A 144,179-nucleotide genomic window follows, 5' to 3' on the forward strand; every position below is an offset into this window, starting at 1 on the left:
ACGTTAGGGGTCAGAGGGCAGTAGCCAATGGCTACAGTCCCTGAGGGTGGCTACACCATCCTTGTTCCCTCTCACTTTCGGGAGGGGGCATATTCCTACCTGTATTGGTCTCTGTCCTCCAAACCAAGATGGAGCATTCTGCAGGGATGAGTCACCTCAGCTCTGGACACCCTAGGGGTGGTCCTGGCTGGGGTGGTCACTCCTCCCTGTATTCCCTAATTTTCCTGCTAGACTTGATGCCAAAAGTGGAGCTTTGGCCGGGGGCGGAGCGGGCCTCTCCAAAAGCTGGAGTGCCCTGGGGTACTGTAACCTGAGGCTTGAGCTTTTGAGGATCACCGCCAGGTGTTACAGTTCCTGCACAGGGAGGTGTGCAGCACCTCCACCCAGGACAGGCTTTGTTTCTGACCACAGAGTGCACAAAGGCACTCACCCCATGTTGTCAGAAGCTCGTCTAAAAGTGGCAGGCTGGCACGGACCTGTCAGTCCTACACTGGCAGTTAGGCTAACATACAGGGGGAAGATGCCTTCTGTGTGCATTTTTCAATAAATCCCACACCTGCATCAGTGTGGGTTTATTGTGCTGAGAAGTTGGATACCAAACTTCCCTGTATTCGGGGAAGCCATTATGGTGCTGTGGAGTTCGTAATGACAAACTCCCAGACATATACTCAATATTGCTATACTGCACTTACAAAGTCTAAGAATGGACTTAGACACTGTAGGGGCATATTGCTCATGCAGCTATGCCCTCACCTTTGGTATAGTGCACCCTGCCTTAGGGCTGTAAGGCCTGCTAGAGGGGTGTATTTTCTATGCCGCAGGCAGTGGTTTGTGGGCATGGCACCCTGAGAGGCATGTCATGTCGACTTTGCCTTTTTCTCCCAACCAGCCAGGCAGTGTGCATGTGCTGAATGAGGAGTCCCCTAGGGTGGCATAATATATGCAGCAGCCCTTAGAAACCTTCACTGGCCACAGGGCCCTTGGTACCATTGGTACCTTTTACAAGGGACTTAACTGTGTGCCAGGGCTGTGCCAATTGTGGAAGCAAAGGTACAGTTTTAGGGAAAGAAAACTGGTGCTCGGGCCTGGTTAGCAGGGACCCAGCACACTTTCAATCAAAGTTGGCATCAACACTAGGCAAAAGGTGAAGGGGGTAACCATGTCAACAGTGGCCCTTTCCTACAGGAGATCAGTGATATTGTCACTCGTCTCTGTGGTTCTTTCCTACAGTGCCTCATTCCAGTTGTCAAATGTAGAAAAGTGCCCTCTTTCTTGTCATGGTTACCACCATTTTCTGCCTGTTGTCAGGGAGGTAACACCCTCTCCATTTGGAAATGGGTGTTACATGGCTTGGGAGGGGGTAGCCTCCCCAAGCCACTGGTATGCTTTGAAGGGCACATTTGGTGCCCTCTGTGCATAAACCAGTCTACACCGGCTCAGGGACCCCTAGTCCCTGCTCTGGCTCGAGACTGGACAATGAAAAGGGAAATGACCACTCCCCTGTCCATCACCACACCAGGGGTGGTGCCCAGAGCTCCTCCAGAGGGTCCCTGGATCTGGTGGGTAGGGGCCGCTAGGAGCACCCGAGCAGCCAGGTCAGGCCGGTGACGTCAGAGCCCCATCCTGTTAGGTGGTCACCTGGCTAGGTGACCAATCCCCCTTTTGGGGCTATTTAGCATCTTCCTCTGAGATGGGTTCTCAGATTCGGCTTGCAAGAATCCAGAAGGACTCCTCTACAATCTCTACTTTTACTTCTGGCCACTGCGACTGGACCATCCAGGAACCGGCAATCTGCATCCACGACAAAGTCTCCGCTTGCAACACTGATTCCATGCCTCCTTCCAGATTCCGCAAAATTTCCCTGTCTGTGCATCCTCCGAGGGCGGCAAGTCTTCAGTTTGCACAAGAAGGAAAAAAGAATCTCTCTTGGAGTGAAGGAGTCACTCCCCGGCATCCACCGGCACCAACTGCAACGATGACAGGCTGCATGTATCTTCCCTCATCCCTAGCTGCGTGGATTCTGCATCACAGATGGTGGTTTGGAGTGGTCCCCCTAGTCCTCTCTACCAACCGTCCTACTTTGGTGATGGTAAGCCCATGCCTTCCCAAGCAGGACAGTACCCCCCCATGCATTGTGTCTTTTGCAGCTACTGAGGCTTGTTGGGGTCTCCTCCAAGGGATCTACAGGCTCTGTATAGCCCCCAGCCCTCGTTCCTGCGACGCACAGCCCTCTGCGTGCTTCTCCTGCAGTGTGGGACCCTTCTCCAGTTGTGCTGTGTGGGCTCTTCTGTGACTCCTGGTTCCTCGTCCAGTGAGTCTCCTGTGGGGGCTGCCTTTTCTTCTGTGGACTCTCTGCCTTGCTGACGGTCACCCCCCCCCCCCGGTCCCTAGCAGCTCCATTCTTGCTTCTTGCGGTTTCTGCCTTTAGTAAGGCTTTTTTGCATTTTTTTCCACACCACTAACCAACTGCAATCTTCCATCTGGCGTTTGACAACGACTGCATCCTCCAGGGACTCTTCACCTACTCCAGGGCTGCATTGCTGACCGTCTTCGCCTACCATCAACCAACTCCTGCAGCCACAGATGAGTGGATAGTGGCTCCCGCCACCACCGGACACTCCTGCGACTTTTGGACTTGGACTCTTTCCACAGGTCTTCCTCTTCAGGAATTCACCGCTGGTTTCTTGCAGTCTTGTCTGAATGTCGCAATATCTTCTTTTTAGTCCTTTTGGGTGGTTTGGGGAAAATCCATTAACTTACTCCTTTCTTACTGGTCGCTTGGGGGGTGGGAGGGGCACTGTGGTACTTACCTTTGGGGTTTCCTAGTTCCCCCAGCTCCCCTCTACACATTCCACATACCTATGTGGGGGTCCTGCATTCGCATTCCATTTATTTAGTATATGGTTTGTGCTCCCCCTAGTGCACTATTATCTATTGCTATTTGCACTGTTTTCTGTTGCTTTCTATGCCTATTTCTGATTACTAGTTTACATATATAGTATGTTACTTACCCCCTATTGAAGGGTTGCCCTCTCTAGCACATTTTGGTAATTGTGTCACTAAAACAAAGTACCTTTATTTTTGTAACACTTAGTGTTCTCTTTCATGTGTGCAAGTGCTGTGTGACTACAGTGGTACTGCATAAGCTTGGAATGTCTCCTAGAGAAGCCTTGGCTGCTCATCTGCAGCTACCTCTAGAGAGCCTGGCTTCTAGACACTGCCTACACTAGACTAATAGGGTATACCTGGACCTGGTATAAGGTCCATCACACACCAGGCCAGCTTCAACTTCCTGCTTACCATGTTCTATTTGTCGTCATGTTCCCCATATGTTGACTTGCCTTTTTCTTCTCTGGCCTAGGTCTCATCCTCATTCCAGTGCAATGGCATTGAATGCAATGACACTGAATTCTGCAGCATACAATGCATCCTCATAGACTGCAGTGGCATAGATAAGAGTGGTGCATAGTAGACTGCAGTGGTGCAGAGTAGAGTGCAGTGGCATAGAATGTAATGGTGTAGATTTGAGTGATGCAGAGGGCAGTGGTGTAGAGTCGAGTAGCAGAGGGCAGTAGTTTACAGTGCAGAGTAGTCACGTGGCATGGAATGCAGTGGTGTAGTATATGGTGCCATTGAGTGCAGTGACGCAGAGTAGGGTGGCGGAGAGTGAAGGGTTGCAGAGTAGAGTGTCAGTGCAGTGGAGTAAAGTGGTGTAGAGAGCAGTAGCGTAGAGTACAGTGATGCAGAGTGCATGGTCATAGCGTGGAGTAGCGCAGTAAAGTGTAGAGTGCAGTGGCATGCAGTAGATTATTTCAGTGTAAAGTCGAGTGGTGCAGAGTGCATTTGTATGGAGTATAATGGCGTAGAGTGCAGTGGTACAGAATAGATTAGAATGGTGTACAGTGGATTGGCATACTGTGCAGGGGCATAGAGTTGAGTGTTCCAGAATACATTGCACTAGCATAGATCAGGAGTCTCCAACCTTTTCTGTAACAAGAGCTACTAATGTTCAATAAAAAATAAATAAAAAATGCTGAGCCATTGATATTATTACTGTTGTACACCCTTTGCAAGACTGGCAGAAGCGATTACCTCAGTGCATCAGGCAGGGGTGCCATTAGTAATGCAAGAATGGCTTTAGCAACTTGGAATGTAGAGATCTTTTGGAAATCCAACTATTTTTCTCCAAATATCATCTTTTGAGCTCTGAAAATAAACACATCTTGATCTTGAATATGCACTTTTTAAATTTTGGAATACATGTGGTAATTCATCCAAGCAATAGCTTTTCATTTAGTCGGCTGGAGAGCTACTTACACATAGCTGGAGGGCTACCAGTAGCTCACGAGCTACTCTCTGGAGAAACCTGGCGTAGAGTGTATTGGTGAAGAGTGCAGTGTTGCAGAGTGGCATAGAGTGGAGTTGTGCAGAGTAGATTGGTGTGGTATAGAGTGGAACAGGGAAGAGCAGTAGAGTGGGCTACTCGTGGTGTGGACGCACACTGCCATTACAGACAATATATTTTCAGTTTAATTGACCATTACTTTTGCACAGACACACAGTTTTACTAATACAACCATACACTGCATGGATGAAAATATTTGGAAATGGCATCACCTAGTTCAGTGGTTCGTTTTGATCATATCAATGCATCTGTTTCCAAAACACTTCAGAAATAACAAATGTGCTTCATTTGTTTGTTCATAGTTCTGATATACCTACATAGTTAATTTAAATGTTGTGTGCTAGAAAAATACTCTTCCCCCCCCCCCTGTATAGAGCAAGAATACTCTCAGTTTGAAGTCAGAGAAAGAAAAGTACACAAGTGCCCTTGGAAGACAGCACCCGACATTTGACCTCGGTCTTTAAATGCACAGCAAATGTTTGTCTAAGAATACAGAAAACATGGGTTAGGCAACGTGAGCGATAAGCTGAACCCGGACAACCTAAAGCAAAAATAAAGCCAACAAAAGGAAAGCCAGAAAGTGTGAGTTACAAACCACAAAGTCAGTGGTAATCAACAAGCGGAATGCATTCCTAGGTCAACTTTCTGAAAGTCCCCAAGATATCTCTAGCAAATGTTGTAGAAAATGTAAAAACAATAAACATGCTGTAACAAATATGAAACTTGAAAATATCGTGCAACATCAAGCCCAAGCAGAAACCACACAGCTGTTCAGAGTTAAAAGGTTTTAATCCGACTCCCACGGGTAGGGTGAAAAGTTGAGATGGTGAAGAGAATGTAGTAGAATAGGAAAATTGAAAGAGTTTTCAGTTAAAGGCCTACTCATGTCTAATAGACTTAAAAGCACTTACAACATCAGCACAAAAGTCCCCTGGCACACACTCCATTGCCCTCAAAGTGTGGCCTGATAAAGAAAATGGGTTCAAAATCAAATTAGCCCCGAACATACAGGTGCTTGATTAAACAATGGGTGCAGGGAAGAAACTACGTTCTGAGCACACAAATGTCTCAGGTACACAATGCTGCCAGCACACACTAACTAAATTGCATCTACCATGAAGAGCACACGCATTCATAGGCCAAAGAATGTTCTGTCATTAAGCATTGTCAGAAGTATAATGAAGAATGTGTAATGGTTTAGTTCAGGGTTATCAGGTCACATTTATTTGAGTGTTTTTCCATCTTAAATCTGTCTCTTGCAAATCAATTATTATTTACTATGTGTAATAAAATATTAGATTGATTGTATGAAAAGGCCTGTCTGCGAACAGACATTTGAGAAAAACCCCAGAGGTGGTTTGAGCAGGGCTGAGGTGCAGTCCGTAGTGTTTTTCTCCCTGTCATGACAGTTAGTAAATACTGCCTTTGCATTGCCAAGAAGAGTCTGCGTATTTATTCCAATATTGGGAGTTCTTGCTACCTCACAAGACAAGCCAGACAGCTGCAACCTAAAGAACAAGTTAATCACCTTTGGTAACGCCATTATGAAACCTCCATTAGTTAATGCACTGCAGTGGTCTGCATGTAACGAGAGAGCCACAGAATTAAATCTTGATTAGTGCAGTGGAGAAAAGTGACATCTATTTTTAGTGGTAGGAGGTCACAGCTTGTGACTTAAAGCATTGTGAATATGTAATTCATTATTTTAAACTTGCATTACACACAGTAGAAGATAGACTCTTGTAAAGCGTTTAAGATAAAATAGTGCTTTCAAATTATAGATCTGAGTAATACCCAGGGTGTACGTAATGCAATTTTTTTTTATATTACTTTTCCATTCAACACCTTCAGGTGTAGTAAGCGCAATAGAACTAGAATCACAATTAAACGCTCACTCTTCCCATCCCCAGTTGTTAACTCTTTGCACTCCCAAAGGATAACAGTGGTTAAAATGACACTGGGCCCCAAAATACTGTATATTGTTCACCACAAATCTTCAAGTGATTAGGTCAATTAAAGCCAACATCGACTCTAAAGCATCCTTTGCAGATTAATTTGTTGCATATATTTGTGTGTCTTTCAGGCAGTAGGCACCCTGGCAGGAAGGTGTGTTTAGCTGCCTGCCCTGCTTCGCATCACAGGAGACTCACTGAATGACATTTCAGCTGAGGCATTTAAATTGTTGGAATTAACCGTCCTGAGACAGTTGTCTTTTTACAAGTAGGGGAACAGTGTTTTATATATCATAAAAGTATGAGCATGTTGTGCCCCTCTGATCCCGCTAAGTTTGACCACTGGCTACACAAGAGGCTTGTGTATTTACAGCCCCTTGACAGGAGAGTAGCACCTGTCCAGTCCTAGCAGCCTTAACTGATCTAAGGCTGCCATTCACAGCACCCGCTGTCGTTAGAGTATCTGTACTATCCCTGGCTAAGAAGTCCCATTACTGAAGGGTGTAAAATTCAGACGTTCCAGTACTCAGTACCAGTGAGTACCAGCCCATTTAAAGCTCCGGTCCCCAGCATTAAGCATACATCAAGTTTAAGCACAGAAAAAACTAAGCAGCTGAGACGTGTCCTATGGCATCTATGAGTGGGTGCAATATTAAAGAAACAAAATTCTCGAAACAACAAACTGAAGATGTGAAAGGGCTTTAATTGATAATTCTTAAATGAATAATCCCATATTGAAATGGCAACAGAAGCCATAAGAAACGTTTATAATGCCAGTGGATATCACAGCAAGTCAGCGAGATGTAAAACCACAGGGGCAAGATGGCAGCCGAGATGGCTGTGCACTACCCTCCACCTCTCCAGAGCATACAGTCTCACCTCTGTCTGCAGCTGTTGCTCCTCTCCTGGAGTATGATCGTTGGTCATGCTTGTTGTTTCTGTTGGATACTGAAGAGTTTCTTGGAAACAAGCGGTCTGAGCTGGTCTCCCACAGTGTCAGAAAGATGGCTGCTCTTGAGATGATCTCACACAGAGGTGAGAGCCTGGCACATAGCTGCAGAGCTTGGGCTGTGACTAGTAAACTAATGGGGGCAATATGAAAAGGTGCAAAAACGTGTTCAGAGATCACAGAAAGGATGCCAGTGCAAGAAGGCAGGACGACAACATTGGCGACTGAGCTGGAGGCCATAAAGGGTCAAACTGCGGTACATGAGGCACAGCTGCTGAATATCCATTGGAAGCTGGAAGATTTTGAGAACCAGCTACACCACAATAACCTGAGTGTTCTGGGGGTGGAGGAGGGCATGGAGGGGTGGGATGCAAGAACATTTATTGTAAATCTATTTCAGGGGGCTTTTCCTGAGCTGGAGGGCTGGAACTGAGACAATGAAATTCAAAGGGCAGACAGAATCCCATTAATGATGAAACAATCGAATCATGTAACTGAGAAACCAAGGATCATCCTAGTTTTTAGATTGAGCTTGCAGGTGCTCTGTTCTGTTGTAATCTATCTGTGGGCTTTTAACCACACCCACCGCATGCCCATCACTATCACTCCCTCGTGGGCTTGCCTGTCAAAAATAATTTTTTATCACTGGTAAATGATTTACGTTTGACCTCCTTGGGACAGTTTGGTTACTCCCTTGGACATCAACTCTGTTACATGGAATATTGAACGATTGCAGACATGTTTGATTGCGAGCAAACTGATTTTTCCTTTTGAGTCTCTCCTTCACGCTGATGCTCATGGCGACCATGGCACTTTGAATCTGCTTGCTTATGTCAACTGTTTTACTTTTCATTTTCAATTTAAGTGGCAAGAAAAGTCCAGTGAGGAATTTACAAAGTTAACAGCTCTAACTCGAGCAAACACGAGACCACTTGCATTGCTAATGCTTGGATTTTTTGGGGAACTTCCTTCTTAGACAGAGGTATTCGAAAAAACTCACTCATTCTCCCAAGTGCAGTGTTGACGGATGTACTTTTTTTGTGAGACCAGATTTCCGTCATGTTACAGTTGAATGGTGCTGGCGGTTGAGGCAACTGATCAAACCTTTCCTGGATTAGAGGGCACAGAACTTTTTGATACACCCGACTAGACTAAAGATAATCGGAAAAGTTAAACTCATGGTTTCACATCAGAGATCAAAGCAAAATTGTTTTTAGAAAACAAGAATGAGAAGGGTTGTGCATGATTTAGGGCTTGTCGTGGGTCCTTGTCCTAAATGCTGAGAGTCACTGGAGTAGACCTCAGTGTTGTGTTTTATAATTTTTTTATTTTTTATTCTCTTTTTCCAGTTTAGTTGATATTCACATTGTTGTCACTGCTATCATCTTTACTTTATAAGTAAGCAAAGTGTAATGAACACATGGCTCTTTGCAGGAGTTTGAGGGAGTGTAAACCATCAACAGACTAGCTATGGGTCTGAATGCCTCACTAGGGTGGATCAAGGAGGAGGGGTTCAAGGGTAGGTTGGGTGGCAGTGAGCAGTAGATGGGGGGAGACAAAGGTGTAACAGACAAAACAGGAGCATAGAAATCGGGAGTAGGAAGGGATTTTTGAAGTTTGATGTTCAGATCTTTCGTATTATAGGAAAATAAATCTGTTCAAATGAAATAACAGATACTCCTGTGGGATCGTAGGGTAGGCCATACATACCCCAGTTACAAGTGTGACACTCTAGTATTCAGATTTCATGATGCAAATTAGGAAACTGCATATCTGCACAGCCAATATATGTGTTAAATGACAGGACTAAAAGGAGGAAAGTTGTAGAGGCATTCAGAACTATGGGGGGAGGGGGGAGTCAGGTGTACAAGAGACACATATAGCATAAGAAAAGAGAGGTCTGCTGGACACCTTGGGTTATACTCTCCTGCCATGCACATCCCAGTGGTCAGCCATGCAGGGGGTAGAAAACCTAGCCAGAAGTAAAAGGTGTGTGGTAAAAAGGAGTCTCACGAATAAGCTAAGAAGATGAGTAACTTTAGAATGTCGGGGAGGGGGCCTTAAATCTCACCATATGCTCTGTATATGGATCTAATCTACATGAAGCTGCGGTGATTGACTGCATGGAAGTGGAACTGGCTTTGTGCCCAACACTTCTTGTTGTGTGTGGTGATGTTAATTTACACATCAAAGATGCTAGTAATACGACACAGCCAGGGCAGTTTAGCAGTAGGAAACCAATGGTATATAGAGCAGTACACCATCTTTTAAGAGATCATGGGCTAGTTAATGTATGGGCTAGGTTAAACTTCCTGGACCCAGGATATACAAATTTTTCTTATCTGCACCAGAGTATTGTACGGCTGGCTTACAGTAGGAAAGACTGAAATTGAGATCTTCAAGGGTCTTCTCAGACCACAACCCTCTGAAATATCAGATCCGCAGAGTTGATAGCTACGAGCATGGTGAATGTGTGATAAGAGCGCTGGCTCTCCGCACATGGCAGAAAGATGTAAATAGGGGTACAGAGGTTGTATCTATTAAGGAAGGATGTCTGGCTTGTACCTCAGAGATGATTATCAGAGCTTTTCAGGAACACTACATGACCTCTATCCAGAAGACTTATCCCTTCGCTAAGTCGTTTCTAGATGTAACTGGTGAAGGGGATCTAGAGAAAGAAGAGCAGGAGTTATTAGAGTCAACAGTAACTCCTGAAGAAGTAAAGGTGCCTCTAAAATCTTTAGCCTCTGGTAAAGCATCTGGACCAGACAGGATACTCTCAGAATCTTACCAGGTATCCTGAAATTTCCAGGGTTATGGTTGACATGTTTCGCACGGCCCAGCATGGGTGTGTGTGCTCTGGCTTCTTGAGATGCACCAGTATGCTAGTTTTTAGGAAAAAGGGGAAGCTCCCTTCAACTCCCTGGTCAAACAGACCAAACTTGCTGATTAACAGTGATGTAAAAATCTATTCAAAGATTCTTGCAACACATATGGGTAAGGTCATAGCCAAACTGGTCACAACCTGGCAACACAGGTTTGTTCCAGGACAAAGAATCACTGATCATATCAGATGAGTAATTACGTTGTTTGGCGCAACAGAAGTAACGGGGAATCCAATGGCTCTGATCCTGCTTGACGCTGAGACAGCCTTTGATTGGGTTTCCTGTGAATATTTAATGGCAATACTTAGGTGAAAGGGATCATGTCTTGGCTAAATAAAAGCAATAAAGGCACTATATCACAACCCAAGCGATAGACTGCAAATAATGGGGATGGATTCGGACAAGATTTCAATCACAAGTAGGGCAAAAAGAAGGGCTGCTCATGTTCACCCACTTTTTATCTGATAGATATATATATATATATATATATATATATATATTGGACAATTCTATAATAAGTCCAGTTAGAACAAACAATATTGAAACTAAAATAATGGCATTTACAGTCGATATAGTACTTGTTACTCCAGAGCCTGGAAGAGGCTTGGTCGAAGTAGAAAGGGAGGCCAAACTGTCTGGGGGAATAGCAGACTATCATGTAAAAAAAAAAAAGGGGACATTTTAAATAGTCTGCACCAGTGCTATAGGCATGAGTAATGAACGAAGAGTAGACAGTGCAATTTATTTGGGTGTCAGGATTACGGCCAGATTGGCTAATGCCAGACGACTTGAGGAGAATAAACAATAATCATCTACCACTTATCGGCAGATTTAGTAAAAATGATAATAATGCCTAAGGTTCTACATCTATTTGGAGCTATTCAGCTAAAAATAGAGAAACAATTATTTAATAAGTTAGAGGGCATCTGTTCTACCTTTATATGGCAATATAAAAGGGTTTAGAGAGCCTTAAGATATAGAGGTGGTTGGGCAGTACACAATTATAGGTATCATTATTGGTCATCTTTGCTGCAGCATATGGGGATCCTAACCACAGGAAGGAGAGACGGGGTTTAGCACTGTCAGGACTTCCATCCATATATGAACTGACTTTGGGTTCGGATGCCAAGAGATGTTTTTTTTTTTTAAGGAATGCAGAATATAGGAACCATAAAAGGTCAAATTTAAGCCAGAGTGGTATTCAAGATCTGGAAGCAGTTAGCTTAAAACTAAATTTGGAATAACAAAATACAATAAATATACCCTGCTTATCCATCATAAAGTCTGGAATGTGTGGAAGCGAGCGGGGAACTTACTTATTCAGGGTTAAATGTATTTGTTTAGTGAAATCCAGCAACAATATTGTTGGGTTAGGCAAAACATTTTTAACTATCTGCAGAAAGGGGATTTCATAATAAGTCTGACGGTGATCAACTCTCAGTGAGTAAAATTTCGCTTCGGGATGTTATGAGCAGCACTGGGAAAAAAATGGGCAAATTCATAAAGGGCTGGTTGACTTAATGCCAAATGACCTAGAATCTCAAAAAGTAAAATGATAGACAAGATAGGGGATCAGTGGCGCAGATGGGGGAGAAGTCGCTTGATGTAGGCATGGAAGTGTTATTAACAGCAATACTGATGAGTCAATAGTATAAAACCATAATTAACTTGTATTATACTCCTCCTAAGAAATATAGCTGAGGAAAGAGAACCAATTCCAGCTGTCTCCACTGCAAGGGAGGTGAGGTCAAGCAAATATAGTGCACATGTACTGTTTGCACCTAGGACTTCAGGCTTTAAAAATATGGAATTGGGGCTTTCATAAGCACTGTACTTAAAGTAAAAGGGGCGCTCACCTCACAATTTATATTATTCAGAACTGAAGAGTTTTTTTTTTTTTTTTGTAAAAACGGGAAGCTCTATTTTATTATATTTGTAGCTATGGCAGTGGATTATTTGTGTATAGCTGCAGCTTGGATGAGCCCTTACACCCCAAATGTGCAGCAATGGCTGTTGCGGTCGCTGTCTATGTATAACCTGTAGAAAAACCTGTACAACTGCAAGGGCAGTAGGGTGAGGAAATGTGAAACCCTGATCTGGGTGCAATGGGTACAGGACAATTCTGGGGTAAGCGGCTGGCTAAACCATGAAACGTCAAATAAATGTGTTATTATATTTTGTTGGCAGTATGTTAATGGACAACCCAGTTTGGTGGCATGTTTTACGATGTAGTGAACGGATAATTATGATGATTTCAGACCGATATATTAACTAACTGTATAGGGACAAGGAGAGAATGGCAATGGGAAAAGTAATTGATAACTGGCATGTACTATCTCCGTTTTACCTATGTAATTTAATCTTTGTTGTATATAACCGCTATTGTCAGTCATGTATATGTTTCATAAAAATGTCTAGGATTACTACTAATTGAACTTGAAAACCAACAGAGGGTGCTAAGATACAGCTGAAAGGATCAAGAAACTCTAGTCAAGGTCATTGTTTCTATCTGAGCACAGTAAAAAAAAAAAAAACAGAATAGCCTATACCACATGTGATATGGACAAATTATATGCAAAGCTCAATACTTGACTAATTATGGCCAAATTGGTTCCTTCACTTATTATACACAAGTGGTGTTCCTAAAAATGGACTTGCTCTGCCTCAAAATAATTAAATATTGCTCATTCAGAAACGTATTCTGCTAAATAACGTGAAATATAATCGCCTTTGAATACTGTTTGGCCTTAAAGACAGGGCTTGTCCTGTAAGGGGGCTTTTGAGAAACTTGCTCATAGAATTAGGAATGCCGAACATGGCACACTGAATAGAGTCTTATGGCATATACTGGATGGAAGTGGGGATACCCATTCAAATCCTTGAAATCGGTAACTGGAAATAATAATAAATGCTCTACGGGTTAAAAAAACATCTGTTATACAATGTTTAAGCAGTTGATCCGAATGCAAATTTCACAGTTTACGCAAACTTGGAATCAGTAACTGCTGCTCGGAGATGCCCGAGGATCTGGCAAACCAATGACCTCCCCCCCCCGGGAACGGGAAAAGGCACAACAGCACAGCAGAGGGGCAGAGGAATGTTACCCTGAGAGTGGCACTAGGCTCTCTTTCAGGGTCAGCCCCAGTTTGGTGCACTGCGGAAGCGGCCCACTTAGGCGTGGGTGCGGTTTGTGGTAACCAAGCTGGTGCAGATAAGCTAAGGGGGGAGGGCTTGCTATACCTCGAAGGAAGCAATATACAACACTATGAAAAGGATTACCATTGAAATCCAGTCTAAGGCACATCCAACAGGCAAAAAGATGAAGCTAGTGTGAAATTCAAAAACTCAACACCCGGCTTCATAGGAAAAAAAATCCCTACTCCAGGCTCAACCTCTCCAGTTCTGCAACCCCCATCTCAAGCATTACTCCCCTCCTTCACCTTCCAAACCACTTTTAAAGCAAAAGGTGCAATTATCGAATCCGAGTGCAATGAACAACTTTCAGAACTCCAGTGATAATCAGCACAGTCCACAAGATCTGCGCCTTTCCGAACAGGCAGAGCAAGGTCAGACTACCATCCAACAAAATAGCAATGGACAACTACAGACGTATCCGTGTGCAAATCTAAAGAGCCCAAAGAGCCACCTAAACTAGCATTTCCAGTGGAATGGTTAAAGGAGTTTGGGGGCAGGCCAGACAATTGAGTACCTATTTACCAGTCTTCATCTTCTTATAATTTAGTTGTCAGTCAGGGATCATTATTGCAGAAGACACACTTTAAAGTGCTTTTGACGAATATTTTCTGCTTGAAGTACATACTTATAAGGGGATCAAAATACTGGCTGTAGGTGATTGTTCTAATTTTCGTTCCAGCCACATTATTAAAATACTGATCATGCCGGTAAAAATCGATCAGGTCCCAACCCATCATCATAGACTACTATTATGCCCCAGTTCTGTACTTTTCGCCTGAACAGTAAGCAGGAAACTCATGACCTTTGATTATACCAAAACTGATGGTATGCTACAACTAAGCCATTTGTACTTACTGGATGGTGTGATACCCAGGTTACGCTATAGATGACACTGGCAAAAGCACAATTGGTCTAGGTAACAGTTTTAGGAGAAAGTTTTAAGGTGTAGTTGTTTGATACACATTGCTCAGGCATTGGGTACGTGCCTTCTTACAAATAGTATGGGTTTGGTGTGATGTCTGCAGCAACACTCGTGAGAGAACAACATTTGTGGATCCCTCGCAACCTAGATTTGAGTCTTGGGGTATTAAGAATTGGATGCCACCTCTTCCATCTATTGACCGTTCATAGGAATACGGCCTGTGGCAAACGCTGAGGAAGAAATCTCCAAAGAACTCCGGGCTCAGGTTCTCATTTGACGTAATCTGTCAGATACAAGTTGCAACTAAGTATGGTGTTGACACACATTGTTGACACATCTCTCACGAAACGCTTCTCCAGACTCAGACTAAAAGCTTTTGAGATCACATACCATTCGGATCTCCAAATCTCTCAAAATACTCAATGAAAAACCTGAAACACAAAATCTTGAGAGATTTCCCTAAAACCGTTTTAGCAGACAAAACGATCTCATTCAGAAACGCACTCTCAAAACTGACCTCCTACTCTTCACCCACTTGACCAACCTGTGGTCCAGCTCCTTACAAAATAAGCTGCTTATCTCCTCACTGACAAGCATTTCCTTTGGACACAAACTTAAATGTGTATATCCCCTCGGTCTGTCTGGTAACCTTTCAATCGCCATATTTAGCAATGATAAAATCATGTTCCAAGCTAATGACATGATCCTGGCCTCAGTCGACAATCTCTTTAGTACTCTAAAACCCCTCCCATCTAACTCACGCCCAGCGTCCTCTGGCCTACCTCCCTCATACTCTGATCATAGTCCCTTTATCCTCCTCCCCAGGCAATACATCAACCAGTACCTCTCTCCAATCATTCCTCCATCCCTCAGACCCTCTGCAACCAACAACATTGCCCTTCCTGAGGTGCAATCCAACACTTTCTTGCTTGCTGCCCTGTCCACCTTCTCCTCCCCTCTCATCAAACCTGCAAGACTAGCCCCACCAAACAGCCCCCTGGCCTCTTCCCTCCAAATGTCTACCAATCCCATCTCACACTCCTTGCCCTCCCCATCACCACAGTCCACCAACCCCCAATGACCCAGTAGTATTTAGCCAGCACCCCCCCCAATTCTCGCCAATAGCCCAACTCATCAAAACTAAATAACTAACCTCTGTTGCTCGACAGTAGTGAAAAATGGGGCCTCCATCTCGAAGCCAGTTAGCCTGCAACAAGGCGTCTCACAAGGCTTGATCCTCTCTATAACCACATTCAATGTCTATCTTGACCCTCTCTGTGTGAAAGTTAGGAACTCTGAGATCCTCTTGCACCTGTATGCTGATGATGTCCAAATCAATCTGACGATTGCATAAAATGCCCCCCCCCAATCCAACAGCCTGATAAGTATTCAATTATGAATGTCAACTTGCCATCTCAAACTAAACCCTGTGAAAATAAAATTCCTTTTAATATCTCTGAAGAGAGACTAGCTGTACAAGACTTAATAGAACGCTCCCATCCATGGAGCACAATATCTCCATTATTCAGAATGTCAAGTCAACTAGCTCCACCCTCGACAGAAGACTTATCTTCCAGAATCGCACAACAATGGCCAAAAATGCCCAGGTCCAACAAAGACAATTCATCCCAGAACAGGACCTTAAATCAGTTGTACAGGCATTGGTTCTGTCCAGACTGAACTATGGATCGTCAATCCTCTCAGGCATCCTCAAAGTTCATCTTGGTTCCGTTCAGAGTAGATCTGCATGCAGCAGCTCACTTTGTTACTGGTCACAAGCAAATTTACAGGACACACATCCTGCTAAACCTCCATTTACTACCTACTGAGGCGAGAGCCCAGTTTAAAACTGCCTACAACACACAAAAGACACTACTCCTCTTTGCCCCCCATACCTAAAATTCTAAATTTCAGTTACAGAAGTGGGTTAAAGAAATGGCCCCTTCTCCTGGAACCTACCACCTTCAAACAAGAGCCATTCATGAACCAGTCATTCTTCGCAGAGGCCACAAGACTTTGGACATCTCTTCCTCCACCCTTCTCTATGACTATGTGCCATGCCACCTTCAAAAACAAGCATTTGCGATGCAACAGGTCTCGCATTTGCTTGAGTTAGAGCTATTGGCGTTGTAAATTCATAAGTAGACTTTTCTTGCCACATAAATTGGTCAACCATGCCTCATAATTTGGCCTTTTCCTGCCACATAGTTACAGTGGCCCTGTATATAACTAAAGCACTTCCATTTACCTTCTTCATCTGTCTGCAGCCAAAAATGGAAATGTTGCCATTAATCATCCTAATTTAAATATGGTATGCTAATTCCAATAGAATACCACTTTTACCACCCCATCCTCAGAGTTGCTGGCTGGCTTACACAATTCCCCGAAAATAAGACACAAGACAGCCACAAAGTAATGTGAGAAATAAACTAGAAGGGTCACCCAAACAGTCACTGTAATAAGGATGTTAAGTTGGCCTGAATCATGGTCATAACTGCAATAAGGAGAGATTAATAAAACATATACAACTGTTGTGTAAACCCAATAAAAAACCTTTATCAGAAATAAATATTTGGCCTTAGACTTGATTGCTCAGAACAGCCCATAGAGGACACCAAAATGAAAATAGCATTTGTAAGAAACATGGTTGTAAGGAAATGGCTCCCTGTTGCAGTTACCCCCCACTTTTTGCCTGATACTGATGCTGACTTGACTGAGAAGTGTGCTGGGTCCCTGCTAACCAGGCCCCAGCACCAGTGTTCTTTCCCCTAAAATGTACCATTGTCTCCACAATTGGCACAACCCTTGCACCCAGGTAAGTCCCTTGTAACTGGTACCCCTGGTACCAAGGGCCCTGATGCCAGGGAAGGTCTCTAAGGGCTGCAGCATGTCTTATGCCACCCTAGGGACCCCTCACTCAGCACAGACACACTGCTTGCCAGCGTGTGTGTGCTGGTGGGGAGAAAATGACTAAGTCGACATGGCACTCCCCACAGGGTGCCATGCCAACCTCACACTGCCTGTGGCATAGGTAAGTCACCCCTCTAGCAGGCCTTACAGCCCTAAGGAAGGGTGCACTATACCACAGGTGAGGGCATAGGTGAATGAGCACTATGCCCCTACAGTGTCTAAGCAAAACCTTAGACATTGTAAGTGCAGGGTAGCCATAAGAGTATATGGTCTGGGAGTCTGTCAAAAACGAACTCCACAGCTCCATAATGGCTACACTGAATACTGGGAAGTTTGGTATCAAACTTCTCAGAATAATAAACCCACACTGATGCCAGTGTAGGATTTATTACAAAATGCACAAAGAGGGCATCTTAGAGATGCCCCCTGTATTTTACCCAATTGTTCAGTGCAGGACTGACTGGTCTGTGCCAGCCTGCTGCTGATAGACGAGTTTCTGACCCCGTGTGGTGAGGGCCTTTGTGCTCTCTGAGGACAGAGACAAAAGCCTGCTCTGGGTGGAGGTGCTTTACACCTCCCCCCTGCAGGAACTGTAACACCTAGCAGTGAGCCTTAAAGGCTCAGACTTCGTGTTACAATGCCCCAGGGCACTCCAGCTAGTGGAGATGCCTGCCCCCTGGACCCCCCCCCCACTTTTGGCGGCAAGTCCAGGGGAGATAATGAGAAAAACAAGGAGGAGTCACCCATCAGTCAGGACAGCCCCTAAGGTGCCCTGAGCTGTGGTGACCCCTGCCTTTAGAAATCCTCCATCTTGGTTTTGGAGGATTCCCCCAATAGGATTAGGGATGTGCCCCCCCTCCCCTCAGGGAGGAGGCACAAAGAGGGTGTAGCCACCCTCAAGAACAGTAGCCATTGGCTACTGCCCTCCCAGACCTAAACACACCCCTAAATCGAGTATTTAGGGGACCCCAGAACCTAGCAAAACAGATTCCTGCAACCTAAGAAGAAGAGGACTGCTGAACTGAAAACCTGCAGAGAAGACGGAGACACCAACTGCTTTGGCCCCAGCTCTACCGGCCTGTCTCCCCACTTCTAAAGACACTGCTCTAGCGACGCGTTCCCAGGGTCCAGCAACCTCTGAAGCCTCAGAGGACTACCCTGCATCTAGAAGGACCAAGAACTCCTGAGGATAGCAGCTCTGTTCACCAAACACTGCAACTTTGCAACAAAGGAGCAACTTTGAAAAAACACACGTTTCCCGCCAGAAGCGTGAGACTTTGCACTCTGCACCCTACGCCCCCGGCTCGACTTGTGGAGAACAAACACCACAGGGAGGACTACCCGGCGACTATGAGACCGTGAGTAGCCAGAGTTGACCCCCCTGAGCCCCCACAGCGACGCCTGCAGAGGGAATCCCGAGGCTCCCCCTGACCGCGACTGCCTGCTTCAAAGACCCGACGCCTGGTAAAGGCACTGCACCCGCAGCCCCCAGGACCTGAAGGATCCAACCTCCAGTGTAGGAGCAACCCCCAGGTGGCCCTCTCCCTTGCCCAGGTGGTGGCTACCCCGAGGAGCCCCCCCTTGCCTGCCTGCATCGCTGAAGAGACCCCTTGGTCTCCCATTGATTTCTATAGCGAACCCGACGCTTGTTTGCACACTGCACCCGGCCGCCCCCGTGCTGCTGAGGGTGTACTTTCTGTGTGGACTTGTGTCCCCCCCGGTGCCCTACAAACCCCCCCTGGTCTGCCCTCCGAAGACGCGGGTACTTACCTGCTGGCAGACTGGAACCGGGGCACCCCCTTCTCCATTGAAGCCTATGTGTTTTGGGCACCACTTTGACCTCTGCACCTGACCGGCCCTGAGCTGCTGGTGTGGTAACTTTGGGGTTGCTCTGAACCCCCAACGGTGGGCTACCTTGGACCCAAACTTGAACCCCGTAGGTGGTTTACTTACCTGCAAAAACTAACAAACACTTACCTCCCCCAGGAACTGTTGAAAATTGCACTGTCTAGTTTTAAAATAGCTATATGTCATTTATGTGAAAACTGTATATGCTATTTTGCTAATTCAAAGTTCCTACATGAAATACCTTTCATTTGAAGTATTACTTGTAAATCTTGAACCTGTGGTTCTTAAAATAAACTAAGAAAATAAATAAATAAACTAAAATAAACTAAGAAAAGCTATTTTTCTATACAAAAACCTATTGGCCTGGTATTGTCTCTGAGTGTGTGTTCCTCATTTATTGCCTGTGTGTGTACAACAAATGCTTAACACTACCCTCTGATAAGCCTACTGCTTGACCACACTACCACAAAATAGAGCATTAGAATTATCTCTTTTTACCACTATCTTACCTCTAAGGGGAACCCTTGGACTCTGCATGCTATTTCTTACTTTGAAATAGTACATACAGAGCCAACTTCCTTCAATGGTCATGTAACCAGATAGTCAGAGCCTAGAGGGCATAACCACATGAAAAGAAAATGTCAGAAAGTAATGCACTGTAACCATATATTTACTCCCTAGAAAGCATAGTGCCTTACACATTTTTACGGCTAACGGGCGTACTACAATAAAATGATAAACAAGGCCTTTAAAACATAAACTGCACCCACCTGTAAAGCAAAAGTTACAATCATGAGAGCACTTAAACGACACTGAATGGTGGGAAGGTTTATTTGGTGTCCCCACTAACCTAATGTAGCAATTTGGAGATGATGTAGACAGAAAGAGAAAGTAGTCCTCAACATTTTGGTGGTGATCCCATTGTCCTAGGACACCAAAGGCTGAGGTATGGGCAAAATGTTTTCTAAAAGTAAAGGTCTGCAAAATATTATGGGGCGAGTTTCCCTGAGTGCAGTGAATATTGTAGTATCAGCTCTCCCACTGTGTGGGAAGAACCACTTTGAGGAGTTCTCTGTTTTTTTACTTAAAGCATCTATCAATTACATGTATTTTTGTGAAAGCTTTGGTGGGTGAAGGGGAGAGCCAAAAGAAATGGGTGATTAGGTAACTGTGAACAATGTGATTAGCACTTCAATGCCGCTGGAGTTCGGGCTGAGCGCCATGGAGCACAATGGGAAGAGTCAAAATTTACAAATAGTTTGCCCACGCTGAAGAATATTGGCAATCTGCAATAATCTATGTAACAGGGTCAGACTGCAAGGTGGCAACAAATCCGCCGAAAGGTGGGACAAATGTAAAGCATTTACCAATGACATCAAGGAATTTTTGAAAAGCAAGCCCGCCAACCAGTGAACTTAATGGGCGTTGTTAAAAGCCCGCTGTATCTGAGCAAATCGAAAAGCGCCTGCGCACTCAACCTAAAATCACAAACCTGGTCTCTGTGAGATACTTGCATTAACTTCAATTTGCTCCCATGCAAGCTAAAAATGCCAGATTTTGTTGTTTTAATAGTATAGCTCAATTGTATTCGTAAGCTGTTTTTTTGGGGAGTTGTAGTCTCGTACAGCATTTCTCTCAAATGCTATCGGTGAGAATCTTAATCTCTAGCGTTCTATACCTTTGGTTGTTTGGTAACTGTCCCCTGTACAGCGCTCGCATTCCTCCAGGGTATGCCCATGCTTATAAAATCACAGAACGAAATGTAAAAACGAATACACTGTTGAAACTTTCAGCGTACCGCGACTGGGTTTTAGGTAACCACCGCAATTACACAACGCCTACGCCGTCACAGAGGCTGATTATACCCTACACCTACGTCACACTCAACCGCTCCCTTGTAACAAAGACGTGACGGTCCCGCCCTACGTTTTGCCAATCGTCCAATCACATGAGGCAATACTAAACCAATTGCAGCAGTCCGTCCAATCATCGTAATCCCTGTTGAGCGTGTGGGATAGCTATCTCATCTGAGCCGGGGGAGTTGAGGTAACGGCGGTGCGTGGCGTTCGCTGCCTCGTTAGTTTCCCGTCTGAAAACGAGAGGTCAGTGCGCTGAGAAGATGACGGCGGTGGCGGCAACTAATACTACAGCTGCTACTCCAGGCCTCGGTTCCGAGGGAATTCTAATTGGGGATCGTTTGTACTCGGGGGTGTTGATCACCCTCGAGAACTGTTTGATTCCCGATTCGCACTTCACTCAGACCCCTTCCGTCAGCGACGGCTTAGGATCGGAGATAGAGAGCGCTCTACGTAGCGTGGGCTGTGAACTTATCCAGTCGGCTGGCATCCTTTTGCGAATGCCGCAGGTGAGCAATGTGGGAAGGCTTCAACTGAAAATGGTCACAGTGCGAGACAATCCGTATGTTGAGAAAGGGGGTCTGGTCATCTGTGAATAATCCGAAAACAGGCATGGGGGGGGGGGGGGGAAATCTCCCCCTAGAGATCGTTTTTCTTCAAGATTTTTTTTATTCATTTTATTTCCGCCTGAATGTAAAATGGCGGCCCTTCAATTGGCCTACTTATATCCCTACGGTCTGCCGCCCACTGATATTGCGAATCTTAGTGTGTGAGGTGTTTTGCGAAATGAGTGCATGAAATACTTAAAGTTCATTTCCACTGAGAGGATGAATGGGCCCTATGGTTGTGCTTCATGTGTCGGTCATAAAATGGCGGCCGAGAGTGCGGCCTACTCGCAGTCGAAGTACCTGGCTTGAAGGGTCCACACTTGTGTTTTTCCACATTTTGCTGGTATAATTGTCCCGATTAGAAATGTATTTCAGTGATCAAAGTATAGATCCACGTATATGTGAAAGCGCGATATATCATTAGTTAGTAATTGTCTTACACTTTTCATCGAAAAAGGCAACTTATTTGGGTCGATCAGAATTCTTCCTGAAACGTCTGTCTCTCTCTGAACTCATAAAAATGTTAATTTCTTGCGGAGATGCTCCGGTGTTAGCTTTACTTGGGTTGTCCCCGTCCGCTAATCAGACTGTTAGTGTCGAACTTAAATCCTACCCATTTCCGGACAAATATAGCGCCGATACAGACCCGACCCCGTAGGATACGAATTTACTGAAATTTCTAGTACTGTTTATCGTTTTTTGATAGCTTAATAAGAGCACATTTAACCATAGAATTGCACTTCTGTGTGAGAAGTTAAGTGTTAGCTTGTTCAGTTTATTTGTAGAGTGTTGGCTCCATGTTTTGTTTGCACGGAACTGGAAACCCCAGTTTTAAGTAATGTCTTCGACGATCTTTGTTCCTGTAATAGCCTCCCCGTAGTAGACTTGGGCGGGTGGTTTCTCAGAAACTCAGCTGACGGTGTCGTGTGACAGGATATTACATCATTGCGGTTCTCAGAAGTGTTGAACAGCGATGTGTCGTGTGTAAAAGCTCAATGGTACGGGGGAGAAAGATTTTAGGCCCAGAAAATAGCCCTTTGAGCTTAATGTTATGGTTGCATACATATATATATTTAATCAGGACTTTTTTTTTTTTCGTTATGAAGTTTACTCTCTACCTTTTATACGTCTTTTGTAGGTGGCCATGGCGACGGGACAAGTCTTGTTTCAGCGCTTCTTCTATACAAAGTCATTTGTGAAACATTCGATGGAGGTAAGGTTGATGTATAACATTATTACTACTTATTTTTAATTTTTCAGCGCTAATTTTAGGGGCACGTCACAATTTAGAACAACCCGTTACACCCTAGACTATATAGAACTAGCTTACAATTGTACTTGCACCTCGTGTCTAGGAAGTAGCGTCCATACTCCCCTCGCATGTAAGTGTAGAATGTTTTGTGGTGTCGAGCAAAGTGAACATCAGCTAGGGAGAAGCATTCATTACCTGTGGCCTGACACTTGCTAATTTTTAAACAGTGTGAGGTTTACTAAGTCACTGCCTTCCTTTTCTTATCCTTACTGATTGGTTACTAGTGGTCTAACGTGTTACCTTTGGTGGTCAATGAATGTGTAATGCTGCTTCTGCTAGCAGTGATGTTTTGGGGGACTGGGCGTACTTGAATTAAATGCATGTTGAGAAAAACAGAACAAGGTGGAGGAGTGGGCATTGGGGAAGTTGAGTAGGTTGTTGGAGGAAGCCAGTGTAGTCGGCGAGAGCGTGTTTCACCGTCTTGAAGTAAGGCAGTAGCTGAAGCGCTTACTTGGCTCTGCCATATGAGGAAGGTAATGTCATTTTACCAGCAGTAATCGTAAACCAACTTTGCCAAATACAGTAGGTCTGTCCTCGGCGCACAGTGCAATGCTCAGTTTGTTTCGCATGCGCCACAAAAGACGAGCAATAGGTAACCCAATAGGCCGCATTTGCCAATGCGAAGTGGAACAGTATATAAACACATCAGGATGAAGTAGAGCCCAGTTGCTTTTATAAGCGGAAGTGCCAGCAGCAGTTCCGCTGCCTTGCCCTCCCCCAAAAGAGGGGGCGGGAGAAAATGTCACCCGCTACTTGTAGTAGTAAATATGACATTTTACCAATTTGGCTGTTTTGGAGGCAGTCTTACCTTTTAGAAAAAGTTGCATGCAAATAAGTAGCCAGCATTTAAAGTAAAGACACACCCAGGTCCGCAGCGGAAACACACAATCATTTTGGGGTGAATGTATTGCAGTTTAGTTTGCACGAGCTTTCTGCAGCCGGTTCGGAGTAAAGGCAGTCAGTGCTTAAAGTAGGCTGACCCAGTGGCCAATGTTGTGTGGGTGGTAAGTGTTCCAGTTTAACAGCCCAGTAGATGAAATATTCTGACCACATATGGTTTTCTGGAAAAACAACGGGTCTGGTAAGAGAGCTAAAGCTTTCTCATAAACCAGGCTTGAAAATAGGCTATTGCGTGGTTGTTTGTAGTACATTTTTTCTCCAGCTTAATTTACGTTGGATGCTGCCTTGCTGGATTGTTCGTACTTGGGCCAGAGTTCCTGTTGCAGGCCAAAGTCCCCACTTTCGTCAGCCGTACCTCATCTGTTTGAGACAACGTCGTTGTATTAGAGGGTCGGCCTAAGCATCTGAGTACGTAAGGTTGGGCAGACAAGCAACATTAACCAGTCTACCGGTGCTTATTGAGGTACTGTCTTGCTTTTTATGTCCGCAGGAAAGTGCATTCTTGATCTGTGGGCTAAAATGGTTTCATAGGAACTAAAGTTTAACTGCTGAGGCCATAAACCGCAAACATGGTCTTACGGAGTGACCGGTAGCCCAATCAAAAGAAAAAGCGAACACCGATTTTTAACTTGTTGGTATGCCCTTGTTAATCGTTAATCTGTTCATCGTGGTTTCACGGGGATTTGAGAAATGGCGTAAACTACACTTTTGCGCGTTGATCAAGAGCCATTTTAAAGTTCACATGTTGTGCTGCCACTTGTACCTATTACTTGTACTAAGTCTGCTAGATAAAGTGTCCTAATTTTGCGTAGTATTGGATTTGTTTTCTTTTGACTTATTTCATATATTGCGCCTAGTAGGATATCCTGCCCTTACCTGGCATCATCTTAACAAAGGGGTGGAGGCGCTAGTTCGTGACAAGCTGCAGGGACTGTCCTGCCCATGGCGCACAACCAGTTAGGGATATCGGTATAGGCTTGTATGAATGCGTGACAGCTGTTGACCAGCAGATCTGCGTTGCAAGATTTGTCAACTGTCCACACAGCAGCAGCCTCCTCCATATACCTGCTAAGAATGTAGACCGAATTTAAAAGTGGGAAAAAACTTGTCAAAAGACAAGCTAGTGGTTCATTCAGAAAGCGTAAAGTTTTAAAAGCTTCTTATTTCTGGTTCGCTATGCTCATAAAGCTTACCTTCTCAAGACTCCTAAGGGCAATACTGCTATTAAGGCTTTTGCAACATGAATAAATACTCCCTCTATAATGCCTAGTCTTCCCTTAATGCATTTTTTTATTTTTTATTTACTGGAAATGGGACAAAGGCCTCAACCTGCGTCTTTTAGGGATTAGTGCGTCTCAGTTGGCTACTGATTGGTATGAGAATTAGCTTTATCACCTTGTTGGGACAGAGCTTTTTGACCCCTTTTGTTTATATATCTCGCTTCAGGAAGTGTACAGTTTTAGCACTTGCCTTTAGACTGTGATTCCAAACTTGATAAATCCTCCGCTAGATTAATTGAGGAAACCAGCCATTTGTCGGTCTTGTTACTTGGACCGTAGGTGGAAACGTCCCCTTTTTGGTGCGTTGTAGCCATGTTAAATGAATTATGAAAACTTCACTAGAATTGACGTTTCGGCAGACACGTCTTGATTGGTTTAACCTCTACCATTCGTGAAATCCGGATTTCCGATGAGCTCTGATGCAACGCATGGGCAGTTTCCACACTCACTAGTCATTGAAATAACACCAGTGGTGCCTTGCTAGAGCATCTCGCGGCCTATTAAAGCCTCAGTGACAATCATAACCAGGTATTCATAGCCCGAAAAATAAAAAAAATGAACTGGCCTTTAATTCAAAGACCAAGCCATATTCGTTTCCCTAAAGAAAATAATTACTCTTTATAATGCCCCTTACCCACTCTAGTAATGGCATGTTTCATCATCAGGTCCACCCCAGCCCCTAAAAGCCAGGGTGGACTCTACTGATACTTGGTAGCGATTGAAAATTACCTTCAGAAAATCTAAATATTAAATACCTCACTATTCACACGTGTCCTTTTTATTGATAGCGCCAGTGGGTATGATTAAAATATTAACCATTGGGGTACACTAAGATTGTATTTCATTGAATTCCCGGTGTTAATGTAAAGTATTATTCTTAATCCAAAAACATTCTTTTTTACCCTCCTGAGAGACCAGTGCGGGTTTCCGACCTCATCCTTATTATAATATTCCTATTAAAGCCTCTCCATGATTGTTCGTTCCTGAAAAGTATCAAACGTGTTAGAATATCAGAAGAAAAATAACAGTTTAAAAAACGCTTGATCAGTTAGCTGCGTTACAGCGTTTATGCCATAAACGTTGTAACTGGTCCGTGGTGCAGTAGTTTCCACTGTGTTTGACAGCTGTTTTCTTTTCTGCGGGCCCCGGTAAAGACAGGTGGCTATCTTTCACTTGTGCATACAAATACTGCAGAAATGTCAGTTACAAATGTATAAATTGTCTACTTATTTAGAAGTCTTGCCAGTGGTGCTTTAGGGTACACAGTCAGTCTTTAGTTAAGTGTACTTATACTTCAAGCCATCAAGCTTATCTTGTTTTCCCAACACGTTCGTTAATCCATGTATGTGTGGTGCACATTGCTTATTTACATGCCTCTTTTAATGTTTGAGCTTTGAGTAGTCTTGAATGTTCGGACGGGATGGGCTTGACAGACTGCTGGCATTGTACTTTTTATATTCATCGACATTTTTTGTATCCCTCCTTAAGCTGTTGGAGGCTCAGTTCCCGAATTGAACAAAACATCAGTATGTTGCAATACTTCTATTTCAGCATGTGTCAATGGCCTGTGTACACTTGGCATCCAAACTTGAAGAGGCACCAAGACGCGTAAGGGATGTGATCAATGTGTTTCACCGACTTCGGCAATTGAGAGAGAAGAGGTGCTTATCTTTTATTGTTTACCGAGATGTTATGGGGCTGTTGTGTTTAAAATGGATAGTGATAATCCTTAAGTGTGTCTCGAAGTGTAGGTTGCAAGGTTTCTAGCTGGGTTACTCTTACATGGCCCAAACAACATGCATGTGGAATTGAATGGAGATTGTGACTAAAAGCTTTGTAAGAGACGCTCCTTATCTATAAGAATGGTTATTGCAACTGGGTGCTGCTAAATCTTTCAACAGCGAGACTACAAGTTTACAGACGAATAAGGTTGAAGTTTAATCCCCACGAGAGTATGCATTTTAGCGAATGCACCATAACTCCCTACATATCCGTGGGGGCGAACAATAATACCCTGTAGAGTCGGGATTTGCCCGTCAATTGCCCGTTTCGAGCAGAAATGAGACTATCCAATAGCTAAAGCAAGGCTGACCTGCTGCGTGATCCATTTTCAAACGTCCAGCTTTGACTGACCTAATAAAATATTTTTGAGCGACCAAGTGAGTCCAGACTTCCGCACTATTAATGGGCCTGTGCGGGGCTTAAAGGTGCGTGAGTTAGTGCCATCAAACATCGGTGAGCTTAACCAGTTGTGTAAGGAGGAGCTACAAAAAAAAACCTGGTCTGGTGAGACAAACGCCTAAAGCTTTCTCCAGCTAGGGAGGAGGGAGAAACGTAACTTTTTACAGAATCATTGGATACTTTTTTTGGCATGAGGCTACATTATTTTTAGTCACCCCCTTATATTTATCTACTGTAAGACTTGTTGAGGATTAGATGAAGGTCCAATATTAACATGTAGAATCTTTTTAGTCTTTGGTTACCAATTGTTATGTTTAGGTACGGCCTATGTAAGGTACCTGTGCTGCGTTGTGTCCATGTCTTTAGAGAAACGTTTTTTTTCCCACTGCTTGCAGGGCATGTTAGCATGTAGTCCTTTTTTAACGGATTGCTATGCTATTTTGCAGGAAGCCTTCCCCTTTAATTCTGGACCCGGACTACGTCAGTCTCAAGAATCAAATCATAAAGGCAGAAAGAAGAATCTTAAAAGAATTGGGTTTTTGTGTGCACGTAAAGCATCCTCACAAGGTGAGTTTCATTTATTAAATTAACATACTACATGCTTTGGTCAGCAGAATAGTTGTATCTTTTCTTTCTAGCACTATTTCAAGTGTTAATTCTCACTAGGCAACTGCTAAGCATATTAAGATATCGAGGTTGTTTTCTGCTCAACTCCTTACTGAGACGGCGTTCATGCATAGTCAGTTGCAGTTGAAACAGTTCGTTTGGATTACTGACACGTGTCGCATGTGCGTTTAAACGGGGGGGACGTGCGAGTCAGATTGCCATTGGTCCTGTTAGTGCTGTTTTGATACAGCGTGGCAAATGTGAAAGAAAGATGCATGTTTTTCGTGGTGATAACTTTTAACCCATATTTTCCAGATAATCGTTATGTACCTCCAGGTGTTAGAATGTGAACGTAACCAACACCTGGTTCAGACATCATGGTAAGTTGATTGTTCTCATGTTTCTAAAACGCTTTACAGGCAGTTGTCGATATGTTTTTTGGCGAGAAAGGGTTGATCTGCATTAAAGTTGTAGTTTTGCTATGGCTGCACCTCACATTACCCAGGAAACAAAGTCTTAAATGTTCTGTAAGACAAGTCCCTTTTGGCAGAAGCTTACAAGTGAAACACTTTTGGCACATAACTGAAGTACAGGGAAATAGTGACTTGTTAAAACACAATAGTTATCTGGGTAAGGATTTTAAGGTCAAATTAAGTGTTATGCTATTCTCCTTATGGGAAGAGCTTTATTTGTCACTAGTGCTAGCGAGTGAGGCTGTACTTGTAAAACAGCTTGCAGATATTTATTTTAGATGCTGGGTAATAGAACGAGCCAGCAAGTAATATAGTATAGATGTTGTTAGTGGGCCAAACTCCGTATTGAGGTAACTCAGCAGTTGGGTCTTTGTTCTTGATTCGGGGTTGCTTATTGTATTTTATCAGCTGCTTGTGACAAATTGTACTTCAGTGATACAGTCCCGTTTCAAGGCAACTTGATCGATTCCAGCTCGTCAGTGCATCGCCTCTCCGGTTCCGGCTCACGCTGAATACTAAGATGTTCGGGACCTTTTATTGGGCAGCCTTAGGCATTTACACAGGTATAACTATTGGTGCTGACATTGGCGCCCACAAAGCTGGAATGGGTCCTTCACAGCAGTACATTTTGTCTAATAGCTGATGCCATATCAGGTGCATTTCTTCATGTATTTCAGTAAATTTGCATTGCAGTTTTAAGGTAGCTATGCCTAAAATTGTCTAACATGCAAACAAATGTTCTACAGTGGATGCTGAGTAAAACATTTCCTAATTTCTTGGGCAATGATAAAAAAAACAGCGTTGTATTTATACCATTTCTCCATTGTTAATGAGTGGGAACATTGCGCCAACCATTACAAAGCGTAACAACGTGCATTTAGCTCCGTGTTAGAAAGGCTGACAGGACTTGTGCTGTAATGACTAGGGCCAGTGATGGCACTTGAGCAGTAGAATTATCTAGGTTTTTCCTTGATGCTACCACATTCTTCCTCCAAATTTGAAAATGGCATACGTATTGCAAACCCACACGCTATGCTGAGACCTTGAGAGGCTGAGTGGCCCAGATGTGCCAAAGTGGTATATAAAGGTCAAATTCCGAATGCGTAGGGCCCTCCATTTTCTGGAATATTGTAGGTAAGAGGCTCACTTATGAATAGTGACTTTACAGATACCTTGCAATAGGTATCCCTGACTAGAATAACTGTTCTTGCCAAATATCTGTAGAATGTGTCAGTTGTTGCAATTTAGGTGTTGGCCACAATCATACTTATATTTTCACAGCATGAACCCATTGCTAGACTCATGCTGTGCATTATTCCACCGTCTAGTGGTTTGGCCCAGAAAATTGTGTTCTGGTGGGCCTTCTTTTCTCTACTCCCCCATCGGTGACCATCATTTTGTGGGTTTTACTAAATAAGGGAGCTCGGGAGACTAATATCGAAGGGGGTGGCAAGAGGCTTGCCCAACATCATTTTTACAGCATGAATTGTTTTCTGGATTCACATGCTTCCATCTTCAGATTCTTTTTTTCCGCCATTGGGTCTGGAAGCACGACGGAGGAGCTCTCAAGCTCAGAGTGGAAAAGAAATAAAAGCACTCCATACAGGACTCTAAACAAAATGGTGGGGGTGGGATGTCCCCACAGACCCAATTATTGTGACCACAGCAAGTAAGGGAAACACACCCATCTCCATGGGTCACCCCACCCAAGAAAGAGTAAGAGGCTGGATGTGATGGGAAGAAAAATGGAGTGGAAGGCCGCCACGCAATCAATGGAGGATAGCCACCTCCAATGCTCTTCAATACAGAGCAGCAACAAAGATCTTTTTTCATACCAGTCTTACTGACTACATTGGCAGATCCGCAAGACTGCTCTTTCGAGGAAGAGGACAACGATACTGCATAGAACTAGACAAGCAACCCCTGACAAAGACCCCGTGGGTGAGGGTCTTCAATGAAAAGTACTAAAACAACTCAGAGACAGAGGTGAAATAACTGCTCTTAAAAAGAGCCATAGAACTCATGCCAGCACACAAGAAAGGGATGCAGGGAACTAATCACCATTTTCCTAGTGCCAGAACAAGACCTAACCTTAACACCAATCCTAGACCTCTGGTTCATAAACAAATTGATATGAACACAGCACTTCAAGCTTACAAGAAGTAATCCTACTGCTCCAGGAGGGAGTTTACCTAGCCACCTTAGACCTAAAGGTTGCGTTTCAACATATCTTTGTGAACCAAGGACACCTCTGTGGTTCATGTTAGACAAGGAACACTACCAATTCAGTGCTGCCCTTGGGCATAAAATCTGTGTCAAGAGTATTCACTAAGGTTCTCTTTGCAGTAGTAGCATACTTAAGAAGGCAGGGGATCCACGTTTACCCATACTTTGACGACTGGTCAATAAAGTCTCTATCCAGGAGCCAAGTGCAGGAGAAACGCACAAACTGTAATTCACACTTTCAGCACCTGGGCTTTACGATAAACCAGGGAAAGTCATCACCTTAACCAGAACAAGTAAAGACGTTCCTAGGAGCCACACTGGACTCCACAAGGGCAAGGCCGTACCCAGTCCAGAAGTGGGTACAAGCCCTCAAAACACTTGCCTATACCAGAGGAGTCAGTCTCTGACAGTGAGGACTGTCACGGAACTCATAAGCGTAATGGAATCCTGCATACCACTGATCCCTCATGGAAGATAACATGCAGCCCATCCAGGAATGGATCTGCAGCAGATGGTTAGAGACGAGCACAGGGAGAGCCTTCCTGACAATAGCTCCAGCAGTGACCATAACAACGGATGTATCACACACGGGCTGGGAAGCTCATACCATCCCTCTGAAGGTACAGGTCCTTTGGAACAACTCTGCAGTGAAACACATCAACTACTTAGAGCTGAAGACTTCTAGCCTTAAAAGCCTTCCAGGCACACCTGTTCAGTAGAACAGTTCTGATACAGACTGACTAAACCACCACCATGCTCTACCTGAGCAAGGGGGGGGGCAAAATCCCTCCCCCTTTCTAAGCTAACCCAAGCCTACTGCTAACAGCTTTCTTCCGAGCCAAAGACACAAGCAGAGAGCTCTCTACACTCTGGACATTCGAAGGACCCTAATGTACTACCTACGGGAGACTAAAGTGTTTCGCATGGGGAGATAGCTTTTCTTCTCATTTGTTAAAGCAAACCAGGGCTTGCCAGTATCCAAAGCAACTGATCGCCAGATGGATTGTTGCCACCATCCAAGTACACTGATCCGCAAAAGCAAGGAAACAACTAGCTCCCAAATCGCACTCAACCAGAAAGAAAGGTGCCACTCTGTATCTGGCAAACTTACCTTGTCAAGGAGATCTGTGCTGCAGCGACCTGGGCTTCGCCACACACCTTCACAAAACACTAGTGTGGACATTCAAATGAACAAAGAGGCGCAAGTAGGACAAAAGGTACTACAACACCTATTTGCCAACTCGGCCACATTTCACCACAGCCAGCCCAGAGGCTGGGATACCTCTGTATAATCTAATGCACACATGTGAATCCAGAAAAGTATTCATGCTGCAAATAGAAATGGTTTCTTACTTGTATAAGTAGTTTTGCAGCTTAAAGCTTTCTGGATTCAGGTGCAACCCACCCACCTCGCCAAAAAATGGGATAAGAAGCAAACAGGTGGGAGGGGAAAAACAAAAAGGGAAAATAGTAACAAATGAAGGGGGAAAAAGAATCTGAAGATGGAAGCCACACACAGGTACTGCTGGTGCACTGTCTGATGTCAGAGGATAGACTAAGCACCAAATGGTGGTCGACTCCAAGGGGGGGGAGGGGTGGAACCTAGAACTCTGCTCTCCAGACCCACCTACTACATGGCGGGATAATGCACAGCATGTGAATCCAGAAAACTCTTCAAGCTGCAAAACTAGTGGGTTCACTGGATGGTGTATGCTGATTAAGCTTCTAGACTGAAGACTACTGTTCAGTATGTAGAGGTCCCTGAGGAGGTTTTGTGATTCTAGTCTGTCTAAAGGAAGTAGTTCGAACAGGATGTGGCTTTTTTTTTTAAGACCTTAAAAGAACATGGTACATTGAATGATCAAATGCTGGTTGCAGCTGGCAGTTTACAGAGGTGCTTCCGTTCAAATAACATAGGCATCGGTAAACAAGACGCCTCCTTACTCTGAATTCCCTCAGTTGGGTTCCTGTTCAAGAAAGGATCCATTTCGAGATTCTTATATAAGGTACAAGATCTGGGAGAAAACCGCCTGCTCTCTGCAAAATCTAACCACGCATTATCGACCCAAGAAGAATTTCCATTTCACTTAAGTGCTCTGCATTTATCTCGATTCGTCGTATCCGCAAAGCGGTCTTGGACTGTACTAAAATCTAAAGATGCACCCAGCTATCCAAACTTACTGTAGGGAGGTGTTAGCGCTGTTCAAGCATCTTGTTGGGTGATATGTGAATTTAAGAATATAGATTTGTTATGGTGCAGTGAATCCCGGACAAGAATCCATTTTCTTGTCGCGTTCCACGAACCATGCACAATTTTCTCAGCTGAACGATTCATTCGGAAGATGTGTATACAAGTTCTTGCATCCTGATTCTTTGACTAAGTGATGCTACTAATAACAGTTATTGTAAATGCCCACACTCAAGAGCGATCTTACGACAGTGAAGAAAGCCTGCTGCATTGCAAAATAGTGGATGGTTTTTTTTCTGTTCACTATGCTTTGGTAAATGGAGGAAGACCGTTACTGCCAGTACAAAGACGAGACTGAAATTCCCGTGGGCTGATACATACAAGATGAGGTTAACGTGTTTTAAGCCAGTGGTTAAAGCTTCCTCAGGAAAAGTCAATGGCTGAAAGATGCTGAACCAAAGCTCCCTTAAAATGTTCACTGTAAACAGCGTAAGCAACCTATTCAAGTCGGGCCTAAAGTGGTCTGTATGAATCTCATCTTTGATCTCCGTGCCCCTTTTCAAACCTACGACCCCTTTTTGCCGTGATATATTAACACCGTATCTTAATTGCACATAGACTTTGATATGCGGCTTCTCCCACACCTGCTTTAATGTACGCCTGTTTTAAATATTTAAAAATACCTGTTGCCCTTCGAGTGCTAGAAAAAGTACGTTGAGTGGACATAGTGTTAGTATTTTGCAATAGTATTGGGGTTTTACAGAGTGGCATGATTGCTTCTTGAGTCTAAAAAAAAAAAAAAAGAGGCGCTGTGCGCCCGAGAGCTCTCCGACCCATGTGATGTTTGCCATTGAGCAATATGTCAGTCGGCGTCTCCTGCCAAGAATTTTCTTTTAATGTAAAGATGTGGTACACTTGTCACTTCCAACCTTTGCATATTTCGATAATATTGTGTTAACATGTAAAAAAAAAAAATCTCACCTGACCTAAAATTGTACATTTCTTCTGGACAAATAATTTGCCAGTGTTTCTGTCTACTATGGAAGCGCTGCGCGGTGTCCATTTTGGTATTTATGAAGTCCACGCAATTTGTTCACGTGATTCTTTTTCATGGGTTCCTCAGCAACAGTGACTATCGCTGCGGGCTCGAGCACGTTGCCAGAGCTGAAGATCATAGTAATAAACTGCCTTACAGTAACTTTTTCCTTTTCAAGTATCCTGTGAGGTGATACTTAATCTGTCTGGGCAGACGAGGAAAGGACTTCGAATTAGAATTTTTCGCCAAATGTGATGTCCTAAAGTGACCTTTAAAGAGGATTTAATTAAAACGAGCACATTTAAACATTGTCCGCTCCAAATGCAAATTCTTAACCATGGGGTACTGTTTGAGTGTGCTGGTGTGTCACACCTACCCCTTTTATCAATTGTTTGAATAAACTGCGATTTTTTTTTTCCCCCCCTAAACATTCAACCATGTATGTCAAGAGATCACCACAATACTGACACCGTTCGGTTATTTCGTTGGGCAAAAATATGTATACAACAGCGCCTAGTACTCTACTAGCCGTAAGGCCTAAAAGTGCTCTTTAGGACACTACACTTATTGTCTCATGTTAAGAAACGCCTTTCCGTGCCTTCATAAAACCCATACCTTGCTTACTAGCCACAATAGTAGAATTCCAACTCCTTTAAACATGTTTCATTGGCATATTGTACACACTGATTCGGTTTAAATGTTGGAGCACTCTGTGGCTGAGGAATCCAAGCCCGATTCGCTTGATATCTTTTCGCTGATTGGGAATAGAGGAGATGCCCTACATTAATTAGGGAGACTTGCTTGCCTGCAATTATTTTTCACATCAGGTCCATCTGTTTTACCATCCATCCTTGGTCGTTTGCTATGTAGTTTGCTGATTGGCTATGAGTTCAAAAGTTGAAGGTGAGACTTGCAAGGGACAGGGTGGCGCAAGGTTCCCACTTTGGAGGGGCAGGGGGCCTCTGGGTAAATCGTTCTATAAAAACTTGCTGACGAATACCTGTTTGACCAAGTATGTCTGTTATGAAACCTTATTGCAAATTAATCATGATTTATATATTTGCTGACTGAACTTTCTGGTACTGTTCCAGTATGAAGGAGAACCCTTTTTAACATTATTTTTCTGTACTCTTTTAATCAAAGGGTAGCCTCTGATGGTAAGTGACTAAGACATCTCCTCGGCTGTCCAAGCGCTTTGGTGCGGGGATAGCTGCCGTCTTCAGTCAATCCACTGCAGGCTCTACAAAGGAGGCTGGCTCTAGACAGGTGGTATAATGACAACATGACTGGCCAACTGCTTCTTGTGGTTTCACTCTTTATTTTATTATTGTCCTTATTTTTAAGTTTTATGTTATTTGAATATTCAATTTCAGATTTTTTTAAATGTTAAAATTAACATCATTCTTCATTGTATTTAATGTAAAAAAAATTATCAGGATAGCTTGTAATTTCTGAATTTCCTTTCAAAATTGTTAATTCTGTTTTGTCTAATAGAATTTATATTATGTGCCTAATACCTGCCTAAATTATTTAAGCGTAAAGATTCTTGCAAAAGCCGTTGTATTTCATTTAATGGTTACTTTTCGAAATGTTAGAATTTAATGTTAACTATAGGCTACCTACAATTCTTGAATGTTTCAGTCACTGTATTTTTCTGGCTTGTGGTAGACCTTTTCAGTAATGTATTTTAAAGTAGAATCCGTTTAGTGTGTTTTATGTTAAACAACTTGTTTCTAGATGCTACCCCACCGTAATCCATTGTACTCAGGTTAAATAGTTTCAGGTATTAAATTGCTTGCTCCTTCAAGCTTGAAGATACTACCGAACACTTATATTTGTACTTCAGTCAGTTTCTAGTGGTAAAAAGGCAAATGCTAAAGCGGAACTGTGATGTTTTACTTCGTTCGTTTGTGTATCTTTTATGCACAGGAAGGCTACTAGTTCAGGAAAGAATCGTAAAATCGGATTCAAAACTTAAAATGCATACTCAAAAGTACAAAATGAATTGCCTATTTACCGAGCTTTCAACTTGCCCAAAATGTATGTTCGAAATGTCCAACTCATTTTACTATGTATAGGCAGTGTTTTTTTTTTTTTTTTTTTTAAACTGTGCATAGGCAATGGCTTCCGATAGTGCATGTATTGCTTAGGCTGTGTCAAAAAACAAAATGTCGTTTTTTGTGTTTTTTTTTTTTTATTTTTTCCCCGTCATTTAATGCTAGGACAATTTTTGTCGAAATACAGCCACCCTTGTTGATGTGAAGGGCACCCAATGGGCAAGCGCGTTTTTTTTTTTTTTTTTCTTCTCCCTAGCATGTCGCTGTAGATACACATGCTATATATCCGCCGTTTAGTGTGGGCTTCGGATGTCTGCAAATACCCTTCACCCCAAAGTCTTGAGACACGAGGTCTATAGTGACTCCTCCCTTGGCTAGCAAAGCGTATGGGCACAGACTGCATATTAGATTTTGTTTTTATTTAAATATTTTTTCTGCCATCAAATTAAGTTGTGCCTGGCTGGAACTTGGAGTTCAAAAACATTGCTTTGCTTCAGTATCTGGCCCAACCAAGTCTGTTCCCTGACTGATATTCGGAAATCACTTTCATTGTATTTCCTCCAACTAGTATTCTATGGAGTTTGGTCCATATTGACTCAGTGTAGAGCCTAGTGCAACTTATTCTCTATGTTCGACGTCCCTCTAGTGGAGAAAGTACACAGGGTGACTGACCGATCTTTCAAAACTGTCTTCAGTGTCCATCAAAACTCGTCTGGACTCGCATCTGCCGAGTGTGTAACCCTTGCCTTCTGTTCAAAGAAAACTCTTCGATATGAGCAGGAGAGAAGCAGGTGCAACCTTTGCTCCAACCTCTCATTGGCAATATCCTGTTGCATCCAAGGTGGACCAGAGGCTAAAGAGCCTTTCGACGCCATCGCCAAACCCGGCTTTTGCTTCAAATCTCTTGGCACCCAAAATACTTAGATTCAAACCCCCCCTCCTTGCCTGAACCATGTGTGTCGAAGACACCATAAGATGGATCAGTGGGCCATGTCAGTACTCAAACCATTGGTGCCAAAAATGCCCTCTGAGGGCATGGCTGACCTGTGCAGACCATCTTTCAATCCCTTGAAGAGGAACTAAACAGGAGACAGCCTATCTTGATTTCCTCCCCCCCCCCCCCCCCCCCCCCCCCCCCCTCACCATCCAAGATTTCCACAAGACTACCTCCCAAGCCGGTAAAGACTTTCACTTGGAAGCGCAAGCCCATCGAGGGGAAACTTGCCTTGGAGCAAAATATATCGGTGGCATGTGTAGCTGCAGATACACATGCTGTGCATTATCCTGCCATCTAGTGTTGGGCTTGAGTGTTCCAAGTTGTTTTTCTTGTTCTTGTTTTCGAGTCACAAGACCGAGTGACTCCTCCCTTTCGGCTCCATTGTGCATGGGCGTCTACTCCATCTTAGATTGTTTTCTTTCTGCCATCGGGTTCGGACGTGTTCTTCTCCACTCTGTATTTCGAATCGGGAAAGTTAGCTAAATTATCGAAAATTCAACGGTATTGCTATCGTTCGGTACCGGGTTAGTGATGGTGTATGACCCTCATTAAACACGGACTCGACTCCTTTATGGGAGGGGAAGAGTTATTGGAAATGTATAATGCCACAGTCTGGATTACTCTCGTCACTGCTGGTACCACAGCTTGGAATGCCAACACCAGTCTTGCTTAGGTGCCACTCATGGTTTTGTATTTCAGGCTTTAACCCGAAGTCCAGCAGCATCTTCCTATGATTATGAACACCTTTTCTGTCGGCAGGTTGTTTAGATGCTGGTGACGATAGAGGAGGATTCCGCCAAAGCCATTGGTGCCCTCATTTCCGAAGCATCAGCGCCTCGCTGGTTCAAAAACCACTTCTGAGCCTCAGTATCTGACAGCACACCACAAGGGTACACGTGGTGCTTAAGAGGGCCACTGGCAAAGGACCCCTATCTGCAAACATGAAATCCTCCTCCACTTTGCTCTGGTTAGTGGCTGTCCATATGGGTTCCAGGTATCATTCGGCATGACCACCTCCCCAAGGGTCTTGACCAAATGCCTGGCAGTGGTTGCTGTGCACACAGGCTGGGGTGTGGGTTTAGTTGTGGCTCCACATCTTCCCCTACTTAAACGAACTGCTGATCAGGAGCGCAAGTACACCAAAGTGCTTAACACTCTCCCAGATAAGTGGGAGAGATTCATCCACTACTGCGTTACTAAACACCTCGAGCACCTATAGCCTGCTGGTCAGGGTATCGTATGGTATTTACCTAAGCTCCTGAAGTCTGTCTTAGCGGGTACTATAGCATCCTACATGCAAAATTGGAAACACTCCTCCCTCCTCAGCATGCTATTGGTTAAGGTCTTCAGGGTGGGCTAAAAAGGTCGCCCCCCCCCCCCACACACACACACACACACACAAAAAAAGCCCACTGTCCATCTTCCAAATAGTTGCCCTGTCAGTGTGAAATCTCAACAGCACTCGTCACCCATTCACTCATGGGTCACTCTTCACTTAACTCTTGCCCTTTCCTAGTAAGTGGCTTTTCTTGTTGTAGTAACTTCTAGAACACTTTGGTGAATTGAAAGCACTCCTTGCAGGAAACGTTCATTCAGCTTCATAGAACACAGGATTACTACCAAACCTCCCCGAAGATCAAGGCTGTTTCCCTTTTCTACTTCAGCCAGGCAATTGATCTCCCAGGCGTCCGTCCCCCCCCCCCCCCCCCCCCCCCAGCTGTCATAGCAGAGCGAGACCTAAACACTGTCTAACGTGTCCTCATGTATTCCGTGGACTGGACTAAACCCCTTCATAAGTCAAACTCTTTGCAACCTTCACAAAGCTTCAAAAGTGTCAACCTATATCCAAAGCAGGTATTGCTAAATGGATAGTTATGTACATTTAAACATGCTGTCACAAGGCCCAAAGAGTCCTTGTTATACCCAGGGGACACCTATGCTTACGAAGGCAGCTGATATGGCCGCCTTTAAAACGGTACTGTTTCCACATTCACCCACTGTCCACCTGAGCCTGTTGCTCTGACCACAGATCTCTTCTCTTTGCTAGTTCAGCTCTTTTCACAATGCACATGTACCACACTGTCTTCTCATCATCCATGCTACTCTTGCCTGCTGTGTGAAAAACAAATAAATATGGAGTCTGAGCCCATGCGTGTTACCTGCTAAGCGCAATATACCTCATGACTCGAAGTACTTGTGCAAAGAAAAACAACCAGCAAACACGCAATCTCAGCATTAGATGGCAGGAGAATGCAGAGCGTGTGAATCTACAGCGCTGCACGCTATGGACAGATGCCTACAGGGTAAGTAGCTTTTTCCTTTCCTACCACTTGACAAATCCCTGAAGTTTTTCAGCCTCCTTTATGGTCTCTACAGATTAAGTGTTGGTGGAACATACCAAGTTAGTGTCTGGAACCGTTACCTTTTGACCAACCATAATTAGGCTCCTGATTAAGACATGATGTGCTTGAAGTTAACTCTGATACCTACGGTCCGTGTTCTGGAGTCTTGTTAGTCTGTAAGCTGCATCCCTTTTATTTTTAGAGAGGGTTTGGTAGTGACTTGTGCCCTTTGTGCATGCGCACACTAGTTGAGAGAGAACCCTTTCCGTTGACTACTGGTGAGTGTTTTGATTTTGGTATCCGTCTGTATTGTGAAACAGCCAAAGCCTGAAAAAAACAGTAGTTAAATTGCTACTATGTATATCTGTTGTACCATAGCTCAGCCTTGCCGCATGGCATATATGTCCAAATCAGTCCAACGGTTCACAACAACTTTTTCTGTCTACATCATCTTTGGGTCCTCACACAAGGTTAGTGTGGACCCCCAAATAACCCCTCCCACCTTTCAGTGTCTGTTTAAGCTCTCTCATGGCTAGAACCTTTGTTTTACAGCTGGGACAAGTTTTGTTTTTAATGTCCTTTGTTTTATAATATTGCAATAGGCCTGCTGGGCCTAGAAATGCCCTATAAGGGCAAAGTATATGGTTATACTGCATTAGTTTTTTTTTTTTTTTTTTTTTTTTTTTTTTTCTCTTTTTCCTGGGGTTATCCCCTCTAGGGGCTAACACAATGGTTACATGACTACGTTTCTTACAAATTATATTTTTGCTATGGTGCACTCTAGGGGCTGTTTTGAGCATTAGTCTAGTGGCAAAAGTTTATTTCTGATAAAGGTTTATATGATTTTATGTTTTAACCATGTATTCTTATTACTGTTATGACCATGATTCAGGCCAACTTAACATCCTTATCACACTGACTGTTTGAACACTCTTTATACGTTTGGGAGACCCTTCTAGTTGATTTCTCCTCTGTGGCTGTCTTGTGTCTCTCTTTTGGGGGAATTGATTTAGTCAGCCAGCAGCTCTGGTGGGGTGGTGAAAGTGTTTTTTTATTTGAATTAGCGTGGCAGATTTAAATTAAGATGCTAAATGGCAGCATTTTCATTTTTTGCTGCAGATATAGAAAGAAGGTAAAAAGTGCTTGTTATATGCAGGGCCACTGGAATTTTATAGCCAGAAAAGACTAAATTGAGACAGGGTTGATCAATTTATGTGGCAAGAAAAGTCCAGTTATGAACTTACAATGCCAATAGCTGTAACTCAAGAAAATGTGAGACCTATTGCATTGCAAATGCTTGTTATTTGGTATAAATCTGTTCAGTAGTTTTTGAAGAATCCAGATTCAAAGCAATTTTATATCTGGACAGTTGGGTTCAAGGGACTCTCGCCAGATTCAAAAAAAGAAATTAAAAAAAATAGAGCTTTCTGATTGCTCCAGTGAGAATTTTTCCCCTTGTGACAATCTACTTCTGCGGGAGCATTGCTGATTGTCTAACAACAAGATGAGAAAAATGTTGCTGTCAAGACATTACAGGGCTCAGGGACTTCCTCTGTTGTGAAATTTAAAAAAAACACAAAGAAAAATGTGACTTCCACAGGATCGTGACAAAAAAGGAAATGACAGCCACTGCCCTTCTGCTTTTAAACATAGCAGGAGAATATCTGGATATGTTCGTTGCTTAGGTTACTTAAGTGTTTTTGTTTAAAACACTGTTACTGGACATTTGGCCTGACTGTTACTTGAAACTTTTTGTGTGTGTGTGTGTTGGCAGTTTGTTTTAAACCTGTATCGTCGTCTGAGCGTTGGTAGTGCTGTTGTGAAAGAAGCATCTGTGTTATGTCCTAAGACTCTGATATGTGCTGTTTTTGAAATAACGATTGTAACCCAACTCTATAAGGGGGTGTATGCCTGTGGTGGCATAAATGTATCTAATGCGTTCTTTTGGAGAATATTACTCGGAGTGTTGTGGCAGCAGCGCAGATTTAAGCTGTGTCTGTCTTGTGAGTGATGTCATCTTTTTGGAAGTGAACTATTGGGCTAATCTGTGGGCTCTTTTACTATAGTGATACATAGCGTCCAGGCCTTCGATGTTACCATATAGATATGAGGCCTCATATCATTCGTTCACTGCCACAGGTGTGCAATTCTAACTTCAGCTTGTTTCTCATTATAAACCAAAGTGGAGATCTAGGAAACATATCGACTGCAAGCAATACCCCCCTCCCAAACTAATCATTACTGTAAGTGGGGGACCCCCAGCAATTTGCACGATCTAGTTTTCAAACATTAAAACAGTAATTCTCGAAATAAAGTACACACCAAAAAATACTCCAATTACTAAAGATAAAATTCTTTGATATTGAAAAAATATGCAAAAATCAAAATGTTTTATTGGGAAGGTTGGCGCTGCATCTCTGCAACCACCTTTTAAATGTTTCCTTTTATTTAGGAGCGAAGAATCTGACCTGAGGATTCAACATTTCCGGAGCGATTTCTGTTAATTTTTTGGGTATGCAATTTCTGAGGAAGCTTTTTCACATAAATAAGTGACGAGGAAAGGAAGCAAACCATAAGGGCCTCATCTCTCCCTAGCCTCTGTCACTTCATTTGTTTTATAGCACCTCTCATACCACTGTAGGGTGTCAGGGCACTTCACAGGGAACTACAAGGGGTAGGATTCACATGTCATCCACACTGATAGGCATTTTCTAAGAGTGCTTGGTCTGGAGAAGCAAAAACTTAGGATTCAGGACATAGCACAGTGATTAGCGATGACGTTAGCAATAAGAATGTATTTGTACACAAGCAAACCTTTTTAGCAGCATAAGGAAAATGAGTCTAAGGAAAAAAACTACTTTCTAATTTGTTCCATGCGGTTTGCATGCAGCTCTCTAATGGCAGTCCACAGCTCACTGTGCTAGATTACGATTATGAACTGCACAGTAACAAAATCTGACGGAAGCAGTAACCCACTGTGTGTGCCATGCACATAAAATACTGTTCTTTGACTGATACACGTTCTCTGCCGCAGGCATATTAACCATCTGCCACTGCACAACACTCCCATCTCTCTCCAACAGATGCATTATTCACTTGAGTTAGCATGAAGCTTTTTTTGCAGTGCGTTTAAAACTGCTCAACAAAGGAAGTAATAAATCTGAAAGCACGCATGTTTGTCAGAGGCCCCAGCTAGAGAAGTGCCTTCCTCCCAGCCCTGCGGGCCCCATGGGAATGTCATGGACCCCTGGCGGACCACAGGTTGGGAACCACTGGCGTAGTCTTATTAATCTAAAACGGATACAAGTAAACGTTTTTTTTTATTTTTATTTTTTTATATATATATTTTTTTTATTTAGAGCACTCACCCTAATAGAGGCTTTGCACTGTTGAACAGTAAATACAAGTTTAAACAGCATTATCGTGTGGACACACATTACCTCAGCTGCAGACTGTTGACTGTTCCGTTGCCTGTAAACTGGCAGCCAAAGGGTTTCTGCTGCAGGGAGTGGGATCTACTTGTCCCAAGGACAAAATAAACTTGTGCCTTTGACCCCAAACAATATGTCCTGGGTGTTGGGCTTTAGGAAGTCCTCACCTGTGGCCCGCAGCCATTTTTGCATAACTTAAGATTTTCCACATTTGCCACACTCTCCACCATAACAAAAGAAGAAAAATGTTTATAGCTCAGGCAGTTCCAAAGTTATTAAAATACAGCAGCACGTGTTGTGGAAGGCCCTTTAGAAAGCTGGACTGGTAACTTTTCTGTTGCTTATTGTTATTTTACGAATGAGGTGCAACCAATGGCCAGATAATGTTACCAAATTTAAAAATGACTATATAATAGTATTCCAAAATGTGCCACACTAGGCTGCATTATTTGGCTTTCCTTGCTGCATAATTTGCTCACCCCTCCCACATTAATTGACCCTTCTCGGCCGCAAAACTCCAGTGGCATTGATTAACACCTCAAATTTTATATTGCACACAATTTTCAAATTTCAGCAACCCTCCTACTACCCTCAAGGACGTTTGTCAGTGTTTTTACCTTGCTGCACAAAAGTAACCTTGTGCATCCTGGTTTTGATCAGATGTTTCAAAACACATTACCATGGAAAAAAATGGCATGGTACATAAAAACCGTACATGCATGTGTGAAAAATGACGATATTTGTGAAGGGGCATCTTGATGCCCTCGAGACTTAGCCCATCGTGATTCGTCTGCAGATATACAAATATTCTCAATTCGGATTCTTAATGTCTCATACATATGTCAGGGTAGCTAATGAAAGTGAGGGAGTAACAAAGGTAAGTATCCATTCGGGAAACGGATATGCCGTACAGTCGCACCAGAGCCTCCAAGCATAGGCCAGGCGTCTCCAACCTCTTCTGTAGAAAGAGCTACTTGCGTCCAATGAAAAGCATCCTGAGCTACTAATTGGTTTAGAGTTTTAATACTGACTACCTCAAGTTTACATTAGTGGCCCCCATATGTAAGATTACCTGCAGTGAGTGCCTCAGGCACGATTCCCATCAGTAATGTAAAAAAAATCTGTCAATTTGTAATGCCTCTACATGGCTAAACATAACCGCCATAGCAGCAATGCCCCGGTACAAAGATACTATTACTAATAAGTCTCCCCAAACATCAGTGTGTGAGTTATGTAAAAAAAAAAAAAATCATCTTGGGTACAGTTTTCAATTTTTGGTGTACCTATATTAATTCAACGAACAAAATACTTCTAATTTGGTGGGCTGGGCTGCACAGAACACACCTGCGTTTTGTAAATGTTACTAGTAGTTATACCCTGCCCCCACCACACCAATAGCCACTATATTGTTTGTTTTCTTGTCACTGCATAAACAGTGGATTATGGCCCTATGAAATTTACAGTAAATAGGAATGTGGATGCGACCTTCAAGGTTCTGTAAGCTGGATGACCGCGTAGGCCGCATCATTGAATAAAGCCTGCCTTGTGCTGCATTATTAACTATTTACCTAATGGGTTATGGAAAATGTGACCTGCATCTTGCAGACCTATGTATGCCATGTAAACCTTTGAGATATTAGCCCTATGTAAGCATCTGTTTTGCAACCTAAAAATCCTTTTAATTGCCGTTGCACGCATGCCCAGTAATTAAGCTGCCTTATTAAACTTTAATGCCGGTGAATTAAGTAATTTATATTTAACTTAGCCTATTGTAACCATAGAGGGTCGAGTATTTGACCAGTTCTTATCCGCGAGATCTGATTTTTATATGGAGCAGCGGTAGTCGAAAAATAACCTAAAGGTACCTGGGCATTAGCTATACCACAGAACAAAGGTTTTGTTTAGGGTTTATTGTTGAATGAATCCTGAACTGAACCAGAGTGCAGTTTGTGGGCTCCGATTTAGCTCATGTTGTAAGCCTTCTGTTCAAGTTTTGTTTGTACTCGGCACAGGGCAGTGCACACAGTTGACCTAAAGAGGCACTGAGGGCAGAACCTCAAAGGATTAATAGATTACAAAATGGCTGCTTCGCCTAAAAATCTAAGGTAACTTGATTTTTTTGTTCATACTTAACTGTATAACTGTTATATGATCACAGAAATGTGGAAGGAACGGGGTGCCATTCGGAAAGCTGCCTCCTTTTTATGAAAATTGATGCGAATTTATCATAAGAATTGCCTTGTACAGTTTACATCGAGTCCTGGTTTGCATTTGTCATTCAAATGTGGTACTGCTGTGAACCCCAAATAAAGTGACCATTTTAAGGACTGACTGCAGAACAGCTCCTAACACAATCTGCGACAAACTCTTGGCGTTGACTCGCCAAATTACATGTGTGAACTCTTTTTCAATGCCTTTTCTTGGCCACGTCCTATCTAATTTTATTTGAAGGCGCCAATTTGAAAGTTTGATCAATCTACCATTTTTGAAAGAAGGGTCTGACTGGAACTTGAACAGACTATAAAAATGGCCTTACAGGAAAGATTGCGAACGTGTGAAGTAATTCTGGCTTGGAGGTTTGGACACCCATACATGGACTTGCTAGACTATTACACTTAACCCTGTTTGTTCCCAATTCAAAGCTGGAGCGTTGACTGCAAGTGCCGGACTACCGAAGATATTGGACTTGGCTCCCAGTGGAATTTGACTTTCTTCGAGAAGACTCCCAAGTGCACGAACTTTTGTTCATGTGGTTTCTTCTCCATAAGAAACCCTGAAGCTAGATAGACTCAATTGCAAACATTTTTCTTAAAGAGAAACCCAAGAGCAGACCAGTCGGTGCTTGTAGAGGGATTATTTGACGTAGTTGTTAACTGGGTTCTCCTTCAGAACTGGTCAGTCAGTACATTTTGTTCCATTAGGCATCCAAAATGTTAAGAGCTGCGTCGTTTCTTAACATGTCGAACAATCCTACATCAAATACTTGAATACATTTGGGTTTCTGTGGGGCTCTGCAACCTTTTCCATTCTCTTTTCCAGGAATTACATGAACGACAGTCTGCGAACAGACGTCTTTGTGAGATTCCCGCCAGAAACCATTGCCTGTGCCTGCATTTATCTTGCTGCTAGAACTTTAGAGGTCAGTCATTTATCTGTTATTAAATAATTTAATGCTACCTAAAGTGTTTATTTTTATTAACCCTTTTTTATCTGTATTTGCAGATCCCTCTTCCGAATCGTCCCCACTGGTTTCTACTGTTCGGAGCATCAGAGGACGATATTCAAGACATCTGCCTTCACATTTTAAGACTATACACAAGAAAAAAGGTTTGTATTCTATTGATATTTGATCAAATTCAATTGTTTTATATATTGTGCCTCTAATCTTATCCAATTTTGGGGGGGGGGGGGGGGTAGGATATGCTTCCTTTCAGAATTTTGTGGTGACTTGCTCCCACTTTACTGAGTTGCATACAGTTTCTAATATTAAATATTACTCAGGATAGCGTTCATTTATTTTGATTTTTGTGTCCCATCACATTTTGCAACATTTCGTCTGTTCTACGAATACTTAGTGTATATAGCTTATGCATGTAGGACTCTCTACTTTCCTGTAGTTGGTATAGTGTGTATTGAGAGGGAGACGTGGCTGCTCAGCTGCGTACCTGCCTTTACTTATTTGGTCACATTGGCCTAATTTCTGGTGTTCAAGGCAGACAGTAATAAGGGAAGAATGCCTTTAAGATACCAGGTGGTAGGAACTGGGTAAATGACTCGCATAGGCGAAAAGAGACAGTACAGCAGATGTTGTTTTCCAAACAATGTGTCCTTGCAGTGGTATACAACCTTTTTTTTTGTTTTTTCTAATGAAGGCTAATTTGGCATATCTGGAGAGTAAAGTTGAGAAGAGGAAGCTTGCATTGGAAGAAGCAAAAGCCAAGGCAAAGGGGCTGCTCCCTGATGGAACTCCATGTAACGAAAGTTCATCACAGTTTTCACCTGCTTCAAAAAACGGTAAGCCTTTGTAATGCTTCCTCACTAATTATAACCTTTGTTTCTTGAAATTGCTTCCTGAAACTTATATCCATTTGGAAACGATTTTAGCGACTCTGTTGGTAATAGTCGATGTCCTAATTTGCCTGTTCTTGTTTGTTGGGGTGCTTTACTCCTTTCAGAACATGGAACTCGAGGCAAGCAGATTAAACATGATGCATCTTGGCGTTAGTGGATGTTTTTTGGTCCTGCTTATTGCTGCGTGCGAAGATAAATAGGTTAAACCCTGTCCGAGTTCTGTGTAAAGTGAGGGGACCCAGGGAATATTCTTCACAATTTATTTTTTGTACATTGTTGAGTTATGTATCAGTGGGCGTCTGGTGACACCTCCATTCATCTGACAGGCCAACTTTACCTGCATTTTGTTTCCTCCTTGAAGGACTCACTAAACTATAAGTTCGATGGCATCTGTCGCTGTAGATACACATGGTATGCATGAGCTCGCCATCTGGTGTTGGGTCGGAGTGTTACAAGTTGTTTTTCTTCGAAGAAGTGTTTTCGAGTCACGGGACCGAGTGACTCCTCCTTCTGTGCTCATTGCGCATGGGCGTCGACTCCATCTTCGATTGTTTTCTTTCCGCCATCGGGTTCGGACGTGTTCCTGTCGCTCCGAGTTTCGGAACGGAAAGATAGCTGAAACCAGAAGATTTTCGACGGTATCGTTGCGATCCGGTTCGAGATAGACACATACGACGACGCGTTGAACATCGAAGCGCTTCGGTGCCCTTCGGGGTAGATTTCGGCACCCCGTCGGGGCCTAGTCGGCCCGACCGCGTGGAGAACAACGCCGATGGAACGGACCCCGTTTCGATTCTGCCCCGAATGCCACAACAAATATCCTTATACGGACCTACACTCGGTCTGTAACCTGTGCCTGTCACCCGAGCACAGCGAAGAATCCTGTGAGGCCTGTCGGGCGTTCCGGTCCCGAAAAACTCTGCGCGACCGTCGAGCGAGAAGACTGCAGATGGCGTCCACGCCAAAGGAGCGTCAACAGTTCGAGACAGAAGAGGAACAGGAGGAATCCTTTTCCATCCAGGATTCAGACTCCGACGAGCTAGACTCTACAAAAACTGTGAGTAAGACGTCGAGATCAGAACTTAAAAAAGGAAAGAAGGCCCAGGGGACGCCACTGCCAACCGGCCATGGCTCCACCCAAATTCTCGGTGACCAACAATCGGCACCGAAAAAGGCCCATTCAGTGTCGAGATCGTCCGACTTCGGTCGAGACACCGGCACGCAGCCTCCTCGGGACCGAGAGAGTGCTAAACAGAAGCATCGACACCGAGAGTTCGGTGTCGACACGGATCGACGCCGAGACAGTGGCGCCGAAGACCATAGAGGCCAAGAATTTTCGGCACAGAAAAAGAGGAAGGTTACCTCGGAGCCGAAAAAACAATCAACAGGGTTTTCGGAGCCGAAAAAAGCGACATCAGACCCTGTTTCAGGCTCCTATACTGAAGAGCATTCTATGTCTTCACAAATGAAGAAACATAGATTTGAACAAGAACTGCAATCCACTGACGTGGATCACACGCAAAAGCGTATCTTTATTCAGCAGGGGACTGGGAAGATCAGTACCCTTCCACCTGTCAAACGAAAGAACGCTTCAGTTTACTCCTCAGCAACAAACAGCACAAAAGGTAACACCTCCTCCCTCGCCTCCACCTGTAACTCCGGCTTCGCCAACTTACACCCCGTCACATTTGCCAGCTCACACCGCCATGAGCCACGATGACCAAGATCAGGATGCGTGGGACTTGTACGACGCACCAGTGTCTGATAACAGCCCAGACACATACCCAACTAGGCCATCACCACCGGAAGACAGCACAGCCTACTCACAAGTGGTGGCTAGAGCAGCACTATTCCATAATGTGGAACTACACTCGGAACAAGTAGAGGATGATTTTTTATTTAACACCCTCTCTTCAACCCACAGCTCCTACCAAAGCCTGCCGATGCTCCCAGGCATGCTACGCCATGCAAAGGACATTTTCAAAGAGCCAGTTAAAAGTAGGGCAGTGACGCCTAGGGTGGACAAAGTATAAGGCGCCTCCTACGGACCCTGTATTCATCACCTCAGCTGCCACCAGATTCTGTGGTGGTAGGGGCTGCCAGAAAACGGGCAAATTCACACACTTCTGGGGATGCACCTCCCCCAGATAAAGAAAGCAGGAAGTTCGATGCAGCCGGGAAGAGGGTTGCTGTCCAAGCAGCAAACCAGTGGCGCATCGCAAATTCACAAGCGCAGCTAGCGCGATACGACAGAGCCCACTGGGATGAGATGCAGCATCTCATTGAACATCTCCCAAAAGATCTGCAAAAAAGAGCAAAACAGGTTGTTGAGGAGGGTCAAAACATTTCCAACAATCAAATACGCTCCTCCATGGATGCAGCAGACACGGCCGCAAGGACCATTAATACGTCGGTTACCATCCGTAGGCACGCATGGCTCAGAACGTCTGGATTCAAGCCAGAAATTCAGCAGGCAGTGCTTAACATGCCAGTAAACGAAAAACTTCTGTTCGGTCCGGAGGTCGACACAGCCATAGAAAAGCTCAAGAAGGACACTGACACTGCCAAGGCCATGGGCGCACTCTACTCCCCGCAGAGCAGAGGATCTTATAACACCTTCCGCAAAACACCTTTTAGAGGAGGGTTTCGGGGTCAGGCCACACAAGCTAGCACCTCACAGTCCGCACCGCCCACCTACCAGGGACAGTACAGGGGAGGTTTTCGGGGCCAGTATAGAGGGGGGCAATTCCCTAGGAATAGAGGAAGATTTCAAAGCCCCAAAACCACTACCAACAAGCAGTGACTCACACGTCGCTCACCCCTCCCACACAACACCAGTGGGGGGGAGGATACGTCAATATTACGAAGCATGGGACAAAATAACTACAGACACATGGGTCCTAGCAATTATCCAACATGGTTATTGCATAGAATTCATGCAATTCCCTCCAGACATACCACCAAAATCACAAAATTTATCAAAATACCATTCACAGCTTCTAGAGATAGAAGTTCAAGCACTACTGCAAAAAAATGCAATAGAATTAGTACCAAGCACACAAATAAACACAGGAGTTTATTCACTGTACTTCTTGATACCAAAAAAAGGACGAAACACTGAGACCAATTCTAGACCTCAGGGTAGTAAACACATTCATCAAATCAGACCACTTTCACATGGTCACACTACAAGAAGTGTTACCATTGCTCAAAAAACACGACTACATGACAACCCTAGACCTCAAGGACGCATATTTCCATATACCAATACATCAATCACACAGGAAATATCTAAGGTTTGTATTCAAAGGAATACATTACCAATTCAAAGTATTGCCTTTTGGTTTAACAACCGCTCCAAGAGTATTCACAAAATGCCTAGCAGTAGTCTCTGCACACATCAGAAGGCAGCAAATACATGTGTTCCCGTATCTAGACGACTGGCTAATCAAAACCAGTTCGCTCACACACTGCTCAAACCACACAAATCAAGTCATACAAACCCTCTACAAACTAGGGTTCACCGTCAACTTTGCAAAATCAAACATTCTGCCAAGCAAAGTACAGCAATATCTAGGAGCCATAATAGACACGACAAAAGGAGTAGCAACGCCAACCCCACAAAGGATCCACAATTTCAACAGGGTCATTCAACACATGTCTCCAAACCAAACAATACAAGCAAGAACAATACTACAGCTCCTAGGCATGATGTCCTCATGCATAGCCATTGTCCCAAACGCAAGACTGCACATGAGGCCCTTACAACAGTGCCTAGCCTCACAGTGGTCTCAAGCACAGGGTCACCTTCTAGATCTGGTGTTGCTAGACCGCCAAACTTAACTCTCGCTTCTATGGTGGAACAGTATAAATTTAAACATAGGGCGGCCTTTCCAAGACCCAGTGCCACAGTACGTAATAACAGATGCTTCCATGACAGGGTGGGGAGCACATCTCAATCAACACAACATAAGAGGACAATGGAACATACATCAAACAAAACTGCATATAAATCATCTAGAATTATTAGCAGTTTTTCAAGCACTAAAAGCTTTCCAACCAATCATAACCCACAAATACATCCTTGTCAAAACAGACAACATGACAACGATGTATTATCTAAACAAACAAGGAGGAACACATTCAACGCAGTTAAGCTTGTTAGCTCAAAAAATATGGAAGTGGGCAATCCACCATCAAATTGGTCTAATAGCACAGTTTATTCCGGGGATCCAGAATCAGCTGGCAGACAATCTCTCTCGAGATCACCAGCAAGTCCACGAATGGGAAATCCACCCACAGATTCTGAACACCTACTTCACACTCTGGGGAACACCACAAATAGACTTATTTGCAACAAAAGAGAACGCAAAATGCCAAAACTTCGCGTCCAGATACCCACACAAGCAATCCCAAGGCAATGCCCTATGGATGAACTGGTCAGGAATATTTGCTTACGCTTTTCCTCCTCTCCCTCTCCTTCCTTACCTAGTAAACAAATTGAGTCAAAACAAACTCAAACTCATTTTAATAGCACCAACGTGGGCAAGACAACCCTGGTACACAACACTGCTAGATCTGTCTGTAGTACCACACATCAAACTGCCCAACAAACCAGATCTGTTAACGCAACACAACCAACAGATCAGACACCCGGACCCAGCATCGCTGAATCTAGCAATCTGGCTCCTGAAATCCTAGAATTCGGACACTTACAACTTAGCCAAGAGTGTATGGAAGTCATAAAGCAGGCCAGAAGGCCATCCACTAGACACTGCTACGCAAGTAAGTGGAAAAGATTTGTTTGGTACTGCCATCATAATCAGATACAACCACTAGACGCAACTCCAAAACATATAGTAAATTACTTGCTCCATTTGCAAAAAGCAAAGCTAGCCTTCTCTTCTATTAAAATACACCTTGCAGCAATATCTGCATACCTGCAAACTACATATTCAACTTCCTTGTATAGGATACCAGTTATCAAAGCATTCATAGAAGGGCTTAAAAGAATTATACCACCAAGAACACCACCTGTTCCTTCATGGAACCTAAACGTGGTTCTAACAAGACTCACGGGCCCACCTTTCGAACCCATGCACTCTTGCGGAATACAATTCCTAACCTGGAAAGTTGCCTTTCTCATCGCCATTACATCTCTAAGAAGAGTAAGTGAAATTCAAGCGTTCACAACACAAGAGCCTTTTATACAAATACATAAAAATAAGGTCGTCCTACGACCTAATCCAAAATTTTTACCCAAAGTTATTTCACCATTCCATCTAAATCAAACGGTAGAACTACCAGTTTTTTTCCCACAGCCAGATTCTGTGGCTGAAAGAGCACTACATACATTAGATGTCAAAAGAGCATTAATGTACTACATTGACAGAACAAAAAACATCAGAAAAACTAAACAGCTATTTATTGCATTCCAAAAACCTCATGCAGGTAACCCAATATCAAAACAAGGTATAGCCAGATGGATAGTTAAATGCATCCAAATCTGCTACCTTAAAGCAAAAAGACAACTGCCCATTACTCCCAGGGCACATTCAACAAGGAAAAAAGGTGCTTCAATGGCCTTTTTAGGAAACATCCCAATGCAGGAAATATGTAAGGCAGCCACTTGGTCTACGCCTCACACATTCACCAAACACTACTGTATAGATGTGCTATCCGCACAACAAGCTACAGTAGGTCAAGCTGTATTAAGAACTCTATTTCAGACAACTTCTACTCCTACAGGCTAAACCACCGCTTATGGGGAACTAACTGCTTACTAGTCTATGCATACCATGTGTATCTACAGCGACAGATGCCATCGAACTGAAAATGTCACTTACCCAGTGTACATCTGTTCGTGGCATCAGTCGCTGAGATTCACATGGACCCACCCACCTCCCCGGAAGCCTGTAGCAGTTCAGAAGTTACCTTCAATTTTGTACATTTGTATATATATTATTTAATCCTTTAATAGGTACATACTTACATTTTTCATTGCGCGGGCACTATTACTATAGTACAACTCCTACCTCACCCTCTGCGGGGAAAACAATCGAAGATGGAGTCGACGCCCATGCGCAATGAGCACAGAAGGAGGAGTCACTCGGTCCCGTGACTCACAACACTTCTTCGAAGAAAAACAACTTGTAACACTCCGACCCAACACCAGATGGCGAGCTCATGCATACCATGTGAATCTCAGCGACTGATGCCACGAACAGATGTACACTGGGTAAGTGACATTTTCATAACGTTACAACTCAAAAAACGACTTTGCAGTATTTAAGATCGACCAGTCACTATTCCTGGCCCACCTGAAAGTTTGCTTCATAGGCATCCTATGAAAGTTAAGTGAAAGCCTTACAATGTAGCGAGAAATGGGCCCCAGGCATTGATCATGAAAGGTTACCGTATGCCGTTTTGCTAGCAAAATCACTAGATTTCATATGTTTGGTAATTTTCTACCTTACGTAGGTGATCTAGTGAGCACAGTTGCTGAATGTTATGTGAAGCTACATCCCTACCGTTTTCAAAGTATATTGGACTTTATGTCGTTTTATTTCTCCCCCTCGGACCTTAGCTTGATCTTAATAGCACAGATTTTTCTATGTTCAAGTTAATCTTTCATCTCTGTATGTAGACAGACCTACGTTTTCTTATATAACCTGTGGACTTTATTAGATGCCTCCTTAGGGCAGGTTTCAGATTGGGCAGTGATTCCCACATAAGGTTTTGACTGTAAGGTGTAAGCAGACTGGTCTCTACTACTGGATCTAGATAACATTCGCGTTTGATTCATTTTTATCCTTAGGCTGGGCAGTAAACGGTATGAACGTTCTTGTATAGAAATAAATCGGTCCTTGATTACTAGCACATTCACCTCGTTGTGAATTTAAGGCAGGCAGTAAAGTAAATATACCTCGAACTATCCTCCACCCACCCTATTGTGTGAAGTGCCCTCCAGAGTCCTGCTCTTTAGACACTTATCTTGCCTTGTAAGGTCCTCAGCCGCCAGGAGGTGATGTCGTAACAAACGAACAAAGTATTTTTAACTTTCCTGCATTTCAGAAACCCATGTATGATGCCGCTCGAGTGTAATTATATCAAGTTGCATTACGTATTTTATGGCAGCAAATCACAGCAGATGGCCAAAGTTTACTTGTTTCTCCTTTCCGTATCTTACCCAATTTCAATCACTAACCCATAACCAAAATTATTGCATTTGAAAGCTAACTGCCCCACGTCTTGTACCATGTTTGTTTTCTGAATACTTACTCCCAATTTGATGGCGCACTACATTTGTCGGGAAATGAATCTTTTGAGAAACTGTTCAGAGGGGTTGAGAACCTATTTGTGCCCTTGCTTAATGGCAGAACAAAAGATGAAAAGTTTATTTTGTTTTATGCTATGACACGTTTTAATATGTTCCGTTTTTGGAGGGGGGGGGGGCAAGTTTGCCTCATAAATTTAAGTTTGTGTATAGTGCTTGTATACCCATAAGAGAAGATCATTAATCCATAGTAAGAATTAGTGATCGTAAGAAACTTAACTAACGCTTTTCCCCCTTATGTTCATAATCTTATTCACCTTTATTTGCATTCTCCATTAATTTTACTTAGACTCTCCGAAGGATGGGAAAGCGAACAAAAGTTCACCACTGTCTGTTCAAGCTGTGAAAAATGCCAGGAAGAAATTTGATGGTGCAAAGCGTACCAGATCAAGCAGCCCTGTAAATGGGTGAGAATTTCATGCATTTTCATTGCCACTTTCTTTTAAACTCTGAATTTCACCTGCTGAACATTTCATCTTTGTTTAAATCTGTTCAATTTTTAGTATTCAGAAGGAGAGGGGAAGTAGAAGTCGCAGCAGGAGCAGAGATCAAAGTTACTCCAGGTCACATTCACGATCTCAGTCCCCAAAAAGAAGGTGGGTTGAGACTGTTATTGTTTATATTTAGTGCAGTCGCTTTTCAGTGTTTTTTTTTTCTCTCACTTTAGTTTAAACAATGTCAAATCACTAATCCGTAATGCTGTGCATGATTTCTTTTCCTAAATTGACAAAAGGTTTGCTATAAGGTCATTCTTTTACCAGCTTTCAGGAAGTCAGTTTGCGACGGAAACCAATGTGAAATTAACACTTTCATTAAAGGCTTACCTTCAGGGGAGAACCCTCTGGGCCCCCTCCTAAACAAGCACCTAACAGTGTACAGACGCATCTAACGCTGATATTTTTTTGCACTCGGTACTGGTGCGATCACTTGGTAATGTGCAACAGAATACGTCAATTTTTTTTAAACAAGTTTGTGTGCACTCAGCCAAACTTACCCTTTCAATTCTTAAGCCAACATGAGTCTAAAGGGATAATTTAGAGGTCTTGCAATTAGTCACCTTTTATTTCTTTAGTTTCAGTTTGAAGGAAACCTGGATGAACATAGTTACAGCCAATTTGCATCCTTTTGTTCCGTCCCACACACGGCTTTCTCAAGGCGTGAATCTGATGTGCGAACCACAGGAAAGATTGATAAACTCGGCGGTCTAATTTCTGAGTCTAGATTTGTGAACATTGTGCTTACTTTTTCTATCTCTATGGATGAATACTACTCTGATCGTGTCCTATGTTCATATCCATAACAAAAAATGTCTAACGGTATAGTGATTGTTACAAACCTTTCTTTGGCTGGTAATTGGCTGCATTGATTGTTTCTATCCATGTTACATTCACACTGAAAAGAACATTAATTGCAAGACCTGTATATTTTTTTTCTGTGAACTCGTGTTGACTTAACAAGCTTGGTTTAGGTGTTTCCCTAACTGCACACAAACTTGTTTGCAGCACCAAAGAATCGCAAGGACGGGGAGGCACAAGCCCTCACGTGCCTGCACCTCCTACCCAGTTTCCCCAACTAGCGTCACCTCTGCCATCAGCACACAGACTACCATCTCCACTAGTCACACAAGATGCGAGCAGCTGTTGCTCATAGCTCTGTTTTATTTTTATTTTGTTGCATTGTTTTCTCAGATTGAGTGAAGGCGGGAGTATTTTGCGCTAAATTATAGCTATAAATGACGTTTGCGTGATCCGTATTTTTCCTGAAAATTTAATAGCGCAAATTGATATAGACTCAAACCATAAAGCGGTCAGGTCATGAAAAAGTGAAAAGTTTTGCGGGCAAAAGCGTGACACTAGGTACAGCTATCTACAGGCTGAGAGGCAATTCGATTGGGCTTTGCTAGATGCAGTGGGTCTCAGTAGAAGGAGTTTCAGGAAATAGTGCTCGAGAACAACACTGACTTGAACACCATGGTTGTGTGCTTTTATAATGCAAACATCATCTTGGGGCATTGACAGCAGTGTTCTCCAAGAACTGCTCAAGGTCCTACGGCATCGCATCCTCCTGTTTTGGACCACCGTGAACTTTATAAATTAATGTTTGAAACGTAGCGCTTTAAAAAAAATAAAGTGCTTCGCAATGCACTAGTAGTCAAGTGTACTACGGTGAAACTCCTGCATGCTAACAAAATACATATTTTACATTTTTAAGAGACAAATGTAGCAACCCCTACATGCAAAATACAATTAAGTGATGCAGGACACTAGTTAACTGCCTTTCACTTCAGTTAACCTGTAAATAAAGGCTTGCCCGTTTATTTAATAGGTTTCTCAATGTTCATGAGTTAAGTAAATAGCTGTGTCGCTGTGGGAAATAATCTAAGATGAAGCATGTGCCCATGCCAATTGCCCACTAAGTTAAAAGTCGCAGCACATTGTGTGGCTTGAAAAACGTCAAAGAAAACTTACGAACGTGATCCTACAGCACTAAAAACAGATGCTTAGGGAGTAAATATTTTCCTTTCATCTGAATGTTTTTTCCCCGATTCACTAAAGTAAACAGTTATGTCTATCATAGTATTCTGGAAACACAAATATGAGGTGTTTGGATGTCCAAAAACAATACCCAAAGCCAACAGCTTAATTGCTTCTTATATTTTACTGTGGCACTGACCATGACTCAACTCGTGGTAAATATTTCTTGTTCCAGGGGACCCATTTTAGCTATGCCTGTAGCTGTGGTCCTTGGCTGGGCTCACCCACTTGCCTCCCAAGGAAACCTGACAGACATTTCTGAAAACTAGACACACCTGAGTCTGGTGTGTTATTTGTATGGATCCCATTACATTATCTTGTCCAAATCCCCTGAAAACATCAAACTGGCTAAAATATGTTTTTCATCACTTTCTCTGCGAGGCAAAACTTTAAGATCAGCATAGTTCTACCACCCAGAATTATGCATCGTTCCCTCCCTATGATAACAGTACCCCTGTTGTGTGGTTGGATCTATTGCTGGAATTAAGAACTAGGCAAACTTGTATCTGTGTGAAGGCCGTATGGTGCATTTTACCTCTTCATACGGTTGTAGGTTTGGTCATTGCCAGTGATTTACTTCGTGGTCCACCCACACACTGGGCCAGAATATCAGTCTGGAGAAATGTAGGAACACAGGCTGGTAATCTTTGGTCATTGTCTGGAAGTGAAATATTTCTGCCACAAGTGGCTTTTTTTATCTTTTATCCAAGTTCTAACCCCTTCACTGCCAGGCATTCCCCACCCCGGGGGGTATTCGAACAGTACCCAGAGTTTGTGGATTCCCCCGGAGGAGACCAAGTAATCAGCCAAGATACACCTAAAATTTGTTTTGTGTTGGGGGGGGGGGGGGGGGTTTGGGAGGGGGAAGTGCTATAGAAGAAAGCATCTAGTTTGTTCGATGGCATCTGTCGCTGTAGATACGCATGTTTTGCAATAGCTCGCCATCTGGTGTTGGGCCGGAGTGTTACAAGTTGTTTTTCTTCGAAGAAGTCTTTCGAGTCACGGGACCGAGTGACTCCTCCTTTTGTCTCCATTGCGCATGGGCGTCGACTCCATCTTCGATTGTTTTTTTTCCGCCATCGGGTTCGGACGTGTTCCTGTCGCTCCGAGTTTCGGAACGGAAAATTAGCTAATTTCGGAAGATTTTCGTCGGTATTGTTGCGTTCGGGATCGGCGTACTTAGATTCAACACCGCATCGAAGAGCTCCGGTGCCCTTCGGGGTAGTTTTTCTATCCCCCGTCGGGGCCTGGTCGGCCCGACCGCGTGCTGAAGAACGCCGATGGAACGGACCCCGTTCCGTTTCTGCCCCAAATGCCACAATAAATACCCCTATACAAACCAACACTTGGTCTGTAACCTGTGCCTGTCGCCTGAGCACAGTGAAGACACCTGTGAGGCCTGTCGTGCGTTCCGGTCCCGAAAGACACTCCGAGACCGTCGAGCCAGAAGACTTCAGATGGCGTCTGCGCCCACCGAGAGTTCGAGGAGCAGGAAGAGGAAGGTACCTTCTCGATCCAAGAATCGGACTCCGAAGGATTCGACGATGCACAAACCGTGAGTAAGACGTCGAAAACCACACAGGAAAATGTACAAGGCCCAGGGGACGCCACTGCCATCAGGCCATGGCTCCACCCATAAATTCGGTGACCGACCGTCGGCACCGAAAAAGGCCCAAACAGTGCCGAGATCGTCCGACTCCGGTCGAGACACTGGCACGCAGCCTTCTCTGGACCGAGAAAGTGCTGGAGACAAGCCTCGACACCGAGATGCCGGTGTGGACACGGCTCGACGCCGAGACAGCGGCACCGAAGAAGATAGACGCCAAGAGGTTTCGGCCCCGAAAAAGAAAAAAGTCACCTCGGAGCTGAAAAAACACGCAGACAAGGTTTCGGTGCCGAAACAAACTGCAAGCGACCCAGCTTCAGGCTCTTATACAGAAGAGCACTCGCTAACCTCCCAAATGCAAAAGCATAGGTTTGAGGAAGAGCTACAATCAACTGATGTGGACCATACGCAAAAGCGTATCTTCATACAGCAGGGGACAGGAAAAATAAGCACCCTTCCCCCCATTAGAAGAAAGAGAAGGTTGGAGTTCCAAACTGAACAGACACCACAACCAAAAGTGGTGAAAAGAGTTACCCCACCACCCTCTCCTCCGCCCGTGCTTAACGTCTCACCAGCACGAACTCCATCACACTCCCCAGCTCACACCACCATAAGCCAGGGTGACCAAGATCAAGACGCATGGGACCTATACGACGCCCCAGTGTCAGATAACAGTCCGGAGGCATACCCTACGAAGCCATCTCCACCAGAAGACCGCACCGCGTATTCTCAAGTGGTGGCTAGAGCAGCACAATTTCACAACGTAAGCCTCCACTCAGAACAGGTCGAGGATGATTTTTTATTCAACACACTCTCCTCCACCCACAGCTCATACCAAAGCCTGCCTATGCTCCCTGGTATGCTCCGGCACGCGAAAAATCTTTAAGGAGCCGGTCAAAAGTAGGGCAATCACACCAAGGGTGGGAAAAAAGTATAAGGCGCCTCCTACAGACCCGGTTTTCATCACTACACAGCTGCCACCAGACTCTGTCGTTGTAGGAGCAGCTAGGAAAAGGGCCAACTCTCACACATCTGGAGATGCACCACCCCCAGATAAAGAAAGCCGCAAGTTCGATGCAGCTGGTAAGAGTCGCAGCACAAGCTGCAAACCAGTGGCGCATCGCGAACTCCCAGGCACTACTTGCGCGCTATGACCGAGCCCACTGGGACGAGATGCAACATCTCATTGAACATCTGCCCAAGGACTTACAAAATAGGGCAAAACAAGTGGTTGAGGAGGGACAGACCATTTCCAACAACCAGATCCGCTCCTCCATGGACGCTGCAGATACAGCTGCACGGACAATTAATACATCTGTAACTATCAGAAGGCATGCATGGCTCCGAACGTCTGGATTTAAACCAGAGATTCAACAAGCAGTTCTCAATATGCCTTTTAACGAAAAAGAACTGTTCGGTCCAGAAGTGGACACAGCGATTGAGAAACTCAAAAAAGATACGGACACTGCCAAAGCCATGGGCGCACTCTACTCCCCGCAGAGCAGAGGGAATTACAGCACATTCCGTAAAACACCCTTTAGAGGGGGGTTTCGGGGTCAGAGCACACAAGCCAGCACCTCACAAGCAACACCGTCCAGTTACCAGGGACAGTATAGAGGAGGTTTTCGGGGACAATATAGAGGAGGGCAATTCCCTAGGAATAGAGGAAGATTTCAGAGCCCCAAAACCCCTACTACTAAACAGTGACTCACATGTCACTCACCCCCTCCACACAACACCAGTGGGGGGAAGAATAAGTCATTATTACAAAGCATGGGAGGAAATCACTACAGACACTTGGGTTCTAGCAATTATCCAACATGGTTATTGCATAGAATTTCTACAATTCCCTCCAAACATACCACCAAAAGCACAAAATTTGACAAAACATCATTCCAATCTCCTGGAGATAGAAGTGCAGGCACTATTGCAAAAGAATGCAATCGAATTAGTGCCAAACACAAACACAGGAGTTTACTCACTGTATTTTCTGATACCAAAGAAGGACAAAACGCTGAGACCAATCCTAGACCTCAGAGTAGTGAACACTTTCATCAAATCAGACCACTTTCACATGGTCACACTACAAGAAGTATTGCCATTGCTAAAACTACACGACTACATGGCAACTTTAGACCTCAAGGATGCTTATTTCCATATACCAATACACCCATCGCACAGGAAATACCTAAGGTTTGTATTCAAGGGAATACATTACCAATTCAAGGTACTGCCTTTCGGATTAACAACCGCACCAAGAGTCTTTACCAAATGTCTAGCGGTAGTCGCTGCACACATAAGAAGGCAGCAAATACATGTGTTCCCATATCTAGACGACTGGCTAATCAAGGCCCATTCGTTAATAGAGTGCTCAAATCACACATCATATCATACAAACCCTCTTCAAACTAGGGTTCACCGTCAACTTCACAAAATCCAAAATTCTGCCGCGCAAGGTACAACAATACCTAGGAGCCATAATAGACACATCAAAAGGAGTAGCCACTCCAAGTCCACAAAGAATTCAAAATTTCAACACCATCATACAACGCATGTATCCAACACAAAGGATACAAGCAAAGATGGTACTACAACTCCTAGGCATGATGTCTTCATGCATAGCCATTGTCCCAAACGCAAGACTGCACATGAGGCCCTTACAACAGTGCCTAGCATCACAATGGTCCCAAGCACAGGGTCACCTTCTAGATCTGGTGTTAATAGACCGCCAAACTTACCTCTCGCTTCTGTGGTGGAACAACTTAAATTTAAACAAAGGGCGGCCTTTCCAAGACCCAGTGCCACAATACATAATAACAGATGCTTCCATGACAGGGTGGGGAGCACACCTCGATCAACACAGCATACAAGGACAATGGAACGTACATCAAACAAGACTGCATATAAATCACCTAGAACTTCTAGCAGTTTTTCAAGCACTAAAAGCTTTCCAACCAATAATAGTTCACAAATACATTGTTGTCATGTTGTCTGTTTTGACGATAATGTATTATCTAAACAAGCAAGGGGGGACGCACTCCACGCAGTTAAGCCTGCTAGCACAAAAGATTTGGCGTTGGGCAATTCACAACCAAATTCGCCTAATAGCACAATTTATACCAGGGATCCAAAATCAACTCGCAGACAATCTCTCTCGAGATCACCAACAGGTCCACGAATGGGAAATTCACCCCCAAATTCTGAACACTTATTTCAAACTCTAGGGAACACCTCAGATAGACTTGTTTGCGACAAAGGAGAACGCAAAATGCCAAAACTTCGCATCCAGATACCCACACAAACAGTCCCAAGGCAATGCCCTATGGATGAACTGGTCAGGGATATTTGCTTACGCTTTTCCTCCTCTCCCTCTCCTTCCTTACCTGGTAAACAAACTCAGTCAAAACAAACTCAAACTCATATTAATAGCACCAACTTGGGCAAGGCAACCCTGGTACACAACGCTGCTAGACCTATTAGTAGTACCCTGCATCAAATTGCCCAACAGGCCAGATCTGTTGACACAACACAACCAAAAGATCAGACACACAGATCCAGCATCGCTGAATCTAGCAATCTGGCTCCTGAAATCCTAGAATTCGGGCACTTACAACTTACCCAAGAATGTATGGAAGTCATAAAACAAGCCAGAAGGCCATCCACCAGGCACTGCTATGCAAGTAAATGGAAGAGGTTTGTTTGCTACTGCCATATTAATCAAATACAACCATTACACCCAACTCAGAACATGTAGTGGGTTACTTGCTTCACTTACAAAAATCTAACCTGGCTTTCTCTTCCATTAAAATACACCTTGCAGCAATATCTGCATACCTGCAGACTACCTATTCAACTTCCCTATATAAGATACCAGTCATTAAAGCATTCATGGAGGGCCTTAGGACAACATTTAGGTTCCATGAAGGAACAGGTGGTGTTCTTGGTGGTATAATTCTCCTAACTAGACTTATGGGTCCACCTTTTGAACCCATGCACTCCTGCGAAATACAGTTCCTAACCTGGAAGGTGGCATTTCTCATCGCCATTACTTCCCTAAGAAGAGTAAGCGAGATTCAGGCGTTTACAATACAGGAACCTTTTATACAACTACACAAGAATAAGGTCGTCCTAAGGACCAATCCTAAATTTTTGCCAAAGGTTATTTCACTGTTCCATCTAAATCAAACAGTGGAACTTCCAGTGTTCTTGCCACAGCCAGATACCGTAGCTGAAAGGGCACTACATACATTAGATGTCAAAAGAGCATTGATGTATTACATTGACAGAACAAAGAACATCAGAAAGACTAAACAACTATTTATTGCATTTCAAAAACCTCATGCAGGAAACCCAATATCAAAACAAGGTATAGCCAGATGGATAGTTAAATGCATCCAAATCTGCTACCTTAAAGCTAAACGACAGCTGCCCATTACACCAAGGGCACACTCAACCAGAAAGAAAGGTGCTACCATGGCCTTTCTAGGAAACATCCCAATGCAAGAAATATGTAAGGCAGCCACATGGTCTACGCCTCACACATTCACCAAGCACTACTGTGTAGACGTGTTATCCGCACAACAAGCCACAGTAGGTCAAGCCGTATTAAGAACATTATTTCAGACTACTTCCACTCCTACAGGCTGATCCACCGCTTTTGGGGAGATAACTGCTTACTAGTCTATGCAAAACATGCGTATCTACAGCGACAGATGCCATCGAACTGAAAATGTCACTTACCCAGTGTACATCTGTTCGTGGCATCAGTCGCAGTAGATTCGCATGTGCCCACCCGCCTCCCCGGGAGCCTGTAGCAGTTTGGAAGTTACCTTCAACTATTTGTATATGTATCATCTCAACCTTAAATAGGTGCATACTTAGTCACTCCATTGCATGGGCACTATTACTACAATTCAACTCCTACCTCACCCTCTGCGGGGGAAAAACAATCGAAGATGGAGTCGACGCCCATGCGCAATGGAGACAAAAGGAGGAGTCACTCGGTCCCGTGACTCGAAAGACTTCTTCGAAGAAAAACAACTTGTAACACTCCGGCCCAACACCAGATGGCGAGCTATTGCAAAACATGCGAATCTACTGCGACTGATGCCACGAACAGATGTACACTGGGTAAGTGACATTTTCATTCTGTTGCGTGTGTATATATGTTCGATGGCATGTGTAGCTGCAGATACACATGCTGTGCATTATCCTGCCATCTAGTGTTGGGCTCGGAGTGTTACAAGTTGTTTTTCTTCGAAGAAGTCTTTTCGAGTCACGGGACCGAGTGGCTCCTCCCTTTCGGCTCCATTGCGCATGGGCGTCGACTCCATCTTAGATTGTTTTCTTTCCGCCATCGGGTTCGGACGTGTTCCTCTTCGCTCCGTAATTCGAATTGGGGAAACTTAGAAAATCATCGAAATTTGTCAGTATTGTTTGCATTCGGGACCGGTTTAGTATCATCACATCGGCACTGACAAGACCGCTTCGGCAGCCCTTCAGGGCTTCCGCACTTAATTGAGGCCTGGTTGGCCCGACCACACCCGTCGACAAAGAACTAATGGACCAGACCCGTTTCTGTCCGAAGTGCCACACCAAGTATCCTTACATAGACCAGTATCTGGTCTGTAACCTGTGTTTATCGTCTGAACACAGAGGGGATACTTGCGAGGCCTGCAGAGCGTCTCGATCCAAGAAGACCTTAAGAGATCGACGCGCAAGACGGTTACAGATGGCGTCGCAGCATGTCGCTGCCGAGGAAGAAGAGATGCGGATATCCATCCAAGGTTCAGACTCTGATGAATCCGGGGATCAACCACCGACGGCGGCACAAAAAGTGAGTACACCTGCCCTGTCCCACACCCAAGATCAGGTCAAGAAAACAAAAGGCCTCTGGGACGCCACTGCCAGGAGGCCATGGCTCATCCCAAAGAAAGGACAGTGACCAAGTAACATCAGCACCGAAAAAGTCCAAATCTGTGCCGAAGACTTCTGACCCGGTCGAGAAACCGGCACCGAAAAGTCTGCATTGAATCGAGTAAACCTCGAAAAAGCCACTCTGAGCCAAAACCAACAATCTCCATCAGGGTTTCGATACCGAAAAAACCGGCTTCGGAGCCGAAAAAGGCGTCCTACACGAAGAGCAGGGGTGCTCTCTACAGCTCAAAGAAAAGCAGATTTGAGCTGGATCTAGAAGAGTCTGATCAAACTCAGCAAAGGCTAGAAATCCAGAAACATACAGGGAAGATACAACCTATCCCTCTGCTCAAGTCCAAAAGAAAACTGACTTTTCACGATGCTGAGATGCAACCAAAGGCCAAAGTGGTTAGACAAATCACCACCACCACCACAGTTCTCACCACAAACGTCCCCACTTCAATCTCCACAGTTGTCACCAGTGGGTACACCAATGGCACAGTCACCCACACATACTGGGATGACTCAAAACGATGCGGACCCCTGGGATCTATACAACCCACCAGTTTCTGACAATAGTCCAGAGTGTTATCCGCGAAAACCTTCGCCACCAGAGGACAGGACGTCCTACACGCAGGTACTGGCTAGAGCAGCAACATTTCACAATGTAACAATGCACTCCGAACCAGTGGAAGAAGACACTCTGGCATCCACGCATGCATCGTATCAAAGCCTGCCGGGCATGCTTAAACATGCACAACAGGTTTTCCAAGAACCAGTGAAAGGGAGAGCAATCGCGCCAAGGGTTAAGAAAAAATATAAACCGCCTCCGTCAGACCCTGTGTATTACACAACAGCTCCCTCCGGACTCAGTGGTTGTGGGGGCTGCAAGAAAACGGGCTAACTCTGTCATCAGTGGATGCGCCCCCTGCTGATAAGGAAAGTCGAAAATTCGACGCTGCTGGGAAAAGTGGCATCACAGGCAGCCAATCAGTGGCGAATCGCCAACTCACAAGCCCTCCTTGCCCGATACGACCGAGCACATTGGGACGAGATGCAAGACATCATCCAGCACCTCCCTAAAGAGCATCAAAAACGTTCCCAACAAATGGTTGAAGATGGACAGGCCATATCCAATAACCAGATCCGCTCTGCAATAGACTCTGCTGATATAGCGGCACAAACTGTAAATGAAGTCAAAGCACTACTAGCAAAACAAGCCATAGAACTGGTACCCTATCACCAGAGAGGAACAGGGTTTTACTCCCTGTATTTCCTCATCCCAAAGAAAGACAAAACGTTAAGGCCTATTTTAGATCTCAGAACACTGAAATCTCTTCATCAAATCAGATCATTTCCACATGGTAACACTACAGGATGTAGTCCCTTTACTAAAACAAGGGGAATACATGACAACACTGGATCTAAAGGATGCGTATTTTCACATATCCATCCATCTCACAGGAAATACCTCAGGTTTGTAATACAAGGCAAACATTACCAATTCAAAGTGTTGCCATTCGGAAGAACAACGGCCCCCAGAGTATTGACAAAATGCCTAGTCGTAGTAGCAGCTCATATAAGGAGAAATCACATGCACGTATTTCCGTATCTAGACGATTGGCTAATAAAAACCAACAACGTCAAAATCACACGCAATATGTAATAGATACTCTGCACAAACTAGGGTTTTCTATAAATTTACCAAAAATCACATTTACAACCATCCCAAATACAACAATACTTGGGAGCAACACTCCACGCAAAGAGCAATTGCCACTCCAAGTCCACAAAGAGTCCAGTCGTTTCAAAATATAAAATCAAGCATGCAATCAAACCAACAATACATGGTCAGGTTTGTGATGAAACTACTAGGCATGATGTCCTCATGCATAGCTATTGTCCCAAATGCAAGACTACACATGCGGCCCTTACAACAGTGCCTAGCAAAACAATGGATGCAGGCACAGGGTCAACTCCAAGCTCTAGTGTTGATAGACCGCCAAAAACACTATTCGCTTCAGTGGTGGAACCCTGTAAATTTAAACAAAGGGTGGCCTTTTCAAGACCAAGTACCTCACGCCATTATCGCAATAGACACCTCCATGATTGGGTGGGGAGCACACCTCCACAATCGCAGCATTCAAGGTCAATGGGACAATCGGCAAAAACTTCACATAAACCATTTAGAACTGCTAGCCATCTTTCTAGCACTAAGCCTTTCAGCCCCTTATAACCCACAAACATAGCCTTGTCAAGACAGACAATATGACAGCAATGTATTATTTAAACAAACGAGGGGGGGGCGCACTCGTCACAACTGTCTCCTAGCGCAAAAAAATTGGCACTGGGCAATTCACAACATTCGCCTGATAGCACAATATATATCAAGGCATTCACAGTCAGCTAGCCGGCAATCTCAGTCGAGATCACCAACAGTCTCACGAATGGGAAATACACCCCCAAGTTCTAAAAGATCACTTCTGTCACTGGGGGACACCAAACCTAGATCTGTTTGCAACAAAAGAAAACGCAAAATGCCAATGCTTAGCGTCCAGATACCCACACCCTCAGTCCAAGGGCAATGCTCTATGGATCAGCTGGTCAGGGATATTTGCTTACGCTTTCCCCCTCTCCCGCTCATTCCTTTTCTGGTCAACAAAATGAGTTAAAACAAACTCAAACTAATACTCCTAGCACCAACGTGGGCTCGCCAACCGTGGTACACCACACTGTTGGACTTCTCGGTAGTACCACACTTCAAACTACCAAACAGACCAGATCTGTTAACGCAACACAAACAGATCAGACACCCGAATCCAGCATCGCTCAACCTAGCAATCTGGCTCCTGAAATCTTAGAATTCAGATATCTAAACCTCTCAAAAGAGTGTATGGGAGTCATTAAACAAGCAAGAAAACCCACAACAAGGCATTGTTATGCTAATAAATGGAAAAGGTTTGTTTTCTACTGCCAGGCTAATCAAATTACGCCGCTAAACGCCTCCATACAAAACATTGAAGGTTATTTACTACACTTACAAAAAGCGAATCTTGCTTTTTCTTCCATTAAAATCATCTCACTGCAAAATCTGCTTATTTGCATATTACACATACAAAATTGCTTTTTAGAATCCCAGTTATCAAAGCCTTTATGGAGGGACTAAAAAGAATCCTACCCCCAAAAACACCACCAGTACCTTCGCGGAATCTTAATATTGTACTAACACGACTCATGGGTCCACCATTTGAACCCATACATTCTTGTCAAATCCAATTCTTAACTTGGAAAGTAGCCTTTCTAATAGCCATCACTTCTCTACGAAGGGTTAGCGAAATACAGGCATTTACTATCCAAGAACCCTTTATACAGATACACAAACATAAAGTTGTTCTCTGTACAAATCCAAAATTTTTACCAAGTCATATCACCTTTTCATCTAAACCAAACTGTTGAACTCCCAGTCTTCTTTCCACAACCAGAATCAATAGCAGAAAGGGCACTGCATACATTAGACATTAAAAGAGCGCTGATGCATTACATTGACAGCAAAACAATTTTGGAAAACAAAACAATTATTTGTAGCTTTCCAAAAACCTCACGCAGGTAACCCTATATCCAAACAAGGCATTGCCAGATGGATAGTCAAATGTATTCAGACCTGTTACCTTAAAGCTAAGAGAATTGCCCATTACTCCAAGGGCACATTCCACTAGGAAAAAAGGCGCCACAATGGCTTTTCTTGGAAATATACCAATGACAGATTTGTAAGGCAGCCCACCTGGTCTATGCCCCATACATTCACTAAGCATTACTGTGTAGATGTGTTAGCAACACAACAAGCCACAGTAGGACAGGCGGTACTGAGAACATTATTTCAGACAACTTCAACTCCTAAAGGCTGACCACTGCTTTGTAGTCTATGCACAGCATGTGTATCTGCAGCTACACATGCCTTTGAACGGAAAATGTCACTTACCCAGTGTACATCTGTTTGTGGCATGTTGCGCTGCAGATTCACATGCGCCCTCCCATCTCCCCGGGAGCCTATAGCTGTTTTAGTTGCATGTAAATTGTAAATATGTAAATAAACATTCCTTTGATACACAATATGTACATACATTCCTACTCCATTGCATGGGCACCTCTGGTATTCTTACTTTACCAACTCCTACCTCACCCTTTGCAATGGAGCCGAAAGGGAGGAGCCACTCGGTCCCGTGACTCGAAGACTTATTTGAAGAAAAACACCTGGTAACACTCCAAGCCCAACACTAGATAGCTGGATAATGCACAGCATGTGAATCTGCAGCGCAACATGCCACAAACAGATGTACACTGGGTAAGTTATATTTTCCATATAGGGCTTGTAGGTTTATCAAGTACCCAAAGCCAATAAATGTGGTGCGCCTTGCAATGGGTTTTGATTGTATACCAGGTATATACAGCAATTCACTTGTTATATATGTAGTTAAAAGTTGGTGTCAAGGAGGCCTATGTATTTCTGAAACGAGCACACGATATGGAGTTAAGCAGTGGTTATTAGCACATTTCTGAATTCAGGGTTCCCCCAGATTCTGCTACCAAGCCAAGGACCAAAAACGCAGGTACCTCTACCCCCTCCCCCCTGTGTTTTTGGTCCTTGGCTTGGAAGCCTTCTAGGAAAACCTACCAAACTTGCATTTCTGAAAACTAGACAACCGGACGTAGTCCATGGAGGGAGGTGAGACTTGCATGGATCCCCCAATGTTTTCTTACCCAGAATCTCCTGCAAACATTAGATTTCGCACACATCTCCACGTGGGAATCCTTGCACTGGTACAAATTTCCTACCACCCAGGGTCTGTGCCCCCTGGTTAAAAAAAAACCATTTGCCCAATGGCCACCACCCCAAACAAAAAACGAACACACGCAACATAATTCCTGGTGTCTAGTGTGTTCTGGCCCCCTTGGGGGCAAATGGGTCTCACAAACATAAGTGCTGTGAAATGGCCAAAAGTGCCCTCAAGGGGAGCAACCCTTCCCCAAGGGGAGGGGCTGTTCCTGCTACATAATATACAAAAAAAACTATCCATTGTCTTGGCATTCAGACATCAAAGGCAAGATCCCTTTCCATTCCCCCGATGCTTCTGATCTCCCTGTTTCCTATTCCTCCACCCACCCTCCTTTCACCAGTTTCTTACCGAAGTACTGGAAACAAATTGCTTCCAGCACAGCAGGTGCAACCTCTTGGCAGCAGAAGCGTGTACCCCGTGTGTCAGTGCCAGGACGTATTGGTTATGTTAGCACAGCGCAACTTGAATGGTTAATGTTTTAAGGAGAATACTGGGTATGAAGATATAGTGGGATCTCAAGGGTCTACCGCCATAGGTTTCAGAAGAGGCCAGGGTTGGTTGTCTTCACCTTTACAAAAACTTGCAGATCAGATTTGAATCTCAGAAGAGCTTACTGGTATTTTACAATGATCTGAAAAAGCATCTTGATATACGCTGTAGTTGTGAATGATTTACAATTTAAATCCATCTGAAGCTTTCATTTTTTGGAAATACACAATTTTTCCCCCCTCCGTAGTACAAACTGACAATTCTTCTTTCTTTAAACTAGGAAAAGTGAAAGCTATTCGCCATCTAGTGGTTCCAAATCCCGCAGTCCCTCTAGAAGCCGAAGCGATTCTCCACCCAGACAGCTGAACCACAGTTCCTCTAACAGAAGTTCAAAGGCACGGGCATATGCTAAAGCAAAGGCGTACAAGTATTCCAGCTCGAAAAGAAGGAAATCTCGCAGCCGAAGCTCAACTCGCTCTAGGAGCCGTTCAAGGGATCGCTCTGACCATTCTGGAAAATACAAAAAGAAAAGGCATTACTACAGAGATCATCGCCGTGAAAGGTCACGATCATATGAAAGAACCGGACATCACAGCTATGAAAGGGAGCACTCTGGGCACCGACATAGGCGATGAGCAAAGACATGGACAGATTTGTTGTTCTCACTAGCATAGGCAATGACATTCGAATAGGCTCAATGTGAACTTAAAGGCAAACCTCCATTGAACAAGCCGGTTAAAGAAAATGCTGGCAATGTTGCTTGGTGCTTTCTTTGGCCTTATTTCTGTACTGTATTAAAATTATTTGTCTACGGAAAATCTGAGTTTAAAACTCAGTTTTGAAAGGCCGCTGTTGAATTTATGGACGGTAACCTTTTCCAATATTTTCGGTAGTTCAAAGCCAAAAACCTTGGTTTTCAAATGGACGCTTTAATAGCTTTGTATAAATGTAAATATTTTTTTAAAGATGTATGCCTATATTAGGCAGTATGTATCTTTGGGTTACCACAGGCATGTGGCTTTAAACCTAAAATGCTATCTCGAATATAAATATTTATAAATATCTTGTTTTCTGCACTGCTAAACCTCACTTTTTATACAGAGATGTCTCCATTACATATTTTTTTTTTTCCTCTCTCCACATGACTTGACCTTTTAATGATATTTTCTTACTGACAGCTGCAGATTTGTGCTTGCTCTTGGACCGTCTAAGTGGGGGAGTTAGTTTCCAAGTTTAAGTCTAGGAAGGCATGGACAAAATACTAAAAGGTTTCAACTGCAAGTTAAGGGTCATTAACCATACAGTGTTTTTTTTTGGGGGGGGGGTGTTAGGGGATATTTTTTTTTTTTTAACCCATGCAGCCGCTGAGCGCCGGACACCAGCATAAACTTAAAGAGACATTTCATATATGGATTTTTATTTGAATATTTAATGAATGTTACTCAGGATATAAAACTTTGGCAAGTAAAAGTTGTCAGAATACTCGCTCATTAAAACAGGTGTTAGGAAAGAAACAGCCAGATAATATCAGTTTTAGTGGTATGTCCGAGCTGTATTTCCTAATTACATTAAAGTATTTGTTTTTGTATTTAGCTTTCATTGAATCCTGCTTTTTTAAATTTGAAGGTGATGGATGTAATGGAAAGTCTGCCCTTTTTATTTTTTATTTTTGAGTGTTCTGGGATCTCTAATGGAGTATCTTTATTAAGCACTGATGCTGTATCTTTGAGAACTATTTGATTAGTCTTCCAGGTTAGACTGAATCGTCCAATACACTGCATAGGACCACGAGAGTCCTCAGCTGCCACCACAGTACCCACAAGGTCTGTACCCCAATCCCCCCCTAAGGACCACAGGGCTGAGGACTGTGCACAGTGTTTTTTTACCCAAGACCAACCAGGCAAGGAGGAGCAGCGAAGGTGGGCACAATGACATTGCAGCAGAGAAAACGGGAATCCTTAAGAGCTGGGCCTGTTGAGCGATTGAGGGCCATTGGGAGAAACCAGAACTCGAGATCGAGGGCCAAACTGGCAAAAGGAAGCGTTGAGGGAGGGGCACAGGCAAAAGTTAATACCTCAGGGCTGAGGCAGTCAAACTGAGGATCTTGGATTCTAGGATCCAGCAGTGTCCCGGAGGCAGAGTGAAGCCTAAAGAGCCATTTGGGTCCCAGATAGAGGCAAGTGCTCAAAACCTGCTTCCTTCTTGGGAGGATCAAAAGCACGGGAGGGCGATTATGAAAGCGCACTCAACGCGGTCTGTGAAAACTGCGACCATAGTGGCAGTGAGACACTAAATGTACAAATTCCTTGGCTTGACATCGGAACAAAGATTGAAGTGGAGCTCAAAGAACTGCTCGATGTAGAGCAGAAAAGTAATCTCAAGGTTTAACTCTAATCCCTAACTGAAAAAGAAGAGGATATTCAATGACTCAATGGAGGATTTCAGAATTACCCCGAAGAAAAAAAAAAAACAGGCACAGGTGCTCTAAACAGTTTCTCCAGTATTGAATTTTTCATAGAATAAAGAATGTGAATTTTCCCCGTTGTGATGGTGGGAGCCCTATAGTATGTTAAAATAAGCAATACCAACAGTACATCAGTAGGCCATAGAAAATCAATTGACAGTCTTAACCAATTCACATTGTTCTAAAAGACCCAAACAATCAGAGACTGGACCCATGACGACCTCATCCCTGCAGACCTCTGATTTTTAACTACGTGTGTGAGTCTCCCTGTGCTCTGCTCAGTTTCTACAATTTGCAAACTTTTCATCTCTTTTATTCAGAAACTGTTAAAGTCATCTTTGAGGTACTGTACTTTATTTTTGCCATTTCTGAGGGCTCTAAGAAGAGGCTTTTCAGGACGTGTAGATCCTGTGGAAAAGCAAGATTGTTATCTGAAGACCTGCATATGCCTTCATCCAAACCATGTGCCCAAGGACTGTAAACACTGTAGGATGCTGGCCTGGTGTGTTGTGAGCACCTACGGTGGTAACAAATTATACCAGGTATCCCTTAATGCAGGGTCCAGCAGACTCTGGGCTGATTAAAACTGGTTTATGCAAGGAGGGCACCCAATGTGCTCTTCAAAGCAGACCAGTGGCTTTGCCAAGCCATGTAACACCTATTTCCAAAGGTGGGGGGGGGGGGGGGGGGGGGGGGGGGGGTGTTGCCTCCTTCTCACAAAGGAAATCCGTTGTTCTGCCTTCCTGGGCTTGAGCTGGTCAAGCGGCAGGAGGGCAGAAACCGGTCTGTGGGATGGCAGTAGCACAGGCTGCCAGGGAAAACCCTGCAAATTGGTAGAAGCAAATCTGGGGTCCTCTAAAGAGCCCTCTGAGTATATGGAATCATACAACCAATACTGCAAAAAGTATTGGTATGATTCGGACATGTTTGATACCAAACATGCCCAGGTCCATAGTTACCATTTTGTAGCTAGAAACAGGTGTCTGTGTCCAGTACACGGCTAAAATGGCTTCCCCAAACTTAAGAAGTCCAGGAGCTGCCCTCGCTGCCCCGGATACCTAGGTACCTTATACCAGGGACTCATAGGGGCACCAGTATGCCAAATGTGGGGTGTGTGGAGTCCAAGCAACCAAATTTAGAGGGAGAGCACAGCCACTGGGGATCTGCTTAGCAGGATCACAGTCAAAACATACTGATATAAGGCAAAAAGTAGGGGTAACCATGCCCAAAAGAGGGTACTTTTCCTGCAAAAACTTGGACAAGGAAGCTAGGTTTCTCCAGTATTGGATCTTTCATAGATTCACATGCTTGAATCATCCCAGTCGTCGAGGTGGGAGCCTCACGGTAAACTTAAATACATAAAGCAGTAAGTCAGTAAAAGTAAAACCAGTAGGCCTCATAGGGTATTTTACAGTCTATCCACTTTGTTTTGTGAAAAAGACCCAAACTTCCGTATCAACCAATCAGGATTCAGCCCCTCCCAAACACTCCCAACAGAGGCTGAATTCCCTCAGATTTTCTACCGCACGTCGTGTAAAGGTAGTCTCCCTGAGCTCTGCTCAGTTTTTTTTTTTCCTGATTTCTGACTGAAGATTGTTTTCTCTCAGGAAACTAGCTCTACAGCTTTGCTATGTCTGAAAAGACAAAGAAGGGTCTGTTCAGAGACTGTGACCATTGTGGGAAGAAGAGACTGCATGTTGATGACCCCCACAAGAAGTGTATCTACTGCCTCCATCCAGACCACCAGGTGAGAGATTGCAAAATCTGTTGCACCTTTAGTCAAAAAACCCTCCAGGACCGTGAGGGTAGACTTCTCTTATGGCTGCAAAAACAGAAAGCCATAGAACATCCTTCCTCTGATGACAGTGAAGCGTCATCACAGGCTTCTCGCCCTCAGAAAAGAACAGGTGAGAGAAGTAGAGGGTCTGATGAACCACCAAGGAAAGTGCCCAAAAAGACAAAACAAGTCTCTACTGAGGCAAAAAAGGATGTTTCCCACTCGGAGACATTGCAACATTTGCCAAAAAAGGTTCGTTCAGAACCTACTACGCCTTTGCATCGAAAAAGCACCTAAAAAAAGGCATCCCTGTCTGTCACCTCAAAAAGAGCCAGAAAAATCTCTTCAGCTAAAAAACAACCGTCGCCGACTGTGTCGACGGTAACATCTACTACAGTGTCGTCGACATTCACAACACAGGTCTTGCCGATGATTATGTCGTCGCCGACGATAATTACGGCAAAAATGTTTAAGAAAGCTTCGTCTGCAACCACATTGTCGACGGCGGAGGCATCCTGGGTTCACCAATCGATCAGGGCACTCCCATCTACGAAGCACCTCTCAATGAGGTTTAAGAAGGCACTGCCGACGACGGCACCTTCAGAAGATACGTCAACGAAACAATCGTCTATAAAGGGACCGTCGACGAAGGACCTGTCAGCGAAGACGCCGTCAATGTCGGAACCGTAGACGAGAGTCATCGACAAGGGACCCGTCGATGAGGGGAACCGTCGACTATCATATCGTCCACAGCACGAACAGTGTATAAGCCATCCACCTACCTGGATACTTCGCCGCACCATTCCTCATATCATCAGGATGACTCCACCAGGTTCTTACCCCTTTCACTTATTAACATGGGGGACAAGGTGTCTAATATTCTGCCAATGCATACCTCACCAAGTCAAGTGTTAGCACAGCATCTTTTAGATGATGATGACGATGATGCATACTCTCAAAACGACTGAATGGGGCAGCTAGTCCCAACTCCATGTCAAATGCCAAGAGTTTGATGATGAGGAGGATCAGAATTATCAGCCTAGTTATGCCTCAACATCCTATCCACAGGCAGAACAACCATCGCCCCTCGCTATGCCTAGCACACTAGTTGCAGATCTACAATATGTTGAATGACTACTATAGAAGGTTTCCACCATCAACTCAGTCCACGCCACCTAGACCTGAGCTACCAGACACCTCGGCAAACTCAGGCTACTAATCTTTTGGAAACACTACAGGCTAGCATACCGGTAACTAGCCAAACTCAGGAAGCCCACCCCTCGTCAGACGACGAAAGGGAAGAGGGTGAGCTAAGAGATTCGGCGCCTAGTGAATGGGATGGTTATCTCGTCCCCACACCATCTCCAACGCCAGCAGGCCCGGTAGATTCTCCTCCAGAGGACATAAGAGGTTTCCATAACTTATTAGAGAGCGGCAAAACGTTTTGGCCTGGCAATTGTTTCTCATGAAACCGATTGTTTTTTGTACGACTTCAAAGAGCCATCAAAGAGATCAGTAAGAGCTTATACCCATTGTAGATTTCCTATGGCAGGAGGGTTTGAAGGCAATGAAAAATCCGGCAACAGTGCCTTCACAAATGCCAAGACTGGAGAAAAAGTACAAGGCCCCAGATGATTCTCCGGCCTGTCTAGTCTCAGCCAAAACCTGATTCTGTTATATCAAAGGCGGCTCAGCGACGTTCCAAAAACCCCTCCGCACCTATAGCGTCTCCCCAGACAAGGAAGGGAGGCGATTAGACAATATCGGCAAGAAATTCTCCTCTGTTGCAGCGGTCACAGTTAAGGCAGCTAACTCCTTCGCCATCCTGGGAAGGTACGATCACCAGATGTGGGCAGACATGTCTGCCTTTTTAGATCTACTGCCAGAAGACGTCAAGGTGGAAGCAAAAAAGGTCTTGCAGGAGGGAGAAAGGGTCTCTGCGGAGATTATAGACAGCGCAATAGACATTTCTCTCACTGGCTTCAGACAATTAGCTGGCGCAGCAGTCCTGTGCAGGCAAGGATGGCTTAAAGCTACTTCATTCAGACCGGAAGTACAGAGTCGTGTTCTCAACATGCCTTTCGATGGAGAAAGTTTGTTTGGGAAACATGTCGACGACATGTTGCAGGCTATCAAAACGGATACCGATACGGCAAAATCCCTAGGTACCCTGCAATATAAAAAACAACCTTTTTGTGGAGCAAGAGGTAGAGGAAATTACTCATTTCGAGGTGGATACCAGCAATACAGATCCCAATATCAGTCTTCCTCCACAGGATCATGACATCGGTACCACCAGCAACAGCAGCATTATAGACTACCACCGGCCGCAGCTTACAAACATCCAGCTAGAGGAAGAGGAGCTGCCCGAGGAAGAGATACGGGCAGAAAACAATGACCCGCCCGTCATCTCAACGCTTCCCCACCCACCTACATCGAGGGTCGGAGGTCGCATCACTTCCTATTCCCCCCCCAATGGAAGGCTATAACATCGGACAGATGGGTACTCGATGTAGTGGCCAGAGGTCATACTCTGGAATTCACACCAACACCACCAATTGTTCCTCCATCGGGCCCACCGCCTCCGAGGATAAACCAACTCCTCAAGGAAGTAAGAGTGATGCTGAGAAAAGTAGCGATAGAACCGGTCCCTTTATCTCAAAAGAACAGAGGATTCCACTCCCGTTTTTTCCTTGTAAAGAAACCCTCAAGAGACTGGCGCCCCATCCTGGATTTGAGAGCATTAAACAAGTTTCTAAAGAAACAGTCGTTCAGGATGGTTGGTAACACTGCAAGATGTCCTGCGTCTGTTAAATGCTGGAGCTCTGATGGCATCCCTAGACCTCCAGGATGCTTATTTTCATATCCCCATATATCGCAGCCATCGCAAATTCCTAAGGTTCAGAGTGGGAAGTATGCACCTCCAGTTCCCATTCGGTCTCAAATCAGCCCCCAGAATCTTCACAAAAATGTTGGCTCCGGTGGCAGCAAATCTCCGCCAGTCAGGTATCCAGGTCTTCCCCTACCTGGACGACTGGCTTATAAAGGCACCCTCAAAGTCGCAAGTAACGAGTCATATCTCCTATTGCCTTCAATTGTTACACAGCCTGGGGTTTGTAGTCAACTACCAGAAATCTCAGCTCCACCCCAAACAGGTATTAGGGGGCATATTTATACTCTGTTTGCGCCGGAATTGCATCGTTTTTTTTGACGCAATTCTGACTCAAAACTAACTCCATATTTATACTTTGGCGTTAGACGTGTCTAGCGCCAAAGTCCATGGAGTTTGCGTCATTTTTTAGCGTGGACACCTACTTTGCGTTAATGAGATGCAAGGTAGGCGTTCCCGTCTAAAAAATTGACTCTGAGGCATGTGCGCTGTATTTACACTCCCGGGCGTGAATTTTCGCCCGGGAGTGGGCGGGTCAAAAAAAATGACGTATGGCCGCTTTTGCGCCGTTTTTTAGCGCCTGGACAAGGCAGGCGTTAAGGGACCTGTGGGCTCGGAAGGAGCCCAGAGGTGCCCTCCCATGCCCCCAGGGACACCCCCTGTCACCCTTGCCCACCCCAGGAGGACACCCAAGGCTGGAGGGACCCATCCCAGGGACATTAAGGTAAGTTCCGGTAAGTATTTTTTTTTTTTTTGTGGCATAGGGGGCCCTGATTTGTGCCCCCCTACATGCCACTATGCCCAATGACCATGCCCAGGGGACATAAGTCCCCTTGGCATGGCCATTGGGCAAGGGGGCATGATTCCTGTCTTTGCTAAGACCGGAGTCATTTCTATGGGGGTTGGGAGTTAAAAAAAAAAAAATTATGCAAATCGGGTTGAGGCGAAAAATTTGCCTCAGCCTGACTTGCCCCATTTTTTTACGCCCAAGCTCCATATCCCCCTACGCCGGCGCTGCCTGGTGTACGTTGTTTTTTTCCACGCACACCAGGCAGTGCCGCCGGCTAACGTCATTGATTAAATACGGCGCCCGCATGGCGTTAGCCGTCGCTAATTTTTTTGACGCAAAACTGCGTTAGCGCAGTTTTGCGTCAAAAAGTATAAATATGGCCCCAGGTTTCTTGGGAGCAATACTAGACACAATCCGCAACAAAGCGTACCCATCTCAAGAGAGGAAACAAAAGTTAACCTCCTTGGCAAACAGGCTCTCCAGAAAAAAGTTTGTTTCAGTCCGCATCTACAAATCATTGCTCGGGATGATCTCATCATGCATTCCTCTAGTCCCAGATTGCAGGCTCCATATGCGACCCCTGCAAGAGCAATTAGACATACAATGGACCCAGATCAACGGTTCCTTCGAAGACCAGATTCGCATAACGCCTCTAATGAAGAACACCATGAGGTGGTGGGCGACTCTAACCAATTTGTCAAACGGACTGTCATTCCTTCTTCAAACACCAGGTTACATAGTAACAACGGATGCCTCTCTCGAAGGATGGGGTGCACACTGCCAGGACCTGCAAATCAGCTGAACCTGGAATGCGAGAGAGGGTCAGCTCCACATCAATTACCTAGAACTCAAGGCAATACACTTAGCTCTAAAAGCTTTCTTGCCAAAAATACAAAATTCAAGCGTCTTAATCAGGACAGACAACACAACCAGCATGTTTTATCTAAACAAGCAAGGAGGCACGAGATTCCTACAACTCTCGTAGCTAGCACAGCATATCTGGACATGGGCCATCAAGAACAATATTTCAGAGCATGTGCCAGGGCAAACCAATGTTCTAGCAGACACCCTGAGCAGGACAGTGATTCCTTATCACGAGTGGGAGCTAGACCAAAAAACTCTCAACAGCCTTTTTCTATTATGGGGCAAACCGAACCTAGACCTATTTGCCTCTCTCGAGAACAAGAAATGCCAATTCTACGCAAGTTAGCTTCCCCAAAAAGATTTGTGGGGGAATGCGTTTTCGATGAGATGGTCCGGAGTTTATGCCTACGCTTTTCCTCCGATCCCGCTCATCCCGAGAGTCATCAACAAACTGAAGTCAGAGGGGTGTCGCCTTCTGCTCATAGCTCCCAGATGGCCCAGACAAGTCTGGTACACAGAGCTCCTCATGCTCTCCGAACGACCACGACCGACTCTTTTAACAATGCACCAGGGACAAATCAGACACCCAGATCCGTCGTCTCTTCATTTGTCGGCTTGGCTCCTGAATACAATGAATACTTGAATCTCAACATTTCCCCGGAGTGTTGAGACATCTTGGCAAAAGCTAGAGCTGACACTACCAACAAAACCTATAAACTTAAATGGAAACGTTTTTGTATATGGTGTGCAGCAGAAGATATACATCCTTTGTCCTCTCCTCCAGAACAGGTACTTCCATATCTCCTGCTCCTGGCAAAATCAGGACTTGCATATTCCTCCATTCGGGTACATCTGGCAGCAATCACCAGATACCGCAGATCACCACACAGTCTCATTGTGTTCCACAAGAATTGTCAAGCAATTCATGAAGGGCCTTTTTCGGGTCTTCCCGCCAGTTAGAAAACCTCCGCCATTATGGTCCCTGAATGTTGTGTTGATGCAGCTCATGAAAGCTCCTTTTACTTCAGCCAAAAGAGTCAGCGACATTCAGGCTTTCACTGTCAAACAACCTTTCCTCCAATTCACAAACTCAGGTGTGATCCTGCGAAAAAATCCTAAATTCATCCCGAAAGTTCCCTCAACGTTTCACTTGAATGAACCAGTCATCCTAAAAACCTTTTTTACAAATCCGCAAACAGTAGCAGAAAAGACGCTACATTCCCTTGATATTAAAAGATGTTTAAAATGTTATCTACAGAAAACAAAAGCCATCCGCCAGTCTGATCAATTATTTATAGCATTTGGCGGAACAAGAAAGGGGCACGCGGTGTCCCAACAGTCTATAGCAAGATGGATTGGCCTGGCAATTCAATTCTGCCATTCAAAAGCAGGAAAACCGCTCCACACCAAGGTGAGAGCCCACTCTACAAGATCGGTAGCCACTTCGGCTGCACTCTTTGCAGGTGTACCACTACATACCATCTGTAGAGCAGCAACATGGTCCAGCCAACATACATTTACGAGGCATTACTGCCTCGAGGAAACTAACAACGTCGATACAGCAGTGGGACAGGCAGTGCTGAGGCATCTATTTTGTTAAGGTGAGCCTCTTACATCTTCCACCACCACACTCAAGGTATGTTCAATATTGGTTCTTACTCTAGTTAATATCTAATTTTATCTCACAGTGTGTCTTACTCTAATGATGTGCTTCAGATTATTCGCTTGTTATATGTGTTAACTTGTCCTAGACCTCAAAATAATGACGAAACAGATTGTGTAAAACTTTCTGCCACGCAGCTTTTCTATTGCTCTTCTATTGAGATATCTATGGATATATGTAAGGAAATGCCTCCTTGGCATGGTTGCCCCCTGACTTTTTGCCTTTGCTGATGCTATGTTTACAATTGAAAGTGTGCTGAGGCCTGCTAACCAGGCCCCAGCACCAGTGTTCTTTCCCTAACCTGTACTTTTGTATCCACAAATTGGCAGACCCTGGCATCCAGATAAGTCCCTTGTAACTGGTACTTCTAGTACCAAGGGCCCTGATGCCAAGGAAGGTCTCTAAGGGCTGCAGCATGTCTTGTGCCACCCTAGAGACCCCTCACTCAGCACAGACACACTGCTTACAAGCCTGTGTGTGCTAGTGAGAACAAAATGAGTAAGTCGACATGGCACTCCCCTCAGGGTGCCATGCCAGCCTCTCACTGCCTATGTAGTATAGGTAAGACACCCCTCTAGCAGGCCTTACAGCCCTAAGGCAGGGTGCACTATACCATAGGTGAGGGTACCAGTGCATGAGCATGGTACCCCTACAGTGTCTAAACAAAACCTTAGACATTGTAAGTGCAGGGTAGCCATAAGAGTATATGGTCTGGGAGTCTGTCAAACACGAACTCCACAGCACCATAATGGCTACACTGAAAACTGGGAAGTTTGGTATCAAACTTCTCAGCACAATAAATGCACACTGATGCCAGTGTACATTTTATTGTAAAATACACCACAGAGGGCACCTTAGAGGTGCCCCCTGAAACTTAACCAACTATCTGTGTAGGCTGACTGGTTCCAGCAGCCTGCCACACTAGAGACATGTTGCTGGCCCCATGGGGAAGAGTGCCTTTGTCACCCTGAGGCCAGTAACAAAGCCTGCACTGGGTGGAGATGCTAACACCTCCCCCAGGCAGGAACTGTGACACCTGGCGGTGAGCCTCAAAGGCTCCCCCCTTTGTCACAGCCCAGCAGGGCACTCCAGCTTAGTGGAGTTGCCCGCCCCCTCCGGCCACGGCCCCCACTTTTGGCGGCAAGGCTGGAGGGAACAAAGAAAGCAACAAGGAGGAGTCACTGGCCAGTCAGGACAGCCCCTAAGGTGTCCTGAGCTGAGCTGAGGTGACTCTAACTTTTAGAAATCCTCCATCTTGCAGATGGAGGATTCCCCCAATAGGGTTAGGATTGTGACCCCCTCCCCTTGGGAGGAGGCACAAAGAGGGTGTACCCACCCTCAGGGCTAGTAGCCATTGGCTACTAACCCCCCAGACCTAAACACGCCCTTAAATTTAGTATTTAAGGGCTACCCTGAACCCTAGAAAATTAGATTCCTGCAACTACAAGAAGAAGGACTGCCTAGCTGAAAAACCCCTGCAGAGGAAGACCAGAAGACGACAACTGCCTTGGCTCCAGAAACTCACCGGCCTGTCTCCTGCCTTCCAAAGATCCTGCTCCAGCGACGCCTTCCAAAGGGACCAGCGACCTCGACATCCTCTGAGGACTGCCCCTGCTTCGAAAAGACAAGAAACTCCCGAGGACAGCGGACCTGCTCCAAGAAAAGCTGCAACTTTGTTTCCAGCAGCTTTAAAGAACCCTGCAAGCTCCCCGCAAGAAGCGTGAGACTTGCAACACTGCACCCGGCGACCCCGACTCAGCTGGTGGCGATCCAACACCTCAGGAGGGACCCCAGGACTACTCTAAGACTGTGAGTACAAAAACCTGTCCCCCCTGAGCCCCCACAGCGCCGCCTGCAGAGGGAATCCCGAGGCTTCCCCTGACCGCGACTCTTTGAATCCTAAGTCCCGACACCTGGGAGAGACCCTGCACCCGCAGCCCCCAGGACCTGAAGGACCGGACTTTCACTGGAGGAGTGACCCCCAGGAGTCCCTCTCCCTTGCCCAAGTGGAGGTTTCCCCGAGGAACCCCCCCCTTGCCTGCCTGCAGCGCTGAAGAGATCCCTAGATCTCCCATTGACTTCCATTACAAACCCGACGCTTGTTTCTACACTGCACCCGGCCGCCCCCGCGCTGCTGAGGGTGAAATTTCTGTGTGGGCTTGTGTCCCCCCCGGTGCCCTACAAAACCCCCCTGGTCTGCCCTCCGAAGACGCGGGTACTTACCTGCAAGCAGACCGGAACCAGGGCACCCCCTTCTCTCCATTCTAGCCTATGTGTTTTGGGCACCACTTTGAACTCTGCACCTGACCGGCCCTGAGCTGCTGGTGTGGTGACTTTGGGGTTGCTCTGAACCCCCAACGGTGGGCTACCTTGGACCAAGAACTAAGCCCTGTAAGTGTCTTACTTACCTGGTTAACCTAACAAATACTTACCTCCCCTAGGAACTGTGAAAATTGCACTAAGTGTCCACTTTTAAAACAGCTATTTGTGAATAACTTGAAAAGTATACATGCAATTTTGATGATTTGAAGTTCCTAAAGTACTTACCTGCAATACCTTTCGAATGAGATATTACATGTAGAATTTGAACCTGTGGTTCTTAAAATAAACTAAGAAAAGATATTTTTCTATATAAAAACCTATTGGCTGGATTTGTCTCTGAGTGTGTGTACCTCATTTATTGTCTATGTGTATGTACAACAAATGCTTAACACTACTCCTTGGATAAGCCTACTGCTCGACCACACTACCACAAAATAGAGCATTAGTATTATCTATTTTTACCACTATTTTACCTCTAAGGGGAACCCTTGGACTCTGTGCATGCTATTCCTTACTTTGAAATAGCACATACAGAGCCAACTTCCTACATTGGTGGATCAGCGGTGGGGTACAAGACTTTGCATTTGCTGGACTACTCAGCCAATACCTGATCACACGACAAATTCCAAAATTGTCATTAGAAATTGATTTTTGCAATTTGAAAAGTTTTCTAAATTCTTAAAAGACCTGCTAGGGCCTTGTGTTAGATCCTGTTTAGCATGTCTTTTAGAGTTTAAAAGTTTGTAAAAGTTTGAATTAGATTCTAGAACCAGTTGTAGATTCTTAAAAAGTATTCCAACTTTTAGAAGCAAAATGTCTAGCACAGATGTGACTGTGGTGGAACTCGACACCACACCTTACCTCCATCTTAAGATGAGGGAGCTAAGATCACTCTGTAAAATAAAGAAAATAACAATGGGCCCCAAACCTACCAAAATACAGCTCCAGGAGCTTTTGGCAGAGTTTGAAAAGGCCAACCCCTCTGAGGGTGGCAACTCAGAGGAAGAGGATAGTGACTTGGAGGAAAATTCCCCCCTACCAATCCTATCTAGGGAGAACAGGGTCCCTCAAACCCTGACTCCAAAAATAATAGTCAGAGATGCTGGTTCCCTCACAGGAGAAACCAACACCTCTGAAATCACTGAGGATAGCCCCAGTGAAGAGGACATCCAGTTAGCCAGGATGGCCAAAAGATTGGCTTTGGAAAGACAGATCCTAGCCATAGAGAGGGAAAGACAAGAGATGGGCCTAGGACCCATCAATGGTGGCAGCAATATAAATAGGGTCAGAGATTCTCCTGACATGTTAAAAATCCCCAAAGGGATTGTGACAAAATTTGAAGATGGTGATGACATCACCAAGTGGTTCACAGCTTTTGAGAGGGCTTGTGTAACCAGAAAAGTGAACAGATCTCACTGGGGTGCTCTCCTTTGGGAAATGTTCACTGGAAAGTGTAGGGATAGACTCCTCACACTCTCTGGAAAAGATGCAGAATCTTATGACCTCATGAAGGGTACCCTGATTGAGGGCTTTGGATTCTCCACTGAGGAGTACAGGATTAGGTTCAGGGGGGCTCAAAAATCCTCGAGCCAGACCTGGGTTGACTTTGTTGACTACTCAGTGAAAACACTAGATGGTTGGATTCAAGGCAGTGGTGTAAGTAATTATGATGGGCTGTACAATTTATTTGTGAAAGAACACCTGTTAAGTAATTGTTTCAATGATAAACTGCATCAGCATCTGGTGGACCTAGGACCAATTTCTCCCCAAGAATTGGGAAAGAAGGCGGACCATTGGGTCAAGACAAGGGTGTCCAAGACTTCAACAGGGGGTGACCAAAAGAAAGGGGTCACAAAGACTCCCCAGGGGAAGGGTGATGAGACAACCAAAACTAAAAATAGTAAAGAGTCTTCTACAGGCCCCCAAAAACCTGCACAGGAGGGTGGGCCCAGAGCCTCTTCACAAAACAATGGGTACAAGGGTAAAAACTTTGATCCCAAAAAGGCCTGGTGTCATAGCTGTAAACAGCATGGACACCAAACTGGAGACAAGGCCTGTCCCAAGAAAAGTTCCACTCCAAACTCCCATCCAGGTAACACTGGTATGGCTAGTCTCCAAGTGGGATCAACAGTGTGCCCAGAGCAAATCAGGGTCCACACTGAAGCTACTCTAGTTTCTGAGGGTGGGGTGGATTTAGCCACACTAGCTGTCTGGCCGCCTAACATGCAAAAATACAGACAGCAACTCTTAATTAATGGGACTAGAATAGAGGGCCTGAGGGATACAGGTGCCAGTGTCACCATGGTGACAGAGAAACTGGTTTCCCCTGGCCAATACCTGACTGGAAAAACTTACACAGTCACCAACGCTGACAATCAGAGAAAAGTACATCCCATGGCAATGGTTACTTTAGAATGGGGAGGGGTCAATGGCCTGAAACAGGTGGTGGTCTCCTCAAATATCCCAGTGGACTGTCTGCTTGGAAATGACCTGGAGTCCTCAGCATGGGCTGAGGTAGAACTAAAAACCCATGCAGCAATGCTGGGTATCCCTGAACTGGTGTGTGTGAAAACAAGAGCACAGTGCAAGGCACAGGGTGAACAAGTAGAGCTGGAGTCTGGAAGAATGGCCCAGCCTACCAAGAGGAAAGGAAAGTCAGTTGGGAAACCAACTGCAACACAGCAAAAGAAAGGGAACCTCTCTTCTCAGGAAGAAGTTCTGCCCTCTGAGGGAACTGAGCCTTTGGAGCTTGAACCTTATCAGGTTGAGCTCTTAGGCCCAGGGGGACCCTCAAGGGAGGAGCTGTGTAAGGGACAAGAAACCTGTCCCTCTCTTGAAGGCCTTAGGCAGCAAGCTGCTGAAGAGTCCAAAGGCAAGAAAAATGGAACGCATAGGGTCTATTGGGAAGATGGACTCCTGTACACTGAGGCCAGAGACCCCAAACCTGGTGCCACTAGGAGAGTGGTAGTGCCTCAGCTGTTCAGAGAGTTCATCCTAACATTGTCCCATGACATTCCCCTTGCTGGACATTTGGGACAAACCAAGACGTGGGAGAGGTTAGTCAACCACTTCTACTGGCCCAATATGTCCAACATGGTTAAGGAGTTTTGCCTCTCCTGCCCCACCTGTCAAGCCAGTGGTAAGACAGGTGGGCATCCAAAGGCCCCCCTCATTCCACTTCCAGTGGTGGGGGTTCCCTTTGAAAGAGTGGGTGTGGACATAGTTGGTCCACTAGAACCTCCCACAGCCTCAGGAAATATGTATATCCTGGTAGTAGTGGATCATGCTACCAGGTATCCTGAAGCTATTCCCCTTAGGTCGACTACTGCCCCTGCAGTAGCCAAGGCCCTCATTGGTATCTTTACCAGAGTGGGTTTCCCTAAGGAGGTGGTGTCTGACAGAGGTACCAACTTCATGTCAGCATACCTAAAACATATGTGGAATGAGTGTGGAGTGACTTATAAATTCACTACACCATACCATCCACAAACTAATGGCTTGGTTGAGAGATTCAACAAGACATTAAAAGGCATGATCATGGGGCTCCCAGAAAAACTCAAAAGGAGATGGGATGTCCTCTTGCCATGTCTGCTTTTCGCTTACAGAGAGGTGCCACAGAAGGGAGTAGGATTCTCACCCTTTGAACTTCTGTTTGGACATCCTGTAAGGGGACCACTTGCCCTTGTTAAAGAAGGCTGGGAGAGACCTCTCCATGAGCCTAAACAGGACATAGTGGACTATGTACTTGGCCTTCGCTCTAGGATGGCAGAGTACATGGAAAAGGCAACCAAAAACCTTGAGGCCAGCCAACAGCTCCAGAAGTTTTGGTATGACCAAAAGGCTGCACTGGTTGAGTTCCAACCAGGGCAGAAAGTCTGGGTTCTGGAGCCTGTGGCTCCCAGGGCACTCCAGGACAAATGGAGTGGCCCTTACCCAGTGCTAGAAAGGAAGAGTCAGGTCACCTACCTGGTGGACCTGGGCACAAGCAGGAGCCCCAAGAGGGTGATCCATGTAAACCGCCTTAAACTCTTCCATGACAGGGCTGATGTGAATCTGTTGATGGTAACAGATGAGGATCAGGAGGCAGAGAGTGAACCTCTCCCTGATCTTCTGTCATCAGACCCAAAAGATGGCACAGTAGATGGAGTGATCTACTCAGACACCCTCTCTGGCCAACAGCAAGCTGATTGTAGGAGAGTCCTACAACAGTTTCCTGAACTCTTCTCCTTAACCCCTGGTCAGACACACCTGTGTACCCATGATGTGGACACAGGAGACAGCATGCCTGTCAAAAACAAAATCTTTAGACAGTCTGACCATGTTAAGGAAAGCATCAAGGTGGAAGTCCACAAGATGCTGGAATTGGGAGTAATTGAGCGCTCTGACAGCCCCTGGGCTAGCCCAGTGGTCTTAGTCCCCAAACCTCACACCAAAGATGGAAAGAAAGAGATGAGGTTTTGTGTGGACTACAGAGGGCTCAATTCTGTCACCAAGACAGATGCTCATCCAATTCCAAGAGCTGATGAGCTCATAGATAAATTAGGTGCTGCCAAATTCTTAAGTACCTTTGACTTGACAGCAGGGTACTGGCAAATAAAAATGGCACCTGGAGCAAAAGAGAAAACAGCATTCTCCACACCTGATGGGCATTATCAGTTTACTGTTATGCCCTTTGGTTTAAAGAATTCCCCTGCCACCTTCCAAAGGTTGGTGAATCAAGTCCTTGCTAGCTTGGAGTCCTTTAGCACAGCTTATCTTGATGATATTGCTGTCTTTAGCTCCACCTGGCAGGATCACCTGGTCCACCTGAAGAAGGTTTTGAAGGCTCTGCAATCTGCAGGCCTCTCTATCAAGGCATCCAAATGCCAGATAGGGCAGGGAACTGTGGTTTACTTGGGCCACCTTGTAGGTGGAGGCCAAGTTCAGCCACTCCAACCCAAGATCCAGACTATTCTGGACTGGGTAGCTCCAAAAACCCAGACTCAAGTCAGGGCATTCCTTGGCTTGACTGGGTACTACAGGAGGTTTGTGAAGGGATATGGATCCATTGTGACAGCCCTCACTGAACTCACCTCCAAGAAAATGCCCAAGAAAGTGAACTGGACTGTGGAATGCCAACAGGCCTTTGACACCCTGAAACAAGCAATGTGCTCAGCACCAGTTCTAAAAGCTCCAGATTATTCTAAGCAGTTCATTGTGCAGACTGATGCCTCTGAACATGGGATAGGGGCAGTTTTGTCCCAAACAAATGATGATGGCCTTGACCAGCCTGTTGCTTTCATTAGCAGGAGGTTACTCCCCAGGGAGCAGCGTTGGAGTGCCATTGAGAGGGAGGCCTTTGCTGTGGTTTGGTCCCTGAAGAAGCTGAGACCATACCTCTTTGGGACTCACTTCCTAGTTCAAACTGACCACAGACCTCTCAAATGGCTGATGCAAATGAAAGGTGAAAATCCTAAACTGTTGAGGTGGTCCATCTCCCTACAGGGAATGGACTTTATAGTGGAACACAGACCTGGGACTGCCCATGCCAATGCAGATGGCCTTTCCAGGTTCTTCCACTTAGAAAATGAAGACTCTCTTGGGAAAGGTTAGTCTCATCCTCTTTCGTTTGGGGGGGGGTTGTGTAAGGAAATGCCTCCTTGGCATGGTTGCCCCCTGACTTTTTGCCTTTGCTGATGCTATGTTTACAATTGAAAGTGTGCTGAGGCCTGCTAACCAGGCCCCAGCACCAGTGTTCTTTCCCTAACCTGTACTTTTGTATCCACAAATTGGCAGACCCTGGCATCCAGATAAGTCCCTTGTAACTGGTACTTCTAGTACCAAGGGCCCTGATGCCAAGGAAGGTCTCTAAGGGCTGCAGCATGTCTTATGCCACCCTAGAGACCCCTCACTCAGCACAGACACACTGCTTACAAGCCTGTGTGTGCTAGTGAGAACAAAATGAGTAAGTCGACATGGCACTCCCCTCAGGGTGCCATGCCAGCCTCTCACTGCCTATGTAGTATAGGTAAGACACCCCTCTAGCAGGCCTTACAGCCCTAAGGCAGGGTGCACTATACCATAGGTGAGGGTACCAGTGCATGAGCATGGTACCCCTACAGTGTCTAAACAAAACCTTAGACATTGTAAGTGCAGGGTAGCCATAAGAGTATATGGTCTGGGAGTCTGTCAAACACGAACTCCACAGCACCATAATGGCTACACTGAAAACTGGGAAGTTTGGTATCAAACTTCTCAGCACAATAAATGCACACTGATGCCAGTGTACATTTTATTGTAAAATACACCACAGAGGGCACCTTAGAGGTGCCCCCTGAAACTTAACCAACTATCTGTGTAGGCTGACTGGTTCCAGCAGCCTGCCACACTAGAGACATGTTGCTGGCCCCATGGGGAGAGTGCCTTTGTCACCCTGAGGCCAGTAACAAAGCCTGCACTGGGTGGAGATGCTAACACCTCCCCCAGGCAGGAACTGTGACACCTGGCGGTGAGCCTCAAAGGCTCCCCCCTTTGTCACAGCCCAGCAGGGCACTCCAGCTTAGTGGAGTTGCCCGCCCCCTCCGGCCACGGCCCCCACTTTTGGCGGCAAGGCTGGAGGGAACAAAGAAAGCAACAAGGAGGAGTCACTGGCCAGTCAGGACAGCCCCTAAGGTGTCCTGAGCTGAGGTGACTCTAACTTTTAGAAATCCTCCATCTTGCAGATGGAGGATTCCCCCAATAGGGTTAGGATTGTGACCCCCTCCCCTTGGGAGGAGGCACAAAGAGGGTGTACCCACCCTCAGGGCTAGTAGCCATTGGCTACTAACCCCCCAGACCTAAACACGCCCTTAAATTTAGTATTTAAGGGCTACCCTGAACCCTAGAAAATTAGATTCCTGCAACTACAAGAAGAAGGACTGCCTAGCTGAAAAACCCCTGCAGAGGAAGACCAGAAGACGACAACTGCCTTGGCTCCAGAAACTCACCGGCCTGTCTCCTGCCTTCCAAAGATCCTGCTCCAGCGACGCCTTCCAAAGGGACCAGCGACCTCGACATCCTCTGAGGACTGCCCCTGCTTCGAAAAGACAAGAAACTCCCGAGGACAGCGGACCTGCTCCAAGAAAAGCTGCAACTTTGTTTCCAGCAGCTTTGAAAGAACCCTGCAAGCTCCCCGCAAGAAGCGTGAGACTTGCAACACTGCACCCGGCGACCCCGACTCGGCTGGTGGCGATCCAACACCTCAGGAGGGACCCCAGGACTACTCTAAGACTGTGAGTACAAAAAACTTTTCCCCCTGAGCCCCCACAGCGCCGCCTGCAGAGGGAATCCCGAGGCTTCCCCTGACCGCGACTCTTTGAATCCTAAGTCCCGACACCTGGGAGAGACCCTGCACCCGCAGCCCCCAGGACCTGAAGGACCGGACTTTCACTGGAGGAGTGACCCCCAGGAGTCCCTCTCCCTTGCCCAAGTGGAGGTTTCCCCGAGGAACCCCCCCCTTGCCTGCCTGCAGCGCTGAAGAGATCCCTAGATCTCCCATTGACTTCCATTACAAACCCGACGCTTGTTTCTACACTGCACCCGGCCGCCCCCGCGCTGCTGAGGGTGAAATTTCTGTGTGGGCTTGTGTCCCCCCCGGTGCCCTACAAAACCCCCCTGGTCTGCCCTCCGAAGACGCGGGTACTTACCTGCAAGCAGACCGGAACCAGGGCACCCCCTTCTCTCCATTCTAGCCTATGTGTTTTGGGCACCACTTTGAACTCTGCACCTGACCGGCCCTGAGCTGCTGGTGTGGTGACTTTGGGGTTGCTCTGAACCCCCAACGGTGGGCTACCTTGGACCAAGAACTAAGCCCTGTAAGTGTCTTACTTACCTGGTTAACCTAACAAATACTTACCTCCCCTAGGAACTGTGAAAATTGCACTAAGTGTCCACTTTTAAAACAGCTATTTGTGAATAACTTGAAAAGTATACATGCAATTTTGATGATTTGAAGTTCCTAAAGTACTTACCTGCAATACCTTTCGAATGAGATATTACATGTAGAATTTGAACCTGTGGTTCTTAAAATAAACTAAGAAAAGATATTTTTCTATATAAAAACCTATTGGCTGGATTTGTCTCTGAGTGTGTGTACCTCATTTATTGTCTATGTGTATGTACAACAAATGCTTAACACTACTCCTTGGATAAGCCTACTGCTCGACCACACTACCACAAAATAGAGCATTAGTATTATCTATTTTTACCACTATTTTACCTCTAAGGGGAACCCTTGGACTCTGTGCATGCTATTCCTTACTTTGAAATAGCACATACAGAGCCAACTTCCTACAATATATATATATATATATGGATATATACGTGGATGTATAAAGCTGAACTAATGTGACTCACATCACTTATAAAATTACGATAAAATTACAGACAATGTAATTCACTAATTAATAAGACATTACTGCTCGTTATTCTGATTCAAGCAATGTGAATCTATGAAAGATCCAATACTGGAGAAGAAAATTAGTTACTTACCTGTAACTGCAGTTCTCCAGAATTGGTATCTTTCATAGATTCACATGCGACCCACCCTCCTCCCCTCAGAGGCTCCCCTATTATACAGATATTAAACTTCACACTCCTACTAGAAAATCTGAGGGAATTCAGCCTCTGTTGGGAGTGTTTGGAAGGGGCTGAATCCTGATTGGTTGATCCGGAAGTTTGGGTCTTTTTCACAAAACAAAGTGGATAGACTGTAAAATACCCTATGAGGCCTACTGGGGCCTACTGGTTTTACTTTTACTGACTTACTGCTTTATGTATTTAAGTTTACCGTGAGGCTCCCACCTCGACGACGGAGATGATTCAAGCATGTGAATCTATGAAAGAAACCAATACTGGAGAACTGCAGTTACATGTAAGTAACTCATTTTCTTATGTTGTGGCTGTAAAAGAAAAAAATTCCAAGTCTCATTCTGGATCTGGGGGAGGAGGAAGGTCCTATTCGCTCTTCTCAGGTGCACAAACAAATGAGGGCCTAACCTCACTTCTTAAAGACCCTAAATGGTTAAACTGGAGATAAGGACCTGTCTGTAAGAAATCTGAACAGGGGCAATCTCTCACCATCCTCTTCTGTGCCTGTCACTCCTCAAAACAAAACAAAAAATCCTAGTCAATGGAACAGTTGACGAGAAGTAGCGTCCGCGTAGACTTCGACAGCCAGCACGGGGGCGGCCGGGTGCAGTGTGCAAACAAGCGTCAGGTTTGTAATAGAAATCAGTGGGAGACCAAGGGGTCTCTTCAGCGATGCAGGCAGGCAAGGGGGGGGGCATCCTCGGGGTAGCCACCACCTGGGCAAGGGAGAGGGCCACCTGGGGGTCACTCCTGCACTGGAGTTCGGATCCTTCAGGCCCTGGGGGCTGCGGGTGTAGAGTCTTTACCAGACGTCGGATCTTAGAAGCAGGCAGTCGCAGTCAGGGGGAACCTCGGGATTCCCTCTGCAGGCGTCGCTGTCGGGGCTCAGGGGGGTCAACTCTGGCTACTCACGGTCTCGCAGTCGCCGGGTGTTGTTTCAAAGTTGCTTCTTTGTTGCAAAGTAGCAGTCTTTGGTGAACAGAGCCGCTGTCCTCAGGAGTTCTTGGTCCTTCTAGATGTAGGGCAGTCCTCTGAGGCTTCAGAGGTCGCTGGTCCAGTGTCTTTAGAAGTGGGGAGACAGGCCGGTAGAGCTTGGGCCAAAGCAGTTGGTGTCTCTGTCTTCTCTGCAGGGTTTTTCAGCTTAGCAGTCCTCTTCTTCTTAGGTTGCAGGGATCGGAGTTCCTAGGTTCTGGGGAGCCCCTAAATACTGAATTTGGGTGTTTTTTTAGGTCTGGGGGGTTAGCCAATGGCTACTAGCCCTGAGGGTGGCTACACCCTCTTTGTGCCGCCTCCCTGAGGGGAGGGGGGAACATCCCTAATCCTATTGGGGGAATGATGGAGGATTTCTAAAAGTTAGTCACCTCAGCTCAGGACACCTTAGGGGCTGTCGTGACTGGCCAGTGACTCCTCCTTGTTTTTCTCTTTATCTCCTCTGGCCTTGCCGTCAAAAGTGGGGCCGTGGCCGGAGGGGGCGGGCCACTCCACTAGCTAGAGTGCCCTGTGGTGCTGTAACAAAGGGGGTGAGCCTTTGAGACTCACCGCCATGTGTTACAGTTCCTGCAGGGGGAGGTGTAAAGCACCTCCACCCAGTACAGGCTTTGTTACTAGCCACAGAGTGACAAAGGCACTCTTCCCATGTGGCCAGCAACGTCTGGTGTGTGGCAGGCTGCTAAAACTAGTCAGCCTACACGGATAGTCGGTTAAGGTTTCAGGGGGCACCTCTAAGGTGCCCTCTGGGGTGTATGTTACAATAAAATGTACACTGGCATCAGTGTGCATTTATTGTGCTGCAAAGTTTGATACCAAACTTCCCAGTTTTCAGTGTAGCCATTATGGTGCTGTGGAGTTCGTGCACGTCAGACTCCCAGACCATATACTCTTATGGCTACCCTGCACTTACAATGTCTAAGGTTTTGCTTAGACACTGTAGGGGCACAGTGATCATGCACTGGTGCCCTCACCTATGGTATAGTGCACCCTGCCTTAGGGGTGTAAGGCCTGCTAGAGGGGTGACTTATCTATATTGCACAGACAGTGTGAGGTTGGAATGGCACCCTGAGGGGAGTGCCATGTCGACTCAGTCTTTTTATCCCCACTAGCACACACAAGCTGGCAAGCAGTGTGTCTGTGCTGAGTGAGGGGTCCCCAGGGTGGCATAAGACATGCTGCAGCCCATAGAGACTTTCCTTGGCATCAGAGCCCTTGGTACCAGGGGTACCAGTTACAAGGGACTTACCTGGATGCCAGGGTGTGCCAATTGTGGACACAAAAGTACAGGTTAGGGAAAGAACACTGGTGCTGGGGCCTGGTTAGCAGGCCTCAGCACACTTTCAAATCAAAACTTAGCATCAGCAAAGGCAAAAAGTCAGGAGGTAACCATGCCAAGGAGGCATTTCCTTACACAACCCCCCCCCCCCCCCCCCCAAATGAAAGAGGATGAGACTAACCTTTCCCAAGAGAGTCTTCATTTTCTAAGTGGAAGAAGCTGGAAAGGCCATCTGCATTTGCATGGGCGGTCCCAGGTCTGTGTTCCACTATAAAGTCCATTCCCTGTAGGGAGATGGACCACCACAACAGTTTTGGATTTTCACCTTTCATTTGCATCAGCCATCTGAGAGGTCTGTGGTCAGTTTGAACTACAAAGTGAGTACCAAAGAGGTATGGTCTCAGCTTCTTCTGGGACCAAACCACAGCAAAGGACTCCCTCTCAATGGCACTCCAACGCTGCTCCGTGGGAGTAACCTGCTAATGAAAGCAACAGCTGGTCAAGGCCATCATCATTTGTTTGGGACAAAACTGCCCCTATCCCATGTTCAGAGGCATCTGTCTGAAAAATGAACTGCTTGGAGTAATCTGGAGCTTTATGAACTGGTGTTGTGCACATTGCTTGTTTCAGGGTGTCAAAGGCCTGTTGGCATTCTGCAGTCCAGTTTACTTTCTTGGGCATTTTCTTGGAGGTACGTTCTGTGAGGGCTGTCACTATGGATCCATATCCCTTCACAAACCTCCTGTAGTACCCAGTCAAGCCAAGGAATGCCCTGACTTGAGTCTGGGTTTTTGGAGCTGCCCAGTCCAGAATAGTCTGGATCTTAGGCTGGAGTGGCTGAACTTGGCCTCCACCTACAAGGTGTCCCAAGTAAACCACAGTTCCCTGCCCTATCTGGCATTTGGATGCCTTGATAGAGGGGCCTGCTGATTGCAGAGCCTTCAAAACCTTCTTCAGGTGGACCAGGTGATCCTGCCAGCTGGAGCTAAAAACAGCAATATCGTCAAGATAAGCTGCACTAAAGGACTCTAAGCCAGCAAGGACTTGATTCACCAACCTTTGGAAGGTGGCAGGGGCATTCTTTAAGCCAAAGGGCATAACAGTAAACTGATAATGCCCATCAGGTGGGGAGAATGCTGTCTTTTCTTTTGCTCCTGGTGCCATTGTGATTTGCCAGCACCCTGCTGTTAAGTCAAAGGTACTTAAGAATTTGGCAGCACCTAGTTTGTCAATCAGTTCATCTGCTCTTGGAATGGGATGGGCATCTGTCTTGGTGACATAATTAAGTCCTCTGTAGTCCACACAAAACCTCATCTCTCTCTTTCCATCTTTGGTGTGAGGTTTGGGGACTAAGACCACTGGGCTAGCCCAGGGGCTGTCAGAGTGCTCAATGACTCCTAATTCCAGCATCTTGTGGACTTCCACCTTGAATCTTTCCTTAACTTGGTCAGACTGTCTGAAAATTCTGTTTTTGACAGGCATGCTGTCTCTTGTGTCCACATCATGGGTACACAGGTGTGTCTGACCAGGGGTTAGGGAAAAGAGCTCAGCAAACGGTTGCAGGACCTTCCTACAGTCAGATTGCTGTTGGCCAGAGAGGGTGTCTGAATAGATCACTCCATCAACTGAGACATCTTTAGGGTCTGTGGAGAGGAGATCAGGGAGAGGTTCACTCTCAGCTTCCTGGTCCTAATCTGTTACCATCAACAGATTCACATCTGCCCTGTCATGGAAGAGCTTGAGGCGGTTCACATGGATCACCCTCTTGGGGGTCCTGCTAGTGCCTAGGTCTACCAGGTAGGTGACCTGACTCTTCTTTTCTAGCACTGGGTAAGGGCCACTCCATCTGTCCTGAAGTGCCCTGGGAGCCACAGGCTCCAAAACCCAGACTTTCTGCCCTGGCTGAAATTCAACCATAGCAGCCTTTTGGTCATACCAAACCTTCTGGAGCTGTTGGCTGGCCTCAAGGTTTTTGCTTGCCTTTTCCATGTACTCTGCTATCCTTAAACATAGGCCTAGTACATAGTCCACTATATCTTGCTTAGGCTCATGAATAGGTCTCTCCCAACCTTCTTTCACAAGAGCTAGTGGTCCCCTTACAGGGTGGCCAAACAGAAGTTCAAAGGGGGAAAACCTTACTCCCTTCTGAGGCACCTCTCTAAGCGAAAAGCAGACATGGCAAGAGGACATCCCATCTCCTTTTGAGTTTTTCAGGGAGCCCCATGATCATGCCTTTCAATGTTTTGTTGAATCTCTCAACAAGACCATTGGTTTGTGGATGGTATGGTGTGGTGAATTTGTAAGTCACCCCACCCTCATTCCACATGTGTTTCAGGTATGCGGACATAAAGTTGGTACCTCTGTCAGACACCACCTCTTTAGGAAAACCCAATCTGGTAAAAATACCAATGAGTGCTTTGGCTACTGCAGGGGCAGTAGTTGACCTAAGGGGAATTGCTTCAGTGTATCTATGTAGTGCTTTCCTCTTAGCTAGTTTCTAAGCACTAACATAACACACCAGAAATGCACTTCTGAGTTCAAAGAAGACTTTTATTGTTGTTAATTCTTCCCCAACCACACTTTTTATGAATGACGAATTAGTAGCTTTCAAGCCCGCGTTAATCAAACAAAATATATCAGTTTGCAATATACACAGCAGGTTATATTTATAAGATATTGAATGCAAAGCAAAACAAATACTTCACCGTGTGGGAACTATTTACAGCTTCATCTTTCTAAGGTCTGCAAGCTGATGACCCCTGTCAGCTGCGAGAAAGAGATTCATCTACCCACACGGGATTGCTGGCAGCTGGCGCCAAGCTCCAGCACGAGGTCCGGCAGATTCGAATCTAACCCTCTGCAGCCTGTTACATTCGTTACAAAGGTGTGCCCCCTCCTCTCAGACCTGGGAAACTGAGCAAGCCTTTTGGAGACTGGCCAGGTCTCCAAGACTACTCCTGTTCCCAAGCTCAAGCGAAGAAAAACAACACCCATGTACTCTCTCTTATCATGTCTAGTCTACTGTGAGAAAAACATCTTGGTTCTCTGGTGCAAAAACACAGCTTGGAAAAATACAGCTTGGATTCTCAACTGCAATGTCTAACTCCACGTTAAAGGCAATGGGCAGCTAACCTAAATATCAAATGCAATGTCTAGTGTCATGTCAAAGCCAATAAGCATCTAAGCTGAATACAAAATGCAATGTCTTATATCATGTCAAAGCCCATAGGCAGAATATCTAATAGCATGTCAAAGTCAATAGGCAGCTAAATTGAATACATCATGTCAAAGCCAATAGGAATGCAATGTCAAAGCCAATAGGCGGCTAGACTGGATACAGCATGTCAAAGCCAATAGGAATGGCTAATGCAATGTCAAAGCCCATAGGCGGCTCAACTGAATACAGAAAGTAATGGCTAATGCCATGTCAAAGCCAATAGGCAGAATACAGAATGTAATGACTAATGCAATGTCAAAGCCCATAGGCGGCTAAACTGAATACAGAAAGCAATGGCTAATGCCATGTCAAAGCCCATAGGCGGCTAAACTGAACAAAACATACCATGTGCTACTGGTGAACATTGAGCAACTAATATGCGCAGTGGTGAAACACAAAGTCATTGGTCAAAACAAAATTTAACAAATGGCAGTACATTCCGCCCTTTGACCAATGAATTTTTGTTTCACATATCTCTTGTTTCAAACAAAAACAAAAAAACATCAGCACAAACAAAAAAAAAAACATTATCAGCAAGTCAGATTTGAATGATCAAAGCAATCCCTGTAAAGCAATAGAAGTGAATTAACACATTGATCTCATAACCTTTCACATATATATGTATGTGTATATGTTATTTCTGTGCTTGGCATGTTCGTGGATCATTGCATGGCTCCTGGTTCTTTGGGTTGTTATACTAGATATCTATGAATTCCTGCTCTCATCTTATCACACTTTTCTACTCATCACTCTTATGTCATGTCTCTATCAAACTATCCTCCATTCTCACTCTGACTCATCCCAAATCCCTTCTACCACTTTCATCTCCTAAATATCTCTGCCTAAGCTCTTCCCTCCACCTCCACATCTAACTCACCAAACCTCACTCTACCTCTGTGACCTCCCACACAACCGTACTAAATTCTCCTGCATTCATCTCACCCTGCTACTATGCTCTCCCTAACCCATCCACATACTCTTCCCTCTCCGCCCCCCTTTACTCATCCCAAGCCTTTGGGTTGAGTAAATGAAGGATATACTCCTAATTAACACTTCTGGATTTCTTTCCTCCTCCACCCCTCCATTACTCCAGTCAATCTAACTAACAAACTCTCATATCCGCGGCTCAAATTAACTCATAATAATACTAAAACTGTACTCATTATTTAATGATACTAATCCATCACTAATTCTTGTTGGGTTCCAGAGTAGCGTGCTACTCATCGAAAAGCGCTTCGACGCCTCGTCAGGGGTAGTAAGCGCTATATAAATACGATTACAATACAATACAATACATCAGATACATCTACATAGAAAAGACTGGGCAATTTTTATACTCTGAATGAGTCTCTAATTCAACAGTGTTAGCAATTTGATGTGGCATGAGTTCTACTCATGTAAAGGGGCACGGTCCACCTGAAAGGTTTGCTGGAAGATAAGCAAAAGTCAGAGTTCCATATGAGAGGGAAAAAAAAAAAAATCACAGCTTAGTTCCAGTGGAAGAATGCAATCAAACAAGTTGAACTTGAACTGAAGGCGCAGTTTGCGCAAAATGGATCCATGGTGCTGGCACTTTACTCAGCCAGGTTCAGGTTGGGGGTTCGGTCCCTTCCCCGACCCCACACGCACACACCGGAAGGGGGACCACACAGCACACTCAGGGACAGTGGCGAAACGTGGTAGGATCTGCAAAAGAAACAAGTATGACTTTTCTTGCAAACAACATTTTTCATTTAAACTGCACCCTTCCTCTTTCTTTCCCTGTTTTATAATCAGCAGGACGTTTTTGGGGCCCTTTGTTATATTCTCTGCAGGTTCTGGAGGGTCACTTGGGGCTTCAGCCCACACACCAGCACTGAGGTTTTTATCTGCTGCACCACAGCTTCCCTTTTCTTGCACTGTCAGAAGGGCTGGGGCAGACTCATTCTTTACCAAACCTCCATTCACTGCATTTTTGTCAAGTTGGGCCATTCTGTCTCCAATTTGTATGAATGAATCAGATTCTTTTCTAGGTATCAGCATAATTTCGATTTTTCCTTGGTAGTTTGCAGCAATCACTCTCCCTAAAACCTGATCAATTTGCCATTTCTGTTCTGGTAACTTTCCTCTCCCCAACTGCTCTGTGACTGCTTGCATGACAGATTGCTTTTGTGCGTGCTGCACAGTTTTTATCAAATCTAGGGGAATGTGAATCTCTCTCATCTCTGCCCACCTGTAAGTGGCTTTTTCTCTCAGCTGTTCACATTTCTGGGGCACCCACTTAGCCATCCCCACTAAGGCAGAATTCTGGGTGTACACTTCTCTCTCTGAATTTTTCTCATTAACATCTGCAAGGTAATTGAACCAGTTAGGTACAAGCCAGATGCAAAAACAAGCAGCTAAAACATTAGCAATGAACCAAAAATCAGCGTAAAAATGACACATCTCACGTAGCTCTTGCTTTCAAATCTGACACACATTATACAACGCTGTTCCTTCTACTGTGCCAGAAAACAACATTTCAGTCAATGAATCATTAGTAAAACAAACATGCTTTTTATCTTCAGTGGACACGAATTCAAATGGTGCACACAATTTCACCGGTAATTCTTTTACCTGTGGTACTCTAGCCCTGTCTTGCAAGTACCAGATCCATTGTATGATTCTAGCTAGGGGCACTATTTTCTTCCCTTGTTCATGATTTACATGTACATCAGTTTTTCCTTCTTGCACTGCGCAGAAACCTGAAGTCTGCATTATTTCATTTGCCAAATCACAAGCGCGCAACTGCATATAATTTTTCACAGTGACCATATACAAAAGTGTTAGGATTTCTCTCAAATGAGGGCTATTCTTTTTCCAAAAATCAAACAAGCTAATGAAACTCTTTCGTTTTACTTGTGCATTTTGCAACGGTAAAATCACATTCTGGTCTCTCTCGTCTGTCTTATCAGTTAAGGAATGCATTTTGGCTGCCAAAAACCCTGGCTCACACGAAAACTCAAAGCAGCTCGGAGCTGTCTTAACCCCCTCATTACTGGAATGGGACAAGAAAGATTCTTCTACAACAGCATTTTTATAACTTTCAGTCTGGCTAATTTGCTCACGTAAATTCCTATTTTCATGTTCCAACTGCCTACATTTCTCCTGCATTTCTCTGTAAGCAGATAAAGGTATCCAGACCTTTCTGTCATCATTACTTCCAAAAGACACGTTTTCTACATATGTACAACAGGAATTATTTCTCAAAACACTATCAGGCATTTTAGCTACACATGCATTTTCAAACATGGTCTGCCGTGCTTCTGTAATTCTCCAAACAGAAAACAATTCACAGTTTTTCCTAGCACCATCGGGCAGTTTAACAACACATGCATTCTCAGACATGGTCTGCCGTGCTTCTGTGATTCTCCAAACAAAAAACAATTCACAGTTTTTCTTAGCACCATCGGGCAGTTTAACAACACATGCATTCCTAGACATGGTCTGCCGTGCTACTGTGATTCTCCAAACAAAAAAACAATTTCTGTAATTCTCCAAACAACAGAAACAATTACACTTTTAAAGTGTGCACTTAGAAATCTACCAATTCGTCAATACCCCTTAATCAACTCTTAATGATCGGCCCCACTTCTGGTACCAATTGTAGTGCTTTCCTCTTAGCTAGTTTCTAAGCACTAACATAACACACCAGAAATGCACTTCTGAGTTCAAAGAAGACTTTTATTGTTGTTAATTCTTCCCCAACCACACTTTTTATGAATGACGAATTAGTAGCTTTCAAGCCCGCGTTAATCAAACAAAATATATCAGTTTGCAATATACACAGCAGGTTATATTTATAAGATATTGAACCCTGTCAGCCGCGAGAAAGAGATTCATCTACCCACACGGGATTGCTGGCAGCTGGCGCCAAGCTCCAGCACGAGGTCCGGCAGATTCGAATCTAACCCTCTGCAGCCTGTTACATTAGTTACAAAGGTGTGCCCCCTCCTCTCAGACCTGGGAAACTGAGCAAGCCTTTTGGAGACTGGCCAGGTCTCCAAGACTACTCCTGTTCCCAAGCTCAAGCGAAGAAAAACAACACCCATGTACTCTCTCTTATCATGTCTAGTCTACTGTGAGAAAAACATCTTGGTTCTCTGGTGCAAAAACACAGCTTGGAAAAATACAGCTTGGATTCTCAACTGCAATGTCTAATTCCACGTTAAAGGCAATGGGCAGCTAACCTAAATATCAAATGCAATGTCTAGTGTCATGTCAAAGCCAATAAGCATCTAAGCTGAATACAAAATGCAATGTCTTATATCATGTCAAAGCCCATAGGCAGAATATCTAATAGCATGTCAAAGTCAATAGGCAGCTAAATTGAATACATCATGTCAAAGCCAATAGGAATGCAATGTCAAAGCCAATAGGCGGCTAGACTGGATACAGCATGTCAAAGCCAATAGGAATGGCTAATGCAATGTCAAAGCCCATAGGCGGCTCAACTGAATACAGAAAGTAATGGCTAATGCCATGTCAAAGCCAATAGGCAGAATACAGAATGTAATGACTAATGCAATGTCAAAGCCCATAGGCGGCTAAACTGAATACAGAAAGCAATGGCTAATGCCATGTCAAAGCCCATAGGCGGCTAAACTGAACAAAACATACCATGTGCTACTGGTGAACAGTGAGCAACTAATATGCGCAGTGGTGAAACACAAAGTCATTGGTCAAAATTTAACAAATGGCAGTACAATCTAGTAGCATGATCCACTACTACTAGTATGTACAGTTTCCCTGAGGCTGTGGGAGGTTCAAGTGGACCCACTATGTCCACACCCACTCTTTCAAAGGGGACCCCCACCACTGGAAGTGGAATGAGGGGGGCCTTTGGGTGTCCACCTGTCTTACCACTGGCTTGACAGGTGGCACAGGAGACACAAAACTCCTTGACCTTCTGGGACATGTTGGGCCAATAGAAGTGGTTGACTAGTCTCTCCCACGTCTTGGTCTGTCCCAAATGTCCAGCAAGAGGAATATCATGGGCAAAGGTCAGAATGAACTTCCAAAACTCCTGAGGCACTACCACTCTCCTAGTGGCAGCAGGTTTGGGATCTCTTGCCTCAGTGTAAAGGAGTCCATCTTCCCAATAGACCCTATGTGTTCCTGTTTTCTTTCCATTGGACTCTTCAGCAGCTTGCTGCCTAAGGCCTTCAAGAGAGGGACAGGTTTCGTGCCCCTTACACAACTGCTCCCTTGAGGGTCCCCCTGGGCCTAGGAGCTCAACCTGATAAGGTCCTAACTCCAGAAGCTCAGTTCTCTCAGAGGGCAGAACTTCTGCCTGAGAAGAGAGGTTCTCTTTTTCTTGTTGTGTTGCAACTGGTTCCCCAGTTGTCTTTCCTTTCCTCTTGGAGGGTTTGGCCCTTTTTCCAGGCTCCAACACCACTTTTTCACCCTAAGCCTTGCACTGTGCCCTTGTCTTGACACACACCAGTTCAGGGATACCCAGCATGGCTGCATGGGTTTTCAGTTCTACCTTAGCCCATGCTGAGGACTCCAGGTCATTTCCAAGCAGTCTACAGGGATATTTGAGGAGACCACCACCTGTTTCAGGCCATTGACCCCTCCCCACTCTAAAGTTACCATAGCCATGGGATGTACTTTAGTCTGATGGTCAGCGTTGGTGTCTGGATAAGTTTGTCCAGCCAGGTATTGACCAGGGGAAACCAGTTTCTCTGTCACCATGGTGACACTGGCACCTGTATCCCTCAGACCTTCTACACTTGTCCCATTAATTAAGAGCTGCTGCCTGTATTTTTGCATGTTAGGGGGCCAGGCAGCCAGTGTGGCTAAATCCACCCCACCCTCAGAGACTAATGTAGCTTCAGTGTGACACCTGATTTGCTCTGGGCACACTGTTAATCCCACTTGGAGACTAGCCATTCCAGTGTTAGCCGGAGTAGAGTTAGAAGTGGAACTTTTCTTGGGACAGGCCTTATTTCCAGTTTGGTGTCCAGGCTGATTAAAGCTACGACACCAGGCCTTTTTGGGATCAAAGTTTTTACCCTTGTACCCAAAATTGGATTGTGAAGAGGCTCTGGGCCCACCCTCCTGAGCAGGTTTTTGGGGCCCTGTAGAAGACACTTTACCATTTTTCCCTTTGGATGTCTCAACACTCTTTTGGTCACCCCCTGTGGAAGTCTTGGTCACCCCAGTCTTGACCCAATGGTCCGCCTTCTTTCCCTATTCTTGGGGAGAAATTGGTCCTAGGTCTACCAGATGCTGATGCAGTTTATCATTTGAACAATTACTTAATAGGTGTTCTTTCACAAATAAATTGTACAGCCCATCATAATCATTTACACCACTGCCTTGAATCCAACCATCCTGTGTTTTTACTGAGCAGTCAACAAAATCAACCCAGGTCTGGCTCGAGGATGTTTGAGCCCCCCTGAACCTAATTCTATACTCCTCAGTGGAGAATCCAAAGCCCTCAATCAGGGTAGCCTTCATGAGGTCATAGGATTCTGCATCTTTTCCAGAGAGTGTGAGGAGTCTATCCCTACACTTTCCAGTGAACATTTCCCAAAGGAGAGCACCCCAGTGAGATCTGTTTACTTTTCTGGTTGCACAAGCCCTCTCAAAAGCTGTGAACCATTTGGTGATGTCATCACCATCTTCATATTTAGTTACAATCCCTTTTGGGATTTTTAACATGTCAGGAGAATCTCTGACCCTATTTATGTTGCTGCCACCATGGATGGGACCAAAACCCATCTCCCTTTCTATGGCTAGGAGCTGTTTCTCTAAAGCCAATCTTTTGGCCATCCTGGCTAGCAGGAGGCCATCTTCACTGATGCTATCCTCAGTGACTCCAGAGGTGCTGGACTCTCCTGTGAGAGAAACAGCATCTCTGACTGTCCCAGTTGGAGTCAGGGCTTGAGGAGCCCTGTTCTCCCTAACTAGGACTGGAGGAGGGGAATTCTCCTCCACATCACTAGCTTCCCCCTCTGGGAGGTCATCCTCAGAGGGGTTGTCTTTGGCAAACCCTGCCAATAGCTCCTGGAGCTCTAATTTGGTAGGGTTTATCCCAGCTTTAATGTTTTGTAATTTGCAGAGAGACCTTAACACTCTCGTCCTAAGATGGAGGTAAGGGGTGATGTTGAGTTCCATCACACTCTCTTCTGCATTAGACATGGTTTCTAAAAGTTGGAATACTTTTTAAGAATCTAAAACTATCTCTAGAACTTAATTCAAACTTTCACAAAACTTTTAAACTCTAAAAGAAATGCTAACAGGGACTAACACAAGGCCCTAGCAGGACTTTTAAAAATTTTGAAAAATAGCTAAAAGTTCAAAAATCAGTTTCTAATGACAATTTTTGGAATTTAGTTGTGTGATCAGGTATTGGCTGAGTAGTCCAGCAAATGCAAAGTCTTGTACCCCACCGCTGATCCACCAATGTAGGAAGTTGGCTCTGTATGCACTATTTCAAAGTAAGGAATAGTATGCACAGAGTCCAAGGGTTCCCCTTAGAGGTAAGATAGTGGCAAAAAGAGATAATTCTAATGCTCTATTTTGTGGTAGTGTGGCCGAGCAGTAGGCTTATCAAAGGAGTAATCTTAAGCATTTTTTGTACACACACAGGCAATAAATGAGGAACACACACTCTGAGACAATTCCAGGCCAATAGGTTTTTGTATAGAAAAATATATTTTCTTAGTTTATTTTAATAACCACAGGTTCAAGATTTACATGTAATACTTCAAATGAAAGGTATTGCAGGTAGGTACTTTAGGAACTTTGAATTAGCAAAATAGCATATACAGTTTTAACAAAAATGGCAATAAGCTATTTTATAACTAGACAGTGCAATTTTCAACAGTAACTGGGGGAGGTAAGTGTTTCTTAGTTTTGCAGGTAAGTAAACCACCTACAGGGTTCAAAAATGGGTCCAAGGTAGCCCACCGTTGGGGGTTCAGAGCAACCCCAAAGTTGCCACACCAGTAGCTCAGGGCCGGTCCGGTGCAGAGGTCAAAGTGGTGCCCAAAACGCAGAGGCTTCCATGGAGAAGGGGGTGCCCCGGTTCCAGTCTGCCAGCAGGTAAGTACCCACGTCTTCGGATGGCAGACCAGGGGGGTTTTTGTAGGGCACCGGGGGGGGGGACAAGTCCACACAGAAAGTACACCCTCAGCAGCACGGGGTCGGCCGGGTGCAGTGTGCAAACAAGCGTCGGGTTTGTAATAGAAATCAATGGGAGACCAAGGGGACTCTTCAGCAATGCAGGCAAGGGGGGGGGCTCCTCGGGGTAGCCACCACCTGGGCAAGGGAGAGGGCCACCTGAGGGTCACTCCTGCACTGGAGGTCGGATCCTTCTGGCCCTGGGTGCTGCGGGTGCAGAGTCTTTACCAGGCGTCGGATCTTAGAAGCAGGCAGTTGCGGTCAGGGGGAGCCTCGGGATTCCCTCTGCAGGCGTCGCTGTGGGGGCTCAGGGGGGTCAACTCTGGCTACTCACGGTCTCGCAGTCGCCGGGGAGTCTTCCCTGATGTGATTGTTCTCCACAAGTCGAGCCGGGGGCTTCGGGTGCAGAGTGCCAAGTTTCACGCTTCCGGCAGGAAACACGTGTTGTTTCAAAGTTGCTTCTTTGTTGCAAAGTTGCAGTCTTTGGTGAACAGAGCCGCTGTCCTCTGGAGTTCTTGGTCCCTCTAGATGCAGGGCAGTCCTCTGAGGCTTCAGAGGTCTCTGGTCCCTGTGGAAAGCGTCACTGGAGCAGTGTCTTTAGAAGTGGGGAGACAGGCCGGTAGAGCTGGGGCCAAAGCAGTTGGTGTCTCCGTCTTCTCTGCAGGGTTTTTCAGCTTAGCAGTCCTCTTCTTCTTAGGTTGCAGGAATCTGAGTTCCTAGGTTCTGGGGAGCCCCTAAATACTGAATTTAGGGGTGTGTTTAGGTCTGGGGGGGTTAGTAGCCAATGGCTACTAGCTCTGAGGGTGGCTACACCCTCTTTATGCCTCCTCCCTGAGGGGAGGGGGGCACATCCCTAATCCTATTGGGGGAAACTCCTCCTTGTTTTTCCTCATTATCTCCTCCGGCCTTGCCGCCAAAAGTGGGGCCGTGGCCGGAGGGGGCGGGCAACTCTACTAGCTGGAGTGCCCTGTGGTGCTGTAACAAAGGGGGTGAGCCTTTGAGTCTCACCGCCAGGTGTTACAGTTCCTTCAGGGGGAGGTGTGAAGCACCTCCACCCAGTACAGGCTTTGTTACTAGCCACAGAGTGACAAAGGCACTCTTCCCATGTGGCCAACAACATGTCTGGTGTGTGGCAGGTTGCTAAAACTAGTCAGGCCACACGGATAGTCGGTTAAGGTTTCAGGGGGCACCTCTAAGGTGCCCTCTGGGGTGTATGTTACAATACAATGAACACTGGCATCAGTGTGCATTTATTGTGCTGCGAAGTTTGATACCAAACTTCCCAGTTTTCAGTGTAGCCATTATGGTGCTGTGGAGTTCGTGCATGACAGACTCCCAGACCATATACTCTTATGGCTACCCTGCACTTACAATGTCTAAGGTTTTGCTTAGACACTGTAGGGGCATAGTGCTCATGCACTTATGCCCTTACCTATGGTATAGTGCACCCTGCCTTAGGGCTGTAAGGCCTGCTAGAGGGGTGACTTATCTATACTTCATAGACAGTGTGAGGTTGGCATGGCACCCTGAGGGGAGTGCCATGTTGACTCAGTCTTTTTATCCCCGCTAGCACACACAAGCAGGCAAGCAGTGTGTCTGTGCTGAGTGAGGGGTCCCCAGGGTGGCATAAGACATGCTGCAGCCCTTAGAGACCTTCCTTGGCATCAGGGCCCTTGGTACCAGGGGTACCAGTTACAAGGGACTTACCTGGATGCCAGAGTGTGCCAATTGTGGAAACAAAAGTACAGGTTAGGGAAAGAACACCGGTACTGGGGCCTGGTTAGCAGGCCTCAGCACACTTTCAAATCAAAACTTAGCATCAGCAAAGGCAAAAAGTCAGGGGGTAACCATGCCAAGGAGGCATTTCCTTACAACTACCCTTAGGATGAGCATGAAAAGCAACACCCTGTGCAAAAAGATATCAACTCAATACCTATTTCACAGGTATCTGATTTGAGGCATATGCTCATTGATTACTATCAGTGCTTCCCAGATTCGTATGCACCAATTCCTCTCACTTGGGGAAGTACGGTTCCACCTGTTGGACATCAATTACCTGCAACCCCTGTACCAGAAAAGACAAGAAAACAGGATTGAAACTCCCACTATAAGCTAAAGGGATGACTACAGACTTTGACCATGGTGATGAACCTGAGGAAGGAGAATTGCTAAATGACCCAGGTACACACAAATGGGATGATTACCTTGTGCCTTCAACACCATCTCCAGCTTGTTCCCCGCCCGAGAATATGTGAGGATTCCACTAAATAATGGAACGTGCATTCAAGAGGTTCAATGTGCCTATTCCAGCTAAGCAACCAGAGTGCCTTCTACAAAATATTAAATTCCACAAGAAACTCTGTTTGTTCCATCCCAATTGTAGATCATATTTGGGAGGAAAGTCTGAAATTAATGAAAAATCCAGCAGTTTTGTGGTCCCATGGATGGGCAAGAAATATAAGGCTCCTGATCCCTCATCAGCCTGCTTGATAGGGCATACTAGAGTGGACTCTGTGGCAATGCAAGCAGCTCAGACGTTCAAGGAATACATCTTCCCCTTGTTCAACACCACCAAACAAGGAAGTGTGTAGATTAGACAACTTAGGCAAGCGTTTTGCAGTAGTCGGCCACCTCCATCAGAGCTTCTAATACATTAGCCATTCTATCCCAGTATGACAGGCTAATATGGTCAGATCTGGCTCCACTTCTTGATCATTTGCTGAAGGACAAAAAGAAAGAAACCAAAAATTCTGTAGGAAGGTGGCAGGGCTTCCTCGGAGGTCATTGATTCAGCAATGGACTTCCTGTCAGTCGCCTTGAGACAAATGGCTGGTGCAGCAGACCTGCATAGACCAGGATGGCTGAAGGCCACATTGCGTCTGAGGTACAGTTTAAAATATTGGGCATGTCTTCTAATGGGGACAATTTGATCCGGAAGCATGTGGATGATGCCCTTAAGGCCATCAAAGCGGACAAGACGTGGCGTTCCCTAGGCACACGCCAACAAAAATGTTCATTTCTTGTGGTGTAAGAGGAGAATATGTACAGAGGCGATAGACTACGATATGCCAGGCATCATCACTACTACAGAGGCTCAGTGGCTGCATATACTTTATAGCCAGCTAGAAATAGAACGTCAATGGGAGGACAAGACACTACAAGAAGACTGACAGTTCTAAGCCACAAGTTATCTCTCACCACTGCAGGCAGTATATGAACCATTGCAGTCTTTCTCGATCAGTGGGAGAGTATTGCCGGCAACAAATGGATATTGTGTGTCAAGGTCACACTCTGTAATTCCTGCAAAACCCCCTCACCATCTGCAACACAAAAGGGCGCATCAGCAGCATTCTGCTTAAAAAAAAAATCGGATCTTTATAAAGGAGCTATAGAAGTAGTCTCTTACAGGCAATGGCAGCGGATTTTATTCAAACTTCTTCCTAATGCAGAAAAGGCCTGGGAAATGGAGGCAGATCCTGGATCTCAGACAACTTAACAAATCTATTTAAAAAAGCAACAGTTATGCATGTTCATAGTGCAGGAGATCCTCACAATCAACAAAGAGGATTTCATGACGTCTTTGGATCTTCTAGATGCCTATTTCCACATACCCATATACAGAAGTCATTGTCAATTCTTAAGGTTTGAGGCCGCAGGGTGCCAATATCAATTCAAAGCTCTATATTTCAGGCTATGTCGGCCCCAAGGTTTTTCTCAAAGTGTACAATGCCAATAGCGCCCTTCTTCAGTAGACAGGGTTTGGCTACAATACACGGGGCATCTCTAAGATGCCCTCTGGGTGCATTTTTCCAATAAAGTGGCACTGGTATCAGTGTGGGTTTATTGTGCTAAGAAGTTTGATATCAAACTTCCCAGACCTCAGTGAAGCCATCATGGAGCTGTGGAGTTCGTAATGACAAACTCCAAGCCCGTGCACTCAATATGGACTCACTGCACTTACAATGTCGAAAAATGAACTTAGATCCTGTAGGGGCATATCACTTTCCTATACCGCAGGCAGTGGTTTGTGGGCATAGCACCCTGTGGGCGATGCCATGTCGACTTTGTCTTTTTCTCCCCACCAGCACACACAGGCTGCAATAGCAGTGTGCATGCGTTTGGTGAGGGCTCCCCTAGGGTGGCGCAATACATGCTGCAGACCTTGAGGACATTCCCTGGCCACAGAGCCCTTGGTAACTTGTACCTTTTTACAAGGGACTTTGCTGTGTGCTAAGGGTCTTGCCAATTGTGGAAACAACGGTACAGTTTTGGGAAAGGACATTGGTGCTGGGGCCTGGTTAGCAAGATCCAGCATACTCAGTTAAGTCAGCATGGCAACCCTCCAAACTTTATGCCTCATATTCATGCTAAATGCCTACATAGCAAAAGAAGGCATGCAACCACACACCTCAACCAGGCTTCAGCAGACAGTGGAGTGAACTCACCTCAGCCCCACAGTGGCAGTACTGCTGAAGGTCCAGTCAGCCCTTTCACAACTAAGAAAGAGGGAGAAATCCTAAGAGCATGAAACCACACTACCAAGTGACTACCCACAAGGAACTTTCCTACACAAGTCACCAGTAGGAGAAACAATTGGGATTCCTGCAAGAATGGGAAAGGATTACCTCTGAAAAATGGTACTAAATATCGTAAAATAAAGCTATTGCATAGTTAAGAAAGTCACCTCCAGCAACCCCACCAAAGGTAGAGGATAAAAGTCCAACAGGAAGTGGAAGAGCTGTTGTGTAAAAAAACTGTAGAATTAGTTCCCCAGAAACAAAGACTCAAAGGGACTTATTCAAACTATCTTCTAATATGGAAACCAGACCCAACATTATGAGCAATGCTGGATCTGAGGTCACTAAAGAAGTTCATAAAACACAGATTCAGGATGACAGCACTACAAGAGGTCAGTCCCTGGTAGGTAAAGGAGACTACAGGCAATTTCTCAGATTTGTAGTGGATAAGGCTTACTACCAATTCAGTGTTCTCATTCAAACTAAATCAGTATTGTGATAGTTCACAAAATGCCTAGCTACAGTAACAGCACACCTTGGATGTTGGGTAATACATGTTTATCCATACTTGACTACTGGCTAAAAGAAAAAACAAGCAGTCAATGCAGGATGAATAACAAGGTGGTAACAGACCTTCCACACACACCCTCACTTATCACATGAAAATCATCACAGAAACCATGCAAGAAGAAAACATTAGTTGGACATCTTGAATTCCCAAACAACAAAAGTGAGACAGGTGGACAAGAGGGCCAAACCAATTGATGAGATGAAAGGTACCAGAAGGAACTATGTCTTCCTTTATTCCTCCTGGTACCACATGCAAGACTACATCTGAAACCAATGCAAGATTGGGTCCAACAGCAATGGTCACAATCAACCAGGAGTTGGGTGGGACAATTTAGTGGTTGTCATAGACAAGGTTCAGAGAAATGCAATGATAGAGCCCTAAAAGGCTAACAATGGGGAAACCATTCAAGCACTATGTAAGGAAATGCCTCCTTGGCATGGTTACCCCCTGACTTTTTGCCTTTGCTGATGCTAAGTTTTGATTTGAAAGTGTGCTGAGGCCTGCTAACCAGGCCCAGCACCAGTGTTCTTTCCCTAACCTGTACTTTTGTTTCCACAATTGGCACACCCTGGCATCCAGATAAGCCCCTTGTAACTGGTACCCCTGGTACCAAGGGCCCTGATGCCAGGGAAGGTCTCTAAGGACTGCAGCATATCTTATGCCACCCTGGGGACCCCTCACTCAGCACAGACACACTGCTTGCCAGCTTGTGTGTGCTGGTGAGGACAAAACAACTAAGTCGACATGGCACTCACCTCAGGGTGCCATGCCAACCTCACACTGCCTGTGCAGTATAGATAAGTCACCCCTCTAGCAGGCCTTTCAGCCCTAAGGCGGGGTGCACTATACCATAGGTGAGGGCACCAGTGCATGAGCACTGTGCCCCTACAGTGTCTAAGCAAAACCTTAGACATTGTAAGTGCAGGGTAGCCATAAGAGTATATGGTCTGGGAGTCTGACATGCCCGAACTCCACAGCACCATAATGGCTACACTGAAAACTGTGAAGTTTGGTATCAAACTTCTCAGCACAATAAATGCACACTGATGCCAGTGTACATTTTATTGTAACATACACCCCAGAGGGCACCTTAGAGGTGCCCCCTGAAACCTTAACCGACTATCCGTGTAGGCTGACTAGTTCTAGCAGCCTGCCACACACCAGACATGTTGCTGGCCACATGGGGAGAGTGCCTTTGTCACTCTGTGGCTAGTAACAAAGCCTGTACTGGGTGGAGATGCTTATCACCTCCCCCTGCAGGAACTGTAACACCTGGTGGTGAGCCTCAAAGGCTCACCCCCTTTGTTACAGCTCCCAGGGCACTCCAGCTAATGGAGTTGCCCGCCCCCTCCGGCCACGGCCCCACTTTTGGCGGCAAGGCCGGAGGAGATAATGAGAAAAACAAGGAGGAGTCACTGGCCAGTCAGGACAGCCCCTAATGTGTCCTGAGCTGAGGTGACTCTGACTTTTAGAAATCTTGCAGATGGAGGATTCCCCCAATAGGGATAGGAATGTGCCCTACCCACCCTCAGGGCTAGCAGCCATTTGCTACTTACCCCACAGACATAAACACGCCCTTAAATGTAGTATTTAAGGGCTCCCCAGAACCTAGGAACTCAGATTCCTGCAACCTAAGAAGAAGAGGACTGCTAAGCTGAAAAACCCTACAGAGAAGATGGAGACACCAACTGCTTTGGTCCCAGCTCTACCAGCCTGTCTCCCCACTTCTAAAGACACTGGTCCAGCGACGCTCTCCCCAGGGACCAGCGACCTCGGAATCCTCAGAGGACTGCCCTACATCTAGAAGGACCAAGAACTCCTGAGGACAGCAGCTCTGTTCACCAAAGACTGCAACTTTGAAACAAAGAAGCAACTTTGAAACAACTTGTGTTTCCTGCCGGAAGCGTGAAACTTGACACTCTGCACCCGACGCCCCCGGCTCGACTTGTGGAGAACAAACACTTCAGGGAGGACTCCCCGGTGACTACGAGACCGTGAGTAGCCAGAGTTGCCCCCCCTGAGCCCCCACAGCGACGTCTGCAGAGGGAATCCCGAGGCTCCCCCTGACCGCGACTGCCTGCTTCTAAGATCCGACGCCTGGTAAAGACTCTGCACCCGCAGCCCCCAGGACCTGAAGGATCCAAACTCCAGTGCAGGAGTGACCCCCAGGAGGCCCTCTCCCTTGCCCAGGTGGTGGCTACCCCGAGGTAGCCCCCCCTTGCCTGCCTGCATCGCTGAAGAGACCCCTTGGTCTCCCATTGATTTCAATTACAAACCAGATGCTTGTTTGCACACTGCCGTGTGCCGCTGAGGGTGTACTTTCTGTGTGAACTTGTGTCCCCCCCGGTGCCCTACAAAACCCCCCTGGTCTGCCCTCCGAAGACGCGGGTACTTACCTGCTGGCAGACTGGAACCGGGGCACCCCCTTCTCCATTGAAGCCTATGCGTTTTGGGCACCACTTTGACCACTGCACCTGACCGGCCCTGAGCGGCTGGAGTGGTAACTTTGGGGTTGCTCTGAACCCCCAACGGTGGGCTACCTTGGACCCAAACCTGAACCCCATAGGTGGTTTACTTACCTGCAAAAACTAACAAACTCTTACTCCCCCCAGGAACTGCTGGAAAGTGTCTAGTTTTAAAATAGCAATATGTGATTTATGTGAAAACTGTATATGCTATTTTGCTAATTCAAAGTTCCTAAAGTACCTACCTGCAATACCTTTCATTTGAAGTATTACATGTAAATCTTGAACCTGTGGTTCTTAAAATAAACTGAGAAAATATATTTTTCTATACAAAAACCTATTGGCCTGGAATTGTCAGAGTGTGTGTTCCTCATTTATTGCTTGTGTATGTACAACAAATGCTTAACACTACTCCTTTGATAAGCCTACTGCTCGACCACACTACCACAAAATAGAGCATTAGTATTATCTCTTTTTGCCACTATCTTACCTCTAAGGGGAACCCTTGGACTCTGTGCATACTATTCCTTACTTTGAAATAGTGCATACAGAGCCAACTTCCTACATTGGTGGATCAGCTGTGGGGTACACGACTTTGCATTTGCTGGACTACTCAGCGAATACCTGATCACACGACTAAATTCCCAAAATTGTCATTAGAAACAGATTTTTGCAATTTGAGCTATTTTTCTAAATTTTTAAAAGTCCTGCTAGGGCCTTGTGTTCGTCCCTGTTAGCATTTCTTTTAGAGTTTAAAAGTTTTGTGAAAGTTTGAATTAAGTTCTAGAGTTAGTTTTAGATTCTTAAAAAGTATTCCAACTTTTAGAAACATAGGTGGTCATTCTGACCTCGGCGGTAAAAGGCGCCTACCGCCGGTCAGAAATCCTCCATAATTCCGCCGCGGTCGCGGTAACCCGCCACGGTCATTCTGACCCGCAGCAGCCAAACCTCCGAAAATCCGACAGCCACAACAGACCGCCAGACCAGCGGTCGGCGGAAAAGTGGAGGTGACCAAACCTCCACCGTCACGCCAACAGAAATACGCCCATGCCATTACGACCCACGAATCCACGCGGCGGTCTTTCAAACGCGGTTTTCCATTGGCGGTACACACCGCCGCGGTCAGAATACACACAAACGAACAAAACTCAGCCACATTGGCCGATTTGAATTCCACACACCTGATACACATACACACACCACTCCCACACACACAATACAATATAAAACACACACCCACATCACCCACAAACCCCTACGAACAAAAATTCAGAAAGAAGCACTGAGAGACACATCAGCGATCACAGAATACCATCACACAGAGGCACACTACACCATCACCCACACAATATCCACACACAAAACAACACACACCACCACACTCAACACACTTAACTACACATACTCCACCCCACACATCATACACACCACTCCATGGCACCCCAAAGACACCCCCGCTTCTCAGACGAAGAACTCAGGGTCATGGTGGAGGAAATCGTTCGGGTAGAGCCCCAGCTCTTCGGCACACAGGTCCAATACACCAGCATTGCCCGGAGGACGGAGCTATGGCAGAGGATTGTCGACAGGGTCAACGCTGTGGGACAGCACCCCAGAAATCGGGAAGACATCAGGAAGCGATGGAACGACCTACGGGGGAAGGTGCGTTCCATGGTATCCAGGCACAACATCGCCGTGCAGAAGACTGGCGGAGGACCCCCACCTCAACCCCCACAATTTACAACATGGGAGGAGGAAGTCTTGAACATCCTGCATCCTGACGGCCTCGCAGGAGTCGGCAGAGGAATGGATACTGGTAAGTTGAAGCTTCACTACTGCTTCCCCCCCACCTGCATGCCAAATCATACCCCAACCCTCACCCCCATCCTCGAACCCCACCCTCACCCCCACCCCCATCCTCACCCCCACCCTCACCCCCACCACCATCCTCACCCCCACCACCATCCTCACCCCCACCACCATCCTCACCCCCACCCCCAGCACACCTATTCCCTGCCAATGTCTCACCATCACAACCCACACATCCAAAAACCTAGGCCTGCATGCGTCCACTAAGCATGGACACCCATCACCAAAGCATGCCCAATGCATATACACATCCCCCCCACAAGCCACCCTCACCAAAGCCCCCACACACGAATGCCAGCACTTGGGGACACGGGAACCCACAGATACACCCATATGCCACACATTGAAACTATAACCATACCTCTATACCCCTGCAGGACCCGACCGTCAACACACCGCCACGGAGGGCCCAGAATTCTCCACACCCCCCACCCAAGAGGCCGTCAGCGATGACAACAGCTCTGTCGACCTGGACACCGATGACCAGCCCGGACCATCGGGGACCTCTGGACAGTCGGTTCCCCTCACACAGGCACAGGCCACTACAGACCCAAACCCCTCTGGGAACACCAGCACAGCTCCCACCCAGCGGGCCCATGCCTCTGTCTCCAGGGCGCGTCAATCTGCGGTGTGTCTACCACTACAGGGCACCCAGGATAACCCACCACCCCAACAACAACAGGGACCTGAGGGCAGTGGTAGTGGGCACACCGGCCAGGGGGCAGAGGCCCAGGGAAACAGGGCAACTCGGAGGGCAGCTGTGCGACAGGGGGGGGACGGGCCCAGGGAACCCACTCTCCACGAGGCCCTCACCACCATCATGGGAGCATACAACCGCTCCCAGGAGACGATGGCGACGGTACTGGCCCGGTTCCAGGAGATCCAGGTACTGCAGGAGGAACACTATCGGGGGTACAGGGAGGACATCAGAGCCCTCACCTCCACCCTGGTTACCATGGTAGGGCTGCTGCAGGACCTCATCAACACCAGGACGGACACTCAACAACAACAAAGGGCCCCTGCCACTAGCCTGGACCAAGAACAGCCAACCACCTCCGCCGGCGCTAGTGGACAGGAGGCCCCCGCACAACAGCAGCCCACCAGACCCCCACCTCCTGCAGGAGAAGAACCACCCCGCAAGAGGGCCCTGAGATCTCGCAAGAAGACAGAGTAGGATGTCAAGACCCCCGCCAGCAAAGGATACCACCTGATGTCATCCCACTGTCCCACATTGTCACCCTGTCCATCCTTGAACTGCCCATGCTCCATCTCTCCACAGGCCTCTGGACAATGCACCTGTGTGACTGTTACTCTGGACTCTGCCATGGACATTCCTTCACCATAGCCCCCACCCACTTGAAACCACCCATCCCATTTTGAGCACTGAAATAAACACCTATTTTGCACAAAACTATCTGGAGTCTGGCTGTGATTTCAAAATATTGTAATTGACATGACAGTGCAAATATGTCCTTGTACATAGTGAAGTCAACAAACAGCTGCCACAAAGCTGTAGTCCATGGGGAAACGAAGCACAGGACTCGTAGTGGGGACCCCAGATCTGAAATAGGGAGGGAAAAGCCACAACTCAGTCATCATACACTGGGGCAAATAGACAGGCAGCAGAGATGCAGGAGAGTAGTTCACATTTACTAAATTATGTTTGAATTGTTACCTGTGTCCTATTGGAAGTACTGTTCAATGATTCTGTCCCTGTTGTCTGTTTCAGCCCCGTCGTCTTCCTCCTCGTCACTCTCCACAGGTTCCACAGCTGCCACAACACCACCGTCTCGACCATCCTCCTGCAGGAAAGGCACCTGGCGGCGCAAAGCCAGGTTGTGAAGCATGCAGCAGGCCACGATGATGTGACACACCTTCTTAGGTGAGTACATTAGGGATCCACCTGTCATATGCAGGCACCTAAACCTGGCCTTTAGGAGGCCAAAGGTGCGTTCGATCACCCTCCTAGTACGCCCATGGGCCTCATTGTACCGTTCCTCTGCCCTGGTCCGGGGATTCCTTACTGGGGTCAGTAGCCACGACAGGTTGGGGTACCCAGAGTCCCCCAATAGCCATACACGGTGTCTCTCTAGCTGTTCCATCACGTAAGGGATGCTGCTATTCCTCAGGATGTAGGCGTCATGCACTGACCCTGGGAATTTGGCATTTACATGCGAGATGTACTGGTCAGCCAAACACACCACCTGGATGTTCATGGAATGGTAACTTTTTCTGTTCCTGTACACCTGCTCCCTGTCTCCTGGGGGAACCAAAGCCACATGGGTCCCATCAATGGCACCAATGACGTTGGGAATATGTCCAAGGGCGTAGAAATCACCCTTCACTGTAGCCAATTCGCCCACCTCAGGGAAAATTATGTAGCTCCTCACGTATTTCATCAGGGCAGACAACACTCTGGATAACACCTTCGAAAACATGGGCTGAGACATCCCAGAAGCAATTCCCACTGTTGTCTGAAATGACCCACTTGCCAAGAAATGGAGTACTGACAGGACCTGCACCAGAGTGGGAATCCCTGTGGGTTGGCGGATGGGGGACATCAGGTCGGGCTCCAGCTGGGCACACAGTTCATGTATAGTGGCACGGTCAAGCCGGTAGGTCAGGATAATGTGGCGTTCTTCCATTGTCGACAGGTCCACCAGCGGTCGGTACACGCGAGGATTCATCCGTCTCCTCGCCAAACCCAGCGGACGGTGCCTAGGAAGGACAACATGGAGCACAGAGTCAAGCAACCCACAGGTACGTACTCACAGCTTGCACAGTAAACGATTCTCTATGCAGTGAATGGCGTGTCTGAGTGGCTATGCAAGGCCTAGGCCTGTGTGACGCAGTTGAAATTGAGCCATGTGGACCCTCGAAATGGCGGCTGCCTGACCTGTGAAGTGTGACAATGGGATGTGAGGTCAATGCGCTGGCGTGGCACACCGCGGCGGGCGGCGGTCGAAGACCGCGGCGCGAAGCCGCATTGGTTAACATTGAAGCCTATGGGTTTCAGGAGCCAATGGCGAAGGGCGCCGGCGGTGGCGGTACGCACCGCCGCGGTACGCACCGCCGCGGACGTGACCACCATTTTCTATCTACTTATCCACTTGCGACTTGAACTTTCACAGGAGAGGACCTATACTGCAAGTGTTGCTGTGACCTCGGTCTGGAAGGGACAATGGCTGCTGCGACTGGGGAAAGGGCCCCTGCCTTCACTGGAGAGGAGTTGGAGAAACTTGTGGATGGGGTCCTCCCCCAGTATGCGCTACTCTACGGTCCTCCAGACCAACAAGTGAGTTTAATTCAATATGGATTTGGGGCCACTGGCTGGCTTGGGGGCCTGGCGGGGATGGGGGGCATGTTGGGGCTGGCAGGGGGCCTGGCGGGGGGCCTGGCGGGGATGGGGGGCATGTTGGGCCTGGCGGGGGGCCTGGCGGGGATGGGGGGCATGTTGGGCCTGGCGGGGGGCCTGGCGTGGGGCCTGGCGGGGATGGGGGGCGTTGGGCCACTGGCAACGAAAATGCAGACAAACTTGAACGTGGTATTTCTCCCTCCCTGTACGTGTCACATAGGTCCGCGCCCATGAGAAGATCGGGATTTGGCGTGCCATCGCCAAGGAAGTCCGGACCCTGGGGGTCCACCATCGACGGGGCACCCACTGCCGCAAGAGGTGGGAGGACATCCGCCGCGGGACCAAGAAGACCGCCGAGTCTCTGCTGGGGATGGCCTCCCAACGTAGGCGGGGTGCCTGCCGTCAACTGACCCCCCTGATGTTCCGGATCCTGGCGGTGGCCTACCCTGATTTGGATGGGCGCGTGAGGGCAGCACAGCAGACACAAGGGGGTGAGTACAAGCATTATCTACTCTGTTGTCGCGCAGTGGAGGTGTCTGGGTGGGGGAGGAGGGCTGTGGGTCCCCCTAGGCCAGGGCGATATCTGTAGGCTGGGCACCCCCGTAAGCCCCTGTGTCCCCAGCCACCACCCTCAGTAGTGTGTCAGTACAGCCATCCCTGGGCCGTGTCATCCATGGGTGCAGTTGTCAACTCTAGGCGTGTAGGGCATGTTCCACGGAATGCGTAGGGGACCCCAAGTGCGCAACTTAGTGCAGGGGGCATCTGTGTCTGTCATGTCCGCTAACTGTACCGGTGATCCATGTACTCAAAATCTCTTTATTTCTCTCTCCCCCCCCTTTTTGTTTGTCTTTCTGTGCTTGTGTGCATCAGCATCATCAGGCGGAGGAGAAGTGGCATCGGGGCAGGAGGGAGCTGCATCTCACATGGCCCAGGAGGGCCATGCCACAGAGTCTGACTGGACCAGTGAGACGGAGGGCGAGGGGAGCTCCACAACGGGGACGACTGGACCCTGCAGCGACACGGACACGTCCTCGGAAGGGAGCTCCCTTGCGGGGGTGGCACCATCCGTGCCCCCCGCCATTACAGGTACAGCCGCCACCCAGCGCACCATCTCCGCCCTCCCAGCAGCCCCTCAGCGTTCACCCCGTGCCCGCTCTGCCAGGAAGCCGGGCATCTCCTTCGCCCCAGGCACCTCAGGCCCTGCCCCTGTTACCCCCGCTGCCCTCAGTGAGGAGGTCATTGACCTCCTCCGAACGCTCATTGTTGGGCAGACTACCCTTTTGAATGCCATCCAGGGGGTGGAGAGGGAGGTTCATCGCAGCAATGCGTACCTGGAGGGCATTCATTCGGGTCAGGCTGCCCATCAGCGATCGTTCCAGGCTCTGGCCTCAGCACTGACGGCAGCCATTGTCCCTGTCTCCTGCCTCCCTCTACTAACTCCCTCCTCCCAGTCTCCTGTTCCTCTGCCTGTCCCACCCACACCATCAGACCAGCCTGCACATACCTCAACACCCAAGAGCAGCTCATCCAAACATAAGCACCACAGATCACGCAGACATTCACACAAGCAACATTCCGATGCAGACATGCCAACAGTCACTACCACCTCTGTGACCCCCACCTCCTCGTCTCCCTCCTCCCTCCCTGTGACGTCTACACTCACACCTTCATTCACCTCACCATCAGCCAGTGTTTCCATCACCAGCATACCCTCCACTACAGTCCGCACACGTGCAGTCACCACCCCCACTGCCATTTACACGTCCCCTGTGTCCTCTCCCACTGTGTCTGTCACCCCCTCTTCCACACCACACAAACGCAGCCACCCACCCACCCAACAGCCATCCACCTCACGACAGCCTATCCCTCCTGCACCTGCACCCAAAGACAGCAAACGTGACTCACCTACAACCACATCCTCTCCCTCCACTCCCATTCCCACTGTACCTACCACTCTCCATTGTCCCAAGAAACTCTTCCTCGCCACTGCTAACTTCTTTCCTGACCCTGAGCCCCCCCCTCCTTCTCGTCGGGGTAAGAAGAGCACCTCAGCCACCACCAGCCCTGCAGCCCCCTTGACAAGGGTGCAGGGGTATTGGAGCCCACCAGCCCGCAGGTCTGGATCTTCGCCCAGCAGCAAGGGGACAGCCAGCCCACCCCCTGGGAAGAGGAGCAGAAGGCGGAAGGGCCGCCGCCGGAGCCCGGATTCGATATCCCCCCAGGACACTAGCCAGCCACCGTCAACAGCCACAGCTCCAAAGGGAGGAAAGGGCCACAGACTCCCGACTAAGGAGGGCGAGGGCAGCAAGGCGGAGAAGTCAGGCAGCAGGCCTGCTGCCCATGGAGGACCCGTCACAGCTGCCCAGGAGGAGCCCGCAACCCCCATAGCCGCTGCCCCGGGAGGAACCGGCACAGCTGCCCCGGGAGAGCCCACCACCCCCATAGCCGCTGCCCAGGGAGGACCCAGCACAGCTGGCCAGGAGGGCCCCACCACCCACAGCCCAGGTGGGCATTGAAGGAGCACCATCCCCGCTGCCCAGGAGGGCACCACCAGGCAATGAGCAGTTGGCCATAGAATGGCCGCCGTCTCCAGCACCGCTCCGCTGGGGACCGCCGTCTCAAGAACCGCTGAACTGGGCCCTTGAAGGCAAGAACCGCTGAACTGGGCCCTTCAAGGCAAGAACCGCTGAACTGGGCCCTTCAAGGCAAGAACCGCTGAACTGGGCCCCGCCGTCTCCAGCACCGCTCCGCTGGGGACCGCCGTCTCAAGAACCGCTGAACTGGGCCCTTCAAGGCAAGAACCGCTGAACTGGGCCCCGCCGTCTCCAGCACCGCTCCGCTGGGGACCGCCGTCTCAAGAACCGCTGAACTGGGCCCTTCAAGGCAAGAACCGCTGAACTGGGCCCTTCAAGGCAAGAACCGCTGAACTGGGCCCCGCCGTCTCCAGCACCGCTCCGCTGGGGACCGCCGTCTCAAGAACCGCTGAACTGGGCCCTTCAAGGCAAGAACCGCTGAACTGGGCCCTTCAAGGCAAGAACCGCTGAACTGGGCCCCGCCGTCTCCAGCACCGCTCCGCTGGGGACCGCCGTCTCAAGAACCGCTGAACTGGGCCCTTCAAGGCAAGAACCGCTGAACTGGGCCCTTCCAGGCAGGAACCGCTGGCCCTTTGGCAGACGTAGCAGGGCAGGATCTGTCTCGGGCAGGGCTGCAGGATGTCCTCTGGCCAACATGCCTCCTCCAGTGGCAGTGGAGTCTGTTATGGACTGTTTGGACTGTGGCTTTGCTCTCCCCAGGATGGCCCAGTGGGCAGGCCACCCACTGTATGGACTGTTTGGACTGTGGCTTTGCTCTCCCCAGGATGGCCCAGTGGGCAGGCCACCCACTGTATGGACTGTTTGGACTGTGGCTTTGCTCTCCCCAGGATGGCCCAGTGGGCAGGCCACCCACTGTATGGACTGTTTGGACTGTGGCTTTGCTCTCCCCAGGATGGGCCAGTGGGCAGGCCACCCACTGTATGGACTGTTTGGACTGTGGCTTTGCTCTCCCCAGGATGGCCCAGTGGGCAGGCCACCCACTGGTCATGGAGTCCCCTCGTGGATCTGGCGTCGTGTACTCAAGTGGCTGAGGTGCCCCCCCTTCCCTTCCCCCTGAGGTGCCTGTCCTTTTTTCTTTCTGATGCCCCTGCAGTGTTCTCTCCGTGGAGTTCTTGTCGTGGGACTGGGCCTTGCCCCTTTGCTCAGGACCCCTGTGGTCCACGGACAGTGGTTGGACTACATTTAGTAGCTGTATATATATTTTGTACATAGTTTATTTATTTATTTGGATTACTGCTGTCCATTTTTCAATATATCTGCCCGTTTGAGATCTCTTCTTTTGGTCTTTGCATTATTTCGGAAGGGGGGGGTTTGTGGGTTGTGACAGTGATCTGTGGGAATGCATTGATGTGTGTGTTGTAGTGGGTGTGGGTGGGTGGGTGTGTGCCGGTAATCTTTTCCCTCCCCTGTGTCGTAGGTGCAGTACTCACTGATGTCTTCCGCGCCGCCGGGCGTGCTCCTTGTACAGGAGCAGGTATAGGAGTGCGGGGATGACCTGCAACTCGGGTTCCATACTGCCGGAATCTCGCGTGGAGTATGTGGAGGTGAGCGTTTTCCCGTTCGTAGTCTGTTTCCGCCGTGTTTTTATCGGCGGTGCTCCCGCCCCGGAAAAGGTGGCGGATTGGTGGGTCGTGATAGGGTGGGCGGTACATTGTCTGCCGCCTGGCTATTGGCGGGGACCGCCGCGCAGTTTGTTTGTTCCGCCGTGGCGGGCGGAGTGTTAATGCGGCGGGCTGTGTTGGCAGTTCCCGCCAGGGTCAGAATTGCATATTCTGGACCGCCGGCCTGTTGGCGGGTTGGCCGCCGCTTTATCACCGACCGCCAGGGTCAGAATGAGGGCCATAATGTCTAATGCAGAAGAAAGTGTGATGGAACTCGACCTCACACCTTACCTCCATCTTAGGATGAGGGAACAAAGGTCTCTCTGCAAATTAAAAAATATCAAAGCTGGCATAAACCCTTCCAAAGTACAGCTCCAGGAGCTGCTGGCAGAGTTTGCCAAAGCCAACCCCTCTGAGGATGACCTCCCAGAGGATGAAGCTAGTGACTTGGAGGAGAATTCCCCCCCTCCAGTCCTAATTAGGGAGATCAGGGCCCCTCAAGCCCTGTCTCCAAATGTGATAGTCAGAGATGCTGCTTCCCTCACAGGAGGGTCCAGCACCTCTGTAGTCACTGAGGATAGCCTCAGTGAAGATGACCTCCTGCTAGCCAGGATGGCCAAAAGATTGGCTTTAGAGAGACAGCTCCTAGCCCTAGAAAGGGAAAGACAAGAGATGGGTTTCGGTCCCATCCATGGTGGCAGCAACATAAATAGGGTCAGAGATTCTCCTGACATGTTGAAAATCCCAAAAGGGATTGTAACTAAATATGAAGATGGTGATGACATCACCAAATGGTTCACAGCTTTTGAGAGGGCTTGTGCAACCAGAAAAGTAAACAGATCTCACTGGGGTGCTCTCCTTTGGGAAATGTTCACTGGAAAGTGTAGGGATAGACTCCTCACACTCTCTGGAAAAGATGCAGAATCCTATGACCTCATGAAGGCTACCCTGATTGAGGGCTTTGGATTCTCCACTGAGGAGTATAGAATTAGGTTCAAGGGGGCTCAAAAATCCTCGAGCCAGACCTGGGTTGATTTTGTGGACTACTCAGTGAAAACACTGGATGGTTGGATTCAAGGCAGTGGTGTAAATGATTATGATGGGCTGTACAATTTATTTGTGAAAGAACACCTATTAAGTAATTGTTCAAATGATAAACTGCATCAACATCTGGTAGACCTAGGAACAATTTCTCCCCAAGAATTGGGAAAGAAGGCGGACCATTGGGTCAAGACTAGGGTGACCAAGACTTCCACAGGGGGTGACCAAAAGAAAGGGGTCACAAAGCCTCCCCAGGGGAAGAGTGTTAAGACATCCAAAGGGAAAAATAGTAAAGAGTCTTCTACAGGCCCCCAAAAACCTGCACAGGAGGGTGGGCCCAGAGCCTCTTCACAATCCAATTTTGGGTACAAGGGTAAAAACTTTGATCCCAAAAAGTCCTGGTGTCGTAGCTGTCATCAGCCTGGACACCAAACTGGACACAAGGCCTGTCCCAAGAAAAGTACCACTTCTAACTCCACTCCAGCTAACACTGGAATGGCCAGTCTCCAAGTGGGATCAACAGTGTGCCCAGAGCAAATCAGGTGTCACACTGAAGCTACATTAGTCTCTGAGGGTGGGGTGGATTTAGCCACTCTGGCTGCCTGGCCTCCTAACATGCAAAAATACAGGCAGCAGCTCTTAACTAATGGGACAAGTGTAGAAGGCCTGAGGGATACAGGTGCCAGTGTCACCATGGTGACAGAGAAACTGGTTTCCCCTGGTCAATACCTGGCTGGACAAACTTATCCAGTCACCAACGCTGACAATCAGACTAAAGTACATCCCATGGCTATGGTAACTTTAGAGTGGGGAGGGGTCAATGGCCTGAAACAGGTGGTGGTCTCCTCAAATATCCCTGTAGACTGTTTGCTTGGAAATGACCTGGAGTCCTCAGCATGGGCTGAGGTAGAACTGACAAACCCATGCAGCCATGCTGGGTATCCCTGAACTGGTGTGTGTCAAGACAAGGGCACAGTGCAAGGCGCAGTGTGAAAAAGTAGTGTTGGAGCCTGGAAAAAGGGCCCAGCCTACCAAGAGAAAAGGAAAGACAACTGGGGAACCAGTTGCAACACAACAAGAAAAAGAGAACCTCTCTTCTCAGGAAGAAGTTCTGCCCTCTGAGGGAACTGAGCCCATGGAGTTAGGACCTTATCAGGTTGAGCTCTTAGGCCCAGGGGGACCCTCAAGGGAGCAGTTGTGTAAGGGGCAAGAAACCTGTCCCTCTCTTGAAGGCCTTAGGCAGCAAGCTGCTGAAGAGTTCAATGGAAAGAAAACAGGAACACATAGGGTCTATTGGGAAGATGGACTCCTTTACACTGAGGCAAGAGATCACAAACCTGGTGCCACTAGGAGAGTGGTAGTGCCTCAGGAGTTTAGGGAGTACATTCTGACCTTAGCCCATGATATTCCTCTTGCTGGGCATTTGGGACGGACCAAGACATGGGAGAGATTAGTCAACCTCTCCTATTTGCCCAACATATCCCAGAAGGTCAAGGAGTTTTGTGTCTCCTGTGCCACCTGTCAAGCCAGTGGTAAGACAGGTGGACACCCAAAGGCCCCCCTCATTCAACTTCCAGTGGTGGGGGTCCCCTTTGAAAGAGTGGGTGTGGACATAGTGGGTCCACTTGAACCTCCCACAGCCTCAGGGAACCTATACATACTAGTAGTAGTGGATCATGCTACTAGATACCCTGAAGCAATTCCCCTTAGGTCGACTACTGCCCCTGCAGTAGCCAAAGCACTCATTGGTATTTTAACCAGAGTGGGTTTCCTAAGGAGGTGGTGTCTGACAGAGGTACCAACTTTATGTCAGCATACCTGAAACACATGTGGAATGAGTGTGGGGTGACTTACAAATTCACCACACCATACCATCCACAAACCAATGGTCTTGTTGAGAGATTCAACAAACCATTGAAAGGCATGATCATGGGGCTCCCTGAAAAACTCAAAAGGAGATGGGACGTCCTCTTGCCATGTCTGCTTTTCGCTTGCAGAGAGGTGCATCAGAAGGGAGTAGGGTTCTCACCCTTTGAACTTCTGTTTGGCCACCCTGTAAGGGGACCACTAGCTCTTGTGAAAGAAGGCTGGGGGAGACCTCTTCATGAGCCTAAGCAAGATATAGTGGACTATGTACTTGGCCTACGTTCAAGGATGGCAGAGTACATGGAAAAGGCAAGCAAAAACTTTGAGGCCAGCCAACAGCTCCAGAAGTTTTGGTATGACCAAAAGGCTGCAATAGTTGAATTTCAACCAGGGCAGAAAGTCTGGGTTTTGGAGCCTGTGGCTCCCAGGGCACTTCAGGACAGATGGAGTGGCCCTTACCCAGTGCTAGAAAAGAAGAGTCAGGTCACCTACCTGGTGGCCCTAGGCACTAGCAGGACCCCCAAGAGGGTGATCCATGTGAACCGCCTCAAGCTCTTCCATGACAGGGCTGATGTGAATCTGTTGATGGTCACAGATTAGGACCAGAAAGCTGAGAGTGAACCTCTCCCTGATCTCCTCTCCACAGACCCTAAAGATGGCTCAGTTGATGGAGTGATCTATTCAAACACCCTCTCTGGCCAACAGCAATCTGACTGTAGGTAGGTCCTACAACAGTTTGCTGAGCTCTTTTCCCTAACCCCTGGTCAGACACACCTGTGTACCCATGATGTGGACACAGGAGACAGCATGCCTGTCAAAAACAAAATTTTCAGACAGTCTGACCAAGTTAAGGAAAGCATCAAGGTGGAAGTCCACAAGATGCTGGAATTGGGAGTCATTGAGCACTCTGACAGCCCCTGGGCTAGCCCAGTGGTCTTAGTCCCCAAACCTCACACCAAAGATGGAAAGAGAGAGATGAGATTTTGTGTGGACTACAGAGGACTTAATTCTGTCACCAAGACAGATGCCCATCCCATTCCCAGGGCTGATGAACTGATTGACAAATTGGGTGCTGCCAAATTCTTAAGTACCTTTGACTTAACTGCAGGGTACTGGCAAATCAAAATGGCACCAGGAGCAAAAGAAAAGACAGCATTCTCCACACCTGATGGGCATTATCAGTTTACTGTTATGCCCTTTGGTTTAAAGAATGCCCCTGCCACCTTCCAAAGGTTGGTGAATCAAGTCCTTGCTGGTTTGGAGTCCTTTAGTGCAGCTTATCTTGACAATATTGCTGTCTTTAGCTCCAGCTGGCAGGATCACCTGGTCCACCTGAAGAAGGTTTCGAAGGCTCTGCAATCAGCAGGCCTCTCTATCAAGGCATCCAAATGCCAGATAGGGCAGGGAACTGTGGTTTACTTGGGTCACCTTGTAGGTGGAGGCCAAGTTCAGCCACTCCAGCCTAAGATCCAGACTATTCTGGACTGGGCAGCTCCAAAAACCCAGACTCAAGTCAGGGCATTCCTTGGCTTGACTGGGTATTACAGGAGGTTTGTGAAGGGATATGGATCCATAGTGACAGCCCTCACAGAACTTAACTCTAAGAAAATGCCCAAGAAAGTAAACTGGACTGTAGAATGCCAACAGGCCTTTGACACCCTGAAACAAGCAATGTGCACAGCACCAGTTCTAAAAGCTCCAGATTACTCCAAGCAGTTCATTGTGCAGACAGATGCCTCTGAACATGGGATAGGGGCAGTTTTGTCCCAAACAAATGAAGATGGCCTTGACCAGCCTGTTGCTTTCATTAGCAGGAGGTTACTCCCCAGGGAGCAGCGTTGGAGTGCCATTGAGAGGGAGGCCTTTGCTGTGGTTTGGTCCCAGAAGAAGCTGAGACCATACCTTTTTGGTACTCACTTTGTAGTTCAAACTGACCACAGACCTCTCAGATGGCTGATGCAAATGAAAGGTGAAAACCCAAAACTGTTGAGGTGGTCCATCTCCCTACAGGGAATGGACTTTATAGTGGAACACAGACCTGGGACTGCCCATGCCAATGCAGATGGCCTTTCCAGGTTCTTCCACTTAGAAAATGAAGACTCTCTTGGGGAAGGTTAGTCTCATCCTCTTTCGTTTGGGGGGGGGGGAGGGTTGTGTAAGGAAATGCCTCCTTGGCATGGTTACCCCCTGACTTTTTGCCTTTGCTGATGCTAAGTTTTGATTTGAAAGTGTGCTGAGGCCTGCTAACCAGGCTCCAGCACCAGTGTTCTTTCCCTAACCTGTACTTTTATTTCCACAATTGGCACACCCTGGCATCCCGATAAGTCCCTTGTAACTGGTACCCCTGGTACCAAGGGCCCTGATGTCAGGGAAGGTCTCTAAGGGCTGCAGCATATCTTATGCCACCCTGGGGACCCCTCACTCAGCACAGACATACTGCTTGCCAGCTTGTGTGTGCTGGTGAGGACAAAACGACTAAGTCGACATGGCACTCTCCTCAGGGTGCCATGCCAACCTCACACTGCCTGTGCAGTATAGATAAGTCACCCCTCTAGCAGGCCTTACAGCCCTAAGGCAGGGTGCACTATACCATAGGTGAGGGCACCAGTGCATGAGCACTGTGCCCCTACAGTGTCTAAGCAAAACCTTAGACATTGTAAGTGCAGGGTAGCCATAAGAGTATATGGTCTGGGAGTCTGACATGCATGATCTCCACAGCACCATAATGGCTACACTGAAAACTGTGAAGTTTGGTAATAAACTTCTCAGCACAATAAATGCACACTGATGCCAGTGTACATTTTATTGTAACATACACCCCAGAGGGCACCTTAGAGGTGCCCCCTGAAACCTTAACCGACTATCCGTGTAGGCTGACTAGTTCTAGCAGCCTGCCACACCCCAGACATGTTCCTGGCCACATGGGGAGAGTGCCTTTGTCACTCTGCAGCTAGTAACAAAGCCTGTACTGGGTGGAGATGCTTATCACCTCCCCCTGCAGGAACTGTAACACCTGGCGGTGAGCCTCAAAGGCTCACCCCCTTTGTTACAGCACCCCAGGGCACTCCAGCTAATGGAGTTGCCCGCCCCCTCCGGCCACGGACCCACTTTTGTCAGCAAGGCCGGAGGACATAATGAGAAAAACAAGGAGGAGTCACTGGCCAGTCAGGACAGCCCCTAAGGTGTCCTGAGCTGAGGTGACTCTGACTTTTAGAAATCCTCCATCTTGCAGATGGAGGATTCCCCCAATAGGGATAGGAATGTGCCCCCCTCCCCTCGGGAGGAGGCACAAAGAGGGTGTACCCACCCTCAGGGCTAGTAGCCATTGGCTACTAACCCCCCAGACCTAAACACGCCCTTAAATTTAGTATTTAAGGGCTCCCCAGAACCTAGGAACTCAGATTCCTGCAACCTAAGAAGAAGAGGACTGCTAAGCTGAAAAACCCTGCAGAGAAGACAGAGACACCAACTGCTTTGGCCCCAACTCTACCGGCCTGTCTCCCCACTTCTAAAGACACTGCTCCAGCGACGCTCTCCCCAGGGACCAGCGACCTCTGAATCCTCAGAGGACTGCCCTGCATCTAGAAGGACCAAGAACTCCAGAGGACAGCGCCTCTGTTCACCAAAGACTGCAACTTTGAAAAAAAGAAGCAACTTTGAAACAACTTGCGTTTCCCGCCGGAAGCGTGAGACTTGACACTCTGCACCCGACACCCCCGGCTCGACTTGTGGAGAACAAACACTTCAGGGAGGACTCCCCGGCGACTACGAGACCATGAGTAGCCAGAGTTGCCCCCCCTGACCCCCCACAGCGATGCCTGCAGAGGGAATCCCGAGGCTCCCCCTGACCGCGACTGCCTGCTTCTAAGATCCGACGCCTGGTAAAGACTGCACCCGCAGCCCCCAGGACCTGAAGGATCCGAACTCCAGTGCAGGAGTGACCCCCAGGAGGCCCTCTCCCTTGCCCAGGTGGTGGCTACCCCGAGGAGCCCCCCCTTTTGCCTGCCTGCATCGCTGAAGAGACCCCTTGGTCTCCTATTGATTTCAATTACAAACCAGACGCTTGTTTGCACACTGCACCCGGCCGCCCCCGTGCCGCTGAGGGTGTACTTTCTGTGTGGACTTGTGTCCCACCCGGTGCCCTACAAAAACCCCCTGGTCTGCCCTTCGAAGACGCGGGTACTTACCTGCTGGCAGACTGGAACCGGGGCACCCCCTTCTCCATTGAAGCCTATGTGTTTTGGGCACTACTTTGGCCTCTGCACCTGACCGGCCCTGAGCTGGTAGTGGGGTAACTTTGGGGTTACTTTGAACCCAAACTTGAACCCCGTAGGTGGTTTACTTACTTGCAAAAACTAACAAACCCTTACTCCCCCCCAGGAACTGTTGAAAAGTGTCTAGTTTTAAAATAGCTATATGTGATTTATGTGAAAACTGTATATGCTATTTTGCTAATACAAAGTTCCTAAAGTACCTACCTGCAATACCTTTCATTTGAACATGTAAATCTTGAACCTGTGGTTCTTAAAATAAACTAAGAAAATATATTTTTCTATACAAAAACCTATTGGCCTGGAATTGTCTCTGAGTGTGTGTTCCTCATTTATTGCTTGTGTATGTACAACAAATGCTTAACACTACTCCTTTGATAAGCCTACTGCTCGACCACACTACCACAAAATAGAGCATTAGTATTATCTCTTTTTGCCACTATCTTACCTCTAAGGGGAAACCTTGGACTCTGTGCATACTATTCCTTACTTTGAAATAGTGCATACAGAGCCAACTTCCTACACACCAACTTACTCTGTGACCATCACAATGGTTGTATTCCACATGGGATGGTGAGCTCACATAGGCAAGCTGAACATTAGGGGTATCTGGAACTCCAGGAAGCAGTGAAACATAAATATGCTTGAGCTGAAGATGGTATTTCTGGCCTTAAGGCCTTCCAGAAACATGTGACCGGGAGGACTGCCTGAATTCAAACGGGGCAGCACACCCATGCACTGCTTGAACAAAGCAGAACAAGATCCTACCACCCCCTCCTCCTCAAATCAACCTTGGCTAAAGAGATATTGAGACTGGCAATGATGAACAATGTATCAGTAGTGATAATGCACGTACTGAGAAAATAGAACACTGAAGTGGACAGGTTAAGGAGAAAAGTAAGCGCCATACACGATTGGGAGCTACAAGAAGCATCAAGGATAACATTCCTGATCAAGGGGAATCTGTAGGTACATCTTTTCACAACACACAAGAACGTGGAATGCCATAGCTTTGCGTCCAGGATCTGCCACCTAGAGTTGCTGGAGAATGCCCTTTCGACTAAAATGGTCAGGGAGATTTGCTTACGCCTTACAACCAATTCCAGGGATACTGAAGGTGATCTAAAAGTGCAGACACAAACAAGTTAACCTGATTCTGATAGCCTCACAATTATCTTGTCAGATCTGGTTCTCAGACCTCATGGAAATATCCCAGAGCAGTATATCCCACTCCCAGCACATTGAGACCTGCTAACTATCGAGGAGGGACAGCTGTGGCGCTAAGAACCAAACACCCTCAACCTGGCCCCATGGGTCCTGAAGATTTAGAATTTGGAGACCAAGTCGCCAAGAAGGGCGTTGGAGATTGTAAAGGAAGCTAGGCAATCAACAACCAGAAAATGTTGAAGCAAAAATACAGACTGGACACAAGAGACCAGTCATTAGATACCTCACACATATACTAAAACAAACAGTTCTCCTATGCCTCTATGAAAGTCCACTTAGCAGCCATTGCAGCATATGCAAGAGGCATACTGGGTAGCAGTTTCTTCGTCACACCAGTGGTGAAGGTCGTTCTAGAAGATAAAGTAGCATGCCCAAGAAGCAGGCCACTGCCTGTTTGGAACCTCAACGAAGGCCTCACCTGAAGGAGTTGTCCTTTTGAACCAATGTGGAATGCAAACCTGTGGTTTCTGACCCTCGGAACCACATTCCTGGCTGCTACCACCTTGCTAAGGAGAGGCGGTACAAGTGCTCGCTATCCAAGAGCCATACCTAGAGATGCATAAAGACAAGGTGGTTATGAGAAGAAACCTAAAATTTGTAGCAAAGGTGGTTTCAAAATTCCATGTTAAAGAACCAGTCCATCTGTCAGCTTTTTTTTGACAACCTAAAACATATGTGATGAGAGCACTGCACATGCTAGATGTTGTCCGAAGGGCAGTGATGTGTTATTTGGAAAAAACAAAGGGCATCATGAAAGGGGAACACTTCTTTTTTATACTTCGTGCATGGAAGAAAATGACTTCTTGTTGCCAAAGGAGCAATTGCTAGATGAATAGTACAAACAATACATTATTGTCACAAGACCTGTGCAGTAACTTACAAAAAAGCCAAAGGTGGATTCAACTAGGAACCAAACATTTTCAAAGCCAACGGATGTCGGCTACACAAGAGCTGCTGGCTTGGCAATGTGTTTTTGCCATGCTGTGCACCAGTGTGGCTGCTGGTCAGCATGACTAAAAGTTAGTGGTGCAGAGTGGGGAGTAGTGTTATAAAGTGGATTTGTTGGAGTAGAATGAAGTAGGGGAGTATAGTGTGGAACAGGGTGAGTGGATTGAAGTAGTCTGGTGGATTGGATTGGGGTAGAGTGGGAGTGGATTGGAATGGGGTATATTAGATTGGGGTGGGGTGCATTGGAATGGGATAGATTAGATTTGGGTGGGGTGGACTAGATTGGAAAGGGGTAGGGTGGTTTGGGCTGGGGTGGATTAGATTGCAGTGTAGTGGGGGTAAATTAGAGTGGGGCTGATTGGATGGGAGTGGGTGGACTGAAATGGTGATTGGATTTAAATGCGGTTGGGTGGGGTAGATGGAGTGGTGTGGGTTGCATTGTGGTGGGGTGGATTAGATTGGAATGGGGTGAATTGGATTGGGTGAGGTGGAATGGAGTGGGGTAGATTTGTGTGGTTTGGAGTGGGGTGGATTGGATTGGATTGAGGTTGGGTGGATTGGATTTTGGGAAATGGATTGCTTTGGATTGGGCTGGTGTGGAGTGAACTGAAATGGTGAGGGATGGATTAAAGTGCTTTGGAGCAGAGTGGATTAAAGTGAATTGGATTGGTTTGGGTATGTGGACTGTATTGATTTTGGGTGGAATTGATTGGAGTGGGTGGATTGGGTCAGATATGATTGGTGTTGGTTGGATTGTGGTGGATTGGAGTAGGGTGGAGTTGATTGAATTGGTCTGAGGTGGATTGGAGTGAGGTGGAATCAAGTGAAATGGGATGGAGTGGGGTGGATTGGGGTGGGGTGGATTGGAGTGGGGAAGATTGCTTTGGATTGGAGTGGGGCAATTTGTTTTATTTCGGAGTGGGTAGATTTCTTGGATTGGAGTGGGGTGGATTGTTGTGGAATGTATTAGAGTGGGGTGGATTGGGTAAGGTGATTGGGGTGAAGTGGATTGAATTGGATTTGGGTAGATTTTAGTGGGGCGGATTGCGGTGGTTCAGATTGTTTTCGATGCAAGAGGTTCAGATTGGAATGGAGCGGATTGGAGTGGGTCGGATTGTTTTTGATTGGAGTGGGGCAGAATGTTTTCCATTGGAGTGGGGCAGAATGTTTTCCATTGGAGTTGGGCAGAATGTTTTCCATTGGAGTGGGGCAGAGTGTTTCCCATTGGAGTGGGGCCGATTGTTCTGGATTGGATGCAACAGGTTCAGAGTGGAATGCAGAGGATTGGAGTTGTACAGACTGTTTTGGATTGGAGCAGGCAGATTCTTTTTTGATTAGAGGGACATATAGTTTTGTATTGGAGTGCAGCAGATAGTTTTGGATTGAAAAAGATTGTTTTGTATTGGAGTTGGACAGACTTTTGGATTGGAGTGGATTGTATTGGAGTGGGTCAGATCGTTTGGGATTAGAGTGGGGAAGAGTATTTTGCATTGTAGTGAAGTAGATTGGAATGGGGCAATTTGGAGTAAGGAAGATTGGAGTGGGGAGATTTGTTTTTTATTGTAGGGGCAGATTGTTTTGGATTGGAGTGGGGCAGATTGTTCTGTATTGGAGTTGATTGTTTTGTATTGGAGTGGGGCAGACTGTTTTGGATTGGAGTGGAGCATATTGGAGTGGGTCAGATCGTTTGGGATTAGAGTTGGGGAGAATGTTTTGCATTGGAGTGAGGAAGATTGGAATGGGGCAATTTGGAGTAAGGAAAATTGCAGTGGGGTAGATTGTTTTGGATTGGAGTGGGCAGATTGTTTTGGTTTGTAGTAGGGAGGAGTTTTTTGGATTGGAGTGAGGCAGATTGTAGCGGGTTAGATAGTTTTAAATAGGAGTGGGGCTGATTGTTGTGGATTGAGTGGGGGAGACTATTGGAGTGGAGAAGATTATAATGAGACAGATTTTAGATTGTAATGGTGTAGATTCTTTGGGATTGAAGTGGGGCAGATTGTTTTGGATTGGGGTGGGGCAGAGTTTTTTTGTTTTGATTTGGGCAGATTATTTAAGGTTGCAGTGGGGCAGATTGGTTTTTAATTGAAGTGGGGCAGATTGATTTGGATTGCAGTGGGGTAGATTGTTTTCGATTGGAATGAAGCAGTGTGTTAGCGTTGGAGTAGGGCAGCATGTTTCACATTGCAGTGGTGCAGTTTTCTTTTTTTTTAATATATATATATTTTATTTGGAAAGGAAGGATACATAGTTATGATCATACATCATTTCGCTCAAGACATAAGAGCTCAAAAAAAGATTATTACATAGCCCCATTGGCCTAGAGGGAGAGGCGTTCATTATTATGAATTGGAGAGGGCTTGGGTTAATTAAATATTAATGGGCCAGAATCCAATCCTGGAATTGCCCCCATATTGCCTTCCCTTTATTCCTAGCCTGCCTCCCCTTGTGTTCATACAATGCCATTTCCAAATAGTATACAGGCACTAGTTTGCCCAACCATTGCTGCCATGTCGGTGGTCGTAGGTTCAACCATGCAGAAGCAATACATATTCGATGAACCGCCATGGCGAGAAAAATAAATGCTCTATGGCATCCCCTTATTCCCTCGGCAACCCCTAACACCATGATCTCAGGGGTAAGATCCAGATCGTATCCCAGAACCCCTTTTAGGACAGATTTGATGCCATCTCTCAAAGCCCTTAGTTCCCCACAAGTGGCAAACATATGTACAATATCCGTTCCATAGATCCCACATCTCGGGCAGTTTGTTCCTAATGAGACCCCCCACTTGGCAAGATGCGCTGGTGTATAATACAGGTCGAACGCGGTCTTATAATGTTGTGCTTGCAACAAAGTGGAGAGTAAAATAGTATGTCCCAGTTCTAATGATTTAAAAAAAGTACGGCTCCCATTGACCAGCTTGTCCTTCCATCTCTTGCTAATTTTCTCCAGGTCGTCAGGTTGCACTGCCATCAATGATGAGTAGATTGACCTAATTGTTATATTGGATTTTACCAAGATGTTGTTAAGCAGTGGATTACCTCTAAATCCCAGTGCCCCCCCCCCGTTTTTTTACCCAAGAAGTCTCGTATCAGTAGGTATTTGAAGAAGTCCCTTCGCTCTAAACCATACTGCTCTTGAAGATCACTAAACACCTTAACCCCAAAATTATCAAAGAAATCCCTTAACCTTCCTATACCTAAGGACGCCCAATTTACCATACAGCTATCCTTAAATATTTCGGGAAGCAATGGGTTATTCTTTATTATAGTATAATAATTGAATATACCAAGCCCGTTCTTTCTCCACCATAATCGCCAGCTTTTATAAGCTGCCTCTAATACCTTAAATCAAACTTTCTTGTAGTATCCAGGCTTGTGAAATGTTAGCAGGCAGCCACTGGCTGCTGCTCCTACCTGCAGCTCATAGATATTAGGAAATTCCTCTACCTCAATCCCTCCTTTCTTAGCCCCCCATAGTGGCTGCATATACTGAAAAGCTGCTGCCATTTGGTACAGTTTTATGTTTGGTAAAGACCACCCACCCCCACCCTTTCCCGCGGTAGAGACATAAACTTACTCGATCTTCTACATTTGCCATATGCCCAGATAAATCTCATGACCAGCCAATCCATCTCCTCAAATCTGGGGTTTGTAAAACTCAATGCTACAGTGCGAAAAATATACAACAGTTTGGGGAGGAGGATCATTTTAACCATGTTGCAACTCCCCATTATAGTCATGTGTAAATTATTCCACCTGCACATATCATTTTTGTTTTTCACAAGTATTGGGTCTAAGTTTAGATTGATAATATCTCCTACTCTTGGTGTTATATCTATACCCAGATACACTGCATGATCGACCGTCCGATTATCCTGAGTATTCATGTATTGATTAATCAGTATTTGCGTTTTGGTTCTATTTAGCAGGTATCCAGAAAACCTTCCGAATTTCCTCGTCACCTCTTCAACTTCTTTTAGTGCCGAATCTGGATTGGAGGTTATGATGGCAATGTCATCCGCATATACTAGGACTTTTGTATCCCATCCATGCCTACACACTGGTTGAATCTTGCTGTTCTCTTCTAACTGTTTAAGCAGGGGATCTATATATAACGCAAACAGCAGCGGAGAGCATGGACATCCCTGCCTGGTACCTCTCCTCACCTGGATACACTCGGATTGCCCTCCTATTAGTTGTATTTTCACTCCTGGTGACCTATATATAGCCCTTACCGCTAGAATGAATTTCTTCCCGAGGCCATAATGCTCCATTACCTGCCATAGATATTTCCAGTTGACCCGATCAAATGCGTTCTCTGCATTGGCGGCGCAGGTTGGAGTTGAGCAGACTGCGATTGTAGTGGGGCTGATTGTAGTGGGCAGATTGTTTTGGATTGGAGTGGGACTGATTGTTTTGAATTGGAGTGGAGCACACTGTTTTGGATCAGCATGATGCATATTGACGTGGGGCAGATTGTTTTGGAGTGGCGTGGGGCCTATTGCTTTGGCTTGGAGTAAGGCAGATTGCTTTGAACTGGAGTGGGGGAGATTGTTTTAGGTTGGTGTGGGGCAGATAGTTTTGGATTGGAGTGGGGCAGATTTGTTTGGATTGGAGTGAGGCAGATTTAAGTGGGGAAGATTGTTCTGAATTGGAGTGGGGAGGAGTTTTTTGGATTGGAGTGTGGCAGATTGTTGAGGGGTAGACAGTTTTAAATAGGAGTGGGCCTGCTTGTTGTAGATTGAGTGGGGGAGACTGGATTGGAGTGGAGAAAATTATAATGAGACAGTTTTTTTTAGACTGGAATGGTGCTGATTCTTTGGGATTGGAGTGGGGCAGATTGTTTTGGATTGGAGTGGGGCAGAGTGTTTGGTTTGGTTTTGGGCAGATTGTTTTATGTTGGAGTGAGGTAGATTGTTTTGCATTGGAGTGGGGCCGATTGTTTTGGGTTTGAGCGGATTGTTTTGGATTAGAGTGAGGCAGATTGGAGCGGGGCAGCTTGTTCTGGATTGGAGTGGTGCTGGTTGGAGTGGAGCAATTAGGAGCGAGGCAGATTGGAAAGAGGCAGATTTTTCTGAATTAGTTTGGGCAGATTGGAGTGGGTAGATTGTTTTGGATTGGAGTGGGGCAGATTATTTTAGATTGGAGTGGGGCAGATTATTTTAGATTGGAGTGGGTCAGACTAGTTTTGGGTTGACAGGGGCAGATGTTTTTTGGATTGAGTGGGGGAGATTTGATTGGAGTGGGGAAAATTGTTTTGGATTGGAGTGGGGCTGATCTTTTTAGATTGGAGTGGGGCAGACTAGTTTTGGGTTGAGGGGAGCAGATTGTTTTAGATTGAGTGGGGCAGATTGGAGTGGGAGAGATTGGATTGGAGTGGGGAAGATCTTTTTAAATTGGAGTGGGATAGATTATTTTGGATTGGCGACGCGGGTTGGAATTGAGCGGACTGTGATTGTAGTGGGCAGATTGTTTTGGATTGGAGTGGGACTGAATGTTTTGGATTGGAGTGGAGCACACTGTTCTGGATCAGCGTGATGCAGATTGATGTGGGGCAGATTGTTTTGGATTGTAGTGGTGCAGAATGTTTTGGAGTGGCGTGGGGCAGACTGCTTTGGCTAGGAGTAGGGCAGATTGCTTTGGACTGGAGTAGGGCAGATTGTTTTAGGTTGGTGTGGGTCAGATTGTTTTGATTGGAATGGGTCAGATTGTTTTTAAATGGAGTTGGGTAGATTCTTTGGATTGTGGTGGGGCAGAGTGCTTTGGTTTGGAGTGGGGTAGAATGTTTTGGGTTTGAGTAGGGCAGATTGTTTTGGATTGGAGTGGGGCAGATTTGTTTGGGATGGAGTGAGGCAGATTTGAGTGGGGAAGATTGTTCTGGATTGGACTGGGGCAATTCGGAGTGAGGCAGATTGGAAAGGGGCAGATTGTTCTGAATTGGGGTTGGGCTGATTAGAGTGTTGTAGATTGTTTTGGATTGGAGTGGGGCACATTATTTTGGATTGGAGGAGCAGATTCTATTGGATTGGAGTGGGGCACATTATTTTGGGTTCAGTTTTGCAGAATGTTTGGGATTGAGTTGACCAGATTGGAGTAGAGTAAGGAAGATTGTTTTGGATTTGAGTGTGGCAGATTGTAGTGGGGCAGGTTTTTTTTTACATTGGAGTGGGGCAGGTTAGAGTAGGGCAGATTGTTTTTAACTGGCGTGGGGCAGATTGTTCTGGATTGGAGTGGGGCAGGTTGGAGGAGGGCAGATTGTTTTGGATTGGAGTGGGGCAGATTGTTTTGGATTGGAGTGGGGCATATTGTTTTAGATTGACGAGTTGCAGATTGTTTTGGATTGAAGTGAGGCATATTGTTTTAGGTTGGTATCTGGCAGATTGTTTTTGGTTGGAGTGGGGCAGATTGCTTTGGACTGGAGAGGGGCTGATTGTTTTATGAATGGCGTGTGGCAGATTGGACTGGGGCAGATTGTTTTGGATTGAAGTGGGGCAGTCTGTTTTGGATTGGAGTGGGGCAGATTGTTTTGGACTGTAGTTTGGCAGATTATTTTGGATTGCAGTGGGACATATTGTTTTGGTTTGTAGTGGAGCATATTCTTTTAGATTGGCGTGTGGCAGATTGCTTTGGATTGGAGTGGGGTAGATTGTTTTGGATTGAATTGGGGCAGTTGTTTTGGATTGAAGTGGAGCATATTGGAGTGGGTCAGATAATTTGGGATTGGAGTGGGGGAGAGTGTTTTGCATTGGAGTGAGGAAGATTGGAATGGGGCAATTTGGAGTAAGGAAGATTGGAGTGGGGCAGATTGTTTTGGATTGGGGCAGGGCAGATTATTTTTTTGATTGGAAGGGCAGATTGTTTTGGATTGGAGTGGGGTAGATGGTTCTGGATTGGATTAGATTGTTCTGTATTGGAGTGGGACACACTGTTTTGTATTGGAGTGGAGCGTATTGCAGTGGGGAAGAGTGTTTTGCATTGGCGTGAGGAAGATTGGAATGGGGCAGTTTGGAGTAAGGAGGATTGGAGTGGGGCAGATTGTTCTGGATTGGAGTAGATTGTTTTGTGTTGGAGTGGGCAGACCGTTTGGATTGGAGTGGAGGGTATTGGAGTGGGTCAGATCGTTTGGGATTGGAATGGGGGAGAATGATTTGCATCTGAGTGAGGAAGATTGGAATGGGGCAATTTGGAGTAAGGAAGATTTGAGTGGGCCAGATTGTTTTTGATTGGAGTGGGCAGATTGTTTTGGATTGGAGTGCAGAGTAGGTTTTTGGATTGGGGTGTGGCAGATTGTAATGGGGTAGATAGTTTAAAATAGGATTGGGGTAGAGTGGGTGTGCATTGGAATGGGGTAAATTAGATTGGGGTGGGTGGAGTGGATTGGAATGGGATAGGTTAGATTTGTATAGGATGGAGTGTAGTGAGGTGGACTAGATTGAAAAGAGGTAGGGTGGTTTGGAGTGGGGTGGATTATATTGCACTGGAGTGGGATGGATTTCAGCAGAGTGCATTAGATTGTAATGGGTGTATTGGACTAGATTGGGGTAAATTAGAATGAGGTTGATTGGATGGGAGTGGGTGGACTGAAATGGTGGGTGGATTGAAATGGGGCTGGGTGGGGTAGAATGGAGTGGTGTGGGTTGGATTGCGGGTTGGGTTGGATTAAAGTGGGTTGAATTGGATTGGGTGGGGTGGATTGGAGTGGGGTTGCAGATTGTTTTGGATTGGGGTGGTGCACATTATTTTTGGAATGGAGGAGCAGATTATTTTGGATTGAGTGGAGCAGATTGGATCAGAGTGGGGAAAATTGTTTTGGATTGGAGTGTGGCAGATTTTAATTGGGAAGATTTTTTTAGATTGTCGCGGAGCAGATTTTTTTAGATTGGAGTGTTGCAGGTTGGATTACGGCAGATTGTTTTGAATTGGCCTGGAGCAGATTGTTCTGGATTGGAGTGAGGCAGGTTGGAGGAAGGCAGATTGTTTTTGATTGGAGTGGGCAGATTGTTTTGGATTGGAGTGCAGAGTAGTTTTTTGGATTGGGGTGTGGCAGATTGTAGTGGGGTAGATAGTTTAAAATAGGATTGGGGTAGAGTGGGTGTGCATTGGAATGGGGTAAATCAGATTGGGGTGGGTGGAGTGGATTGGAATGGGATAGGTTAGATTTGTATAGGATGGAGTGTAGTGAGGTGGACTAGATTGAAAAGAGGTAGGGTGGTTTGGAGTGGGGTGGATTAGATTGCACTGGAGTGGGATGGATTTCAGCAGAGTGCATTAGATTGTAATGGGTGTATTGGACTAGATTGGGGTAAATTAGAATGAGGTTAATTGGATGGGAGTGGGTGGACTGAAATGGTGGGTGGATTGAAATGGGGCTGCGTGGGGTAGAATGGAGTGGTGTGGGTTGGATTGCGGGGTGGGTTGGATTGAAGTGGGTTGAATTGGATTGGGTGGGGTGGATTGGAGTGGGGTTGCAGATTGTTTTGGATGGGGGTGGTGCACATTATTTTTGGAATGGAGGAGCAGATTATTTTGGATTGAGTGGAGCAGATTGGATCAGAGTGGGGAAAATTGTTTTGGATTGGAGTGTGGCAGATTGTAATTGGGAAGATTTTTTTAGATTGTCCTGGAGCAGATTTTTTTAGATTGGAGTGTTGCAGGTTGGATTACGGCAGATTGTTTTGAATTGGCCTGGAGCAGATTGCTCTGGATTGGAGTGAGGCAGGTTGGAGGAAGGCAGATTGTTTTTGATTGGAGTGGGCAGATTGTTTTGGATTGGAGTGCAGAGTAGTTTTTTGGATTGGGGAGTGGCAGATTGTAGTGGGGTAGATAGTTTAAAATAGGATTGGGGTAGAGTGGGTGTGCATTGGAATGGGGTATATTAGATTGGGGTGGGTGGAGTGGATTGGAATGGGATAGGTTAGATTTGTATAGGATGGAGTGTAGTGAGGTGGACTAGATTGGAAAGGGGTAGGGTGGTTTGGAGTGGGGTGGATTAGATTGCACTGGAGTGGGATGGATTTCAGCAGAGTGGATTAGATTGTAATGGGTGTATTGGACTAGATTGGAGTAAATTAGAATGGGGTTGATTGGATGGGAGTGGGTGGACTGAAATGGTGGGTGGATTGAAATGGGGTTGGGTGGGGTAGAATGGAGTGGTGTGGGTTGGATTGTGGGGTGGATTGGATTGAAGTGGGTTGAATTGGATTGGGTGGGGTGGGGTGGATTGGAGTGGGGTCGCAGATTGTTTTGGATTGGAGTGGAGCACATTATTTTTGGAATGGAGGAGCAGATTATTTTGGATTGAGTGGGGCAGAATATTTTGGATTGAGTGGAGCAGATTGGTTGAGAGTGGGAAAAATTGTTTTGGATTGGAGTGTGGCAGATTGTAATTGGGAAGATTTTTTTAGATTGTCGTGGAGCAGATTTTTTTAGATTGGAGTGTTGCAGGTTGGAGTACGGCAGATTGTTTTGAATTGGCCTGGAGCAGATTGTTCTGGATTGGAATGAGGCAGGTTGGAGGAAGGCAGATTGTTTTGGATTGGAGTGTTGCAGATTGTTTTGGATTGAAGTGACGCATATTGTTTTAGGTTGGCATGTGGCAGATTGATTTTGGTTGGAGTTGGGCAGATTATTTGGACTGGAGTGGGGCAGATTGTTTTAGATTGGTGTGTGGCAGATTGAACTGGAGCAGATTGTTTTGGATTGAAGTGGGGCCGATTGTTTTGGATTGCAGTGGGGCAGATTGTTTTGGATTAAAGTGGGGCAGATTGTTTTTGGATTGAAGTGGAGCGTATTGGAGTGAGTCAGATTGTTTGGGATTGGTGTGGGGGAAACTGCACTGGAGTGAGGAAGATTGGAATGGGGCAATTTGGAGTAAGGAAGATTAGAGTGGGGCAGATTGTTTTCGATTGGAGCAGGGCAGATTGTTTTTTTTTTAATATGAGGGGCATATTGTTTTGGATTGGAGTGGGGCAGATAGTTCTGGATTGGAGTAGATTGTTTTGTATTGGAGTGGGGCAGAGTGTTTTAGATTGGAGTGGAGCGCATTGGAGTGGGTCAGATCATTTGGGATTGGAGTGGGGGAGAGTGTTTTGCATTGGAGTATGGAAGATTGGAGTGGGGCAAATTGTTTTGGATTGGAGTTGGCAGATTGTTTTGGATTGGAGTGGGGAGGAGTTTTTTGGATTGTAGTGTGGCAGATTGTAGTGGGGTAGATAGTTTTAAATAGGAATGGGGCTGATTGTTGTGTATTTAGTGGGGGAGACTGGAGTGGGGCAGACTGGATTGGAGTGGGGAAGATTGCTTTGGATTGGAGTGGGGCTGATTGTAATGAGACAGATTTTCTTAGATTGGAATGGAGCAGATTCTTTGGGACTGGAGTGGGGCAGATTGTTTTGGATTGGAGTGGGCAGAGTGTTTTGGTTTGGATTTGGGCAGATTCTTTTAGATTGGAGTGTAGCAGATTGTTTTTTGATTGAAGTGGGACAGATTGTTTTTTATTGCAGTGGGGCAGATTGTTTTAGATTGAAATGGAGTAGAGTGTTCTCATTGGAGTGGGGCCGTGTGTTTCACATTGGAGTGGTGCAATTTTTCATTGGGCAGATTGTTTTGGATTGGAGTGTGGCTGATTTTTTCGTATTGGAGTGGGGCAGATTTTCCCGGCTTGGAGTGTGGCAGATAGTTTTAGATTTTACTGGGGCAGATAGTTTTGCATTGGAGTGGGCAGATCGTTTTGGATTGGGGTAGATTGTTTTGGATTGGAGTAGGGCGGATTGTTTTGGATTGGAGTGAGGCAGATTGGAGAGGGCAGATTGTTCTGGACTGGAGTGGTGCTGGTTGGAGTGGGGCAGTTAGGAGCGAGGCAGATTGGAAAGGGGCAGATTGGTCCTAATAGGTGTGGGCTGACTTGAGTGGGCAGATTGTTTTGGATTGGAGTGGGGCACACTAGTTTTGGGTTGACGGGAGCAGATTGTTTTCGATTGAGTGGGGGAGATTTGACTGCAGTGGGGAAGATTGTTTTGGGTTGGAGTGGGGCAGATCTTTTTAGATTGGAGTGGGACAGATTGTCTTGGATTGGAGAGGGCAGACTAGTTTTGGGTTGAGGGGAGCCGATTGTTTTCGATTGAGTGGGGCAGACTGGAGTGGGTCATATTAGATTGGAGTGGGGGCAGATTATTCTGAAGTAGGTTGGAGTTGGACAGACTGTGCTTGTAGTGGGGTGATTGTAGTTTGAAGATTGTTTTTGATTGGAGTGGGGCTGATTGTTTTGGATTGGAGTGGAGCACACTGTTTTGGATCAGCGTGATGTAGATTGATGGGTGACAGATTGTTTTAGATTGGAGTGGGGCAGAATGTTTTGGAGTGGAGTGGGGCAGAATGTTTTGGAGTGGAGTGTGACAGATTGCTTTGAACTAGAGTGGGGCAGATTGTTTTAGGTTGGTGTGGGGAAGATTGTTTTGGACTTGAATGGGGCAGTATGTTTTGGAATGGAGTTGGTAGATTCTTTGGATTGTAGTGGGACAGAGTGCTTTGGTTTGGAGTGGGGCAGAATGTTTTGGATTGGAGTGGGAAAGATTGTTTTGGATTGGAGTGAGGCAGATTTGAGAGGGGCAGATTGTTATGGATTGGAATGGATCAATTAGGAGTGAAGCAGATGGGAGAGGGGCAGATTGTTCTGAATTGGAGTTGGGCACATTATTTTGGATTGGAGAAGCAGACCCCTTTATATTGGAGTGGGGCAGATTATTTTGGGTTGAGTGGGGCAGAATGTTTGAGATTGAGTGGAGCCGATTGGATCAGAGTGGGGAAGATTGTTTTGGATTGGAGTGTGGCAGATTGTAGTGGGGCAGATGTTTTTAGATTGTACTGGAACAGATTTGTTTTTAGATTGGAGTGGCAGGTTGGAGTAGGGCTGATTGTTTTGAATTGATGTATGGCAGATTGTTCCTGATTGGAGTGGGGCAGGTTGGAGGAGGGCAGATTGTTTTGGATTGGAGTGGGGCAGATTGTTTTGGATTAGAGTGGGGCAGATTGTTTTGGATTGTAGTCCGGCATATTGTTTTAGGTTGGCATGTGGCAGATTGTTTTTGGTTGGAGTGGGGCAGATTATTTTGGACTGAAGTGGGGCAGATTGTTTTAGATTGATGTGTGGCAGAATGGACTGGGGCAGATTGTTTTGGATTGAAGTGGGGCAGCCTGTTTTGTAGTGGAGTGGGGCAGAATGTTTTGGAGAGGATTGTGACAGATTGCTTTGGCTTGGAGTAGGGCAGATTGCTTTGGACTAGAGTGGGGCAAGTTTGTATTAGGTTGGTGTGGATCAGGTTGGTTTGAATTGGAATGGGACAGTATGTTTTGGAATGGAGTTAGGTAGACTCTTTGGATTGTAGTGGGACAGAGTGCTTTGGTTTGGAGTGGGGCAGAATGTTTTGTGTTGGAGTGGGGCAGATTGTTTTGGATTGGAGTGGGGAAGAGTGTTTTGGATTGGAGTGAGGCAGATTTGAGTGGGGCAGATTGTTCTGGATTGGAGTGGGGCAATTAGGAGTGAGGCAGATTTGAGAGGGGCAGATTGTTTTGGATTGGGGCAGGGCAGATTATTTTTTTGATTGGAAGGGCAGATTGTTTAGGATTGGAGTGGGGTAGATGGTTCTGGATTGGATTAGATTGTTCTGTATTGGAGTGGGACACACTGTTTTGTATTGGAGTGGAGCGTATTGCAGTGGGGAAGAGTGTTTTGCATTGGCGTGAGGAAGATTGGAATGGGGCAGTTTGGAGTAAGGAGGATTGGAGTGGGGCAGATTGTTCTGGATTGGAGTAGATTGTTTTGTGTTGGAGTGGGCAGACCGTTTGGATTGGAGTGGAGGGTATTGGAGTGGGTCAGATCGTTTGGGATTGGAATGGGGGAGAATGATTTGCATCTGAGTGAGGAAGATTGGAATGGGGCAATTTGGAGTAAGGAAGATTTGAGTGGCCCAGATTGTTTTTGATTGGAGTGGGCAGATTGTTTTGGATTGGAGTGCAGAGTAGTTTTTTGGATTGGGGTGTGGCAGATTGTAATGGGGTAGATAGTTTAAAATAGGATTGGGGTAGAGTGGGTGTGCATTGGAATGGGGTAAATTAGATTGGGGTGGGTGGAGTGGATTGGAATGGGATAGGTTAGATTTGTATAGGATGGAGTGTAGTGAGGTGGACTAGATTGAAAAGAGGTAGGGTGGTTTGGAGTGGGGTGGATTAGATTGCACTGGAGTGGGATGGATTTCAGCAGAGTGCATTAGATTGTAATGGGTGTATTGGACTAGAATGGGGTAAATTAGAATGAGGTTGATTGGATGGGAGTGGGTGGACTGAAATGGTGGGTGGATTGAAATGGGGCTGGGTGGGGTAGAATGGAGTGGTGTGGGTTGGATTGCGGGTTGGGTTGGATTAAAGTGGGTTGAATTGGATTGGGTGGGGTGGATTGGAGTGGGGTTGCAGATTGTTTTGGATTGGGGTGGTGCACATTATT

The 144,179-nt window shown here is 46.1% G+C and overlaps 1 protein-coding gene across 3 annotated transcripts; it reads left to right on the forward strand.

The window, feature by feature from the left end:
* Positions 1 to 21,064: 21,064 nt before the first annotated feature.
* Positions 21,065 to 70,934, forward strand: CCNL2 (cyclin L2). Of its 3 annotated transcripts, none has more exons than XM_069241058.1 (11): positions 21,065 to 21,431; positions 22,669 to 22,743; positions 26,574 to 26,683; positions 27,650 to 27,770; positions 28,125 to 28,189; positions 45,599 to 45,698; positions 45,782 to 45,886; positions 46,432 to 46,573; positions 54,256 to 54,373; positions 54,470 to 54,562; positions 69,627 to 70,934. In XM_069241058.1, the coding sequence occupies exons 1-11, from the start codon at positions 21,186 to 21,188 to the stop codon at positions 69,979 to 69,981; spliced, it is 1,530 nt and encodes a 509-aa protein (XP_069097159.1). In that variant the 5' UTR covers positions 21,065 to 21,185; the 3' UTR covers positions 69,982 to 70,934. The 3 variants fall into 3 exon arrangements, with proteins under 3 accessions (XP_069097159.1, XP_069097161.1, XP_069097160.1); XM_069241059.1 differs by having other exon boundaries at positions 21,076 to 21,431; positions 26,511 to 26,683; XM_069241060.1 differs by lacking the exon at positions 26,574 to 26,683 and having other exon boundaries at positions 21,071 to 21,431.
* The last annotated feature ends 73,245 nt before the right edge of the window (positions 70,935 to 144,179 follow it).

Source organism: Pleurodeles waltl, chromosome 6 (assembly GCF_031143425.1).
Source record: "Pleurodeles waltl isolate 20211129_DDA chromosome 6, aPleWal1.hap1.20221129, whole genome shotgun sequence".
In the NCBI taxonomy this organism is placed as follows: Eukaryota; Metazoa; Chordata; class Amphibia; order Caudata; family Salamandridae; genus Pleurodeles; species Pleurodeles waltl.

Coding starts and splice junctions, on each gene's coding strand:
- CCNL2 (XM_069241058.1), top strand. CDS start 21,186: ATGACGGCGGTGGCGGCAACTAATACTACAGCTGCTACTCCAGGCCTC. Junction 21,432..22,668: donor TCCTTTTGCGAATGCCGCAG/GTGAGCAATGTG, acceptor CGTCTTTTGTAG/GTGGCCATGGCGACGGGACA. Junction 54,563..69,626: donor TCTCAGTCCCCAAAAAGAAG/GTGGGTTGAGAC, acceptor TCTTTAAACTAG/GAAAAGTGAAAGCTATTCGC.